At 39.8% G+C, this 124,379-nt stretch overlaps 6 protein-coding genes, 1 long non-coding RNA gene and 1 pseudogene across 11 annotated transcripts; 2 read left to right on the forward strand and 6 right to left on the reverse strand.

Annotated features, from left to right (window-relative positions):
- Positions 1–610: 610 nt before the first annotated feature.
- On the reverse strand, positions 611–7,531 carry rhoub (ras homolog family member Ub). Its single transcript, XM_038692304.1, has 3 exons — positions 7,124–7,531; positions 5,048–5,106; positions 611–2,831 (listed from the first exon to the last, which is right to left on the reverse strand). The coding sequence occupies exons 1-3, from the start codon at positions 7,338–7,340 to the stop codon at positions 2,376–2,378; spliced, it is 732 nt and encodes a 243-aa protein (XP_038548232.1). The 5' UTR covers positions 7,341–7,531; the 3' UTR covers positions 611–2,375.
- A 2,666-nt stretch (positions 7,532–10,197) lies between these two features.
- Positions 10,198–18,603, reverse strand: LOC119882303 (reticulon-2-like). The gene is made up of 7 exons (XM_038692305.1): positions 18,493–18,603; positions 14,498–14,705; positions 13,654–13,792; positions 12,038–12,107; positions 11,892–11,938; positions 11,734–11,792; positions 10,198–10,890 (listed from the first exon to the last, which is right to left on the reverse strand). Exons 1-7 carry the CDS (start codon positions 18,503–18,505, stop codon positions 10,815–10,817), a joined length of 612 nt encoding a protein of 203 aa, XP_038548233.1. The 5' UTR covers positions 18,506–18,603; the 3' UTR covers positions 10,198–10,814.
- Positions 18,604–21,150: 2,547 nt separating this feature from the next.
- Positions 21,151–24,029, reverse strand: LOC119882302 (annotated as a pseudogene).
- An 8,708-nt stretch (positions 24,030–32,737) lies between these two features.
- On the forward strand, positions 32,738–37,455 carry ppm1na (protein phosphatase, Mg2+/Mn2+ dependent, 1Na (putative)). The gene is given in 5 exon segments (XM_038692306.1): positions 32,738–33,116; positions 33,119–33,305; positions 34,164–34,735; positions 37,109–37,226; positions 37,337–37,455. Coding segments are annotated over 5 exon segments (1,212 nt in total). The 5' UTR covers positions 32,738–32,900.
- A 4,352-nt stretch (positions 37,456–41,807) lies between these two features.
- On the forward strand, positions 41,808–45,664 carry LOC119882305 (4F2 cell-surface antigen heavy chain). Of its 2 annotated transcripts, none has more exons than XM_038692307.1 (10): positions 41,808–41,940; positions 42,073–42,463; positions 43,334–43,498; positions 43,594–43,682; positions 43,773–43,850; positions 43,932–43,987; positions 44,072–44,252; positions 44,748–44,852; positions 44,938–45,000; positions 45,124–45,664. In XM_038692307.1, the coding sequence occupies exons 1-10, from the start codon at positions 41,899–41,901 to the stop codon at positions 45,514–45,516; spliced, it is 1,563 nt and encodes a 520-aa protein (XP_038548235.1). In that variant the 5' UTR covers positions 41,808–41,898; the 3' UTR covers positions 45,517–45,664. The 2 variants fall into 2 exon arrangements, with proteins under 2 accessions (XP_038548235.1, XP_038548236.1); XM_038692308.1 differs by having other exon boundaries at positions 42,091–42,463.
- Positions 45,665–48,076: 2,412 nt separating this feature from the next.
- ptgir (prostaglandin I2 receptor) lies at positions 48,077–74,027 on the reverse strand. The gene is made up of 3 exons (XM_038693836.1): positions 73,802–74,027; positions 72,514–73,569; positions 48,077–50,121 (listed from the first exon to the last, which is right to left on the reverse strand). Exons 2-3 carry the CDS (start codon positions 73,357–73,359, stop codon positions 49,834–49,836), a joined length of 1,134 nt encoding a protein of 377 aa, XP_038549764.1. The 5' UTR covers positions 73,360–73,569; positions 73,802–74,027; the 3' UTR covers positions 48,077–49,833.
- A 12,114-nt stretch (positions 74,028–86,141) lies between these two features.
- Positions 86,142–101,056, reverse strand: calm3a (calmodulin 3a (phosphorylase kinase, delta)). Of its 3 annotated transcripts, XM_038693154.1 has the most exons (7): positions 100,809–101,056; positions 94,000–94,030; positions 93,241–93,427; positions 89,129–89,272; positions 88,501–88,607; positions 88,073–88,208; positions 87,846–87,874 (listed from the first exon to the last, which is right to left on the reverse strand). In XM_038693154.1, exons 3-7 carry the CDS (start codon positions 93,386–93,388, stop codon positions 87,846–87,848), a joined length of 564 nt encoding a protein of 187 aa, XP_038549082.1. In that variant the 5' UTR covers positions 93,389–93,427; positions 94,000–94,030; positions 100,809–101,056. The 3 variants fall into 3 exon arrangements, with proteins under 3 accessions (XP_038549083.1, XP_038549082.1, XP_038549084.1); XM_038693156.1 differs by lacking the exon at positions 93,241–93,427 and having other exon boundaries at positions 100,809–101,054; XM_038693155.1 differs by lacking the exons at positions 94,000–94,030; positions 100,809–101,056 and having other exon boundaries at positions 86,142–87,874.
- Positions 101,057–103,117: 2,061 nt separating this feature from the next.
- Positions 103,118–107,450, reverse strand: LOC119882280. 2 transcript variants are annotated; one of them, XR_005440487.1, is made up of 5 exons: positions 106,431–107,450; positions 106,264–106,327; positions 105,323–105,444; positions 105,019–105,202; positions 103,118–103,666 (listed from the first exon to the last, which is right to left on the reverse strand). It is a non-coding gene; the product is annotated as an uncharacterized LOC119882280 (long non-coding RNA). The 2 variants fall into 2 exon arrangements; XR_005440486.1 differs by lacking the exon at positions 105,323–105,444 and having other exon boundaries at positions 106,431–107,440.
- Positions 107,451–124,379: the final 16,929 nt, after the last annotated feature.

Raw genomic sequence — 124,379 nt, forward strand, 5'->3', positions numbered from 1 at the left:
CTTGTAAAAATATAGCTATTAGTTAATTTCAGGCTGTATATCAAATAGTTTACTTTCACTATTCATATATAGGAAATTTTATATTTATGGACTGTGAATTACAAGGCAAAACTACTCAGGTCATTTCATCCAGCAGTGTCTTAGGAATACATGATGGTATTAATTCTTAATAGTCATTCAGACAACAAAAATAGCTAGCATGCCATAAAGTGGACTATATAGTGAATATTTTATCTTTAACAAGGACCACAGTGGAAATACTTCTTGGCCATCCTTGATTTTTTTAGTTGTGTGATGTAATGTCCTCTTTCTCATAATGTTAAGTAAACTAAAGTACACTATATAATGAATGTGTATAGTACAATAGTGCATTTTTATACTCAAAGTTTTTCTACCTCTGTGTTGAGACCAGGCCCTTCGTTCATTTTGGCAATTTTCCATATTGCAAATGATTTACTGGAGCACATTTGTCAAAACACCTGTTTATACTCTAATAACCATTCACCTCAGAAAGCAAGGAAACACTCCTCCACTGTTATCACATAATTTTCTCCACAGTGTGACAGTCAAGATAACATATCTCCGTGGAACAGTCAACAACGGAAACAGGTTAAATATTTCACATTTTATTTTGTTCCGCTCGTACAGCTCAACAAACTGCTTTCATGCAAAAAAACTAACAAAAAACAGATACCAACTGAAACACTCATACTGTTAAGTACCATTTAGAGTTGGACAGCACAGCCAATGACTGAGTCACTTATATATGCACACACAGATTTATCCTGATGACATTACAAACATCATAAATGATTACTATGTAACATACATAATGACATACAATATCTCATACATCTGCTCTGTATTGCTGTTGATCAGTTATTGGCCCAGAGGGAACAGACAAATAGACAGAGCTGAATGACAGGCTTCTGAAAAATAAGAAGCAAACATAGAATCAGTCTCTCTGGTGATTTCACCGAATTTACTGTATCATTTTAAAAGAGGAGAGAGCTCCAATATACTAGACACAGGCGGATAATGATCTGTTTAAGGCCCTGACTACAATGACAAAGAAAGTGATCATCCAAACCAGTGCGTAATGCAGGGAACATGCAGATGAGCAACTTCTGTTCAGTAAACCTACATCTCAAGCACTGCTCTATATCTAATTCACACCACTGGTCCAAAGGCCATTGCAAGGCAAGACTTCAGTGATGTGGACAGACTGTGTGTGTTAAGTGCAATGTACAGTGGCACCTCCCAACTTATTGCTGCAACCTTGTAACAGTGAAGTTACACAAGTGTAACCCTTCAGTTAAAGCTTTTCAGTCAAAGTGAACAACTGAAACTTCTTAACCTACAAAAACCTACAGCAGGCATGTGCTGGGCAATCGGCATCAACAGGCATTTGGTTTACTCTGTTAATGTTAGTAGGCGTGCATTGGTGAAGATCTTACAGACCTCTAACTGTGTGGTCAACTAACAGTGCGACAGCTGTATCAACACTTCAAAATGTGGCACATACTCAAGCTGGTGTAGAGTAATCCCTCCACAAGCTCGCAGTTAGACAGAACTGAAATGGCTTGACTACAACATCTTCAAACCACAACTCAACATCCCCTAGAAGTCACAGATTTAAAAAATATTCATACTCATTTACATTTGATTGTAATCCAAAAGAGAATGAGTTAAAACAAATGTGATCATTTACACATCTGACTCTTAACAAGTTGTTGCTGGGAGTTGTAGATGCTTCTGATTTAGGAAACAAGGTGCAAGGTTTCACTGTCAACAGAAGAATTACTGTATCTTTGTTTGGGGATTTAAGTATATTAACTCCATGTTCTGATTTCAGTGAAATAAAAAGGATCTATCAAAAGTGGAGGGCTGAATTACAGTGTAGCACATAAAATGTTATACTTTGTTAAAGACGGTTATCAAATCAGACACATAAGAGGACTATACTTTTAGTACGCAACATCACCGTCTGAACACCTCACAGCTCACATTTCTTTTGCGCACATGCAGTATGACATGCAGTCCATGTGCCAAAAATACTTTATTAGCTCCATAATGTTTGGTTGAATGCTGGTCACAGTCTTATTTAACAGTTCAGACGGCTCTGAGGAGTAGACAGTGGTTATAGCCTTCTGCTCTCTGTCGTTTAGGCATCAACAAAGGGATCTTTACTGGTCAAACTGAAAATATCCAAAACCTGGCACACTCTGCCTCTGTGCTCCACTCATTTAAAGTCATTCTGGCCACAATATCTTGGATTGTGAATGTAAAAATAGTCCTTACATCCAACTCAGTCCCCACCAATAAGTAAGCAGTTCCAGTTTTATCAGTCAAAGGGATATCTTCTCCTCCCTCCCCTACTGGACACACACATACTTCTTCCACCAGGACTTGGAGAGCATCTTCATCTTATCGGCTGTGCTGCGGACCTTCCTCTCCCGCCTTGCTCTCCTGTCAGAGTGCCGCAGCCCCACAGCAATGGCCGCATCAAACACCTCCTTCAGATTCTTTTGTGTCAGCGCCGAGCACTCAATGTACGTCACTGCCCCAATTTTTTCCGACAGCGCTCTGGCATCTTCCTCCAGCACGGGCCTCTCCCGTCGCCTCGCCAGCTCGATCAGCACTTTGACATCCTGCCGCAGGTCGCACTGCGTGCCTACGAGGAGGATGGGCGTGAGAGGGCAGCGACGGCGGATTTCGGGGACCCACTTCTCCCAGACATTTTGGAAGGACGCAGGGCTGACCACACTGAAGCAGAGCAGCAAGGCATCAGTCCGACTGTAGCAGAAGTGGCGGAGTTTGTCGAACTCATCCTGATGGAGACAGAAACAGAGATAGTTAGCAATATGGTGATGACCATGGTTCCTAAATATCAAGCAGATTAATCTTAACATTTTTCTGTTTAGCTCTACATCTACAGTTTGTGATGAATTATTACCCTTCACTTCTCATCCAGACTGACCACACACGAACGCACTTTCAGTAACACACACAACATTGCTGTAAGATCACAGGAAAGAGAATTTTGCCAATAGCCATTCAATAAAAAAAACCTCTTTAAATAGTGTTTATATTGCGCTAATATACAGTATACACAAGCCCTGCCCACTCATTTATATCATCTACAGTAAATCTCTTAAATTAACACTTCGGAGCCACACAGCTTTGACTAACAAGGGCCTCCCACACCCCTGAGTACACAGATTAAGGTTGGAAGAAACTTAACACAAACCTCTCTTTCTTTCTCTTAACCCTCTCCTTTCCAGCACACTTCTCCTAATCCCCCTTTGCCTAAACAACACCCTATGTCAACTCCTTCTGATTTTGAAATCTAACATTTTCAAATCTACATTTGAAGCTCAATAAACACAGTGGACACTTATTATCTTGTGAATTTCCCACACAAGCTGTGGCTGCGCTCTGCAATCTGGTGACGTAGGTCTAGCAAGGAGCAAGGAGCAACTTTGTTTATCAGCTTTGGCGGCAGCTGTGATCATTTTTCTCTACACCATTTCTGTCTTAGCTCTCTCTCTCACTCACTTTCTACTGTTCTCTCTCTCTGTCATCTTTTTCAGGCATATCGCAACCTATTTCTTACATTTTTTCTATTTAGCGTTCTGGCACCAACTCCCCTCTTATGAAATTGCATTAAGTATAGTGAGTAAGTGTTAACCGACTTCTATCTGCCCGTATTTGCCCAAGCTTGTCTGCTTGTGTGCGTCTGTGTGCACATGTGCAGTTTTAACACTGTGTGCAGCTTGCAACATGCTGTGAGGGTTTACGTGTATTAGGGGCTTGTTCAAATGCCTTGTTCCATTTTACAGCCAAGTTGTCTTTGTTTCTCTGTAGAACTGGCAGTACCCTCGCAAAGTTTGTGAATGTCAAATACACTGCTCCCAGGGCAGGGTTTTATTGAGTTGGATTATGAAACAACCACACATGCCTCAGAGAAATGAAAACACTCTTTCACAACCTGTTCCTTCACAAGATTGCCCTACAGTACCAACATAATAATGAGTCAATAACTTTTTCCTGACAAGCTCCCTGTAACAGTGTCCTTGAGAAAAAGAGATTGTTTTGGGGGGGGTTTGCACCGTCACCTCCAGTGTGACCTACAGGCTTTTGCCGTTCCTTCAGCACCCTGTCTCTAACTTTCTTATGTAGCAGTGTTGTTCCCATTCCAGATGAAGATTGACAGCAAAGCCTAGCTATACACACGAGATTCCTGCAATAGCAGGCAGGTGGTCCGGTTGGAGAATGAAAAGCAGAAAGTAAAGGCAACACAGGTGCACCACTAATTATAGTCTATAACTAATGACTATTTTTACCATCAATTAATCAATAATTTGTTTATTCTATTAAATGTCCAGAAATAGTGAGAAGGGCCCTCAAAAAGTGCTAGAACCCAAGGTGTGTGACTCAAATGGCTCACTATCAGACCAACAGTTTCAAATTTAAAGGTGCTTGGTTTACATACACAGAAAAACAAACAAACAAGAAAAGCAACAAATCCTCAAATGTGAGAAGCTGGAAGGAGCAAATGTTTGGCATGGATGCTTAAAAAAAGGCATAAATGATAATGTAACAAGAAGAAGCCATGCTAGCAGCTCTGAGGAAGGTTAAGGGATCACCAGAGTTATTACAATTCATCCTGCAGGAACCACGGATATTTGTACCAAATTTCAAAACAATCCATCCAATAGACATGAAGACAAATCTAAAAATGTAAACCTTATGGCACTGCTAGATGAAAAATCAGGCGATCACCGAAGTCATCCGGCTTCCTCCTGTGGGGACCGTAAATGTCTGCACAAAATTTCATGGCAACCCATTAAATAGTTGGGATATTTCAGTAAGGACCAAAGTAGTGGATTGACCTATGAAATTTTAGCTCTGCCAGTGACATGGCTAAAATGTGACTTTTATGTGTACCAAAGGGTTTAGAGGCATGCAGGGGCATACGCTGTGATCTCGGTGGGTGTCAAAGGGTGACACAATATGTGTTGGTGTGTAAAAAAAAACAACTCACCTGTCCTGCAGTGTCACACAACTGTAGTCTAACCGGGTTTCCATCCACCTGAACCACAGCTGTGGACAAACAGACAGACAGAGAAAATAAGTCACAGCTGTCAACATGACTGTAAGCCTATAAAAGGCCCCACCTGACACTTAAGTTAACACACACACACACACACACACACACACACACACACACACACACACACACACACACAACTGCCCACCAGAATATTCTGTGGAATAAACAAAAGCCTGCCAGTTGAAAACACAAAGACCCCCTGCTCAGCTCTTCCAGCACAAAGACAGCCTTGCTCGGTCTCGCCCACCCACTCTGCCAGTTACTGTTGAGGCCATAACACTTTACTATTGCTCAGACCACTCTGTGAGCTTTGTTCTCTGCTGCGTTTGACAGAGGCCATTCCAAGGTTGTCTAATAGGGGGTTTAAAAACAAAACAGATTATGGTCGTTCAGTGACTCTCTTCCAATTGGCCTCATTTCCAGATTGGAAAAGTGGATGAGTCATCTTACAACGAGTTTCATTATAGGGCCATTTATTCTTTTCAGAAGACTGAGCACAATGCAAAGCAGCAGGCATATGGGAACATTTACAATACGCCTGGAGTGTGTGGTCAGTCATACCACCTGATCAAAGACTTTGCTGGGACTATTCAAGTAGTGAAGTGAGACAGGCATATAGCACCCTGCTTTTACAAATGCATGGAAAAAGAGCGGGAGGAGAGAAAATAAGGAGTGAGAGACAGCGGGAGAGAGAGCGGCCATTGTGTAATCATTTTCTAATCCCTGACATATGATACTCCTTTGATTTTCTGGTCCAAAACTCCCTCTTATTGTCCCCCCCCCCCCCCCACCTCCCACTCCTCTGTGTCTCTGCCACCTGTGGCATTGCGTAACTGCTCAGAAGTCAGCTTTTCAAGAAGACACTGTGATTCTGGGCACCAAGAAATGACATCACCATTAAGGGCCCCAACTGCACAATCACTCTCTGTCAGGCCGAGGTGAAAGACAATCTCTGCCTCTGAGCCACTGCAACAGATGTGCCCATTCCAGTATAGAGGAGAGGGCTCGCGGGTCAAGGCCGACAACAATAGGCAGAGTTGTGCAATCCAAAACCCCTGAACCAGAGACGCTCTCTATTCTGCATTAGAGGGTTGAGCCAGCAATCGTCTGAGGGCGGTGTGTGTTCTCAGTGAGTGTTTTATGAGATTTGTGTTGGCCAAGTTGTTAGTTTTACTACTCATCAGTGTAATGTCAAAAATGTACTAAGATTAATGACAAATGCTTAAATTTACAAGTCAGTATACAGGAAACATTGCAGAGTATTCATTCCTTAATTCTAAATAAGTATACAAATGTGTTATTGTATATTTTTCATATCAGATTTATCAGTGAAATTAACAGCTGATCATATAGCAGTGTAAGGTTTTTAAGAAAAGTCTGAAGATGTGATCATTAAGCAATAATGGGGATCAACAGGTCACAGGTATATTTTTCATGCTAACACTGATCAGTTTAAAACAACTTTCCCCTTTGAAGAATTGTTCCCCCTCTCCTGTTATTTTGCAGTAAACAAAGCTTGCTGGGACTAGCAAGACAGTTTGGAAAGTGGAACCCTGCCAAATGGAAACCAGGCTACATCAGGGAGGAGAACGCATGTGCATTAACACTGATGGAAGACAGATAACAGGAAACACAAACACATCTATCATAACAATGGAATAATAGGGTTTAGCAGAATGGGCAGGTAGTCTCAAAACATGCAAGGTTGAAGAAGAGGTCAGTGACAATTGCTGAGATAATCTGACTGGCAGGTACAGAAAAATGGGCTAACTTCTAAGACGATAAAAATCACTAGTTTCATTCACCAGAATTTACCCTAGTGTCAATACACTTGCACATAATTTGCACAAGACTTATACACTTAAATATTTTCTTTGCAAATCAAGAAAACCCCTGATGTAGGAAAAATGTTCCTTGTACATACACTACTATTAGTCTATTTTAGACTATTCCAGCATTAACCAAATTGCAAACAATCTAAAATAACGATTTCTTTCTTTTGCTTACCTGAGAAGTCATCAAATGCAGTAGGCACATATTTGGTTGGGTAGCCATTCGTTGTGTAGCTGACCACCAGGCTGGTTTTGCCCACCGCTCCGTCGCCGAGAAGGATGCACTTCAGCAGCCGCTCCTGCGCCTGCCCTGGCCGGTTGGGTGCGGGTTTGTGCGGGGGCACCGGAGGGGCCATGGTCCGTCCGTGTTCCATGATGACTGGAGGTGACATTCAATCAGCCAGCACTTCGCCGCGATGGAGGACCCACCATGAGAACAGGGTTCCTCCTCTAGTACAACTTTTCCAGATGCTTATGACCACGAGCGGGACTCGTGCGTAAAACCTCTCCTCTTCTCCTGCGCGCTGCCAAATCCACTGTGACAGATCACCATCAGGACTACAGACTTTCTGCAGTTTACAACGAGAGGGCGGGTCCAACGCATTATATCTTCAGACTGATTTGACTAATCCCACCCACTTCACCTCCCAGTAGCGGGGGGCTGAACAGACACGAAGAAGTTTGTATGATTTTTTTATTATTCTTTTGGAAAATATAAAGTATCTAGAAAATTACTCGTACTGGATTCTTTTGGGGGAATTACAATAGAATAGAAAGTCATCCACATTTTTATTTCTTTTGCATAATAATTTTTTTCCTTTTAACCAGTTAATCTATAGCCTACTACACAGCACAACCAACTGTCATATTCTAGGCAAGTCCAGACTTGTCCTCAACAGTGAGAAAGGGACAAGCTTGATGTCCATTTTAAACACACATAAAGATTCTGAAATTTCAAACCCACCCAGACTCTCTTGACCTACTTTAACTTGTAGGCAGCTGAGCCTAGAAGGAGCAGCCAGTGGCCAAGGACTGTAGCTACTGGAGAATGTAACGTTACAGAATAACAAATGGACACGTTCAAAAGTAACCTTCCCTGCCATTGGATAGTTTTTCAAACTGGCCAGTGGCTGATGTTATCTTGTTTCCTAGTCCCAACCTGTCAGACACTGGAAAAATGATGTATAAATAATGTTTTGTCGCCTCCTTGTGGTTCAGTGCGGTAGCAGAAAAATGTCTCCTTACTGACCATACCATATCGTTAGATTATTATCATCATGCATTAATGCGTAAGCAGCATGTTACTGTAGTAGTTGCTTGTGGTGGAGTTGATTGTTTTTACTATTTTATGTTATATACTATAATTATTTTCCCTATGGATCAATCTCCTGATTATTTTCTTCGTGCAAGCTATTTGATTGTTTGGTTTGTAGAATTTCACACAATTTTGTTTAAATCTCAACATTATTAAAAATACATTGAAATTATTAAAATAAATATAAATCCTCACATTTGAGAAGTTGGAACCATGAAATATTTTTGGAAAACTGACAAATGATTATCAAAATAGTTAACCACAAACCAACTAATCATTTCAGCTTTACTTGTGTATATTGTTAGGTACAGTATTCACTTTATAACAGAGTTTATAAGATCTTCATATGTTTTATATATAACAATCTTAGGTAACACTTAATCTACAAACTAATAACTAAAGTTGTCAAATAAATGTAATGGAGTAAAAAGTACAAGATTTCCAGCAACATGAAAAGAAAACACTCCTTAGTAAATGTACTTCCACCTATAAAGGCATATGCAACGTCTTAACCTTTCAAAATAGATGTGCCCATGCAGGTAAGATGGACATGGAAACCCTTGACCAGAAACAAACAGGGTACCAAGAAACATCCATAACCTGCAACACAACTATGGCTAATGTACAGTTTCTGTCCAGTCTTATATGCATCTGAAAAAGTCACACTGTACTCTTCTTTCTTATTGTCAGTGTTTATTTTTTTACTAGATTGAAACTTAAAACTTATTTTCAAGAATACAAAACAATGAGTACACTACCATTATGTGTGTATTCTGACTGATTTTAGATGAACTAAAAGTGACTTTCCTGTTCGGCCGGAATTTATCTTTAATCCACACGGCAAATATAAAAACCAAAGCATCTGGTAGTTTAGACTTAGTGTGACAGTTCTATGAAAATGATTTGAAATACATTAACATCAGTTTTGTTTAAATATAGTTTGACAGGAAAGGTCTCAGTGAATGAACCTTTATGTATAAGCTAAGCTGTGTGGATAGATAAGAAAATTAGTGCCTTTCACTGCCACCTCTATTCTTTGCTGAAGTTCAAGACAAAAGCTTTATTTGTATTAGTACAGAATACTGCTACAGGAGGCCAGTGTGTGTGCAACTACTGTAGGTCCAATACTAAGCAGCGCATGATGTCTAAGGCTAACAGGCCACCATGTTTGGGTCATGGATCATGTCTGTTAATATAACGATGCTTCCACTGCAGCACACAGATAAATGGTGCAACAATAAGGCATAGGCACAGACACATTTGGTGAGAGCTTTCAATGCAAGCACTAAAGGGAAATGTGGACTTGAGCTGCAGAGTATCCTGAATAATTTTATTATTCCTAAAATTGATCTAATTACAATTCTGTATAAGATACCTTGTCATGGCACACATGTACAATTACACAAGTATTGTACACGTACAAAAACACCATTCTCAGGAAGGCAATGATCAGGTAATGAGAAGTGGTTTGTTATGGGAGGGGAGGTTGCTGTCAGATCATGCACTATAACCTGCAGTTAGAAAGGCACCTGCTGTATTACACTCCCACATTCCTTCACATCACATTAAGAGTTCAGAGAGGATATCTACCTGAAAGCACTTTTTGTTTCATTAATCCGTCCAATCTTAAAATGAACACCGACACCTTAAGTACATCTGATGCTCCGTCAATGGGAAACTTCCTGTCAAGTGATTTCATTCCCTTTGATGATACATCTTAATTATTGAACATGTAGCAGGAGAATCTATCTCTCTGAATATTATGTTTCAACTTCCCACTTACATCAATGAATGGGGTAAAGCAGCACCCAGTGGTGTAAGCAATGAAGTAACAAGAGAAAACATGGCAAGGAAAAACAAAAACTCGAATGATTTGTGTGAATGAAAGTGAATGTCTGGATGTGTGTGGAGAAGAAACAAAAGGATTGGAAAAATAAAGAAGAAATGTGACTTTAATTGCTTTTAGGTTTCATTTCAGCAAGCTGTACGACAGGAATTACACACATACACACACAAACACACACACACACACACACACAATCATACTTGCATTCACACACAAACTGTCATGAGAATGAATATGCATTCAGAAAAGTACATGTGCTGACACATGCATCCTTAATAGTTTTATGCTGCCATGAATAATGATGACCCCAGATTTTGTCCCCTCACTTAAATCACCTTCACAACTGGCTTCTAGCAGTTGGTGTGGGAACTTCCCATTTCTGGTCTTGGTACCTCATTTGGACGACAGCTCTAAACCACCTAAGACATTAAAAAAAATGTTTTCCAAGGATGGTCACATGCAAGTGTCTCATCCAGGATTCATACATCTTGATTAAATTTAAACCCAAACCCTGAACCTCTAACCCCATAACTTAGATACAGGTAGAGTATAAAGTACCATGCGTGATCATCATCATTGTCTGTTTAAGTAACCTCCCTTCCCTTCCCCAGTCTCTGGAGCTCTGAGCACAGACAGCTGGGTAAGACATCTAAGTGGCAGCCTGTAACTCTGGGAGCTTTTCTTTAAGTTCTTGTCCATCAGTGTTTACTGGGTCTTGGGTTTGGCGCCACCGGGAGTTGGGTCAGGAGGAGGGCCACCCCCTTGGGCGAGTCTTTGAAAGCTGTGAAAGAGAAATACAAGAGTATTTAGTAGGCTACTTGGGCTCACACTTGATGCATACTTTTCTTAATACCGCTTGCAGCTGTTATAGCATGTTTCAAGAACACTTAGTCTGTAAAGCTCTTTAGTTTTGACTCTGGTTCTATCTAATTAAATCCAACTTTCTTGTGAAGTAGCCCAGGAAGCAGGGGAAACAGTGAATGAGGTGAGTGAATTTGAAGGGATAGATCATTATACCAGGGCAGATAAATACTATCCAAACAATTACATCTCAGTCTGGTCCATTACTGACTTGATGTTCTATTAACACTGTTACAAGATTATCACCAGCTACCACAGTGAAACTTTTGTTTTGATCCAAATTTACATCTTACTGGCAGTACATTGTGTCTAAACGTCTTTACACATGTACACTAAAAACAGCCTTACAACACTATCACCTGCTGTAATTAATAAAAATGTATGTCCCTGTATTCTAGCACTAGAAATAATAATAGCAAATAGGAGCATAACCATGGCACGCCTTTAATAAATAATTCAAAACATACATTTGTCAGAACTTCAATAATCAGAACATATGTAACATGTGGTAACTTACAATTTACCAAATACAAATATGTGCTTTAGTGTCTCAAATATGTGTCCTTCATGATGAGACTGATTACTGAACACAGGCTTTCATTCCTAAATGGGCACTTGGACACTGTATGGCAGCTACCAGAAAATACGTGACACAAGTGTGGGGGTTTGAGACAGACACTTAACGTCAGCTGAGCACAGTAGGAAAATACCTGTAGACATATGTTGATGGCAATGTTGTGCCAGAAGATGGCGCCATACTCACGTGTCCTTGACACTGTCAATGCGGGCCTGGATTTTTGCAATGAAGCTGTCCACCCGCTCCTGAGAAATAACAAATACACAAAAACATATGTTTATGGATATAGAAATAAAGGATGAGTTAAAGTGACAGTATGAAGAATGAATTAAAACAGTTATTACCTGGCGTTGTCTGTAGAAAAGTGGCAGAGAAAAGAGAGCGATCACACCTGGAGAAGAAAGAAGCCGGAAAAGTAGAGTAGTTAATGTGACAGCCATACAGTTAATTAATAGATTTCATATTTCCAGCAGTAATATTTGTTTCTTACTGATGATGAACAGAGTAAGGCCATTGCACAGGTCTCCCAGGTACGTCACAAGGTACATCAGGACGAGGAGCTAAGACCAAGAGAAAGAGAGTGTGTAACTACCATCAATGATGATTGCAATCTGTGTACTTTTAATTTAATTCTTTTAGAAAGCAGTAAATCATGCTGCAGTACTGCATAATTCCCTGTATTATATGATATTGTGGATTTCTATCATGTGACTCAATAAAATGTTCCATAATGATATAATTTTCTTCTCGAAGAAAAGATAGATCATAAAGTAAGAGAATCCCAATATGGGTCTCAGTGTTTCCCCATATATTTCACAGAGTCACAGTGCTGTGCATGGAATCCAGTGTTGTCCTGATATTGGACACCCATGTCTCAGATGGAAAGACATTTCAGCTGATCCCGGGCATCTCCCCGTACCTCCTTCTGTGTGTCATGTCACATTCCGGTCAGGTCAGAGTTGAGACTGGGAGGTCCCGGGGTTTAGGGGCTGAGTCAGCTCATACTGATTCGACATTTACTGTGTTAAGTCTGTCTGGTCACAAACTGCTGCTGTTAATTACTGAAATGCCATACTTATATTTGGGATGAACTTTACGGACTTTTTGCAGATATTGGATGTGTAATAATATAAATGGACATCTCAGCTCATAAAGACACAAATACAATATTTTCTATTGTATTCCAATAAAACCAGTGAAGTTTACTTATTATACTCTAACAGTGATGAATAGTATGGATTTACAGTAAATGCTCAGGAGCACCTGACCTGATTTAGTAATAAACACACAAGTGGCTGTTTGCACTATCAACTGAAAAATGTGATTTTATAATTATCAAATAGTTTGTCTACTTCAATGCATTGGCATGAGGAGCCAGAGATGAAACAAGAAATTCTATGATCAATAGCCGCCTCCATTTCCCACCGGAGCTATAATATTGAAGAAATCCACCATGTCATCATAGGCTACTTCACTACAGTACCTTATGAGTTAGCGTCCAGAGAAATAACCTAAAGTCATTTCAGCACTGTACATCCTGTCAATGCAAAGTAAAAAGCGTAGAATGTATATAGGCTGTTGCAACAGACACGAGTGATGACATGTGATTCTGACCTTTTTTTTTTTTTTTTAGGTTTGATAAACATTAACATGCTTTGGCTCTGCTAGCAAGAGATGAACATCCAGACGCTGGATAAAAAGCATAGATAAGAAATGTGAGGCAGACTGCCTCTTTTTTATGCTGTTAGCACCAATTAAAATAAATTTGAAAGGATTTTTTCCAAAGGGACTTGCATGATTACCAAAAATATGTCATTGGGGCTGACAGCTGCCGTCAGTGATATCGCCCTAATTTAGGAGCAGAGTCTTCAGCTCTGAGCTAGTATAATGAGAGAGATGGTTGACATGGCAATGCTGTCATCTCCAGTGATGGAGGGAGGAAGATGACAGAGGAGCACAATGAAAGACTGCAGATGTCTTGGTTAATTGGGGGGGAGGTTCTGGACAGGGAGAAGTGAACCTTTAAGAATGGGTCATAAAGAGAGTTAACAAGAGACTGAAGCCTGCACACTCACTCACACACTCACACACTCACACACAGCTCACCTTGAGGGACTCAAAGAGGTTTCCCACAAAAAAGAGTCCTTTCAGAGTGTCAACAGCAGACAGAACCATGACGATTGCTTTCTGCATATAGAGGTCAGCCTCCTCTCCACTGAAACTGATGTCCAGGTCCAAGTATGACCTGAGAGCAAATGAGACAAACAAAAAGAGGACATGAGATGCAGAAAAAGGAAGGCACATTGATGATAAACAAAAACACTTATTCCTATGCCTCTGTGTAGTATTTATACTATTTTATCTGTCCTCTAGTCATCCTTGCTTTACTGTTTACAAAATAATGATGTTTAACGACAGTGATTAATGTTCTTTGGCTAAAAAATAAATCCCCTCCTGTAACTCCTGTCAGTGTCCAGAGGTCAAAAGGTCCAAGCATTTCAATGTGCGAAATCACCACCAGGCTTTATCAATTTATTTTATGCAGCATTTAAGTTGGCTATTTATTATTGGGACCTGCATTAACATATTAGCATACAAGGACACAAACACTGACACATCATGTTTACTACAAGCCTTGTTTTCACAATTATTGCCTGAGCCTCCACATAACCACAGCTATGCTAATAGAAACACCCCACCAATTAATAACCAATTAGAGCCATTAGATATTTTATTATTTGATGTAAGCACAGTAAACAAAACGTGAATTTTAAAATGGAGTGAATCTGCTTAATCAAAGAAAGAAAACTGAAATTGGAACAGAAAGGCTTTTGGCTGAATGAACACTTGTGACATCAACATTTATTCACTGTGACTGAATGAAGTGAATCCACCTGTGTGTTGTGTCACCGTTCCCTGTCTTGACCACTTTCTTAGCATAGCATCTTACTTGAAGGGGTGTTCTCCATCGCCCCAGCTGAGGATGTAGAGGACATGGTAGTAGATGCGCACTGAGATGGTAAAGCACATGACAGCCAGGGAGACTGTGGAGACCACAGTGATGATGCTGAGCTGGAACAGGGACAGCAGGCCGACCACTAACCCTGTTAGCACCATGCCTGTTCGCTCCGTGTCCTTCCAGTAGATCAGGTCCATTACTGAAAGACAAGAAGACAGGAGGGAAGAAAAGGTGGGGGGGGGAAGAGAAATAAAACGTTAAGACAGGTAAGTAAGAAAATATCAGGGAGAGGGTGATAGTAATGTGGAGAGAATGAAGAAATAACATAGGGGGAAAACATATAGGTGGTTGTTAAGACAGTAGACTGATAATAAGACATCTGAATTTGAACCATTGAACAGATGATAGAATTTGACATTTTGCTGCGAGGTCAGAGGTCTTGAACCAGTCTAGAGTGTTATTTACATACTGTTGGTACGGTATCAATCAGTGATAAACAAGATGGTTTATGATTTTTCAAAAAGGAGCTTTTCTAGCTGCACACAGCTGACAGCATTGTGAGTTCCTGCATCCTTCCTGGTTTTCAGAGAGCAGCTGCAGCAACATCGCTCAGCCTCCGGCCCTTACAAAAGGTCTTGATTTTTTTCAGGGAACTAGCGAGAGGAAGAGTGGCAGGAATATGTAGTAGTTCCGACAAGGGGACAGGAAGGGGAAGAGAGGCCAGAGGTAGAAATGGGTAGAAAGAGGCAGAGAGGGATTTCCATTCTCCGGCACGAGAGAGCACACACAGCAGCTATGAGGACATGTCAGGCTTCAGCTTGGGCCAAATTTAGCCCTCAGATGAAAGAGGGAGGCAAGCAGTTGAGCAAAATTTAAATGTAGCCTTTCACAGCACCTGCTGATAGATGTCAGGCCATCATGGGCTCCCTTTCCACACCCTGTTGGTGTCACCCAGCAACAGCTGCCATGGAGACTGTGGCGTCAAATCAAATTCAAAGAAGAATTATGTGATTTGTTTTTTTTATCTAGCTTGAATTCTTGAATCAAAAAAAGTATAGCGCACAGTCCGAAATAAAAGCAGTGTTTCTGTGTTGTGTAATTGCAGGGTATGTCATGTGGTGCAGCACTGTCAGACAGGCATAGCTCTTTGTGCTTGTCATTCGGTGAAATGCTAAGCCTTAGCATTACAATGAAGGAAGCTTATTTGAATAAAGCGCACTGACAGCAGGTGGGTTATTTATAAGCATCACTGCACACAATTAATACCCATGATGCCCCTGGACCACACCTGTCCAAAGTGTTTGTTTGTGCTGCTGTCATTATGGGACAGGGTTACTCAGCACATGGTGTCAGAGTAGGCAAAAGCATTTAATCTATGAACAATGCCTATGCTAAACAAAGGACACATGGAAGACACTACTATATTTAAAAACATGGGCATTGTACTGTACTATGTAACAACCCACACATACCCTGTATTCATCCTTTACTCAGCCAGGATTTGTTAAACACACTGTAAAGCAGCACTGCAGAAGGCGTGTAAAAATGAGAATGAATCTACTTGATGGAGTCCTTGGAGGTCTTTATTTTAAAGGAATAATTCAACATTTTGGAAACTAGAAACTTAGATGATATGATTGCTACTGCTCTTTATTTGTCTGTTAAATATAAAGCTACAGAAAGCAGCTGCTTAGCTTAGCTTAGTAAGGAGACTAGAATCGGAGGAAACTAGCTTGATTCTGTCCAAAGGCATCAAACGCACCTTTAAGCTCATTAATTAACACATTGTATCCTGCTAAAGCGTAAAAATGATGGGGTGTATGATCAGGTTATGTTTCTTGGCCATGGGCAGTGACTTCTGGGAGTCTCCGCTGGTTGCTTAACATATTGTCTTTTTTACACTAGTTGTTGTACAGATGAAACAAACATGATGACGTGTTAATTAGTGAATTCTATGTGTGCTGGTGGGTGGATTTAGTCAGTTACTTTCAGACAGAGCCAGGCTAGCTGTTTCCAACTGTTTCTCGTCTTCCTGCTATGCTAAGCTAACTAGCTGCTTGATCCACCTTCATATTGGACAGACATAAGGGTAGTATCAAGCTTCGTTGGTGTTATCTACTACGGAAGCACTAAATGGCCATCCATTCAAATATTTTCATAACTCTGTTTTCCTGTGATAACGGGATAATCATCTCATGATCTTGAGATAACAAACCATAGCTGAATACAGTGGTCGGCAGGTGCGTTTCTTTGGGATAACTTAAGAAAATTTCCAGTCTCACTGGTTAGCATAAAACTCAGATTGCATGTTCAACTCATGAAACATGATTTTTTTTCTTCTTTTGTGTGTTTTTTATCATCCTCTTCAACAAAGAAGAGATTCAGGGGAATCCAATCACACATTTCCCAACGGCTATTTCAAAAGTTCCGAAACAGTCAGGAAATGTGTATTGTTAAATGGATTCCCCTGAATAAGAAGTGCAGGAATTTCCTCTGCCTGGGAATGATGGGTGAATGAAAAGTCCATAGGCTGATGGACTTGGACCAATTGCCGGGACGCACACAGGCCAGCACATGCTTTATTGTGAACATATGAAACAGTCTCTTCTCAACAACCTTGTTGAAGCGGATTATAAAAAAGAAAAGAAATTTGCCTTATTGAGGATTGAACACACAACCCTTTGACTGAGTATCCTGTCCTCTACCAACTGAGCTAACCAGTGACACTGGAAACCCTTTTGAAATTATTATTAAGAAACTATCCTGCAGACACCTGTTAAACTACTATTTTGTTATCTCGAGATCACGACAAAATTATCCCGTTATCACGGGAAAATAACATTCGTTATCTTGAGATCTCAAGAAAATTAGCCCATTATCACGGGAAAATGGAGTAAGAAATATATTCGAATGGATGGCCGAGTAAGGCTTCCATAATCTACAACTTGTGGGAGAAAACATGCATTTTATTCTACAACACTTTGCTGGTATTGTTGGGTGTAATAAACATTGCAGCCTTTAGGTGACCTTAAGTGGGAGTTTTTTCTTTATATTGCCATCTATAACTTACCTCTGCTAAATCTGTTGTCCTAACATTAATTAACTTCAATATGTGTCAGCAGATACTATGATACAGCTAACTCAGTGATCATCCACTCTCCACCACACTTCAGCTTCTGGGATAAAATATTAAGACATTCTCTATACCACAATAATCCAGTCTAAACCAGCAGAATTTGTACTAATCGTTCAACTAAGTTACTTATTAAATAAATGAGTATTGATGTAGTGACTGCATGAAGGATTCAATAATCCAGCCGAACTAATAACATAAATCATGTGTTATTCACACTTTGTTAACCCAGTCTGACATCATCTCATCAACATCCATTTCATTTGACCCACATCACGTTAGCTTAATCACATGCGTCCAGGAAATCTTGTAGTACTACAGTCTGAAATGTCTCTGCTCATGCCAGCTCTTCAGCTTAATGAGGAAAGCCCATTGGCAAAGTTATTACACACTACAATAGCAAAAAGTATACCACAAGACAGATCATACTCATTTGAATTGCTCTTGGTAATTATTTAAGGTCACTGATATGGACTGCTATAAATGAACAGCTCATCAGTCAGAAGCCAAACACTCCTTCAGCTAAAGGAAGCCGCCACCTCCAGAGACTCTGCTTGTAAAATGATCAAAGAGAAGCGAGTTATCCGCTCAATTCTCACCTTCAGTCCCCTGATTTCAATTCCCTGGCTTTCTCACCAAAGTCACAAACTCTACAGCCCACTACTGAACCCTAGTGATTTCCACCTCTTCATGCTTGAATCTATAGGTTTCTTCTACTTTTTCTTTTCAGAATGATCAAACACAGCTCTTTGCAGTAGCTGACTGTCAGCTCATGACTGTAAACAAGTACCTAAACATCGTCCACTTAGCTGGACTCTGCTGTCTCAAATTATCCTATCCCCCACGGTCTCACCTTTACTGGCCATATTGGTTGTTGCTCCAGTTTCCCCCAAGTCCCTCTGTCCCCCTCTCGGTCCTGTTGTGCTCTGCTCGTCCCTCTGAGCTGTTTTTGGCCAACCCCTGCTCGCTCAGCAGTCCAAAGGCCTGACAGCCCAAAATAATCTTGTTCACAGCACCGCCCACCACTCTTCGAGACTCCAAGAGCTTCATACATATTTGATTATTCACAACACAATCACACAATGCTCTCAAAATCACCAGATCTTCTTCCTTAAAGCAAAAGCCAATTCTGACACAATAAATTCAAGGTATTCCTTTGAACTCAAGTTATATTGAGTTTTGTTCATAGTCATGTGCCATCTGACACCTGAAACAAGAGAACCAGGATTTATTTTCTGTTATGTCACCAAGCCAAAGCTTTCTGTGCCACCACTACTGATAATGAATACTTATCATACATAATATATTAGTGGCTTTTTCTGGGGATAAATTCACTTTTCTTATAAAGCTAAAATGCTGAAAATAAAGCTTACTTTGTTGTAAAAACTCCATAGAAGATTTATACACTATATTTGAATTGTGGAAAAATCTGGAGATGCTGGTAGCGATTCAGAAACCTGGCTAACTAAGTAATGGGCTTTTTATCATATATTTTCTTACATTATCTGTTGATCTCAACATCAGGATATTAGTCTGCAGATAACTGCTGAAACATATGTATTTAGGTTACACAATACCTTGCATATAGTCAAAAAAGTAGGGTTTGGTATAATTTAAATTGCCTTGTTGTTCTAAAAAAAAACACAACCTTTTTCATTTAACAAAAGAAGCTTTTCAAATGTTAAATGTTGTCTAAACACAATTAACTGTGCAAGAACGTGTACTATGATTCAGAAACGGTTTGATCAAAGATTAAGTAAGAATCAAAACTGACCACTCATTCTATGCCAGCTTTTGATATTTGACGGTTTTCGCTACTACTACTACTACTGCAGCCCCTGAGACAAGTAATAAATCCAGAAGAAATATGATACCCCAATAGATGCATGTGTGCTATTTATTCACGGCACCCTAAACTCTGTCATCAGCCTGACCACACATTCATCAACGGTCTGAGGGTTTACTGGCCCCCCATTTCCACTAAAATAAGACTTCTACTCTGACTGAAGGTCCACTTAAAATGCCATCAAACTGGAAGACAGGATGTTATCTTTCTCTGTGTCTCACTCACTCCTAAAGCACCAACAAACTGCACAAACACACACACACACCTGTCTCTCTTTCTGTGTGTGTATCAAACAGTGATACACTCTGACATCAGCAGTGATGGCGTGTGAGTCCAAAAAGTAAGCAAATGCCAGGAATGTTTTCTCCACAATTAGCCAATCATTCCTGAAATCCCGAGAGAGGGTTACCATGGAGACACAATGAACAGCCAGGACTTCCGGCGGGGAGGGGGGATCTATCTTTGTCTGCCTGCTCTTGAAGGTCCAAGCTGAAAGCGAAATCTGATATTTACCTTCTTTAAAGTATCGATTAACGAGCACAATGGAAGGATCTCGCTCAGCAACAAGACCAAGAGAGACAGATGGGAGGGAGATGGGACGACAGTGGTCAGAAGAGTGAGAACATTTAAAGATGTGAATCTTGTACCTGCTATGTGGGTGCATACTGTTGGGTCCTCTGATAGGTTATATGCTGAAAACCAGTGATCGCTGACCAGCTGTTCCTGAGAGTTCAGACCAATGGCAGCTGATGATGAGGACGCTGGATCTCTGGGTCGCACAGATGTGAGCAGCTTGACTGAAATGGTTTCCCTTGTGATTGGGGACTCTGGCTCGGGGGTCTGTGAAGCTGTTGCTACCGGGAAACAGAAGATGACGTCACTATGATGATGACATCACCCGTGACTTGTTGCACATGCTCAGCTTGAGCACAAAATTACTGACAAAAGATATTAAATTGTATTTTATACAACCACAACGTGCCACAGTATTTGGACTGCAACATTTGTGTTGTGGTTCTGACTTTTATATTTACAAGCTAGTAAGTTATTATTACAAAGTATAATATCTGTTGCAAGAGTCTGAATTTAAGGCTGATTTAACATTGTCAACCTATGTTTTGATTTACTTTTTTACCATTTTCATAAACTAGATATTGATGTGAAGTTATGTAGACAAGCTACTGACCATAAGATATTGGGAATGACTTTCTGGAGTAAAATAATGAGTCCAAATAAATTCTGTCCGTCTGAAAAGGCTGATAATAAATAATTTGGGCTCCTGCTTTTATTCTCATGATACAGCTAAAAACACTCACACTGAAAAAGCTAGAGGCCATCTTGCGATGCAATCACACAAGCTGCGAAACCTATTAACATGTTGATGTTCCGATCCATGAGTACACGGTACTTATTCCTACATTATTACCTGAGTATTCACTAATCATGGTCTCAACTACACACCTTCATGACTGCATCTTGCATGGTTGTCACGTTGACACAATCTGTCCAGAGACAGACAGACAGACAGACAGACATATAAACACCTGGCAAAGTCTTCTGGGGTAGTTCCCGCTACAATAGGTGTCTTCAAGACCACATTTTGCCATAACGTCACACACACACACACACACAGATTCTCACAAAATAATACCAGCCACACTGTCGCAGGTGGTAGTTACAGCTGACAGCAACTTAGTTTTAGTCAACGTATCATTTTTACATCAAATTGAATGTGTGATACAACCTACTTGGAAATGGGAAAATATGAACACTGATCATATACCTAAATACTAAATTTATTACTATATTTACTACACATGTCCAGAACAGAAAGATCATAAAATGTCTCTAGGTCCTTTTCCAAATAGAAACCCACTGACTTTTGGCCACCATTCACTTGTAGTCATGTTTTGTCATAAGGTCTGCCTCTGAGCTATCACCAGGTGAACAAAGTAAACAAAATAAAAAAATACATCTTTGTGTTGGGGCATCATGAGCATTCCCAGACAATGCGTCTTTTAGTCTTCCAATATGTCGCACTACACAGACTAAAACAACCTCTTCACACATTTCTCCTGTTTCTCACCCTGAAGTATCTGTGAGGAGGTCTGATGCTGGGAAGACAGGGACGGAGAGGGAGGCTGATCAATCTGGTTCAGACTGCTCGGGGTCTCATCTCTTTGGATTCCTGCGTCTCTCCCCTGAGTTTCTGGGTCCAGATTTTGGTGAGAGGGCTGGACTGTAATAGTCTCAATTTGTCTGTGCTGCTCCCTCCTCTCCGCTGCACTCGCCTCCACCCTCTCCTGCTCTCTCCTTTCTGAAGCTTCCTCTTCTTCCTCTCGGCTAAGGAAGGCTTGAGGGTCCCAGTCCACATCGGGGGAGTCCAACAGTGTTTCCAGGGTGTCCGTGCGGATCAAAGGAGTGCGGCTTCCCCGAGAGCCGCCCCTGCGTCGGTCACGGAGGTGTCGCGATGCTCCCACCGCTTCTGGCTCGGCGATGGCGATGTAAGAGAAAGTCAGCTCAAAGGAGTTCTGACGTGGCGTGCCCCAGATGGACGGGGATGAAGCCAGTCCCTCGTCATCATCTGGACCTCCATCTCCCCCGTCCTCATCGTCAGACCACTCCCTGGCTGTTTGCAGCTCGTACATCTCAGACTCCTCATTTCCGCCTGAATGGAGACAAAAACAAAGAAATATGGTAACCCCCAATGCACAGAGAGACATACAGAGACTAAATGTCAAACTCTGACCACATGAGCACTATTCAATTATAGAGGCTACTGCTTCCTATATGCAAATTAGTTCAGTGTCATACAAAAAGAGTGATTTTGCTTTTAATCAATCGACATGTCAGATGAAAGCAGCCAAGTGTGTCATTTGATGTCTGGGAGAAGACGCTGTGACATCTAAAGTAAATGAAACCCTCTTTGAAGAGTGCATGAAATCTCTCCTTCGAAAATGTGGCTGTGATCAAAATGTACTGCTGTGTTTACCCATGGATGTTCAGGGCCTATGTTTTAGTTGTAAGAGAGGTGTTCAGATGTATTCTTTTAATGTTACTTTCAAAAGGAAGGTTTCAGGAAGAGGGAATCTCTTCTTCTACTTCTTCTTCTTCTTCTTATTTTTAAATGTTGTGTGACAGAGTTTCACAGCGGATAGATAAAGTGTCACGTGTGCTTCCTACCATCAGTGCATGGAGGTGTTGAGTCTGGAGTGGACGCCACAGAGCCATATTCCTCTGGAAGAAAACAGTCAACACTTTACATAAATCTGCTAGTAAACACGCTGAAGCAAAACAGTCAGAAATATAAATAAATAAATAAATCCATTCACTCCACCATCACGTATTCATTTCAGTAGTATGACTCTCAAAACATTCATCGTAGGTGTACTAACGTGAAATGATTACTACAATAAAAGAGACAGCACACTGCAGAGTATGTTGTTATGAGTCATTTTGAAAAGTTATAATAGTGAACTGTGCTTTATCACAACTGTACACTCATCTACTGTATTTCACTGTATTTACATATTGGTATGCCAATCAATAAATATTAACCTCCACACAAAATAACATTAAATGCTGTCATCAAATTCAGATCAAAGGAACATGGTTGCATACTGTAGGCCAGTGAATAAAGACTCATTTCCTTACAGCACTGAAGTGGCAGCAGTAAAGGCCTTCACTTCATTTGATAGCCAGCATGACATTAGCCAGTCAGAGTAAAGAATGCAGCATATTCTCTTCTATACATGTATGAACACATGCAAAGAACCATAAACCCCTTTAATTTGTAGAGGATATCATATAAATAGTTTGACAATAAAACACAGCTAAGAAAGCACAACAGAAGGAGAAATAACTTGCATTCTTGACGTCTGCCTGCAAAGCCTTCTCGTACACAACCACACATCTGCAAATCAATGGGAGGCTACAACAACACAATAGGTCTCCTTCTGCACTGCATCCATCCATTCAGCCATGTGTTTATTAAAGGTACGAGCAGGAAAGAGGAAAGGAGAGTAGGCAGGAAAGGAGGGAGGTGGAGGCTGAGCAAACATATACGATGCTAACAGCATTTAGCAAGAAAATAAGTTGAGCTGGAATATGACGATGGTACAGTGAGGCAAACAAATGCAGATGGAGACAGCAGAACAAAAGCAGACTCACGGCAGTGGGAGAATCCTAAAACCTGGCCCATACTCCATCAAGGCATTGCTGGGCCCATCCAGTCTGGAAGCCCCCCTCCTCCTCTGCTGCCAGCACTCGCGTCCTGTGGATACACTCTCTCTCTCCCTCCTCCTTTCCCTCTGGTCGTCTGTTGAGCAGCTTCCTGCCTCCCTGCCCCGCCCTGCCTGCTTCACTCTTGTTCTCCTCTCTTACATCGTTATGACTGCAGCGGTAGTCATGCACGCTACAGCAAAGGCTAGAGAAGCATGAGCATGTCCCTGTGTCTGTGTGAGCCTGTTGTCATCTCCCATTCATAGCAAATCTGTTCCTCTCTCTCTCCCTCATCATGTGATTTCATCTCAGGATCTTATAGGGGCAGGCTATAAAGAAGGAATAATAAGTCATTATTAATGAATAACATGAGCATGTACAAAACATATGCAAAGAAAGGCGCATTTGATGATGGGTAGGAAACGCTGAAGCTCCAGTCAAGTCCATAGCTTACCAGCATGTAAGGTTTGACAGCCTTATCATATACAGCATGCTATATGTTTCCAATTGCACATATAAGCAATATTAATGTTTGACAAATTGCAACTATATAAGCAAATCACACCAAAATGAATCATTAAAGCTAGAGTGTAAATAATGTACAGAGTCAACTGAAAGCATTTTTTTTAATGGAAAGTAAGCGCAGTGACACGTAGGGGGCAGCAGTGTGTAGCTGAAGAAGTTGCAGGAAAATGTGTATTACCTCTTTGCTTTGATCACATCTCATTTCAAATAAGCACTAAAGACATGAATAACAAATACAGTACAAGACATTTAAAGCAAGACAGTGTAACTTTTGAAATAAGAGAAAATATATAATTATATTTGTAGTAATGAAAAGTTTAATAATCAATAATATGGACATTTGCTCAATTCAGAGGCCTTACCTGGTCTGATGTGACCAGTAACTTTTATGGATAATGTTAAAACAGTAGGTGAAAGAGAAATATAAAACTGTAAATTTAAAAAGGAAAAAACAAACAGGAGATTGCAAGCATAGGATTTAAGTACAGGCTGAAAAATGGCCTAAGTCAGTGGTAAGTAAATAGCAGCCCTATAAAAATGTTGGGCTTCCTGACAAAGTTGTCCATTTCATCATTTACAATCCCAATTAGGGCTTGAAGTGGGCCGGAACACCCTGGTACGCAGAAGCTCGGGTGTCTTTCAAGCGGCCATGTAGCTCGTCAATGACGCTTGTCATGAACCAACCAATCACAGCCTGGATGGGACAGGACATTTAAAAGTGTTGACAGATAGGTATCATTTACACTGGGGACGCTGGGGACAAGTCATAATCTGAATGTCTCCATCACTTTTTGATATTCTGAAAAACAGCAACTACAAATGAAAGGAAAACATGCAATGCAATTGAAATATAGAAGAAACAAATTTTCATTGTCCAAAAGCTGATTACTGAATTATGTAATTATTTTCTATATATTATATTCTAATTATATTCCATTATATTTTGAATTGTCACCTTAATTTAGTTTCCCTTCATATAAATAAAGACATTTCCTCCATAACTTGGTGCAGAAAATGTGTTGATTTGCAGAATGCAAAAATATGAAGTGGTTAATGTGCAAAGTTGTTAATGTTATAATATCTACTAGTTTCATCTTGTGGTTGAGGATAGTGCACGGGGGGTGGGGGTGGGGGCACCTATTTTTTTCCACTTCAAGCAATAATGAATGAATAATGAATGTCCCTACATGAAGAGAAGCAGGCTTGAACACCAAAAGTCTATTAAACTTACAAGATAAACAACACAGCAAAATAATATCATCTGGCGGTTGACCAGAACAGAGTGATATCAATAACTGTAATTTCATTCAACCATAAATTAAGCAGGCCACTGTTTTCACCACACCTGAAAAATGTTGTCCCCCCAAATAAGCAATGCTGAAAAATACAAGTTAGTCTCTGATATGAGATTGACTGATTGATTTAAGTTGCTCCTGAAACACTTGTTGTCATATTTGTTAAAACTGTCTTTATACACCAATGCATATTAAAAAGTTAGGTGCTCTGAAAAAGAGAGTATAAAATTCGGCTGTCTGTAGTCCTCTCAGGGCTGCAGTAAACACAGCCACTCGTTTCATTCGGACCGAATGCAGTGATTGGCTGGCTGACTGTCACTCTCCCGCGCTGCCATGGCTACCAGCCGTGTTGCTACAGGAGCAGCCCCAGTGCGCGCACCCGCTCAGCTCGCTCAGACCTGACGAGCCAAGCGGTCAGACCGGAGGTGATATCTGCGTGGCTTTTCAACAATAGTGACAATTGAGGAACACCAAGGGGCTGAAAAGTTACACCGTGGTGGCTTTATTTCTGCTGGACAGGTAATCTGGCTTATACCATTTTCATAGTAATTTGTTACTTTCATCGCTAGCAAACGTAGCTACCTACTACCTACTAGCATACAGCTAACGGTTGCTACGAGTGCAGGCCGGTGTAGGAGCCAGAGTAGAGACGATAAATTCTATCTAGCTGTAGGTGAGCTGGAAAACAGCAGCACGAGCTGTTTTCCAATGCTAATATTAGGTAAGACAATGTAGGTGTAGACTGCGCCGGTTTAGTTAGTCATCATGTAGGTTTATTACACTTATGTTTACACCTTGTATCTAATTTGTTTGTGTAATTATCTTGTGTCTGCAGGCGTTGTTTGACTGTATGTTACTCTTTTACAAATGATGTAGCTGTGTGTTTGTAGTTATGAGAAAGACATTTCAACGTTAGTGTACGTAAACAATGATGGCTAAAGGTCCCGCAAAGTATCTGTGTTTCTGGTATATAAGCTACCTATAATATAATTTGACATTGTTCGTAGCTAAACCTACTGTGTGAAACCCTTTTACTGTAACTGGTGTTATGCCATTACTTATTTTACCATAAGTAAAAAATCCTTTATGTTTTATTTCTACTGCGCCCTCAGGTCACCTGCAGTCTCCCAACACCCTGTGCTTCTCACCAGTACACTGATCGGACCATGCTCGCTGGTCTGGATTACAACCACCGTGTCCACAGACCAGCCAGGAGAAAAGATGATGACACAATTCAGTATGTTGCATTATGAGTACTCTTGTGCATTTTACTAATACATTTATAAGTGATGAGTCAAAAAATATTAAACAGTATGAGGAATACAGATAGATGGTGCTGATTTATTGTTATTGATTGCATTTTATGTGGAAATAGCTTACTCTGTAAGAGAACAATGTCAGGTGTTTCAAACTTTTCATTAAGCTGATCCTTTCTGTAGTATCAGGTACAGCACGGTGTACAACAAAAAGTCCAGGAAGTGGAGCTTGTACTCATTGAAGGTGGAGAAGGACTACAGTTACATTGCAGACCTCCAGAGTGCCACCCTCCTCCTCCTCCGGTCTGCTACTGAGGAGATACCTAGAAGCAGAACCAGGAGACCTGATGATCCCCGTCAACATGGGGTTCAGTCAGGTGTCCCTGCCCCAACTGTGTTGCTAGATACAGCAAAAGATAAAACAAAGTAATGCTGGTTGGTTTTGAAATGTGGTAATCATGTCAGAGAGGTGACTGATGTATTTAATCATCTCCACAGCAGCAATACGATGCTACGAGTAAAGTCTGAATTGTCTTCATAATCGGTCAAGATACATCTGGACACACCTCGTCTCTTCCTGTATACTTATTTTTATTGATGTTGATGTTAAAAATGATCTATTTGTGATTTAGGTTGTAGTTTTAGTAGCATATAATAATAATAAACAAGTGTTATACCACATTTGGATGTCATTATTTCAGACATAAATGTAGTTGCTTGATTGTTCATGCTGCAAGTGTAAAGAAAATGCATTTATCATTTTCAATGTTTTATTTAAAAAAGAATGAAAATATTATCCAGAACAGGGAAAATATCTTTGTATTTTCTCTACCCTCCTGGGCATAAAAAGAAAACAATGTACAGGTTTTCATTCACACAGTGGAGGGAATTATTTGTGTAGCAGTTGGTGATCACATCAGAGATTAAACCTCTGTATAGTCCTGGTGGATCAGGATAACAGTTATATCTTCCAGAAACAGCAACTTAGGATCAAGACGCTGTGACCAAGTGCTCCACATTGCCACACTACAAACTGTCTGTATGCTGCCTGACTGAACTGTTTGTTGCTCTGTCCTGGGTCTGGAAGGTCAGCCATGTGTGGTGCATGGAAACACTGTAGTCTGGATGTTGTCCACAGTCCTCAGATTCTGGCCTGTAAAGGAATATATAGTTGTTAGAACCCCAAATTGGAAAGATCAGTGTAATAGGACAGAACATTCATCAAAATGATCAGATATTTTTATTGAACAGGGGTTTGTTGTTCTCTAACAGGACTTCTGTGTCCACATTACACACCAGGTCAATGTACATGACACAGATGAGCAGATGGCTGAAGCAGAGCTGTAGTTAGTTGTAATCAGTAAACGATAATAAAAAAAAGTAATAACAATAGTGATGGATTACATTTATAAAGCACTTTATTTTTGACAGTCAAAGGGCTTAGGGGGATAAACCAGAGAAACTTTGAGACAAGTACACTGGGAGATAACAGACTAATATTAAAATATATATGTATAGATATACCTGTTCATATGCTGTTGTTGGAGCATGAAGCTTGACACAGGTCCTAGAAGATGTGCTCCTTGGCTTGCACCTCGTCCTCCCCGTCCTGCCTCTTCTTCCTCGGACCCCGGCAGCCCTCCCTCCTCTGCTTCGCTTCGACCCCGGGAAAGTTAGTTTTAAGTTGGTTAAGTTCAGAGGTGAACTAACCGCACTTATACAACAGTCACTGGGTGAGCTGACTAAAAAGCCGTCACTGGATCCTGGGTGAATGTCTGTCTTAACTTAACACGAAGTTCACCGCGGTGACCCCGGGCCTGTCCCGGTTTGTGCTTGGCTCTGGGGTGCAGTCCTCATCAGAGACTATAATGCTGTCACCACGGAAGCTCCAACATGCAAAACAACGTACATGTTATGAATCTACCGCAAAATACACGTTCGTGTAGTGTAACTGATGGAAACGGGAAAATGTGCATCTGTTAGCGCAGCAACCTGTTGCTAACAGTTAGCTAGCCAGCTCGTTACTGATTAAAATTAAACCTATCCAATAATAACATGCTAGCGTGATAGTGAATACTAACAGCCGGGTTAGTTGTTTTCATAATGATAAAGTTGGTTATTTTCTTACCCTTGATGTGAGCCGTTGCTCTCCACTCGTCACACTGTCCTCGTCCTCCTGCTGTGTCGGCAACGCGCGTTCATGTGTTTTGGGGGCGTGGCTTTGGAAGGAGCCCAGAAGGGACGGCGTGGTAGTTTCTCTGTTGGATACTTTCAAAATCCATTAGTTTCTGGCTTGTTTCTCAAACTTACCTACCCTGCCTTTAACTAAACTGATCACTACTGAATATTTGTATAATTATTAAAACCCATACCCAGGGGTCCAGAGACCCTGGGTGAACTGAATTTCCGTTGGTGCCCTTTTTGACGTTTATGAATAAATATTCTCTGAATATTAATAGTCATAATTTGTATTACAAACGTAGGTATGCTACAATAGTCACAGGATAATCAACATCCTGTGTTATCCTGTTTGCTGTGTGTGTGCACTCAGTCTTAACTGGACAAATAAAGGTAAACAAAAATGCTTCACCTGAAACACTGCCAGCAGAGATCAAAATCAACTAATGAAGGTTTAGCCCTACTTTGCATTGGATAAGAACAAACAATCGCACATAAAGTCCTTAACAAAATTAAACCTCAATAGTTCCTACATGTACAGGTCAGGAGCTCCAAATACTCAGCAGTTAATTAGATTAAGACGCAGTTGTCACGGAAGGACGACACCAAATCAGCCAGTCCCACACAGGACAGGGTGGGGTTAAGTCTGAGTGTAAATATATTACACAACTTTAGAAAGATTGTCATTTGAGACAAGAAAGAACTACACAGTAACTTTTTATTCTTTATTCTGTTTTATTCTGTTGTATTCTTTTAAACTATTAGTAAGTAATTTCAAGAAAGTGACTAAATCTCAAATAAGTTGGAGTGATATTTGACCCTAAACAGAGAGCACATGGTGACAGAAAATCACTCTGGAGGCCCAGTCTGGATACAATACTACAATGCAAACAGCACAAAAACATTCGTAACGCAGCGAACAACAGCAATCTCACCTCAAGGTCCACTTAGTAGCTGTTGTAAAATATATCTCATGTGAGTGTGTGATATCATATGATGTTCAGCAAGGTGAAATACACAGCTCAAAAAAATAACGGGAACACTTACATTGTGTTGTTTAACTCCAAGTCAATCACACTCCTGTGAAATCAAACTGTCCACTTAGGAAGCAACAGTGATTGAAATCAATTTCACATGCTGTTGTGCAAATGGAATAGACAACAGGTGGAAATTATAGGCAATTAGCAAGACACCCCAATAAAGGAGTGGTTCTGCAGGTGGTGACCACAGACCACTTCTCAGTTCCTATGCTTCCTGGCTGATGTTTTGGTCACTTTTGAATGCTGGCGGTGCTTTGACTCTAGTGGTAGCATGAGACGGAGTCTACAACCCACACAAGTGGCTCAGGTAGTGCAGCTCATCCAGGATGGCACATCAATGCAAGCTGTGGCAAGAAGGTTTGCTGTATCTGTCAGCGTAGTGTCCAGAGCATGGAGGCGCTACCAGGAGACAGGCCAGTACATCAGGAGACGTGGAGGAGGCCGTAGGAGGGCAACAACCCAGCATCAGGACCGCTACCTCCGCCTTTGTGCAAGGAGGAGCAGGAGGAGCACTGCCAGAGCCCTGCAAAATGACCTCCAGCAAGCCACAAATGTGCATGTGTCTGCTCAAACGGTCAGAAACAGACTCCATGAGGGTGGTATGAGGGCCCGAAGTCCACAGGTGAGGGTTGTGCTTACAGCCCAACACCGTGCAGGACGTTTGGCATTTGCCAGAGAACACCAAGATTGGCAAATTCGCCACTGGCGCCCTGTGCTCTTCACAGATGAAAGCAGGTTCACACTGAGCACATGTGACAGACATGACAGAGTCTGGAGTCCCCGTGGAGAACATTCTACTGCCTGCAACATCCTCCAGCATGACCGGTTTGGCGGTGGGTCAGTAATGGTGTGGGGTGGCATTTCTTTGGGGGGCCGCACAGCCCTCCATGTGCTCGCCAGAGGTAGTCTGACTGCCATTAGGCACAGAGATGAGATCCTCAGACCCCTTGTGAGACCATATGCTGGTGCGGTTGGCCCTGGGTTCCTCATAGTGCAAGACAATGCTAGACCTCATGTGGCTGGAGTGTGTCAGCAGTTCCTGCAAGAGGAAGGCATTGATGCTACGGACTGGCCCGCCCGTTCCCCAGACCTGAATTCAATTGAGCACATCTGGGACATCATGTCTCGCTCCATCCAACGCCACGTTGCACCACAGACTGTCCAGGAGTTGGCGGATGCTTTAGTCCAGGTCTGGGAGGAGATCCCTCAGGAGACCATCCGCCACCTCATCAGGAGCATGCCCAGGCGTTGTAGGGATCATATTGTAGGTCATACAGGCACGTGGAGGCCACACACACTACTGAGCCTCATTTTGACTTGTTTTAAGATCAAAGTTGGATCGGCCAGTAGTGTGGTTTTCCACTTTGATTTTGAGTGTGACTCCAAATCCAGAAATCCATGGGTTGATAAATTTGATTTCCATTGATATTTTTTGTGTGATTTTGTTGTCAGCACATTCAACTATGTAAAGAAAGGAGTATTTAATGAGATTATTTCATTCATTCAGACTTAGGATGTGTTATTTTAGTGTTCCCTTTATTTTTGTGAGAAGTGTATATATCACTATATAAACACACAACTGGAATAGAATAAGAAGCTGTAGAGACAGTAGGAATAGTATGCTAATAATAAATACAAGGGTTGTAAATAAGTGTAGGAATTATTATAAAGCCATTTAGATTTTTTGGCTTATGATGAACAAACTATTATGAATTTATGTTAAGATTATTATGTAAAAGTTTTTATAAAACTGTTTTTCCTGCTGCCCAAAAGAAGGGGAAAAGTAGACAAGATGACTCAAGAGGACCAAAGTTAAGAAATGAAAGCCTTATATATTCGTTCAGACTGAAAATGTACTGAGTTAATGCAACTCAGTCTGCACAATTAATATGGAGCTATAATCACCATTCACTCAGCTGTTAGTATAGTTAACTATTTCCCTGTTAGTTAGAAGTCACTCTATCTCTGACATACTTATAACAGGCAACGTGATTCTAATGATCTACAGTAAAATGTCTTTATTGCTCTTCAATTATCACTTTGTTGTAAACTCAGTGCTTTTGTAAAGCTCCAGAATAGCTATTAAACAGACCTTGACACACAGTTGTTTTGTCAACTGCTGTTTTCAATATCAAGAATTGACTTTGAAACTCAATAAAATGCACGTTTTAACACAATAAACCTTTGTAACAGAAACATGTGTGCAGTATTGTTCACTTAGTCTACAGTGATTGTCAGCAAGAGAAATGATCAAAATGCTGAATTATGATTCAGTTATTTGGAATCAGAATTTCTTGTGTCAGACATACAATCCCCATGCAGACATGCAAGACTGATTACGGGATCACTCTGTGTTGTGTAAAATGTTATACTCGTCATAATCCATGCATGTGTGCAAACACAGGTCATCTTAAAGCTGGGTGATTATCCGGCAGTGCTACACAGACTGAAGGAGGAAAAGAGGGACAGGGAAGAAAGAGGCAGTTAGTGGAGGCAGAGCAGAGGGATAAATCAACAGGAATAGATAGGCTAATAGAAGTACAGGGCTGATAAAGGACAGGTAAAGGAGAAGGAGGGAGACGTATACACAGAAACAGAGAGAGGAAGACACCATATGGTCTTACAGTCAAATATAAAGGACAGAAGAAGGATTTGTCAGACTCTATCCTAAGGGAGGCAAAAATGGCCCTGATAATTTTTAACAGAAAACCATCTCAGTTTTTTATTTAACAGGACGATTCTGATTTGAAGTCACTTTTTTTTTTACCTGCTTGGGGTGCCACAGCTTAACAGTTGCACTGGAACTGCTGCGGAAAACACAGAGCCGGAGGAGGGGCACCAGGAGGAGACGGACTGCTGCCAGGTCAAGCAGGAAGCTTGAGCACAGGCTCCGCGGGGTGATGAGGACGGCCAGGCGGGCCAGCAATGTGGAGGTGCCCTCTTTCCTTCGCCAGCTTGTTAAAGAGACGGAGAAGATGGTCACCTTCTTCTTTAAAGGAGGGCCCAGGGAAACAGGGCCCGACGAGGAGGAAAATTTGGATGAGGAGGACTCCGTGCCGAGCCCATACCTTGATCGTCCCATCTTGGAGAAGCATGTGTCAGAGGGGGGTGCTCAATCGGGGTGAACTATGCTGTGGCGAGCATGCAGGGCTGGAGGGCTCAGATGGAGGACGCCCACACCTGCATGCCCCAGCTGACAGGAGAGCTGACAGAGTGGGGATACTTTGCTGTTTTTGATGGACACGCTGGCACCACAGTGGCACAGTACTGCTCCAGAAACCTGTTGAATCACATCCTGGCAACAGGTACATTACAATTACTGATGAATTAGATGAATCTAGCAATGAACATGTTTTTAGTTTGAGAGGAATGTATTTCCAATTATTTTATGATATCTAGCTCTTTGTTCATACAGAGTGTAAGTGCACTTATTGTCACTTTGGACCAGAGCATCTGCCCAATTAATGTAATGTAATGTAATATGTGAAAGTAGAACCAGGTCCTGTGATCACACTGTTTTACGCATGGACTTGATTTGGGAACACGAAGTCCATGAAAATAGCTGATTAAGAGCAGATTAATTGAAGCTAAAGCGATCCAGGATTAAGGGTGACATTACATTGGAAATTGAACATGTCACAGTGCATATACAGTGATGAGCAATGCTAAAATCACGTACATTGGCATGTGTGTCATATTCCAAACAAGGATTCTGGATCTTGAGGGATTTTTCTTTACAGCAGCGAGCAAAGAAATGAAGACGGTTCAGGAGCCGAAGAACAGGACTCGAACAAATTTTAGGGATCAAAACAAAATAGAGTTGCTGACATTCATTCAGATCATCAAGTTTTTTATTTAATGTAGAGTTGTGAGCTGATTGGTTTACCATATGAGAGAAGATTAACAATCCTCATTACATGAATGGTTGTAATCCGTCTGTAACTCTTACTGCTACCTGTTATGGCCAGGTTTCTGTTGGGAAAAATAAAGTTAAACAAATCCAGCACTAAAATCAGTTGTATTGTGTCGGCCATGTTATTGCACTGTGCAATAGTGTCACTCCAACAACAGAGATGAGGTCTTTTCTCCACAGGTTTATGCTACCCGGATCCATGTGCGTTGGCCTCTAAGCAAACCAAACATTTCCTCCCTATTTCCCACAGGTAGGATTAAAGCAAGCGAGGACCCCGAGCAGGTGAAGGAGGGGATTCGTGAAGGTTTCCTGGACATCGATTGCCACATGCACAAATTGGTTCGCCAGGACAACTGGGACCGCAGTGGCTCTACCGCAGCAGGTGTCATGATTTCACCGCGCTACATTTACTTTATCAACTGTGGGGACTCCCGCACCCTGCTCTGCCATAACGGCCAGGTGGTCTTCTATACAGAGGACCACAAGCCGTTCAACCCCAGAGAAAAGGAGCGCATCCAGAACGCTGGAGGTTCGGTGACCCTGCAGAGAGTCAACGGCTCGCTGGCAGTTTCCAGAGCACTGGGGGACTTTGACTTCAAGGAGGTGGACTGGAGGCCGCAAACAGAGCAGCTAGTGTCACCAGAGCCAGAGGTGTATGAGCTAGAGAGGACGCCTGAAGACGAGTTCCTAATTCTAGCATGCGACGGCGTGTGGGACGCCATTGGTAATGAGGAACTGTGCGCCTTTGTGCGCAGTCGTATGCAGGTGTGCGAAGACCTGAGAGAAATTTGCACTCAAGTCATTGACCTATGTCTCTATAAGGTGAGAGGTCAACATTTACACAGTAGTGTACAAACAATGTGTATGAAACAATTAGAAAAAGAAAATGAAACATTCTTACAGATATTTAAACCCTTGGTTGAATGAGAATTAATGAGAAATAACATTTCACTGGAAATGTTTAATGAAAAATTGAGGAAGAAGATTGTGATTCGCCACTGTCATCTAAGCATAAAAGCACCTAAAACAGCTTGTTATGACCAAGATGCGGTATCGGTTGTAAATTTTCAATCGTACTGCAAGATTTGATACCTGAGTTTCGGCACCATTATTCTTTGTTAATCCATTGTTTTTACAAGTATAAAAACTGAGATTCAAAGTTCATGTTTGACCTTAAAAACAACATTTGACATAACAATCTCGTGCCAATTTCCGTTTAGTAGCTGTTCTGGAAAAAGGTCAAAAGTCCCTGAGGAGGTAGGGCCTGCTTCTGTTTTGTCAACTACTGTTTTCGAGGTCAAGGAAAGCCTTTCAATCTCAATTTTTAAGCCGATATGGAGGATTAGTCCTTAAAGTGCCCAAAATCATAGGCTAAACATGTCTTTTAACAAAATCCTAAGGCATAATTTGGCCTTAATTAAAATGGTTTAAAATCAGGAACTATCTAATCAAAGAATAAAAACTTGACAGTTTTCGTAACACGGTGCTACAGACACCTTTCTGTCTGTACCACGAGCAACACCCAGCCTGCACCATGACCCAGGTGGTGGCAGGTGGAACAAAGCTACTATTTATGTCTCAAAATTCACTATGAATAATATGCTCTCTGTCAATCTGTTCAAGGAATGTTAATACTGAAACACAAGTGTTTACTAAAAGTGCAGATTGAACAAATCTCAAAATGTCATGGAAATTTTAATTAATCTACTTAATGACCAAACGCATGTGCACATGTAGTAGGATCACCATGTAGTCTTAGCTTAGCAGAACTACCCGGTTCTCCAACGTAGTGTTACAGCAGGTGTATTGATGAATGGGAAGCTTACATTAAGAAGGGGGCTCTGTGAGCAGGTGTACACTGTGGGCAGGGTTTCGATGAGGAGGAGTTACATTGATGTTGTTACGTAAGTAGACTTCCCCTGCAGGTCTTCTTAATGCTTAGTAACCTGCCGCCTGAGCCCTTAGCCCGCTCTATAAATAGCTGTATTAAGGCATCCTGGGACATGGGATAGGAGGGAAGAAATGCTACACATGGCTCGGATTATCACTGAATGTGAGTCTGTTGATGTGAGCTCAGGGTTGCCGCTCAATACGTACCGGCTCAGAGGCTTTATCCTGGCGGGATGGGTGGCTATTTATTTCACCTAAAAAGGCTTACTGTGCCTGTTGAAAGACTGCATGTTCCAGTACACACTGAGCCTCAAACCTCGCATCACTGATGTCACAATCAACAGGCTGATCGTTGCAAAACTGCAACGTCTAAACAGTATAGCCCGGCCACTATTGGAGTTTTGAGGCCGATACAGATCTCGATATTCAGGAGATTAGCCGATATTAGCTGTTTTGAACATCAACACATAACTTTACAAACAATAATGTTACAGATCATCTGTTTCTAAAGTATCTCAAAGCTAGTATGGCATTCTGTTGGTTGACATATGCACTGATACCAATCTATCTGCAATAAGTTAATATCATCCGATATATCTGCCAGGCACAGGTGCATTTTCCCAAAGCCACAGACTAAAGTAGTGAGTTTGTTCGTAAATCAGTAATGTCATAATCTTCAGTTAGTACTTAACTGTGGCATCATGATTATTTTGTTAAAGCCAAAATATAGCTCGATTCAACCTGACACAGACCTCAGTCCCCTGTTATTCTCCCTGTCAACAGGTCTATTTCAAGTGGAGGAAGAAGTACTAACTTAAGTTAAAGTACCAGTACCACTGTGTGAAAATACTCACAAGTGAAAGCACTGCATTTACATTTTTGCATTGGTATTATCAGTAAAATGTACAAAAAATCTGAACAGTTAAAGCAATTTTAAGCAGGTAGAAGGGCCCATACTATATTATCATGCATTATATTATTGGATTTTAATTACTCACTTAACATATAAGCAGCTCTTTAACGTAATGCCTGGTTGAGGTGGAGCTAATCTAAAATTATATTTTAGCCTAATTAATTATACTGTATAACAAGTCATATATCATTTATATCTATATATTTAATTAATTAATCTGCAGAGTAACTAGTATTTATCAGGAACAATGGCTGTTACCAGGTAAAAGTATAAAGTAGCATACACAAGTAAAATATAAGAAGATCAAAATGTAAACGCACTAAGTTACATACACCAGTCTACCGTTACTGCCAATTAGTGCATCTGATAATCCTGTTTCTCTGCCTTTGCAGGGAAGCTTGGACAACATCAGCATCATCATTGTCTGCTTCCCTGGCGCCCCCCAGGTGTCACAGGAGGCACTGCAGCAGGAGGCAGAGCTGGAGCGACAGATCGATATGAAAGTGGAAGGTGCTTTTTCCGCAAACCCCACACCAAACCACTCTGCAGTGTACTTTAGACCGCTGTTAGCTCCCTGATTTTTTTTCATCCCATATTGTTTTGGCTATCTCCCTTCACAGAAATTATCCAGTCGATGAGGTCCAGCGAGGAGGACCCTGACATTTTGTATGTGATCAAATTCCTGGCTGCAGAAGAGATTCCAGGGCTTCCACCAGGAGGAGGCATCACCAGCAAGTGAGTCTGAGCAATAAAAAAAAACTAATTTGGAGGAATCAAACCAGAAATCCTTTTGACATGACACCACTGTTTTCCCTTTTGCAGGCGAGACTGTATCATCTCGGCATATCAGAAACACATCATGACTCTCAGAACTCAGGAACCGATGGTAACACATGAGTCACATGACATTTGAATGTCATTAGATGAACAGTCATTTAGAACTAGTGTTGTAGTACTCGAGACTGGTCTTGGTCTTGAGACCACTTTTTGATGGTCTTGGTTTTGTCTCGGACTCGACTGCATTTGTATTCGGTCTTGTCTCTGTCTTGGACATTGAGGACTCTGCATTTTATTTCAAGACCAGTCAAGACCATAACCACCAAGACCATTTGGGAATATCAATAAATTGCTTTGCATTGATTTATTTGTTAAGATCCTAACTTTGATTGGAAGTAAAACATTTTGCTTCAAATACAACCAATAACCCTAATTAAAAATGTGTTGTTACCGTTAACGACTGTAACCGCGATGGTAAGCATGGAAAAGGATCGTTGAATAAAGATACGTTACGTTTCAGCTCTCAGTGTTTGTATGTGGGTGTTTTAAAGGGAATGTGGATCTTTCAGATCAGTTTGAGAAGTACCTATGATCTCGTTCCACATCTTATTGTGTGTCGTGTAATGTTGAGAGCTGGTCTTGGTCTTGACTTGGTCTCGGTTTGGGCAGTGACTACAGCACTATTTAGAACAATCTCCAAAATCTCACAATAATATGCCTAACTTACAGTTTTGTAGGGCAGCCAATTTTGTATTAATAATTAAGTCCAGAAAACATCAGAAAAAGGTGAACATGTTCTTGATCCCAAGGTGAAGTCATTAAATGTCTTGATTTATCCAACCAACGGTCCAAAACCCAGATGTTCAATTTACTGTAACCCAGTAATCATTCAATGCAAAAACAATTGACAGATTAGCCAATAATGAAAATAATCATTAGTTGGCCATAGGATGAAAATAAACACCAATAAAAATCTTCCACCAGCTGACATGAGAGTATGGATGCTGAAAACTATATATATATATATATATATATATTCTATATTCACGAATTTCTCTGGAAATGAACTAAACCATAAGTTGCCACCTTTGATTTTTAAAATGGCATAAAAGTACTTGCTGATGTATTTTTAAGTGCAAGCCTGGAAAACAAAGTCATGTCTACAAAGTAGATATTCAATGTTGTGTGTTTCAGGACACGAAGGATCGGAGGAGGACTCAAACTAAAGCTGTTACCATGGAAACAGGATCAGCACCAGCTTCACCCTCTCCATGGAGACCATCTTAAATGTTTTCATTTTAGACTAGCACTAAAATAACGATGATTCTTTATGTAATATATTCTCTTTGAGCATTTGCTTTACGGTCAATTAAAAGTTAAATTTAAGTCAAAATACCAATTGTGTTCTTTTTCTGTAATATTGGCACTATATTTTCTAAAATTATTTGTTATTGACAGGGAGTCTTTAAAAATAATTAACCATAAGGTGCCTGGGGAAATACTGACACATTATCTGCACATTCTGGATGCTTAAGGCAGCTAACTTTACCTTAATGTGTGGCTGACAAAACAAACTGTACGTGCGGAAAACACATGATCTGACATCCTTTCTTCTAAGGTAATAAATAACACACTCAAAACAAAAAAGCACAGCACTCAATATGTCCTCGGCACGTGGGCCACATGGGTATCAGAAAGTCTTGTGATGGAACCCAGCATCACACAGTAAAAAATTTGTTTGCACAACACTGTCAGGTTGCAAAGGATAGCAATGACTTGTTATAGCAAGAACATAACCGCAGAAAGCCAGAGGGACAGACACAAAAGGCTGAAGAACGCAAGAGAGAGCAGAAGAAAAGAGATGGGGAGAAAGAGGGAAAGAGGATGAGATGTTTCCAGGAACTATCACACATACCTCATTAAACTTGGGCCCCTTTAGCACTGTATAGAGAAAAAAATCACACGTTACTGTGTGATTTAAAAGTTGTTTTCTTGTAGGAAACTTATTTGTATAGCCTGTACAAATGTTGCTCACAGTTTGTTCCATTATTATAGATCTAAAGTTTTAGATACTATATAATGATTATAATGACGATAATTTTTTGTGGTAACCAGTGTTTTGATACATGTTTCATTTACAATATTATGTCGTTGACATAGATCCATTATCAAATAATATATGCCAAATAAGTTTCTAATATAATACTAATAATTTAATAGTATTATTTTCTTAATTATTATAATTTCAGCTATTTTTCATTCTACTGATTTCTTGTTTTCCTACGTATTTGTAAAAAGCTATCAGGACTGACTGGTGAACCTGAAGTCTGCGGAGCTTCCTCAAAAAGGAGGTGCTGACACACACAATATTTTCACTGTTTGGTTGGAAGGTAAGTTTGTGATCAATTATTGTCCCGAGGTATCTATGATTCAACCCTTTCTATTGGCTGGTTGTTGACTAACAGAGTGGGAATGATGTAAATGTTGGCTTTGAACATACAATCATACATTTCATTCAAACATTCAAACTCAAATAAAAGTGTTTAGGACATTCAGCACACAGACTATACAGGAGATAAATAAAAATTCTCTTTAAACGCGTCACTATTCCTCACTAAGCCTATCTATTGTATCAATACTACACAAATTAAAACAAGATAGTTCAAGTCAAAGTCAAAACTAACACATGAGGGACTTTAGGGGGCTTGCTTTGGCAGTCATGGGTTCTTCACAGTGTGTTGTGAGGGTGTGGTGAGGCTTAGCACCTCTGTATTAATTGAGTGAGCAGAGCTTTTAGGGGACGGAGAGTCCTTCTCACCTCCTCACTCCCGACAAGTCAGATCACTCAAATATTCAACTCAGGAAGGCACTGCTCAGCTGAGAACACTTGCAGACAAAGTTAAAGAAGAAAAAGAAGAAGAGGGCCCGAGGGGAAAGGCAAAGAAACCTCAGTCAGACAGAAAAATGTGAGTAATGTCTGTGACCGTGTTCGTGTGGTATTTAGATGAGCAACCTGGGGACAAAGTGGTTAGTGTGCACGGCAGGATGGCTCTGGGTTTGAACCTGGCTAGTCAGGCTGGAGCCTTCCTGTGTTGAGTTTGCCTGTGTTTCTTCCTGGTGATCCGGACAAACTGAGCAGCTGTTTAAAGCCTAATGGCCACCAGGTAAAGCTTGTATCGGTTAAATGTCTACGTATCAAAGGAACTAACAACCATGCCAAGGCATTTTTTCATTATTATCTAAAGAGGTATCAGGTGTTTATTGAGCTTAATGGAATTTAAATGACTTTAATTTAACTTAATCTGTCCATAAAAAAGATAACATATGATGAGAGTAATCAAGTATGGAACAAGGAAGATGTGATGAAAGGGATGTCAGACTGATATAATAATAGCAGTCAAAATAAACAATACAAGAAATATGAAAATAGCTAGATATGCAATGAATTAATCATCCATAAAATTATTTATGAAGAACAAAAAATGAATATAAATAAATAAATGCAGAAATAAATAATTGAAAATAAACACATTTTTGTAATGAAAAGGGTTATTTCTATATTTTTAAGTTTTTTTATTTATTTATGCATTTCTACATTATTGTAGAAATATTGTATTTATTTATTTAAACGTATGTAATTTCTTTGCCCTTTATAGATATTCATCTATATAAGTAAAGTACAGTACACAAAATTAAATTCCAATTCTGTTTTTTGTAAAGTATAGGTTTAATTTAAATATCTGCCTCTATTATAATGTGTGCGTGTCTGCTTTGGGACACAAAAATGCTTGGGCTAGCTATCGGAGTGCTTAAAATGTTTTATACGTGAGCAGGAGTTCCTGTTATCCCTGTGAGAGACTTTTAAAATGCATACTGGCAAATGGTGATAAAGGATTATGCTAAGATGAGACTGAGTTAGACAAAATCAAGTGGGTATCTTCCAAAGTTTCATTGAGATTGGGCAGCCACTTACGAACAGGGGGAACCATTACAGTGACCATAACCATTTCAATGCACATAGCACATTGTGACTGTGAACAGACCCTTTACTGCGGTCTAGAGTGCATATTCTTGACTTTATGTAAGTTTCAGATAATACACAAGGCCACACATATCTTGTCTTATCCACCTTGTAGCCTACAGTATGCTGTTCTGAGACAAAATTATGAAAAACAGGACCTTATTGGCCAACAAGAAAGGCCTGTGATCACTTTTTGGCTTTAGGTCACCTGACCTGGAGCGTGTCAAAGCAGTTAATTTATTTAATTGAAACACCTGTGTAAAAGAGGTAATGCCAGGGGGGAATGGCTGGAGGTCATTGCATAGCTGCACCCTGAGTGTTTACACACGTTGATTCCTGCAGCACCTGTGTCAGGCTACCAACTGTTGTCCCTCAGTGGTTCACATGGATACTAATAAAGAGGCCGTCGAAGAGACAGACAACACGGTATGGAAACAGGTTAAACGAACAGGTCCAAACAAAACTTCAGCCTGCAACAGTTGGCCACCTCCTGCCTGCTACAATTTGAGTGTCATGTTCATCCAAACTGAAATCAAACCCCTTCATCTAACACTATAGTATGTCACCTACCTGCAGCCGGGCAGGATGCCTCTTAACGCAGGAGACAACAGTTACGGCAGCGCGCCAGGTCCCGGGCTGTCCGGCAGTGTGGGCGTCTCGGAATCCGTCCCTCTGCTCGTCCCGGAGCCGGTCCGGCAGTGGCAGCCCATGACCAAGGAGGAGCTGGAGCTCACCGCGGGGGGTCCGGGGTGGAGGAAGGTGCGCCGTTACCTGGTGCTGCTGTTCTGGCTGTCATGGGTGGCCATGCTAGCCACCTCCATCGCCATCGTAGTGGTGAGCCCCCGGCCGGTTGTTACACCGCTCACGTGGTGGCAGAAGTCGCTGTTCTACCAGCTGCAGCTAGACCTGTACATGGAGGAACACACCGAGGGGTCAGGGAACATGAATGGTAAGGACATAACCTGTATCACTTAAAAAAAAAAAAAAAAAAGTTTGTTTGGTTTAGCCCCCAAAACAATGTGCATTGTCCCAGTTAAGGTCCCTGTGCAACTAGATTTCTTGATTTGTCAGTTTGACTACCTGCCTCCTGGTGGTCACTTGATAGTATAACAGTGTCTCCAGGCAGATCGAGACAGTCTTGGATCACAAATTTATGCAGTAGATCTTTATAGGCTGTCCCTGTCACAGGTTTGTTTGTAGTTCACTTTTAACATGTTTGCAATTCAACACAAAAGGTTCATGGTGCAAGAACATGACATGCTATAATTAAATTTATAATGACATGTTTTGTCACAGGCTGGATTTACCTGCTTGGGGAGGCCATAAGGCAAAAAATATGAGCTGCTGGGCCCTAACCTGCAGTCCCTCCCACCCTTTTCCAGTGTATTATATGCTAGAATACCATCTAGTCCCAGATTTGCTGCTAATGAAGATTTTAAACGTCTTGACACAGGGGCTTGCTTAAGGACGGGCCTTCAGACTTGCTTTAGAGCTCTGTATTCCCAAATACATTTAAAATAAATTGGGACAACCCAGTTGACATAGCATTAGCTTTGAGCTAATGCCAACGTTTGTCATTCTTGGCATGAAAGAGTTTCACATGGCTCTTTCTTCAGGGCAGAAAACTTTTTTGCCTCATCAGGACCGTGTGTAGGCAACACAGCGATAATGTTGTGGGCTGAATACTGTGGACACTAAACATGGATGGTAACCTAAAAGTGTGAGACTAAAATTGGCACAAAAAGCTTGTAAAAATTAAGTTAAACAGAATGATGTTTTTAAAATCTTAATAACTCAGTTTAATGTTTGTCCTCTCAAGCGCTGTGTGAGCAGCTTCCCTTCCTCAGGTCCCTGGGTATAGGGGCCCTAATCCTGGAGGGTCTGTTTAATAAGGAGGCGTCTCCTTTAAACTTCATTTCAACTGGTAAAAAGTTTGCGACGTTGCCTCAGATCCTGCATCTGCTCGCAGAGAGCAACAAAGCAGGTGGGTTAAGGACTAATTTTTGTCAAAAAGCCTGCACACTAAGGTAGACTTAACACCTGCATGATTTGATGTTACGAGTTGTATTGGTCCTGCAGGCCTCAAAGTGGTGGTTGACTTCTGTAAACTGGATCTGCTGAGACTTCAGGATGTAGCAGGAAACGCAGACAAGCCATCAAACCACTCGGTATATTTAAAACCTACACTCTCGTCATGCTACTTATCATGTTCTCAGTGATGCTAGATTTCCTAAAACATGACAATACTGTTTCTGCAGCATGCACTCTGGTTCTGGTTGGAGCAGGGTGTAGCAGGTTTTGCAATCTGTGACACAGATGCAGCGTATTCAGAAAAGGTAAAACGGTGCTCCGAAAATGTTTTTTTTTTTTTTTTATTAACAATTTCCACAAACTTCACTAAAATATTTACATTTCAGACTCTGCTGGAGTGGAGAGGCATCTTGAAGGAATTCAGCAGTCAGGAAGAGGAAAGGTATCGTTACACGTGCAGATGTGGGTCTGTTTCAATATAAAATGAAGCTGCAAAGTAATTAAAGTGTGTCTGTGGTCTCCTCAGGATTGTGGTGGTTAAACAGATGAGAGACAGTCTGCCTCCTCTAAACAACGGTACACTGGTGGATGTGGTCATGAAATCAATTCTGCCGTCTTCGCGTCATGTCCTGTCTGCCAAGGAAGTCGCTGCTGCTATAGAGACACACCTGCAAGCAAGAGAAGAAGTTATATGGCCCAGCTGGACAGTAAGACATGCATATGTCTGTGAACATAATTCAATATACAAGAAAGTTCTACTATATTTTGGTGGCAAACTAGTCTGAATAACAATTAAGCTTTAAACAAGCTACAATTGAGCAATGTTTTTGTCCAATTATTTTATTATAAATGTTGAAAGCGTAAACAATACTAAATACTGATTGGATGTGATGGTGTAATTTTACTTTCCCTCTGCATTTCCCTCCCTACATTCCTGAAATTTTGCACCCGTTCTTATGATTGGGAGATAACTGGAAGATTTATTTTCTTGATTAATCATTCCATCTCAAACATCAGGGAAAGTGAGAAATGCGCATCATAATTTAGTACAGCCCATTGTGACTTTTGTCCAATTTACAAGCTTAAAGAAAGAACATATTACAATGAGATAAACTCACATTGGAGAAACTAGAACCAGCAAATAGTTGGCCTTTTTGCTTGAAAAGTTACTGAAACAATTAATCTATTATGCGTTTCTGCAGGTTGAAGGTAAAGCATCTCATGACTTGAAGAAATTACTCCTGGTGTTGACGATGACACTGCCAGGATCACCTGCCATCCAGTATGACGAGATCAGCCAAACACAGGTGAAGTCCTGCTTGAGAATTTGTAGTCCATTAATTATCCATTTTAAAAAGTTCATATTATAAATAAAACCGTTCTGCCATACAGAATGTGTCTCTGAAAGCAGGCGCATCACATGGAGAGATGACGGAACCAACAGACACCGATTTAGTGAGTAATCTGAATGAGTCCTATCAGTTCAGGTCATGTAAAGCTGTATTTATAGACACAAAGCAGCTGTTGGGTAGGTTGTATGTAAAAATCTGCCACTGATCTCTACCATCCTTGCATCAGGATAAGGAGAAGATGAAGCATTCAGCTGTTGCCCTCTTTACCTCCCTCAGTCGCTCCAGAGCCAGAGAAGAAGCTCTTCTGTATGGGACTCTTACTTTCCTCCCCTTTAATTTCTCCACCAGCCCCTCCAACTCTACTCTTGCCTCTCCTTCTCCTGCTCCGATCCTGGCTTTCTTGCGTTCTTGGGGTTGCGTCCACTTCCTCATTCTGCTAAATGTTGGGCCTGAGCTCCATGCCCTGGCTCCGGCCTGGGCCCCGAGCCTGCCTGAAGCCGGAGTGTTTGTGACCAGCACAGGAATGGACCGTTTGGGGTCGATGACTCTGAAAAAGCTGGAACTGCAGCCCCACGAAGCCATCGTCATCAAACTGTTTGAGGCAGGAAGTTACTCCTAGAGCTTCTCTGTTAATTAGATGTGTGGACATTGAGCTACTGGGATTTGAGTTTTCCTCTCACAGGGTGATAAATGTTGGACACAATTGTGTTTGACTGATATGTGCTCAGAGGTCAAAGAAAATAAAATACTGGTTCTGTGTGGCATCATTTGTGGTCAGGATATTGCTCTCTGGAGTCTGTCTATTCATCGCTGAATACACAGAGCATGTCGTATTTATGGTAACATAACTTTAGTTATATATCATAGTGACAAGCCTCCCAGCTTACCAGTTGAACGTGCTAATTCTGGCTTTAAGCTGCGAGCATCTGTAGGCCATCTATGTTTTTATATTGTTTTTAAAGAAAATATATTTTCACGGATTTAGTCCATACATAGACTTTCAATGAAAAGGGGAAAAAAATTAGCTGGGTTCCCTTACAGATTTGCAGTTCGTCCCACTTATAGCTGAGTTTGTGCTGAAAAAAACAGTACCATTTATGTTGGGCAAGGACAACTTAAAAGGTGTTTAACAAAAACTGAAATAAACACGTTGATAGTCTGTACTCGAGAGGTTATTTCTCCATGATGTAAAAGCAGACATAGAAACTCTTTTTTTTTTTTTTTTTTTTTTTTCCCACATCAAAGAAAGTATTTGAAATTCCATGCTTCATTTCTGAGAAGTAATTCTTCTGAACATGTGGCCCATGTTATCAATTTGTATGAGCTGCTGATAAAACAAACCATATGAGCCACATCCTAACTACTCTTGTATGTGAATTCTTATTCTCCCACACCCTGCGGTTTATCTTTCGTTGAGCAACTCAAGTTTGGGAATTGATTCAGAGCATATTAACTTCCTTGCCAGCCTGCTGTCACTGAAGAGTGGTTGCCTGAGGAGAAACTATTCCTTTAGTGTACACTTCCAAAACTGGATGTCAGTCATAGTTCTTCATACCACATGGTGGTGCTGCAGTAACAATTGCTGCTCCATTAACGTTTTATATAAGACTTTGATGTCAATATATAGAAACAAGTTTCTAAAGATTGAAAACCAATATTAATACATAAAAATTAAACTGTTTACATAGTAAGCTGTCATCAATCAGCTATCAAATTCAATATTGTTAATGTTGCATGTCATTTTTATTTGCATGAGCCCTCGTCATTTCCCACATAAACCAGCACTTTCAAATGTAAATATTTATCTGTCATTTTCAACACTTCAACGCTTGCTATTACTCTGAATCACACATCTGACTATTTGTAAACATGTCAAATTTTCGAAATTTACACTTTATAGGAGAACCCCTAAGAAATTATGCTGACATAATTTCTGACTTAAGTTTTGCAGTTGTTGTTTATTGGTGTGTAGGCAACACAGGATTAATGTGGGCTAACACATGTTTGCAGCTTACTTACAAAAGAGATTAAGAGGCCGGTGGTATTGTATTTAATTTGAAATGTTAGATAAACTTCAAACTAATGCAGGGAAATTGAGCAACTACTGTAAACAAGACACAAGAAAACTGTGTGCATATGCACACTACATGTATTATGAGCATCTGTTACAACATGAAGAATGAAAAATTAACATTGAAATAACTAAATACTGTGGACACTAAACATAGATGGTGACTAAAAAGTGTACTGACACAAAAAGGGCACAAATAACGTGGAAAGAATGAAGTTTAAAAGAATGATGTTGATTTCAAATCTTGCTAACTCAGTTTAATGTTTATTCTCTCAAGCACCATGGGGCCCAATCCTGGATGGTCGGTTTGATAAGGAGGCGTCTCTTTTAAACTTCACTGCAACAGATTTTGCAAAGTTTGCGACATTGCCTCAGATCCTGCATGCGCTCGCAGAGAGCAACAAGGCAGGTGGGTAAAGGACTTCTTTTTGTCAAAGAGCCTGCATACTTTACGTAGACGCAAGACTTTAGGACTGTATTGGGCCTCGGGCTGCTTTTCTCAGACTGCATCATGACTTGTGATTACTAAAGGGCTAATTCATTCATAACATAACACAAAGGTATTTTGCCTACAGAAACAAAATCTTTTAGGCATAGCCCTCGAAAATGTCATGCCAAATTTCCTCCATAATGGTGAACATATGAATAAGAACACAGAGTTTAACAGGGATCGGAAGTTTGCTGTTGTATGTCTAAAAATTCAATCACATTTATGGGGAAAATGTAATTTCCATAGTAACTCACAAACAAACAATTACACACTGTACCATCTGAATTTTACATCAGTCGGAAACTTGATATACTGGAACATAAAAGGATTTCAGATGTCATATCACTTAAAGACATTAAATTTTTTCCCTACCTGTTTTCTTAAAAGTAGCTTTCCACCTTTCCGTATGGCAACTGTTTTAACATAGCACTGAAAGTAAAATAAATGTCACGCTGAAGTCAGGGTTGATGTTACAGTTTAACAAGACAAAAACAAATGATCATGTAAACTTAAACATCTTCTGTTTATCTTGGCACTGCTTCCATTTCATTTACTGTAAACGCACAGCAAATGTGTTCAGGTCTCATGACAGTCAGGAACTACACATGAACTGAGATAGAGAGCAGTATGTTTTTTAATATGTAGGAGTGTTGAACATCACATATAACAGCATAAACAGTGACATAGACATTGTGAGACAGTTTTTCTTTATTAATACTTTATTTCACATGAACAAAATGTGTACTGTATAAAGAATACAATTTTTTTTTTTCTAAAAATGTATTCTTTCATTAATTTTAATGGCTGTACTACTCAAATCCTCATACCCTTAAAGACCAATTGTACAAGTGGTGATGTGTCTGACTTACCTCGGGTCATGCATGATTGAGCATTTAAGGACTATAAAGTGTAAAGTGAATGTGCAATGCAGCCGAAAAACAAACATAAACAAATTCAAATCACTATCTGTGTTATCCATATATCTCATATATGCTGCACTCCACTGTATAAACCAAAGCATTGCAAGGAGATACAGCATTATAGAACAGTGAAAAGGCATAAATGTGCTACATTAAATGCAGTTACATCATTAAAGTCACAACAACAACAAAGGACTAATCCTCCCAGTGCATTTTGCAGCAGCAGAGTTTTTCAAATGTGAGAGACTCTTCACAGATAATCATCATAAGTAGCTTAGAAATCAGTGAAAATGAGAAGGAAGGGTGGAATCAAATGTTCAGGCAATACAGTGACATAATTGTCTGGATAAGAAGTTTTTGACTGACTACAGCAGCCAAACAGATGAGATTCTGATATGGTGCATATTCTTGGTACACATACTGTATATTATTTGTTTCATAGTACTAGTGGTCTGCGCTCCACTGCAGGCGGAACAATGCTGCAATATGAGATTATAAGATGTGTGTTTTAGAAAACAGGTGTCGCTCTAGAGATGGCAGTGTCGGTCTGTCTTTCCACCACTTTGGTCCTGAGTGAAATATCTCAACAACTATTGGATGGATGGCCATAAAGTTCTGTGCAGGCGTTCATGTTCCCGAAAAGATGCCTACTGATCCCCTGACTTTTTGTCGATTGCCACCACGAGGTTCACATTCTTAGTTCTGAGTAAAATGTCTCAACAACTATTGGATGGATTGCCGTATCTTATCTATTGTTTGGTGCCAGAATGGATAAGTTGCGATAACTTTGGTGATCAAATAATTTTTTAATAAACTTCTCCTCAGTTGAATAAAATACATGTCTCTCTCTTGGATCACTCTGACCGGTAACTGATGACTGCTACATCATAATTCTGGTCAGGGGAAATTTATGAACATGTCATCGCCCCCAGTGATGAAAGCGAGGGAAATAAACTATGATTTTCATGTTGAGAGTGACCTGCATCTCATGTCTTAGAAATTGTAGATGAGGACAATCCATTAACCGACGGTTATCTGCTGTGTCTTAAAGAAAAGGCTAAGATAAAAAAGAAGACAGTATACATTCATGCATGTTGATTACCCGAGTGCATATTTCTTATTTTACAGTATATTATTCATAGGCATGATATGGTTTGATGTGTTCCTTAGTGCTAAGTTACAATGCTGTTTGTTTTATGGCACATCTCTCCTTGCAACAGTTTCCATCAGTCAATGATAGTTCAAGACCCAGTGCAATAATTTTTTAGTTAGTTCATAGAGAAAGAAAGAAGATTTCCATTGTGACACATTATTCTTTGCCAAAGTCTGTGTGCCTTATAAGGTAAAGGAGTGGAAGAATCCTTTATGCAAATGTAAAAGTTCATTCCAATTTTTATTAGAGTTGAAAGTTTCCCAGCCTCCAGACACCCTGCACAGCTGAGGGTTTTTGTTAGGTCACGGAGGTAAATTTGGGTACATGTTGGCCTGTGGAACTGTCACATCTGGGGGGTTGCACTGTATGTGATTGTCAAGGGGTAAAGACAGCGCACAGTGTGCTGTTGACTTCATGGCTCCTCTGCTGAAGCGGCAGCTCAGCAGAGAGCAAAGGTGGCGAAACACAGACTTGCGGCAGATGATGAAGACCCAGGGATCCACAATGGGGTTGAGGGCGTAGAAGCGGAAGGCTGTCAGGTTCTCTGTGTCGCCACAAAATGGGTGAATGGCGTTGATAAAGCCTGCAATCTGAAGAAAGAGATGTTCGAGGTTAGACAAAGTTTTACTATTCCTAGGTTACAAATGTAAGGCCTAGAAAATGGTGTGTCCTCAGTTTAGGTGTCAGGATGCAGAGTACTGCTGCTTTTCTGTCTCAGATTTTAACCTTTATTATCCATAGCGGCTTTGGTAACATAAATGACCTGCTTCACACTCACTCCCTGCAAGCTACTCAGCATGTAGTTTTATCTGTAGCCAACTCATCAGCTTGGTCTCAACATCATTGCTCTCTCCTCACTATATTGATAAACAGTCGTAATCAATATTTCCAAAAGGTAGCTTGTTCACTGGACAGAATTTTTGTTAACCTGTCAACCCAAGATTAAACATTTTGTCTGCTGGATGGAGCCAAATCAAACCAGATCAAAGCCTCTGTAACAGTGTTACATGACGGAGGTGTCGGCACTTTGGTGTTAAAAGCAGATGAGAACACATGACCGGGTGTTTAGTATCAGTGTCAGTTAAAACTGTGGTTATGTTAGGCTTTACCAAATGTCAACATCTCACTCTTTATACCAATAAAACACGTGTTAACATGTGGGAGTACACCTTTAATTTTCAGATTAGGTTCCCGAGTACAGATGCAGACAATGCTACATGACAAAACCCCAACTTTTTCCTGCTTTGACCTTTAAGGTATGACAGGCTGCAGACAGGCAGCCCAGACAGCAGCAGCTGGCTGCTTATACACCCTGGGCAGAGAGAGAAGCAGCAGCTGGCCCAGGAAGCTTCTTTGTCACCTCGCTCCTCTTCTCTATCAACAATTCTCCATTTCCTCCATGAAATATCCAACAAACAGTGAACTAATTAATGGCTTGTGCTGATTGAGTGCTTTTGTGCATTGGTGTAAATGTTTCTCTGTTGCTAGGGCCTGGGCTGAAAACTAATAATCTAGAGACATAGTGAGGGAGGCCAGGGGGAGCAACAGAGGTAGGCCAAACCAGAGGTATCAGACACAGGGCAGATTATGTCCCGTACATGCTTATTAAGTGGCTAAACTTACCCGGATGCGGTCCCTTACATATTGATTCTCAGATACACCCACAAAACAGACAAAGAGAGGGAGAGGAAGAGGCTGCCCGTATGCAAAGCCTAAACAACAGCAATTCTCTTGTGATTCTTCTAAGCTCTGAGCTGAGCTCGATGCCATAATAACGTTGAAACTCTGGAACAGCGTCATATTCTTAGATGTGTCAGGAGTGGTCACAGTCCACAGTGGAACAAAACAACGCCCAGATGTTCTGTTGTTTTTTAGGAAGTAATCATGTTATTTGTGGTTGTGTGTAATTTCTTGAATTGCACAATCGATGTTGTCAGAATTGCTGTTGTATTCTTACTCATTTCACTTATTCCATGAAGTATACATGTAGAAAGTAATGCCCACACGGACACATAGACTTGAATTGACATTTACACAGGTTAACACAGTGCGGTGACAGTCACCTTTCAAAGGGCAAAATGTTTCCTTTTTAAAACAGCTGATTGCCACAACGACTGCATGAAACCAAGTAAACATTTCACAACTTCACATGCGATGTCAAACATCTGTAGCAGTGTCCAATAGTCAGCACTGTTAACAGGATGTCACTGTAGCATTACAAGCTATAACATAACTTACATAACATAACATAACCAAAAATTACAGTTGAGCGAGGATAAACAATTTATTAAACTTCTCTACAGAACTGATCCTTTGTAAATGAAGGTATTACTTTGTTCTAAATATATATGCATACATTGAAAAAAAGTTAGTAGTATTGGAGAAAATATATATTATTTTAACTGCAGCTACTAGTTATTAGGTCAAACCTTATTGTCATAACATTTTGACCAGATCTAAATAGTTGTTCTCCAGGATACCAACCCAATACAGGAGGCAGAGGATCAACTATATGTTTCATAAACCGCAAAAAAAATAGTATAATATGTCTTTTTTTACCTTAATTTCTTTTACAACAAGAATCACAACCATTAACTGTCTTGGCTTATAACCAAAAGGCCTTATTCTTGCAACAATTTGTTATTTGAAATAATATTTAACGTAAAAATTAATCTTAGCCCTCCTGGCATAACTAACAAACACAATGACAGATTCAACTTGTGCTCAACACCGAGTTACAGTACACTGTATTCATCATGCAGTGTTGCCAGACAACATTTCAAACAGACGTGCATCTTCAGATGCTCTGCCACCACCCTCGCCCTTGTTGTGTCTCACCACATTACCACCATCACCCCTGCTTCTGCATGCCACCCTGCCTCTTATGGTCCTCTCAGCAGACCTCAAGCCCTGCAGAGAGGGACACTAATCACAAGCTGTCTTCTTCAAGCACTTCTGGCTGTGGGGCCATAACTGATGATATGTCAGGCTCTCCTTAAACAGGAGCATATTAGCACATCAGTCTGTGGATGAAGGGCAGGCCAGGAACAGTGTACAGGAGGCAAGGATCAGGGTCATTATTTAGGAGAACAGAGAATCATACCAATGCAGAAGCACTGAAACAACAAACCGTGAGCATGCTTCAAGACATATAACTCCAGCATGTTCACATTTGTACAGATGTATACACAACATATGCAGAAAGCTACTCATACACTGCATGTTGTACACGTGCAAACACGTATGTATCACCTTCTGCTGCTTTGCAATCTGTAGCTGGACTCATTTAAAACTACTATGTCCGTACTATATCTGTTAAACTGTTTATTTCATTTTTCATCACTTCTACATCTCCGTCAGTCATCCAAAAAGCTTCTTCAGTAATGAGTCATAAAGCATCTTAAAAACAGAAAGATAACAAGATATTCAATTTGCTATCACATAAGAGTATTAACACCTTAACGCCTGAATTGTTTTACAATCAAAAAAATAATAATTTGTGTTTTCATTTGCTTTCAAGCTGATGTTAAATTAAGTGGAGATTGTTAATTTCTCTATAGAACATAGAAAATATATAAATTCAGGTATGTGTAGGTATGATGCAAATTAGTGACAACAGGCATAAACGAGAATCCAGGGCTTGCAAAAGGTTCCTAGGTATGTATTGAATATGCACCAACAGGCATTGGGGGAATTCATGTGCTATCTTGGCTTGCAGTCTGCAAGGAAGAGCTATGATGCGAATTCGCGACAATCGGCGTCAAGGTGTTAAAAGCAGCATATCCACACAACTGAGAAGCTGGAACTATCTATTATCAAAATAGTTGCACTAATTGATTAATCAACTAATTTTTTCAGGTCTAATACTTCTAGATATCCTGATGGCTGAGACTCTTCTGGCACCTGGACCCAGTTGGTGTAAATGGGTACATCCTGACAGAGATACATAAGATGCTATTTGGGGCTGATGACTGCTGTGTCTTTCACAAAACAGACCACGTAATGGATGTCTACACTCTAGGACCCATTATTTTCCATCTTGTTGGTCCTGGAGGACTCTTCCCAAATCTTTCTTCCTGATCCTGTTTCACTGCAAGATCATTACACAGGGATGAGACGAGGCAGAGCGGAGATTACAGGCCTTTCAGAGAGAACTGTTTACAGCAGTGAGCAAACAGGGAGAGAGAGAAATGCTGCAGTGCTGCACAAGTCTTTTAAGGAGTATCACAACATTTTGGAAAATACAGGGAATTGCCTTCTATTAATGTGAGAAGATTTATGTCAATCTCACATGTGTTTGTCAAACCCACTTGGAGGCAGTGGAAAAAAGCTATAAACACAACTGATAGATTATCATCTGTTAATTTAACGTGGGGCAGGTCCCACTCACTTGTCAGAATCATGTTTTTGAATCAGTTTTACAATGCACTCTCAACCGTTAAGCTTTACTTCTTGGTAGAGGTTTGTTGGGGCTGTAAGCCTTAAAGTAAGACCTGCAGACATAAATCGGGGCTGAAAAAAGTCCTGGAGGTCTTCTGCGTTTTGGGGGATAAATACTTTGATGTTTTTATTTACAGATAACTCTTAGGAAAAAAAGCTTGAAATGACAGAGTGCTCTTTGTAGTTAAAGCTTGATTATTGAAGTTAAAATTAGTAGTTTTAATTTTTTGTAAAACAACTTTTACATAACATTTTAACATTCTTTACCACAGTATCAAGTATCAGATCTCTATCAAAAAAAATTCATTAAAGGGCCAATCAGAAGCAGAGAAGGGTGGGTCGTAAGAAACAAGTGTGATCCAAATCACCGTAACCTAGCAGATGGTATAAGTTACTCTCAAGTCCACAACATCATGTTCCACATCTTTCCATCAGGACTAAATGTTGAACTGTTGCCGGTGTTCTGACGATCTATGCTGCCTTGCCGAAAAATGCTACCATAGCGCAAATCGATAGACTCGACTCTACTGCTCCGTTTTCCATTGCAGATAGTATCCACAGATAGTACGTAGCTTGTCGTCATAGCGACGCCACACACAACTGCGACACACACACCAGCGATCCACACAGCTTTCTCTTTTTTAAGTTAAAACGTTTCAACCTTCCAGCTTTGTTTTGCTCTGCCGTTGTTGCTGCAGCGGTCTGTGTGACGGTGGGAGCAGAGAGCTCTGTGAGCGGGCGGCTGGCCGGCCTCACGCGCTCCTCCCGCGGGTTGGCACAGACTTCCCCCGCAGCCACTTGCGGAGCTCCTCAACTCCGAAAATATTCAAGCACATTTTTGTTCCGCCATCACTTCTCATAAAACTGTCAATATTTGAAATCTATACAGCTGATTTCTCAACTCAAAACTTCTCAGAAGTGGATTTAGTGATGAAATTCCATACGAAAACTGTAAAATATAAAACTTTCTGTTGCTGGCCTCTGTCTGGTGCAGCAATGATGATGCAGTAAATAGTGAATATTCTCTCTGACCAATCAGCAGTCTGTCGTGTTTGCACATTACATTTTAGTATCCCTCAGCTTGCTTGGAACCTCGATGGAGGTGAGGTGATACGAACAAAAGTACCTGGAAGCAGGTACAACATTTCTACAATGGAAACCCAAACAAAGGCGAGACGAGCCAAAGGGCCTCCGCTCAGACTAGCTTGGTTTGAGGGTGTGTCTGACCTCTGCTAGCCGCTTGGCAAGCTTTATGACGCGTTTTCATTGTGACGTCACAAGTAGGCTAAAGGAAGTGAAGGGCTGGACTACAAACAAGCTGTTTTCAAGCAGTTCAGAGCAGAGTTTTCTGTGGGAGATGGGAACTCCCTTTGGGCTGGACTTTTTCACTTTGCAAACCTGTTACATGCACAAAAAAGATATATAACTCAATAAAGGAGAAGGAAAAGCCAAAAAGCACAATACCACCTCTTTAATGTACTGATTAAACAAAGAAAAACTTGCTAATAATCTTAAACATAATCTTGCTTAAAGTTTTTATGATTGTGAATCCATGTACATATGATACAACAGCACAGTTTACCAAAATAGAACTAACTAAAGTTTCAGTTTTGGATGAGGTGATCCAGTATATGTACATAGTAACATGTTTACTGATGTTGTGTTTCGTTCATTTCGTCAGAATTCTCACTTCTCATTTATCTTCACACCACGTGCCCTTTTTTAGAATCTAAGTTCCAGCCTTGATTTCTTGTAACTCTGAAGGTACATTTCAGTTCAACACACACTTAATGTTGAGCATTATGTTTTTGCTTGACAAGGAGCTGTCCAATGAAGTGTATTGATCCAGGAGGATTCACAAATCTGATTGGATCTCCATCCACAGCCTTCATCTCTCTCAAACAGCACCCAGAATTAGGTGTTGCTTTTGTTAATGTCAATCCTTTTCTCCCTGAGCTCCTTCTGTGCAGCACGAGGCTCCAATTCAGAGTCAAAGAAACAAATATACATTTCTTTCCTCGGCTGTGTAACCACAGTGACCTCTGTCCTACATTTAGTTCCTGGGCGACCTGATAATATGCTGGTGGTGAGTCATATAGTGCAGATGTTAATGCAAAGGTTAGCAGAATGTTTCTTTGCTCAAGGGGAATTTCACCACTCCACAGTGTGGTGGCTTGTGTCATCAATACAAGAAAAGATACAGAGAGGAAAAATGAGTGGGTGTGCACTGACAAGGGTGTTCAGATGCACATGCGATTTCTTCAACACAGAAAACACATCTATAGCTTCCTGAACATGTTCTGTTTCAGGACCAAGAAAATATCAAATGTTAATATAGGTGGCAGCAACGTGAAGCAGGAAAGTCAGTCTGTGTTTGTCTTAAGACAAGTTTCACCAGGGGAATTACGCAGTCTGAAAGTCCATTAGTGAGCTTCCTCTTTAAGAAATGGCTGAGGCTGTCGGTTACCTGGAACCATTAGACCAAAAATGGAATTCAGTGAAAAAACTATTTCAGAGAAGAGTCCCCCACTCTGACACTCCAGTCTGGGAAGAAAAGTGACCACAGAGCAAGACAACTTATTTTTCACGCACACACAACTGCCTAGTGCTATAAATTATGCATGTTGTTTTATGCAGCATTCTCTTCCTGTCTGTGAAATATAATAACTATAACATACAGCCTTTATGTCTATAGAACCTATAATAATAATCACAATTTCCCCCCCCGTGAGTGATGTAAGAAGAAGAATTTAGGGCAATTAAAATTGTCACTGTGAGCTCTCTGAGATATCTGTGGGACAAGAAGCTATAGGAGTTGCTGTTTGCTGACAAAAAACACACAAGCCACAAAACACCAAAGAAGTGGAAGCAACTGTGGAAAGCCAAAAAAACCCAACATAAACCCAGTTTACAATTTGGTTAAGGTGACATATGCCGTGACTAGGCTGACATTGGCCATGTTGCAAAACCTTGTGTGTGTTGCAACAGAGACTCAACAGGCATTCACTGCAGCTCCTCCTCAACAGAGATAACACTGCAAAGGCCCCACGCCTATACTGTACCTCTTTGTTGATGCTGATGTAAGGTGCTGAATTTTTGATGATGCCATGTACGCTACACACTTTGAGATCAGGGACAGATTATCTTTGAAAGATGTTAGTGCCAAGAGAAGACTCTCATGCTCTTTGTCACGTTCTGAAAAAAAAGAAAAAGCAATGATTTCAAATTGAACGCGATAGCTTGGATTTGTGTGATTATTGTTGACTTAAACTTATGTTTAATATCACTATTGGAGTCAATTCACATCAATTTTCTAAATTTCATGTTAGTTGCGACACACATCCTGTCACAAAGAGCCAGCTGGACGGCAGCCACCACCCACATTTTTCTAATTCAGTCCTTGTGCACACTTCATCATCTCATTTGCTAATAGTCAAGCACATAGGGGCATTATAAATTGTGTCTTTTATTTTCTTTGACAATGCACAGCATCTACTCGAAATCATTTTTCTTGTTTTCAAATCTAGGTCCTATTTTTGTAGGCTTTTCGTTATAGTAACTTCTTTAGTGGGTTCTGGGGCAATGATAACATCTGTGATAACATTATTAGATGGACAAGCAATACAAAGGGTCAGACGACCAGATGGGCTGTAAATAAATTCCTAGTTTAACTATATAATCCTTTCAACCACCTAATTGTCCATGAAAATGTAGGTGAATGTACTCAAAAGGCCCACTACAGTTGCCCACGACATTGAAAAACTGTGTGTAAGTATAGTTGGTCAAACTTGAACCAGCATGTTGTTCTGAAAATCCAGCATTTATGTCAGAACATTTGTTTTCAACTTCAATGGTTTGGATAATGTGGCTGAATAGGGGTTCAACCAGATCAGATAAAAAACGTCTGACTGCTTGTATTGCTTGCCATCCTGAACTCTAGAGACGTGTTGTTACATCATCATAACAAATTGTAATGATGATCTAATGAGCCGAGGTGTTTTTTCCTGTAATTCTTCTTCCAGTGACTTTTCTGGGTATGTTCCTGGTACTTGGATGTTTGTTTTGGGTACTAAAATGTGTAGCTTTTTGGTTTTAAATATGGTGATATATAAGTTGGCTCTACTTGCTTTATATACTGCTACTCAGTGTAACAGTTCTGGCTCCTCCAGGCTGCATGTCAAAGTGTCCTTGGGCAAGACACTGAACACCAAATTGCCCCTGGTGGCTGTTCCACTCTGAGTAATTACTTTTTTTCAAGACTTTATGGGGTCGACTGAGGACATTTTGAATATCTGTTTGTAAGTACTATAATGGATTTTTGTCCGTAAAATCACAATTTAATTTACTTCCCACTTCCATACTGGGCGTCAATGTACAGAAGCTATAGATCTCAGCTTTTATCTGATAGTAATTGCATTAAGTTTCCTGGCAGTGCTCACAGTCTTTCAAATGCTTTCTCTAACCCAGATAATCCAGGTAACTTTCTTTGGCATTTAAACAAAGGTAACTGAATACATACTGTAACAGGACACGCACTGCTGGGCTGCAGTTTTATGACAATAAGCCAAATTAATGTGTCATTTCAAAATGATTTTCTTGTGAGACTTAAAAAACAAACATGTCATGACACACTTCAATTAAAGTGAACTGATATGACCGAACATGGGAAGAGTGCATCCTAAAGCACACTGGCTGATTTCGGTGTGTGCTGCAGTATTGCCAACTTTTTAGAAACACTATTTTAGCACACAAGTAGCTGTGCTTCTTCATCCTGGGAAAGTTGGCTAGGTTTTTTTTCCTAAATAATTTCTCTGTCAGGACAGTTGGTATCCAGCACTTCTCACTGTCAACATTCAACTGGGCTGCTGGGACCATAAATTTGTGTGCTGGGCTGCCTGCTGTGTGGCCATCAGTATTAAAAGGGCATCTAAAGGCAAACTCTCAAACAGCAGGTAATATGAAGGATGGACACTTGGATCACGGGATTCAGCAGTGCGCAGAGGCTTCCTGCACAGAACGGCTGATGCCTAAAAGACTTTAAAGCCATCTAAGACATGTTGATGATTTTGTGAATTGATTTTTACTCAACTCCCTGGCTCTCTCCAAGCAACTGGCAAACGTAAAGGGATTTTTTGACATTTTGGGAAAAATATTAATTGACCTTTTAGGCAAGAGTAAGATAAGACGATCAGTACCACTATGATGTCTGTAAGGCAGCTGGTTGGCTTAGCATGAACACTGGAAAAAGCATAAAACAACTGCCTTTGTCCAAAGGACTATTTATTTGCTCTGTCAAGTTGCCAGGGAGCCGGGGAACACTTTGTTAATGATCCCAGCCAAGAAAAAGTCCTGCCTTGCAGACATGCAAGTTGTATCAATCTTCTAATCCCTAAAATAAGCTAAATGTTGCACTATCTCTTTCAATATTTTGTATGTGAGTAGCCAACTCAGTCTCAGTCAGTTTCCATTTTTATCTTACTAAAGAAAAAGTAGGTCCGAGTTAGGGTGTCCAAAGAAAATATGGTATAGTCTCAAATTATGAGCAATTGTCTCGACTCCTTTGTCCCGACTTAACATGGGTTTTGATTATAGCATAATTAATCATTAAATACTGAACCCAATACTGAACCAACATGCGCTTTACGCAGACAGATGTGACACTGCACTGATGAAATTAATAAAAATAAAAATAAAAATTAGGTAAAAGATCATGATTTACCCACTGTTACATATCCAGAGTTGTTGTGTTACCAAACAAATTAAACTCTTCTTTAATTCATCCACAGACATTCAATCCAGCTTCAACATTGAGTGCTATAAATGATATTAAGTAGGGTCATGGTACTAAAGTATAATCTAGTTTTCTGTTTTAATCCAAAACTATTTCTAATTTTTCTAATGTCCATGAACATTGAAAATCAAGTGGAACAAACTGTAAGTTTTTTTGGTTTCCGTTTTTAATTTTCTCTTGCAAGTGGAAGCCCGCGGGTAACTGAATGGACTTAATCTGAACCAGTTCATTCGAAAAGTGCCTGGTTCTGCTTACAGTAAAGTTCTCACACATTTCACTTTTATTCACAGTTCAATTTATTATACCCTGTGTATAATTTGTTCTTTTCATATTCAATTGGGATTCCACTACAAAATAAATAACAACTTGTTCTTCGTTAACAAATATGACACATTAAATATCAAAATCATATTTGGTTTGTGGCCCATTTTTTCATTTCCTATTTGTGATGTAGAAGTACAAAAAAGAAGCAGTTATTAGTTTTTGTGTGTGTGTGTGTGTGTGAGTGTGTGTGTTTTGGATTCATAAATAAATACCATAACGAATCGTTTGTTCATTTTCCAGTTTTGGATTCCCAATTGGATATGAAAAGAACAAATAATACATAGATTCCCTGACCCTAATGGAGGTATTTTTAGGACAGTGAGGGAGGAAACTTATTCCCATCACATATTTTCAGGTTCTGTGCACTTGTAAACATCAGCTAGGGTTGACTGGGCCCTAAAATCCCAAAACCACAGAATCTGCACTGGCTGCCTGGCTGCAATTATCTTGTTGAATCTGTTGTGTCCCGGTTGTCTGCATACTCTGGCTTTGATGCTCCTTGACGAAAGAATTTGTTTCAAACGTAACAGAAAAACATTTTGGAATGATCACAAGGAAATTTAGACGACGCCTATTCCCAAAATGAGAAAAAAACGTAATTGATAGTACAACTGAGTGTTTTTCTGCTGTTAACATGCAGGAAATAGTGATTCATGCTGTGATGTCACATTAGTCCGATCAGTTTTTACTAGTTGTGATAGAAAAGTGAACACCCAGCCCACAGCATAATAGGACTGGTCATCTAATATGTTTTTTAAGGTTAACGCAAAATCATCTGATGCCAGATGAAGAAAGGTTCATGGAACAGCAAAGGGAATATTTCTCACTAGACTGAAAACCCTGATGACATCCTTTCCCCGACGTTGTCACGCCAAAGATTTAATTTTATGTATGTTACTAATTTTTCTTCTAATGGTGAAAATGATGCGTCCTTCTCATGTCATTTTATTTAAGCTGATTCATTGTTGCAGCAGGTGTTTGGCAATATCAGGCTTTAAGTGAATTTCTCTTTTTACATGTCCCTCAGCACCACAACAGACTATCACCACATTGTGCTTCACTTTGATATTATTTGATGTAAGGGTGTTGTATTTCACTGCTTCATCTCTGCCAAGTTTTATTAGGCCACATATCTCCTGAGACTGTTGGCAAGGTGGAGTATGAAACAAGAATCCTATTGTTCTCCCTGTAACTACATTTCCCAGAAGATTAACTTATTATGTTGCCACCAGGGATGGGTTATTTTTCATCCAGTTGACAAAATACCCTGATTCATTATGCTAAGATAATAACTCAATTCTTATCAGACGTTTAATCTCTCTTCACTGGACAGACTAGATCAGCTGTACGTAAGTAACAGTGTTTCCTCTATATGCATTCAGCAGCGGCGGAATCACGACCGCCACTACTAAAATTTCCCGATCATTAAACTATGCGCTACAAATGTTTTCACTCAAGAAAGCTTCTGCAGCAGCTACATAGCTGCTATGCAACTTAACATTAGCTCAATTTATTGAAAGTAACTGGAAGCTGTATTTTATTGCTGCCTACTTGTCCAATGTTGAGAACATCAGGTACAAACTTAGACTAAACTGACGTGGCCTGCAGCTCTGTCCTGTACAGACTGATTAAATTATTTTTCAGTTTTGAAAAAGTCTGAAAAAGTGGTTTTGGAAAAGAAAGGACTGTGGTGACTGGAGGAGCTGAGGTTAGTAAAGCTAATTAATGATGCAAACTAGTCCTTTTAAGCTAATGAGGAGACGTTTCTTTTTGGATTTTAATGTGCAAATAAAAAGCACCTCAGAAGGGAAGAGGTTTCTCATTTTGCCTATTTTTATATTAATGTCTACAGATAAATATCAGAAGTTGAAGACACAAAAGGCAAACATGAACAGTCTATATCTATATCTATCTATAATGATTCTGAGGTCATATTACCCACTGTTCCATCACTGTAAAATCACTGTGGAGCAACAGAACCAACCAGATTACTTTATCCAGATCTAAAGGTTGTAGTTCCTCCAGTAGGCTGATCTTTGGGTGTTGTTTATTTATTATCTGCTCTAGCTTTTCCAACTATTTGTTCAGAGATACGGTGAAAATAATGGCCCAATATGATGTTTACATATTGATTACATATTTTTCATTGGAAAACATAAAATTTTCTTGGGGGAGGACACCCAAACCCCCCAACCAACACCAAAACATTCATCTGAAGCTCACATTAAACTGGGAAAACACTACAGTTTTAAGCTTTTCGAAGGTGCATTGCATGCTCATGGACACAAGAGCAACGTTGCTGAGACATGTTGTGTTGGGATTTTATATTCAGACAAATAACTAAATTGACTAAATTATTTGTTTGGCTGATCTCTGGTTGGTGTGCTCTCTGCAGCTAGTGGTATTCAGCCAAAGATTGTTTGTGAGTGAAAATACACATTTACAAAACAGGACTGAGTTTTTGTAGTTCAGTGTTGAGTTTTCTCTAAAGTAACTTCAATTTAAAGCAGCTATAATCAATTTTTACATAATAACAATGGATCAAAGATGAGTTCACTACTTTTTTTCCGCTGACCTGGCCAAAACAATCTCCCAGTTGAACTGATTAATATCATGTCGAGATTTTAATCCGATCAACTTCATAGTTAAGCTGCCACTAAAAACTGTGTTTCTGATTTCTCAGCCAACAAAAGATGTTGAGTTGTAGTTATTTTGGTTATAAGTGACTTGCAAATGTTTAAAGGTAAACATAATGAGATTTAATTGGTTAAGAAAGGTGGATTTGGTACTGAATTGTACTGAATTTGAATTTGAATGCAAGAAAAACTCCTTCCTTTGTTAACACCAATTTATAAATCATATATAATTCTTCAAATTAAAGTTATCAAGCCATATATCTGTTTAAGCAAAACTCCAGATGTCAGTCCCTTCATATGAATTGATCCCACGACGTTGAGGAACTCTAGACTTGGGTGTGGAGCACGTTTCCCGCAATGCTGTGAGAACAACGAATGTGCTGATGAATAGACAAATAACAAACATGGCAAGAAACCAAAAGAGCAAACATGGAGAGCACGGTAAACGGCTGCGTGAGAAAGATTTGCTGATATTTTCTGTATGTCTTGGCAACAACTGTGAGTACTTTCAACCAAGCTTTTTTGATAAACCCTATTTAGACAACCTGACATTTAGACGTGTGACGTTGCACACCAATCCATCGTTATTGCTGTCTCTCTCAAAGACAACCAGGAATTGGTAAAATGCTTAGCAGTGCCTTGCTTACACAGAGTGAAATATGAATTGACCTTTCAATTGAACACAAATCGGTAGAACATCGAAAAAACATTTCTAGCTCAGTGATCTTCCTCAACCTGTGCTAGTGGGGGAAGGAGGAAGATCCAAATTTCAAGATAATACAAGGTACAAAAAAAGAAGAGGAGCTCATCTGGGATGCAACAAATTATGTGAATGAAATCCAAAAGCCACTTGTTTTAATTTTATATACATAAATACATAAATATTTATAGACCATAGAATAGCAGTTGAATTTGCTGTTGAGTTTCTGTCAGTCAAATAATGGATTGACTGACTAATTGGACCATGTTCTAGAAAGTGTTTTGCAAGAGAACAACCTCTCCTGTTCATGCTGGTCTTGTTTTCACACAAGCAATGAGAGATCCTCAGCGCTTGGTACATATATGTTGCAGGACCCACTCGAAAATAAGATGATACATCTCAAGGGTTTATCCTGAAATAAATTCAAATTCAACTTTTGTTACTTTGTGCACAGAAATAACACTTTCACTGTCTGCTAGCAAGGTGTCATCATTCAGCTTTATGTTGTTTGTCTCACATTTAGCTCACCTTTTTTTGTTGTCTGTCATATTGACAACCACACAGCCCTCCTGTAATACTTCACTAAGTCAGGTGATCTTGCTATGATGCGGCAAGACAAGATACTCAAGAGTGACAGCATGTGTCAGATCAGAGGGGAAACGGCCTTAACTTTACACACAGGCACTGTATTGTATATCAGCTCAGGCAGTTTGTTCCTTAGCATGCTTGCAAAGTGACAAAAATAAAAATATAGCGTGGTGTGCTGAGAAATTATATAAAATTTGGCTCGAATGTGGAACAAAATAATCTTAAGTCATGTAAATAAGAGAAGCCTGAATCAAGCAAACCATTAAACAAATCAGTATCTGTACGTAGAACATGAGTAATTTAACAAATCAGTCTGGAGGCAGCTTTTGATGAACATGGCTATTATTATGGGCTGATGACTCTTGACTCCCACAACTAATTCCATTTGCCAAGATCAATAAGATTTTATCAGTTGCTCAATGTAAATGTTAAATGTAAGCCTTGAAACTATCGCAGCAGATTCTACAGGGAATAGTAGAATGCGCGCACATGTTTCATAGGAACTATAATTATCTGTTACAAATACCTCAAAAATTAGTTGACAAACAAGGGTAGTAAATGAGAGATGTCTAAAGCCTTTAGCTAAACCTAAAGGTAATAATGAAGCTTTCTTCTTCAACAACATAAAACTAGCTTGCACAGATGCACACCTCTTATTGGCCCTGAGCCCCATACCCCTCCTGTTTTTTTAGGCAAGACCTTTTAGTGTTAATTAACTGTAACTCTGTCCCAATTGACACTATAACAGCATGCAGAATTTAAATTGCAAGCCAAATTGTGCTTCACCTCGACATGTTGTTACAATCTTCACTGACCCCCATGGAATGCAGACATAATTTAAGTGGCAGCCCACGGGTAAGAAGTCCATCTATGATGCAGTCACGACTGGTGATATAAAAAAATATTTTCTGTCAGTGCAAAAGTTACAGTAATATAAGCTGAACTCCTGTACATGTCTGTAACCTCACAAATTAAAATAAGCACAAATGAAAGAATGTTTCCACACAAACTCACATATTTTTCCAACACTGCTGGGCTTTTGATCAAACATGTTTGTCAAAGGGTTACTGCAGGTCAACAAATATGTGGTTTTCATTTGTTTAAAACATATTTGTCAGTTGAATCAAACTACATGTCATACTTCCAATACTTACCTACTTAAATTATTCATAAACACACAATGGATCTCTCTCACTCTCGAGAATGCTAGACTGCAACCAACACAAGCATTAGGATAACAATAAAGGGCCTATAATTAAAGGGTTATTGAGAGTTTACCAGTACAGGGAAATGATTGAATTTGATGGTATTTTCTCTGTCTATATCCCCCAGTTCTACCACTAAAGTAATGTTTTCAATATGTAGCTGCAGAGAAAATATGTGGTAAGCAGTCTGACTGGAAGTAGACAGAGATCACTCAAGGGACAGAGAATAACATTGCATAATACATCCATCCATCCATCGTCAACCGCTTATCCTATGTACAGGGTCGCGGGGTGCATAATACATGACCATCCAAAATGGATACTGTTAATTGTTGCAGTCCGTGTTCAATTTAAAATTGTATTGATTAGAAATCTGCACATAGTTAACACTAAGCTGTGACGCATCATGACTTGTCCAAAAAAACAGCCGCGTTGACTGTTTCCACTTCTAGAAAAACTTCTAGAAAAATAAAGCAACTCAAGCATTAACAAAATGTACGACAATGTGACGATGATGGGGACAATGGAAGGCTTTTCAAACATGTGAGAGATTTCATGCTTATAATCAATAACTTTTTATTAGCCATAAATCACATGGCCACTTGTGTGTGAAAGGGGTCACTCATAATGAGGATTATCACCTATATCTGCAGTTACCCCAAGCTCTACAAAGCATTTTAATGTCTTTTAGCATAGTTTTGATTTTCCAGTGGCAACTTTACTGTTTTTAATTCACTCCACTGCTCTCATCAGAGTTCTTTCTAGCAGTGGCAGGCTCTAAAAAGCCTCTGTACGCTGCCTGCACAGCACAAAACTAAAGATAAAGATAGACAGATATTTACTCTAGGAGTTGGTAGAGACCAACAGACCTGAAAGAGACTGAACTAAAAAAGAGAATGCAGTCACATTCATCAGGTGGCCAGAAACACGACTTAAAATGAATGCTGCTCCATATCTGCTAGATGTGTAAATAAATGTTTGCAAACAAGGTGAGTTACATACACTTACAAGGTGATGATATGTCAATGTTTACAGCTGTTTTTTCCTGCCCCCGAGAGGCCAAATAAATAGGTTATAAGTTAATACAGGTTTAAGTCAAAATCTCCACAAAAGGCAATAAAGTTAATTTGCCATAAAACAGCACAGGATCTATTTGAGTTTAGATTAAGTACATAAGTAGGTCATTGACTCACATTTTTTTCATTCAGATTACTAAAAACACATCATGGAACAATAAACTCTACTGTCCATGTCTGTTTTTGCCATCTTGTTGTGCCTTAGCCAATAGAATTCTCTTCAGCACATGCTCCCCTCTTATTGTCCTCTGACTGAAGCCTAAGGCCATGTTTCTAGTACCAAAATACTTCAATGACACATAAAATATGGGTTCAATATCTACACTTCATTACCTTGAGGATCTTTGATGCTATCGTTGGCTGTCCACTTTCTCCTGTGTGTCTCAAACTGAGTTAAATGTGACGAAAAACAGGATAAGTCTAGTAATGAAGGGAAGGATTAGCAAGCCTGCCTGCTTGCATGAATATGAACATCTAAGTGTGCGTGTGTGTGTGAGGCAATCCTCATTGTTCAGTCCACAAAGCCAGCTGCTGATTGCAGAGCGTCATCTTTCCATATAGAAACCTGGACCAAGCTCACTATATAACATTTATATCCTGGCAGCACCTGCAGCACAATAACAGGCTCTTATCTTATTTGGGCGGCTGTGGCTCAGGAGGTAGAGCGGGTTAGCCGTTAATCGGAAGGTCGGCGGTTCAATCCTGGCTCCCCCTGGTTGCAAGTCGAAGTGTCCTTGGGCAAGATACTGAACCCCGAATTGCCCCTGGCGGCTATTCCGCCAGTGTATGAGTGAGTGTGAATGTTAGTTTCCGTTTGAGCACTTAGGCTCAGTGTATGAATGTGTGTGACTGGTGAATGCAGATGTAGTGTAAAAGCGCTTTGAGTGGTCGAAAAGACTAGAAAGGCGCTATACAAGTACGGAGCATTTACATTTACATTTATCTTCAGTCTGTCGCAGCCTGTATGTCTTTACATGTCTAACTGTACCACTCCCATGCTGTGTGGAATTATCTGACACCTGAAACTCATGCAAAGGTCAAGATGCATTACAGTGCTGTGACCAACTGTTCAACTGCCACATTTTGTGTGGTTGCAAAAGTGAGCTCATCTCATTACAACTCTGGAAGGCATTACAGGGATTTCAGCTTTGAGTCTTCTTGGATACGTTTGGATTTAGGGTCTTCCCCTGTTCATTGGTTCTTCCACACCGATTTACTGAATCTGTCTCCAGTTGGATGTGGGGAGTGTCCATTTGTAGCTATCATCCTGTAATTCTGCATATTTTCAAAGGCATTCTAAGTGCGGGCCTTGACTGGGCCTGTCAAGGGACTTCACAGTTCCTGGCTGTTTTGTAACTATTCTAATGTTGAGTTAGTTATGCATGCTTATGGTTAAAGTGGTTAAAGAAAGAAACTGTCACATTTGTCTTGTTTTAATCGTTTTAAAGCAGGATCTCATCTAGAATTAGTGGCCCCTTAAGTCTAAGAGTTCTTGAACAGATAAACAATTAAGTTTTTGCATCTTGAAAATCTTTTGCTTCGTACAGGTTCACATTGCTTTTTTAAAAACTTAACTCCACGGTTTCCTTCTGTTTAGTCTTTCAGACAGCCCAGATTTATGAGGTGCTGCACTGACTCCTGGAGGCATGATTCCCTGTGACTGTAAATGTGTCAGAGTTGCTTGCTTTTATTTATCTTCTTCCTGACAATCATCACATTTGCCCAGTTTGCTCAGAGCTATTGGAAGGGGTTTGACCTTTCCATTTGTCTTTTTCCATTTGACAGAAAGTGCTGTGCTCCTGTGAACCTCTGAGGGTTTTTTGCTCATTTGCATTTTCTAGCTTTATTTAGTAGCCCTTGTGGAGAGACAGTGATCGAGAGCAGAGGGGAGAGAGGGTTCACATGCAACAAACGTACCAGCCATAACCCAGAGACAACCACAATCCTCCTGGAGTCTACAAGTTATTAAATCAGAAACATTACATTATATTTTGAATTGAAATGTAAAATGTAAATGTCAAACAATGTTAAATCTTCTGATGGTGTTAACATGCCAAGAAATGTATAAGTGTGCCAAAAGACAAGGGAGAAGAAAACTGCTGGCAAGCAAGCATGGATGTAAACAATGTAGGTTTCAAATTAATTATTAAAATAATTAAAAAACTGGCAACTTAAATGTTTTGTGAGAAAGGAAATGCATTTAGCATGTTTGTTACACCTGAAGGATACATACAGTGTGTTTTGGTGAGAAACCATGAATGTAAATGTTTACAAAAAACTCCACAGGGTACAACTTCTCAAACTAGCATTTTCTTAACACTTAATCATCTCATTACAGCTGCTGCTTTGGCACTTATAATACCATAAAGGAATAATCTAGTGTATTGATCTTTGTTGCACTCTCTGTCATCTAAACAAGTCAATATTAGTCTGCTGACTAAGACTCGGACACGGTAACTACACTAATGGAAAACTTTTATCATTAAGCCAAAGCAACAGTGATTCAAATCTGTCCCACAGTGCTGCTCCGCATTAAAGTTGCTACAGTCCCTTAAAAACAAACCTAGCATTGGGTTTACTGAGCGCTTCCCATAACACTCTTTCACTTTTTCAAACTATTGATTAATATGGTTATGGCTGACATTTAGAGCTTAAACCACTTTCAATCTTGCGAAAAGCTTGTAATATGAACACAGCACTTTATTGATCCAGGCATTGACTAGCAACATATGGGCCCCAGGCAACGTCTTTGGTTCCCATGGGAACAGGAGGGAGGGGGAATAGTGATCAGTCTATATCTGTTGCCCTGCAAGAGACAGATTTGATCATTTATAAACTGAAGATGGCAGGACAAAGAGGAGTGAAGAAAGGCCAAATGGTGTAATGTTGATTTCCCTTTGAGAGGGAAAAACCCAAAGAATTTTGTTTACAATCAGAAAACCCAAAGACATTTTGTTTACAATCAGAAATAAGCAAATTTGAGAAGCCACCACGTTTGGCATTTGTGCTTTAAATGATAAGCTAAGGTGATGTTCGTCCATCCATCCATTGTCAACCACTTATCCTGCATACAGGGTCGCCGGGGGCTGGAGACAATCCCAGCTGACATCGGGCGAAAGGCGGGGTACACCCTGGACAGGTCGCCAGTCCATATATAGACAAACAACCACTCACTCACACCTAAGGACAATTTAGGGTCACCAATTAACCTAGTCCACATGTCTTTGGATGGTACGAGAAAGCCAGAGCACCCGGAGAGAATCCACGCAGGCACGGGGAGAACATGCAAACTCCACACAGAAAGGCAACCGGGGTTTGAACCTGTGACCTTCTTGCTGTGAGGCGACAGGTGATGTCGATTCACTTTTTTGATCAACTTACTGTTTCAACCCAAACTGTCTTTGTGTAATGTATTTTAACTGTATTGCAAATTTGGTGGATAGATAATGTAGCTCTAAGTGTGTTTGATCAGAAGACAGGAGGCTTTGGATCTCGTCCTACAGCTGGAGATGGATTTTTCTTGCTGTATTTGATTTGTTTAACCAGCTGTAACCATGTATTCCACCTGGCACTAACTTTCTAACAATGTGTCAATAGTCCTACCTAGAACAAACCAAGAAGGACCTCCTGTTTTAAGCTACATCAAACAAATCAAACATTTTTTCACAGAACAGCTACAGTGATAACATTTACTCACATCAAGTTCAAACCTTTTCTTTTAGCTGTCTACTGTAATTGCACAGTATGTACTGTAGGTTTAAATCAGTTGGAGGTGATAAATAATATCCAAGGCCCTGGCCTTGTCACTGTAGAGTGAAAAGCCTGGGAAGCTGGTAACACTGAACAGGACAAACATTCAAAAGTTACATCAGCTGACCACACACAAGTTGATCACCTCCAAAAAAAATAATCTTTTTTTGTGGGACTGTCTGAGAATCTTTTCTCAGTCTGTCTGAGAATCTTTTCTCAGACAGTCCAACCCATCTGATTGTCTTTTACCACTTTGATCGTACCACCACCGGTGAACTTTAGACTCCTGAAAAATGTCCACTCTTGCTGAAGAAACAGTCACATCTCAGAAATGTCAAGAGCAAATGCTGCCATGTCTGTTTTTGGCCAAAAGCCACTTACATACATGATCTTGCAACTTTATCTTCAAACACAAAGTGAAATAAAATAAATACATTATTCAAACAAAAACCTCTGCCAAATTTACATTAAAAAAGGCATTCATTTTCATTCACCCACATCTACCAGCATGAAGTTCCTGCTGATGTGGCAAACTGCAGACAGAGCCCGTTCTTCAGAGCTTAAAAGCCTCGTTCTCCAAGGTATATTCAGTTACATCAGTGTGCTTTCAGTAAATTAAGACTAACCGGAAACACATGCTGGAGGCTTTGTGTTGGCACATCGTTGTGTACAAGAATAATGACTGAATGCGGCTTGTGTCACTGCAATGAACATAATCAGACTTCCTTGCCAACATCTGTCATGCTTCGGGCCAACTAACTGGTGTTAATCATAAAGCCACATCTGTCTGGAAATTGCTGATATGCACTCGCATACTTCATCACCGCTGTCTCCGTTCTTTTGGTTATAACCACAAGGGTGTACATTCACATGAGCAAACAAGTAAACACATGTACACACACACACACACACACACATACACACAGCTGCTGAGATGACACATGAATCATGAATTACTTAATAACAGGGTCTTGAATTATTCAGCTTGCTATTATACTAATCAGGCATGTGACTCTAGATTGTTTACCAGAGATGATTCTATTATGAATTTTAATGAGTACAATCAGGGTTGTAAAATTATCAAATTAATTTAGAGATTTATTTTAGAAGAGCAAAGTGGAAGTTAGAAAAAAGAAAATGACCATTTGCTGGGCATTTCCTTTTAGCAACATGGGTCTTGGTGAAACTGCACATTTTCCAATTTTATTTGGAAACCGAAAGATAAACAACCTACAGTACTATACAGCTAGAACACATACACACTGTGCAGGTGGTGAAGTTTGGTGCTTTCAATTTCCTGAAAGCTTACTCACACAGTGCTGACAAGTATTCATCGTCATTTCTGTTCATTCCCTCTCAACCACAACTCTGGGCAAATACCGCTACATGCACCGTAGGTTAGTCAAACCTTCAGACCAAGTGTTACCGCAAACAGTCCCGTGCAGACAATGAGTAGTTGGTGAAGCGAGAGGACATTTTTTACTGCTTCCTGTAAACTACTTGATCATCAGACCACCGCTGTTTAAAAGGCTAGCATAAATATATGAACGCATGGATACCTTTATAATATAACTCACATTAATCACATCCTCCAGCTGTTTTTTATTGCCCAAACTTGACTCTCCTCAGGACCTCTGGCTAATGTTTAGGGAACACACAGACAGGGAGGCTGGTTAACCTTGGAACTCCTGCCACAGGAGCTTGATCATACGGGAAGGGCTGGGCAGGACCAGTCCTCCAGGGTTGTCAGGTTTGGCACACTCCTCTCAAATAGGGACAGATATGCAGCTAAGTAAACAAATGCACAGCGCAAACACACATACACAGTGACAGCATGCCTTGTGTGGCAAAAGCTGCACTGTCAGGCACACCTTTTATTGGAGCCAGCAGAGAAAAGCACACGCCAACAGGGCACACAAACACATACCACAGCAAAGAAAACAACAACACATCAACGGTAACCATGTCAGCTGAGTTAACTATGTACATTATGATTACAGTCTGAGTGAAAGGAATTAATTTCATTATTGCAGACACATAATCTAATGCTAAAATGAACCTAATCCATGCTGGAAACTCTACAGACAGTGTGTTGACATCCAGTCAGGGACCCATATTGATGATAACAAAAGATAACAAAACCCCTTTCAGAAATAATTTTTTTCTGTTCCGCTTTCAAACTTTCTCTTCTTTTGCTGAGGAGGTTTTTAGTTCATGTTTCAGCAACTGAATAAATGACACATCAGGGTGTCAGCTCTTCCCTCCATTTCCAGTGTGAAATGTAATACATTCTTAAGATGGCGACATATCATGATTCAGAGGTCAAATCTAACACAGAAACGCTGAGGATAGACCACAAAATGTGTTGTAAAAGTCACACAGAGGGCCTGCAACATTTAAAAAAAAAAGGGACATGTGACAGACAAACACACACACACACACACACTGAGGGAAGATGAAATGTGAACTTACAGTGAGAGGCAGGGAACAGACCACAAAGATGACAGTGATGAGCGCTAGCAGAACAAGGTGGTCCATTTCCTCTTCCCCCTGTCCGAACCAGGCCAGGCTCAGCCTCTTCCTTCTCCCTGTCGAGCCGACAGAGCCGCGCCGCATCATCTGGCTCCGGTGCATCTGGCACAGGCTGACAATCACTGAACCGTTGCACACAAACACTGCCAAGATCAGCAGTGCCATGAGGGACGAGTAGGACAGAGAGAAGGCCAGCACCAAGTTGGCCTTCTCATCCCCTGTCGCATCCATGTCGATGAAGCACCACGTCCCAGGACAGTACTGTCTGAATCTGCCGTAACCGGCTAATGGCAGGAGGCAGAAGGCCAAAGAAAATAGGTAAATAAAGAAAAGAGTGAATTTGGCAAAGCTGCGCCGTATGTGTACAGAGTAAAAGTAAGGGTGGCTGATGGCCAGGCAGCGCTCAACGGCCATGGCGCACAAGATGAGCGTGGGCGCCAGGCCGAAGAAACTCATGGCAAAGCCAAAGAGGCTGCACAGGCCTTCACCGCCCAGACTTATCAGGGACATGTTGCGGGCGTAGGAGATGAACACAGAAGGGCTGAGGAGGCAGGTTCCCAGCAGGTCGGTCAGGGCCAGGCCGGTCACCAGGATGCAAAAGACAGAGGACCTAGAGCGATGCTCCTTCTGGTGCACTCCGAGGATGAAGAGAGCCAGGAGGTTTCCCCCCACACCTGCCAAAAACATGATGATGCTCGTTGCCGGCTTGCCATCCCCATTCACGGTGAGAGTCCCACTGCAGGTGGCATTGTGACATGATTCGTTTGAAGGCATGTTGTTGTTCATGTTGCACTGAAAATAAATATGCCCACTCAGTGCGGAATCAATAAGTAATTCCCAGACAACAAAAGGAAATCCTGGCCTCTTGATACCATCGTTTGGCAACAGAGAAGGCAGTGATATATGGTGAGACCCATTATGCTGCGCTGACTTAAGACTTGAGTCGTTCCCTTCTCTGTTTGGCTCTCTGTTTTGCAGACAGTTGTGCAATTTTTGCTGAGGAAGATATAACAGAAGGAGAAAAAAAAGCTTTTTAATACTGAGACAAGTAACTTCTCCAAAACTCAGAAACATCAAACTCTCCAGACTGGCATCATGTTAAGGTTTTTCTTCTCAGTGCAGTAGGCTATCAGAATGACTTTATGCTACTCCTCAATAACTGAATTATAACATTGCGAAACTCTTAACACTGCTCTTATTATAGTTTTAGTGACTAATAATCACTCACCTTTCACTGGCTCTGCCGTAAAGCAGTAATACTTGAGCGCCCGTTTAAAATTCCCTACTCCACCTTCTTCTGCTTGTTCTTTCTTCCCCACAGCTTCAGAGTCCTGGTTCGTAAACTATTCGGATATGGAGTTCAAAACTGCCGCTGCCTGTAACGTGTCGGCATATACACACACTGACTTCACAGACAGAGAGACAGACTGCACGAGCGCCGCGTCTCCTCCTTTCTGTACTTTCTCTCTGTCTCTCTCTTTCTGCACTTCCCAGTCTCTTTCGGAACTATAGTCCCACCCACTATACTGGTGCACCGAGAGAGGCTGACAGATATTCAATTAGGGGCATATAAATTTAAAAGCTAGATAAAGGGTATAAATGTAGAAGAACTTCACATGTTTCTACAAAATTGATTATGTGGATTAATATGACCTTTTATCTAATGTAAGGAGGTTTGTGTCTAGACATAGAAGCAAATGGAGCTGCATTATGAGCACACTGGCTATAATCCAACATCTCATGTGTAGACAAAACCTCAAAAATATATTACTTTCACTAATGACCTTTTATTGCGGTACAGACTGAAATACATAACAAAACACAATCAATACATGCCTTTCAGGGGCTCAGCTGTACTGACAGAGCCCTTGGTCAGTATTGGCTTGTTCCCCATGAGAGCTCAGAAAAAAATGTAATTCAATTAGTCTTTTGTGTAAGTATTTGGTTTGGCAATGTCTCTTCTTGGTTTCTAAAAAGGTGTTTTGAATAGCCTTAATCTCGGCTAGTTTACATTATATGCAGCCTTTGGTACAACTCAACTCAGAAAGGGTGAACCAGTGCTTTGGCTGAACATAAATGCCATGAGACCAAGTTTCCCCTGCCTGTTTTTGCCTCTATTGTCATGCTGGTTCATTCTTCACTTGTGGAACATTTATTTTCTGTTGCATTTGTGCAGCCTCTGGTGAAATACCCATATGGAGAGTGCGGTAATGTGTGTGCTCTGGAAGAAGTGACATGTTTTGATTTAGCCCTCAGGGTTAAGAATAATATGCTGTCAATGATTTGAACAACCTAAAGACTGTCAGACAAAAGTGCAACCAAAGAAAAGCTAGTGAGAAAACACAGTTTGTGCTCGATCAACAAGGACACCTTGGGGAATAATGTATTGGTAAATTATCAGTACTGATACAAGTCAATTCAAAATATGAACTAAGCAAAATGTACATAGTACACGAGTTGAACTAGCCTACTCATTATGCAGTTTGACCCTTTTCATAATTTTTTGTTACTGGCATATTCACTTGCAAGTAGTATTTAATGTTGCAATTGATGGAGCTAATTTGAACTACTTTATAAATTGTTTGGAATTCTTATAATAATGTATCCTATTTTACAAGTCATCATACGTTTTGAAGGAAATTTTTGTCCTGCTGAAATGTAGTGGCGAAGAAGTATTAAGTGGCATTGAATGGAACTACTTAAGCAAACTAAATTATATTATAATAATATTCTCTATCACTGCACGAACAGGAAGGCTCAGTGCTTTGTTGTCATTTCCCTGATAAAACCTTTGGTCCCATGGGAGTGTGACCTCATGTCTAAAATACCACTTATAGACACTAAAGCTACCATAATGAATGTGATTGACCCAAGATAGAAGATTAAAGATGCTACAGTTACAGACTACAGTTGCTTTTTATGCTCGATCATGATAAACCCTACCTGGAGGCAGTGATGCAGATGATACAGAGCCATGGTACACATACACAGGTGTTTTCACTGAATGTTCCTGATTGGACCTCTTCTCTGGACTGCGTTGGCGTGATCAGACTGTGCCTGTTACACCAGTTCCAACTTATAACTTTATTATTACTCTCATAATGTATATTTATCATTCCTATGTAGTTTAATGTGCTTCCCCAGCTGATGATATGTTGGCTGATGGACATAAAATGACACAGACAACCATAATGAACACATCACCATTTCCACATGACGTAATAATGATTAAGTTCCAGAGAAGCCATTGCTGCGCTCCCTAATGGTTTCTTTTCATGACACCTAAAACCAGATGTGACACTAATAACAAAGCCACAAATACTCTGCTGGATAATAATTACATTTGATTGTTCAATTTCCACTCTTAATAATTCCCCCCACTTGCTTGCTTCCTCTTTCTGTTTCTGTAATAGACAGAACATAATGATGGCAGTGCAGTGCCAGTGTTCAGTACTGGATGGAGTAATGGAGATCAAGTTTCTCTTGGTATTACACTGTGTACACTAACGTGTTGATGCACAGTACACAGCTGGTAGTGGGTGGTAGTTTGCTGGCACCGGTCTATTAGTGCGGCACATGAAGATATTTGTTCTTTTTCTCAGTTTTACCCAGTCTCTCCAGCTCTCAGTCCCTCTATTTTGCTTTAAACTACCACAGGGCACATTGAGATATGGATGGCACATATTGACAGTTGCACAGTCAATAAAACAAACCAGGCTGTCACCTTTAAATAAACAGCAGACATAGATGCTCAGAGCAAATACAGTATTTGCACACTTCCCGCCAACCAGCAGCCTGGTTTGAGATCATAACACATGCTAAATTTAAATTCTTATGAAGATGCCCGAACTCTGTTTAAAATGAGTCAGGTGAATAATAGATTTACATTAGAAGCTGCTCGTGTTTGGTTAATGCGTGGATGTGAATGGATAGGTGGATGGAGAAAGGGATGGATAAAGTGATAGATGGATGATGGATGGATGACTGGATGACTATTGCAATTCCCTCCTAGCAGGTCTTCCTGCTTGTGCGGTGAAACCCGTACAAATGGTTCAAAACACAGCAGCGCGTCTGGTTTTTGATCAGCCCAAAAGGGCCCATGGCTTCCAGAATCAGATTCAAGTCACTAATGCTTGCATACAGAGTGACTGCTGCGTCTGCACCCATCTACCAAAACTCTATAATACAAGTTTATGTTCCTTCTCGGGCCACTACGCTCCTCCAACGAACGCCGCCTGGCTCTGCCATTGTGGTGTCCGAACAATAATGTTGCGATGATGTGTTGAGAAGAAATCCGCTTGACACTGTTCTTGATCATAAAAGTTTATTACATCAAGGAGTTCAGCATCAATTACAAGCTCTGCAGCAGCTTGGAGAGTGACCCAGCCCGATGACCACTCTGTCTTTCTGTACATCAAACATCGCTTATATAGGGTGTGTTTAGGTGTATGTTAGATACCATAGAAGGGTTCAGTACTATTCTGAGGTAACAAAACAAGGGTTAGAGGTCAAATTCAATAGAAGGGTTCAGTCCCTACATAACCACCAATCACTGCTCTTCCCAAAGGTCCCTTCACACAAAGCAATCCCAGTCCCGGCTGTACGCATCTGTGACACCACAATGGTGGAACGAGCTACCACACGCCATCAGAGCACGGGCGTCCCTCTCTAACTTCAAGAAGCTCTTGAAAACTCTAACCCCTAACATCTAACATGCATTTCCTGTGCTCTTCTTCTTCTATCGCCGACAATTGCACTTTTTATTAACTCTAACTTCTTGGTAAGGTATTTACCCCATTGATGCGATATGTGCCATTAGCGCTTACTAGAATTTATTGCTGCTTTTATTAATATGTATTGTCAGTTGTAGATCTCGTGCTGTATTTTATGCTCTGTTAGTGATTGTATGTTGTTCCTCAAATGTAAGTCGCTTTAGATAAAGGTGGCTGTAAATGATGAATGGATGGATGGATGGATGGATGGATGGACGGACAATGAGTGGATAGGTGGATGGAGAAAGGGATGTATCGAGAGATGGATGGATGACGGATGGATGGATACAGTAGATGTATAAAAAGATGGAGGGATAAATATATAGATAGATAGATGGGTGAGTTGGTGAATGGATGGACAAAGCAATAGATGGATGGATGCATGGATGGATGATGAGTGGATGGATGGGTAAAAAAAGGACATTGTGACTTCCTGTTCCAGCTTATTTGGGCCTGTTGGCATCAGTTGGAAAAAAAGGGATCATGCAGAAGGAATCAAATCACTCTCTACGAACTATGAAATGCTGTCAAAATTAACCACGCACATCTTTTGACATGGTGTACCTCAAGTGACCATCTTTCATTTTCACTGTAACTGACTGTAACTGCCTGTGATATGGCTACTTTCACGTACATTCAAGAAGACAAAAAATAAATGTGATTGTTTGAAGAGCTCAAATATATAGACTGCATAAGTATGTGTGTGTGTGTGTGTGTGTGTGTGTGTGTGTGTGTGTGTGTGTGTGTGTGTGTGTGTGCGTGTGTGTGTGTGTGTTTTGTCTGGAGCTGTCTCACCAAAAGATGGATATGATTGGTCTGGTATGCATCATTTCCTCCTTCAATTGAATCTGAGAGAAAACCAGACTTCCAGCCATTCGCTAAATGAATGAGGTGTCACATGTCTACCTCTGGCTTGTTTTCTGTTAGTAAAAGCATGTGCATGTGCTTGCTGGTGTGAACCATGAGTATTACTTGAGAGTCACGGCTAAGAAAGTAACTGACGTAAATAGGTCCTTTTCAGGAAGAGACCCAGTATCAGTAAAAACATGTGCAATAAGCTTAGCTCACACATCACTGAAAGACAGTTGGATTATTAATTTGACGTGAATAACGAAACATACGGGGCCCAGGGAATTTCAGTTTTGGCTTGTTCTGCTTTTTCTGACTATTTCATCACTAATTGAAAGCAGAATGTTACTTGGTGACAGAGACCTATATAAAGATCAAATCTGTAGAGATTTGAAAAAACTCACTCGCTGTTAATTTGATTATGAAAAAGGTCACATTTGTCGCAGACTAAGTATGCATGTTGTGTATAATGTTATGTGTTATCATATTTAAGAAATGAAGCCCAGATTATACTGTTACAGGTCCAACTCCATGAAAAAACTTAGCAGGATATGTGTGTGAGAGAGAGCATGAGAGAGAAAATAAGACAAAGAACAAAAAAGGTTTCCACATTTTTCTACAGTCTGAGGCCATATTTGTTGAGTGTTTCCTCTGTGATTATCACAGTGTGTTTTCACTGATTGATAACTATCAACTCTGTAAGTCATGGAAATGTTAATCACCAAATCATTTAATTAGCCAGCACATATTTTCAGCTGTGCATGTCACAACGTCTGAGAGTTTTCTCCTTTTAGGACTTTAGTTACTTCTTTGTGTTTGTTTTTACATTCAGAAAACCAGCGATGCAAAACCGGTTTTAAGATCCATAATGGTAAACACTTTCCAATGAGCCGGCCCTGAAGAACTGAGCTGGTGACGGGGATGCTGCTGCTGATGTGAACAGTTAGACCACGCACGCACACACACACACATGCACAGTTGACACATAGGCCTACTAAATAAAATACTTTGAAATCGAAGTATTTGATTTTCTGATACACACCAGTTCTGTTCAATTATAATTGTGACGTATGGTTAAGATTAGCAACAATAGAAGTATGTATTTTTCATGCTCACTTAATCTTCCCACATGGGGCATTTTTTTGTAATGTCCTGCCATTTCATCCATCCATCCATTGTCAACCGCTTATCCTGCGTAGAGGGTCACAGGGGGCTGGAGCCAATCCCAGTTTAGATTGGGAGAAAGGTGGGGTAAATCCTGGACAGGTCACTAGTCCATAGCAGGGCATGTCCTGCAGTTTGATCACTCTAATTCAACAACAATTAAAGTACACCTGCTTTTAATAAAATACTAACTATAGAAAATAAATACTTAATACCACTTCATACTGTAAGTTTGCACAGTACACATAGATGTGCACTTTGAGTCCTAGTGCTAGTAGAGGATTTCATGTATATGTAGTGACTCTCCCAACCTGTTGGTAACCACTTTTAAAAGAAACTGCTCATATTTAATATTGGTAAAACAGGTAAAAACTGAAAAAATTACTGCACCACTGTGACTTGTTTGCAACATCCTTTTATATATTTTTATTGTCTACAGCAAAAAAATGTATCACATCTCTACAGTATGGCACAATAAATCATTTAAACCACATATTGAACTATTTTTCAGTACACATATTCTCATTGACCCTTCTTTGCATATTATGTTACTCCGAGGCATTTGTCCCACAATACACATAGTGAAACTTGAAGTTCTCTAAACTGAGTTCTGGGGTCAAACATAGCCAAGATTTATTGACATTAAAATAATTTGAAAGCAAAATAAAAATAACCTACTTCTGTAGGTTATATACTGTTTAAAGGAGTGCACTTCTAAAGATCAAACTATTTACCTAGCAATGTTAAAATATAGAGTGCTGAAAACATTTGACAGGCCTTCTGTAACACACCCATAGATACAGTTATGGTACAGTGGAAATTTACACAGCAACAGACAGGGCTTTCCCAATCCTACAGACAATACACAGGTACCTACAAAACAGAAATAATGAGCCAGGCCTGCATCGGCTTACCTTGTTTGGTGTTTGTTCAAACCCTAATGAAACCTGAAGATGTTTTCTCTGCTAACAGACAGTTGTTTTTTTTTCAGGAGCTTCACTTACTGTAGTCTCTGTCTAAACAGGCCTCAGCTGGCATAGACATCATCTCTGAGTCAACAACATATTCAATAATGTACAAAATTTGAACATTTTATCTCTTTAAATAAAAAACATATTAAAACCATGCTTAAAACATATATATAGAAAACTAGACAGACTTTTCAAGATGTCATTTTGAAGGTGCAAGGCCTCAGCATGCTTCAAACTAAGTTCAGCATCAAGTCCCCTTTCCTATATTGGAAACAGTTTTTGCAACACTTGTCAATAGGTGAAGCGGTTTGACTATTTCTCAACTTTATTTCACAAAAGTGTTTCCATCTCTTTGTACAAACAAATGCAACCCACACCATGAATCCTTTAAAGTAGAGACTGTCTGAAAGTGTGCACTTTTCCCCAGTATTCCCACTTCAATTCATTACATCAATACTACAAAGAAGATAACACATTTTTGAGAAGAGATAATGGCAGCAGTGGGAAGCAGCCAGGAAGAGGCCATTTTGGCACCTTTGAGTGTGGCCATTTGGAGCACTTAAGCATTTAGACAACACACAGTATGATCTAGGTTGTTAGAAGCATATTGAGGTCATTACAAATACGCTAATCTATGCACTATGAGCGCTGAGAAATAAAAAATGAAATAACAGAGATAATACCCAGAAAAATCCAGACGTTGTCTGCTGAACTCTTAAGCAGATGTACATTACATGCCACAAAATGAAAGAGAACACTCTAACAAAGTGAAATATCACTTTAGCCATCCCCTGCTCTTTAAGACAGGAAGACGAAATGTTGAAAAATAGTCATATGTAGTTCCCCTTTCTAGAAGAATTTAAAGTAAGATTCACTTCTCCTTCCATTCTCTTTCACTTTATTCCAGCAAAAGACAGTTGCAGAACAAGCGAGTTGAAATTCTTGTTGTTGTCTACTGTGAAAATACCTTCTGTATGCATCCAGGAGTGAATATTATATAGGAGGAATATATTTTTTCATCAGCCAATACAGTATTTGGGCAGGATTTGAAGTTAGCAGACACACACAGTTCAATATAATCAAAAAATAAAAAATAAAGCCATTGTGATCTGTAAATAGAAAATGGGAATTTCACATTTAAACCACTTCACTGGAACCAACCATTTGAGGCCACAGGAGGATGTTCTCATAACTAATGGTTTGTATCCCACATCAAGTTCTTTGATTGATTCAAGTTTACAGCTTGCCAGGGATGACTCACCCACAATCTCATTTCAGATACCATCATCATTGTGGGAATTGTCATATTTTGTTTTATTAACATTAGGTTTTAATAACCCAGAGTGATATTAATTTTGAAAACTGATAGGACAATATTATGTTTATCAGATTACTGTTTATTAAACTTTTACTTGTGTGTGCGATACAGAGCTACAGTCGTAACACAGCCCAATCAGGCCATGATAACACACAACACTGACTAAAATGTTACACAAGAGACAGTCTAGTCATTATATAAGAATGTACATGTACAATAATGTCACAAAATGTAATACTTTGTGCTAACATATTACACATCTTCTCAGTCAAGTTACTCTTCTCCAGCGCACAATGAACATATCTTCTCAAGTATTCTGAAGAAAGGTCTTTACTGTGAACACTGCAAACACGTTGTGTCACAAACTTATAATATGATAAGTTCAAATGCTTTTGAGCTTTTGAACATAAATTTTAGAGAATAAAACAGATCAAAGCTTGACCATAGACCTTATTGTAGAGAAGATTGGTTTTGAAACTATTTAAAATACTGTAATAGTTCACATTTCATGAACACATACAGTGTAACATATATGCAAGCCTACACACAGGTTTGTGTTCACAGACTATAACAGTAATCTGTACTCATTAACTTCAACTTAAACTAGAGACCATCTTCCGATGATATCACACCAGCTGCAAGGCCGAGTCGGTTTGTATGGTGCAGTGGAACACATGACATGACGAAGGGAGTTTGCCGAAACAAGTGTGATTGAAAAACAGAACATATACTAATAGCTTGATATGTTCTTAGATTATCAGTGTCAATGAAAAACTGCCTTGACCTCATCTTGTGACTGTGGCTTTGCGAACTGATGCTCATATGACGTTGCTACTTTGAATGGTCATATTGTAACTATGGCTTTGCGAGTCCTGTGTTCTATAGTCTTATGAGATGGTCACATCAGTATGCCATGCTATTCATATCTGAACCTTCAGCCCTAACAATGAAGTGACTTCTTTAGCTGTGCTTTAGGTTCTTATATCTTAGCACAGATGTTTCTTTGTGTGTGACTGGCTGGATGTAAAAACTTGGTAGAAAAGACACTCTTCACCAGCTGGCAGCAGATTTTGTGCTAGCTGAGGATGGAACAATAAATTTATAAAAGACAAGCTTGTGCTCAGATTTTATTTCCAGATTCCCCCCACAAATGTGAACTGTACCAAATGTATTCAATATGCCAAACCATCCTTGCAGGGTCAACTTTTAACCTATGTTTATTTTCACATACATTGTTTTGCTGAACTATTCCCTGGTTTGATTCAAAGAATGTACAACATTAAATATGGTTAGTCGTAAAATTTAGAATGTTTCATTATTGGCAAGAGATAAATGATCAGCTGTTTGGCAAGGACAAGAAGGCCAACAAAAATTGAAAACTGTGTGAGGAGCTGTCACTGCTGTGAGATCACAATCAGAGTAGAAGTTGTTGACAACATCTCTGAGGATTTCAGCAATTTAATGAGCCTTCTCCTTAAATAATATTCTATTATTTATAATTTATAATATATAAATTGATAATTGATAAAATAAAAGGATCTAATGGTCATTCTTGACAGATGTTTGTGTAAAATACTGTGTTAGTATGTGTAGATTATGTAAGATATTTTGTTAGTTGCTGTTGTTAGTTGTAAAAATAAAGGTCGAATGTAATGTGCTGAATATCTGGTTTGAATGTAGTGGTAAATGCGGTAGATTATTATGGCTATGTGTGTCCTTGAGAAACTTCCAGAAAACGCTAAAAGAGGGAGCATCCTGTGGGCCTAAGATGGATACCACAAAACCGCCGCATTCCCTGTTTAATTCCAGGAAGAGACGTATGTTGCGTGTCGTACCCCTGTCGCTCTGTATTATATAAACTGTCCAATAAAGACGGAAAAATAAATATCTTTAAAAAAAATTTAAGAGAAGGTTCAGGGATGTTCTTATAATGGATATGTTGGTTTTGACCTCTGACACCTCCATCCAGTAAACGTTCTGTATCTGTAAGGCAAGGAAGGCAGAAAAAAAAACTATTTGTATTTTTCATATAATTTTCTCATCTTCAGGCCTTTCAAATTGTTCAACGAAAACAATCTGAGAAGATAGAAATCACTATTTGACAGCACAGACAGCCAAGCTGTGACCAGATTTGGCAAATATAGCTTTGTTTTAAGGCAAACAAGATCGGAACTGCTGTTGTAGAGTACGTCCTTTAAAAAGAACAGCTCAGTTGCGTTGTGACATGCTGGGCAGTGTTTTTTTTTTTGTATTTGGGTGTCCTAATATAGAGGTGCAGATCAGAACAGCCTTCCCGAATGTCCTCCTGCTTTTACATTTTGAATAGTCATATGGAAAGCAGTACTAGTTGTAGGCTGTCACGTGATTTTGACAAGATGAGACAAGAAGGAAGACAACACAGGAGTAAGCAAATGTGTTTACAGTGTTGGTTTGGCCATATGCAAAGTGAGAAAGGAGGCAAGAAGTAGGTCATAGTGAATCATGTCAAAACAGCAGATGTAAGATGACAGTGAAGAAGGGGATTATCTTGTTTATGTTTTCGGAAGGGGGAAAGGTTGTATGTATAATTTAAATGAACTGTACAAACATATTACTCCTAAAATAGTTACATTGTTCAAGCGTCTGCATTTTTCAGTACAGTTTACATAATACTACACAGCCCCTTCCCCCAGGAATAATGAGAATGAAAAGGAATACTCCAGGGTTTCCAAAGTAAGGGGGTGATTAGGTTACATTGCATTGTGTAAACAATTATGGGTAGTGGGTGTGGTGCACCCGAGCAAACACATGAATAACTTGCCACACAGCTCATGCACGCATTCACACACACACCCATATTCATAAACATAAACAGATGTCTTATTTTTGCATTTTAAGAAGTGGCTGGCTCAAAATGTGCAGCATATATATCATCACCTTTCATTGAAAACTGTTTTAAACAATTGGTTCATTCAGCTGTAATCGACTATATAGTATATCTTATCTCCTTTGTGACTCAGCCACACTGCATATGCTGCACTTGGCCTAAATTAGACGTTGGTAGTTGAGCTAGAAGATGATGAAACGACCCCACCTAGTGTTGAAGTTATGGTCAAATCGGCTCCTATTCCGTGTTTGTGGTGTCACGTTTTATTGTGTCTACAACTTGACAAACTTGACCTTTATTTGTGTAATCTGCCAACGGTTTTTGATTAGAGAATAGTGTGGATCGGAGGCTTGGTAAAAATGTATAATGTGGCCAACAGTGATGGAAAGGAACTAAGTACATCTAACCAAGTACAGTACTTTGTACAATTCTGAAGTACATTTCATTATTCTAATATTTGCATGCATCAGTAATAATAATGTAATTTTTCTGAATACTTAATATACAATACAAACAACTCCAAACACCTAGTATTAAATATACAAACAGGGAGGAAGAAGTATTCAGATCCTTTACAGCAACACCCCACAGTAAAAATATTACACGTGAAAGTACCGCATTCAAAATTTTACTTAGTAAAAGCACATATGTATTAGCAACAATACATACTTTCAGTATTAAAGTAAAAGTTCTCATTATCATTACTTTACTGGATCATTATTATTGCTTAAATGTTTAAAGATTTAGGCAATACTTGAATTGGTTGAAGTGGAGGTAATTTTACCAGCTTTATATACTGTTGGGTAGTTTAATCTACAATATTGTATTTTATAAAAACTTCACATTTTTTAAGTACATGTACTTGGTTTCTTTCCACCACTGGTGATAATGCTGTAGATTTGTAGCTTTCTGTAAAATACATCGGATGTCCAAATTACTCCATTTATGCCCCAATATTTGTCAATACTGGACACTCCCTACATGTGGGATTTATATTCAAAGTGCAGCTGATGGAGCCAGTGTGTGAGAATTATACTCCTGCACGACACAGTGGGAGCGACACGAGTGAGCTTCTCCAGCCTGCTTTTACACAACCACAGAGAGATAAGCACACCTGCCTGTCATGCTGCAGTTCTTATTGTCCTGCTGAATGGCCTCCTGTTTCCTAATTCATTTATCTGCTTAACTACACGATTAGCATGTGGACACACATCCAATTGCATCCACCTGCTCCAGATAAGAGCCCATCTCATTGGCTCTTGATCATACCTGTCAGCAAGAAGGCGAGAGGTTCCTTGTTTGCATTTAGTGTGTGTGGGTGAGGGGTCATGACCACAGCTGACCTGGATTACCACAGGCTCCTGTAGCAATCTCATGAGCCACTAAATATAGCCCACCCCTGGCATACTTTCTCCACTGAAGGCCTAGAGTGACCTGCCCAATCTAAGATGGTCTAGGATTAGTGCTCCTTTCTCGCACAGGTACACTGGAAGGCAAAGGATATAGTGACATTTAGTCATAAGTGTGGCATTTGTAAATGTCGTAGGCTTTAAATCAATAGAAACAGGATGAGTGTCAATGTAAAATAGAGATTCATGTTAAGATTACACATGACAATGAAATGCAGGTGAAGTAAAGCTCAGTCAATTTATTGATTTATGGAAAATATATCACATCTTTACATTTGAGATACCATCAGAAGTTAACAATCCATTTATCATTTATTTCCCAACACCTGAATCTAAGTTAACCAATTAAAATGCCAGTATTTAAGTTCCGTGCTTTGAAGAATTCATAAGATACCTCAGCTAACTTGGTTCTTAGATTTAGCCAACCGTTCAAAAAATCTAACACTGAAACCGATCTGACATCTAAAGCTTAATTCTTTGCTACATTCCCATTTCATCCCTATCTGAAAGTCCAATTCTAATACCCCAAATAAAACACATCATCCCCATCACAAGTAATGTTTGTGAATATACAGTATATGTATTCTGTTCAGTAAAACAGCAAGCAGATTGAAGTTTGAATCACCGGACTACAAATCGAAGATCAGACACCAACAAGGACGAGAAATGAGTGTAACATATGAGTTGTTATAGCAGCAGCAACAGTGACATTTGGTTTCTTTTTCTTCTTTTAGAACAAAACCTTTTTTAATATCCACAAGGTTTATACCAAAGTGCAAATATGTTCAACTGCATGTATTTTTTTGTTATTATATTAAGTAGATTTATTAGATTCTAATGAACTACGAGTCTTGCAAGAAGGTTGAGGCGTTTTAGAGTATTATGGCACATTTCAAAACCGAAGAGAAAACATGTCACAGGTCATTTACTACAACAATAGGAAATGCAAACTTTACGACACACTAATATATATATAGATATATTTGGTGACCAAAGTTTGTCATCAATACATTAATATTTGAGAACACATTTATAAAGCATCACATCAATATTGTATGATCAGGATATGTTTGCAATATATTAACTGCAGTCCTCAAGTTTCTTTTCTCAATAATCATCCTGAAGCAATACAACATTACTGTCTCTGATCAGTTCTGCAGGCAAAGTAAAGCCCACCACTCACACCAAGACAATTTAACATCCCCCAAGGGGGAAAAAACATCAGTGCTTTTCAGTCTCTAGTTCTTGACTGAACTCATCAAGGTATAAGAATGCTCATCTCCAAACGAGCACCAATGAACACCCTACGTTGCAACTATTTGCTCTTGCAATAATCAATAGTGACACAAATTTTACAGATATATAGCTATATAGTAATGTATATAACTCCAGTGTGTACACAATCTGACCACTACCAGTGATGGGATCAGAGCCTCCTTGTTGTGACAAGAAACCGCCACAGAAAGGGAGCATGCAAGAAGAGTACTCAATTCAGTATTTAGAGAATCACCACTGGTGCAGTTTTTCTTTGTTGAATATTGGAAAGAATGAAATAGCAAACTTCTCTATACGAACTGCAGCATGGCTTCCTATCCCTCTGCCTTTTCAGTGTTGCTCTTTCCTCTAAATTAATCAGGAGCTGGGTGACTCAGCAGAATCTTGGTCTGAAGTACAGGGCTTTGGCCCTCTTAAAGCTTGGTCCATTAACTTCTCTAGGGATTATTCTGTTGGTGTTTGCTAAACAGATACCTTAGAAGTAGTTGGATGCACTGAAGCACAAATTGCAAATTCTACAAATATGTGATTTTGGGGTCGGGGGAGAAATGTGTCTATTGATCATTTGATAATTGTTCCTTTTTTTGGTTCTTAAAGACAATAATCTTAGAAGGACAAGCAACGTTGAGAAAAATTCCAGTGTTCTCTTCACTTGGCAGTCATCATCTGGACAAACTCTGTAAAAAGAAACACAACAATGCAATTTCTGCAGTTGTTAATTATTTCGCTACAAGAAAATGTTAAAATGATGTGGAAGCCTATCATACACTGACATTGTCCCTGGTTTCTGTCAGTAATGTAACAAGAAATGTGTTCCTTGTTCAAAGACAGACAGACAGACAAAAGGAAGAATTCAAACTAAAAGAACTTCTTACCCTCATAGTTGACCTGACCATCGCCGTCAATGTCAGCCTCGCGGATCATTTCGTCCACCTCCTCATCAGTGAGCTTCTCCCCTAAGTTGGTCATGACGTGCCGTAACTCTGCTGCACTGATGTAGCCGTTACCATCCTGCAGATGGCAACAAAAAAACTATTATTATTACATTTATTTACCATTTTACATAAAAACTGAAAGTGAAATATCGCTGAAGTTAGTTTGTGTGTTTCTACTATGATGTCCTAGGACAGCTAGGTTAGTTTTACTTGGTTTTCTCAGTGCCAGGTATCTCTTTACCTGTAAAGTCAGTTACATTTATCCATCACAAGGATACAATGGATGTGCAAAATGATCTCTGGCAAAAAGAGATGCTCACTTTGAGTGTTGCTAGTAGATATTCTCAGCATACTCAGTCCTAATGTACCTTGTCGAAGACTCGGAAGGCTTCTCTGATCTCCTCCTCACTGTCTGTATCTTTCATCTTTCTGGCCATCATGGTCAGGAACTCAGGAAAGTCAATTGTACCATTACCTACACAGACATACAAACAGAAAGAAGTGTGTTACTTTGCTCTTAATGTAATTTCACTCGAAAAACTGAGCATATAAATCCAAAAGGATAAAAATTTTCATTCCATAAAATGTAAATAGGAAATACCCCACCTTTTTTCTTAACGACCAAAACATGTGGCTACACATACAGATTGTATTTGATTAAGAGTTGAGCCCAAACGATTAATCTGTACTGCTGATAACATATACTGTACATACACACATTTTAAGTACACAGCATTAACATGAAGTACATATAACATAGTTTGTCTCTCAAAGAGAACTGACAAGTTTAAAGGAAGATAAAAATGTCATGGTGGTAATTTAAAGCCAAGTGCTTGTTCTGGTACAATAAATATCTCCATACTGCATATGCTGGTGAACCTTTCCAGGATATTCTTTATGGCAAGAAGAATATTTGACATAATAGATGAGCCTTAAAATAGTAGCGATTTTAGGTTAAAAAGGATAATTTTCTTGTGGATTGCTTTTCTTCCTCACCATCAGCATCCACCTCGTTGATCATGTCCTGCAGCTCAGCCTCAGTGGGGTTCTGACCCAGAGAGCGCATCACCGTGCCGAGCTCCTTGGTAGTGATTGTGCCATCACCATCCTTGTCAAACAGTGAGAACGCCTCCTTGAACTCTGTCATTTTACAGAAAAAAAAACAATGTTAGTATGCGACAAGCAATCACGTGAAACAAAACACTTGGGACGCTGGACTGATGACAGCTCATCTATGCAAATAAAAGCACGGGAGCATCTAGGGCTGTACCAAATAGTTCGAAGCTTCACTCATAACGTTAAAATTATAAACCAGCACTTAAATGTTGCGCAGCTTTTTTGTGTCATGTCTATTCTGTTTAACTCTTGTGTTTCTGCAGAATCACAGATAAAACATTAGGCTACACTATTAGTAGTAGTATTAAAATTTTAGAATCAGATCCCAGTGGTGACTGCGTAAGATTTTTTCCGACTTGTGTGATCCAAACATTTGCAACAACAACAGAGTGTTGTAAAGTCAAAAAGTCAAACTTTACTGGAAAAAAAAAGATAGATGTAACCATATTCACAACAGGTTTTTATCCAACAACAGATTCTGCTTCAAATCGATATTCGCTGGAGTTTACATTTTAGCCTTTTAAAAACAACATTTTCACTGCAGTCAAAAAAACTGTTTGCAGCCCCGTCCTTTGCACGAGTGAGTGCAAAACAAGTGAGTGTCGGTCACACCAAACTAATGCACTGGACTGTGCTTTTGGGATTAGCCTGCTGCCTACGTGTATTGATGCAGATGAAACTGATGAGTTATATTCATTAAAGAAAGTTGATTTAATAAAAAAAAAAGAAGACTGATTTAATCCAATGAATCATTTTATTCAAATTGAGGATTCTGCTCAAGGAGAAGGCTCAAGCCGTGTCAATGGGTGCTTCTCAAGTCTCTTAATTGCATCCACGTTTCCCTCACTTGCGTCTCCCCATGCATCCCTGGTGGGAGGGACTAAGATGCAAGAAAACCAAGCCAGGAGAGAAGTAAATATGTTTCTGGAGACATGAGACATCCTTTCCTCCGAAGCGTCACGTGAAGCGATGTCCATTTCTGATGACAGCTGATACTTCTGATTGAGTTTGTGTCTGCACACATGCACTGTGTTGGTATTAATAACGTCTCACAGTTGTCAGTGCAGAGCAGCATGATAATCTCTGTAGCTGTTAACTGTTTAACAAACGCCTGCACATGAATAATTATAGGTTACTGTATGTCCTGCTCAGAGGCACAGGATCATTTCTACTGGCACAATGCCTATATTATCTGCATTTCTATTTATTGACTCTGACTGTAAATTCGTTATTGAATAACCCAGAATATGATCATGGTGTTTTGGGATTTATCAGGCTAAATGTTTAAGGGAAATTGAAATGATGTAACTCAAAGTTGACACTCAGTTTTAGGCTTTCTGTTTATTTCCTCTTCTGATATCCTTTAACACTATTGCATACATTTTATTTGCATACATCACTGCGTTCCATCATATCAATCCAACGATTTTTTAGCGCAGCACCGCTTTCATTAATTCTTTCAGCTGATTTTGCTCGCGGAGCCGCCAGTTGGTTTCATCAGGTTTCATCATCTGTCGTCTATTTTGACTAAACACAGGGATGACCAGCCTCACATGTGACTGAATAGAAATGACGATAAATTATGTAAAACGTGTTTCTTGCTGACAGACTCTCCGACTCTCTCTGACTTTAAGTGTTGCCTTAATAAAAATTGATGGGAGGAATAACAGATCAGTAAAATCTTTCAAATAAAAGATAATTGTATGTGGGGCTTTTGTTTTTCAGACCTACAATGAACACAGATTTTAACAAGTCAGTACATCATAAAACAAATCAAATATAAGACTTTGCAGTGATACACTTTACAGTTTAGTGTTATCTGTCCTGATGTATCAGATCAGTCCAATCAGCTGCAGCGTCCAATCAACATAACGGCTACCCAATAAGGGGGCGTGTCGGTCAGAAAAAGACTTCCATGAAGAATGCACTGGTATATCCTTGCTCATAGCTCCTCAGAGATCGCTCCTCAATCCTCGATCCTTCATCCTTGATCCTCGGAGCGCAAATAAGAGCTTTGGGATGGTATGCAAGATGGCGGAGCGGAAAAACTTCCGGTTCAAGTGAGGATTGAGGATCGAGAAAACGACAAATAAGAGACTTGAGATGCACCCAATGTGTTACGATCAGGCTCATTATGGAGGGTAGTAACATGTGATTGGGATTGAAAATGAGGTGGAAAACAATAACTGGCAGGGCTCAACGTTAAACCGGGCCAGTTGGTTTGAAACTTACTGGCCCAAAGACAATTTTTACTGGCCCTCCTTCCAAAAGTTATTTATCAGTGTTACAACAAAACTTAAGTTATGTTATATTGTTAACATGTTTAATCAGTTAGTTAAATACATCCTGGATATAAAAAAAACTAAACTAATAATGTTCTCTCGCTTCTATCCTGATTGACAGGTTGCCATGGTAGCAACCATCCCAGTCAGGGCTCGACAATAACAGTGGCCGGATGTCCTGGGGCCAGTAAAAAGTAATGTCGGGCCACTGTTACTGTCAAGCCCTGACTGGGATGGTACTGGTTAATGTTAACGTGTTTAATTAACCGTGGGAGCGCTTGCAGAAGAAATACAACAAAAGAAGAGCTGTACAGGTGCTGCCAAACAACCGGTAAACAAATAAAACAAAATAGGTTCTTATCCCAAAGACAATTAGCTCTTGGCTCAAAATACATTTGTAATACTAGAGGACAAAATAACAGAAAGGGGTCAGCACCCATAAGCCTACAAAATACAGATAAGGAAAACAAACTAGCAGGTAGTCTGCAAACATGAACACTTGCTACACTACAACAAAACAATGTCAATTACAAAAATCTCTCTGCACTGACTGAAACCACTCTGACAGGCAACACTATGGAATACAAACACGATGACATGCAACCCAACAGCGAGTCCTACTGATCACTGCTTCACAGCCGCACTCCACTGTGGACACACAAGCTAATTAAGGTGCAGCTGGGGTTGATTGGAGACTTCCGATTGGTAGGTTCAGTCCGACTATAGCCACACCAATCACCGACGCCAACGAACAGCAACCAGGAAGTAGGCGGTCTCATCTCTGGAGGGACCAATGCTCGACAGGGATTCACATAACTGGGTTTGCATAAACAGCAGAATCTCTAACAGGAACAACAGAATAAATACACTAAATGGCAGCCAGCGGCAGCCGTAACACCATGCAATTAACTAGTTTGTAGGATAAGACCATAATCAGGGCCATGACCAGGACTAGACCCAAACCACCAGCTCATATCCTCACACACCTCTGATTCCTTTAATCTTTTAGACACATTAAGGCTCGTGCAGACTACACGACTTTCAGCACTGGCAGATCGTCGGGCTGTTCAGACTTCACAATGTGCTGTCTTGTGACGCGAGTTTTGAAGTCGTTGTGGGGTTCACACTTCATCGACTGACCGGCGACAAGGGGTCACACACTACACAAGCTGACGAATCTGTCACCCGACTGCTGGTCTCCAAACCACATTTTGTCTAGAAAACACATGTGGAAAGTGACACGGGGAATAACGCGAAACTACACATGAAAGAGTTGTTTAAAGAGGTGGGATTATGGTTTTTGGCTTTTTCCCTCTCCTTTATTGAGTTAAATATCTTTTTTGTGCCTGTAATAGGTTTGCAAAGTGAAAAAGCCCAAAGTCCACCCCAAAGGGAGTTCCCATCTCCCACAGAAAACACTACTCTGAACTGCCTGAAAACGGCTCGTTTGTAGTCCAGCCTTTACTTCCCTTTCTTGTGATGTCACAATGAAAAAAATGTGTCATAATGCTCGCTGAGCGACTAGTCTGACACGCCCACAAAAACACCGGTGGAAAAACACTGAGCTGCAGCAAACCTCCCCTCTCCCTTCCAAACACTAGCTACCCTCCAAGCAGTCAATGGATATGAAGTTGTTACTGTGATGTAGAGACAGAGGTCAGTTAAAACTTTATGGATGAAAGATACTTTTGTTACAGATTAATAACTCACCAATCTGAAACTCTTGCTCCAGTCCATGTTGCCAACCTGGTCGGCATGTATGTTTACCGGCCTTTCGCTGACCTGCCCTTCTCTGCTTCTGATTGGCTAGTAGTCCTTCACTAGGAACTGCGCATGTGCAACTCCCAACAAAGATCATTTAGAGACAAGATGTATCACTCCATAGCTAAAACGAAGCCTTCAACACACAGGGTGAAAAGAGGAGCTACAGCAAAGCATGACAAAAAATGTGTTTTTTGAAAATTAAACCATGATCTGATTCAACCTCTATATAGGATTTTGAACCTGAAAATGAGCATAATACCACCTCTTTAATATTATAAAGATATCAATTATAAAGAAAGAATATGGGTGAAAGAATGGATTAGCACACGCAGGTAGCAGGGATCATCAATGCTGCAGAGAGCTGGAGGTGAAGAAAAAGTGTTTGGATGTGGATGTTGAGTCGGCCAACTCTGCTCCTGATATTTAGCATGCTAGATATCCGTCTGGCGTTGTTGATGTGTCAGCGATGCATTGGGGAGCCATTTTGATGCGTAGTTGAGTAGTTCACACATGACAACTGGTGAATGCCAATCGATCGCTGACTTACCCCCGATCACAGCACAATGGTCGGCGAGCTCGCCGACTGGCAAATCAGGCTTGAAATTGTGTGGTGCGAACTAGGCTTTAGTTGCTTTGGTGGAGAATTATGGAGGTGCTAAACCTAAAACAAACCAAACACGTAAGGGTGTAAGGGTGTGCACTCACCAGCAATCTGCTCTTCAGTCAGCTGATCAGCCTGTTAACAAAAGAATAAGACACAATAAGACAAAAATAAACTTTTGGGCAGCTGTGTTAATTAGAATTATTTATTTTATCATAGAATGTATTAATGGACAGACTAAAGCTGATGATACACGGGGCAACTTTTTGAGCAATGTTACTGGGCAATCTTGCTAGTGGCAAGTCCGACTATGTTTTGAACGGATAGCAGCGGTGCGGGGCAGGTGGCGGAGTGGTCGAGGAAGGGATTACGGTAGTAATCTTTACTCATTACCATTGACGCCAATGTTGCTCTGCACGATTGCTCTAAAATTTGCTCTGTGTATCATCAGCTTAAAAAACAGTCAAATGTTCTAATTCTATCTACAAATGCCAAATATCTTCACTGATATGGCTGATATAACAACCGCGATCACACTATGCTGCTTATCAATTGGGTAAGTTAACCCAGGGTTTCCCAATCCAGCCACGACCACATTCACAAAAAGGGGCAGTGTTTGCAGCAGATGACTACTCGCAAACATGGACAAGTCTTCTGGCAGCCAAGCAGCATATTTTACAAACAAAGAGCAAACTATAATATTAGACAATTATGAAGAAGTTAAACACATAATCCAGACTAAAAGGAACACAGCTGCAAGTAGATCTGACTATAATTACATTTATGTATTCCACTAAATGAATGTGAATGTGCTGCTCAGATGTATTCTCAATGACCATTTTAGCCTTTTTCTTTCAGCTGCAATGGCTGGGTGTTGGCATTTCGACATTAAAAGCTGCAGGTACTGAATAAGTGGTCGTTCAACTCCCTTTCAGGAACTTTTCGTTATTTCAAAAATCAGATTCATTATTTAACGCAGTCAAAAATGTTCCAAACATTCTTCTAAATTAACTAAACTACAATACACATCACACACAGCAGCCTATAAAACAGTCTGTGGGATCTTCTACAGATGGTGACGACATGTTCCAAGAGAAATGATTGGTCAGTAGGCAACCAATGCTTTTATATACACAATAATACAGTGCAGTGTTTCCCAAACATAGGGACTTTCTCATTTCCCAAATTTCTGTCTCCTCGACTCCTCGATCCTCAAGCGTGTGACCCGGAAATCGATCTCAGCACGCCATCTTGAAGGACATCTCAATTCTTAAAATGCACATAGAGGAGCGAGGATCGAGGAGGCTTGCTGGAGGAGCTATAAACGAGGATACATCGGTGTATCCTTTGCGGAAGTCTTTTCAGCCGCTGTGATGTTTACAAGAGGCGTGACAAGCAGCTGGACCAACCCATGGCCAGAGCAGGATGCTGCAGTGTTCCTGTTGAATTCATAAGTTGTATCAGTTATGCCTATTAAAAAGAATCAAATGCGCGATCAAACTTTCTGCCCTTCACCGTTTGTGTAGCGCCTCATAAAGCGCTGTTCTAACCACATTCCTTAATGTCATTTCACTTTGATATCACTGATGTTGTTATTGTTGAATGTCATGCAGGATTGTGAAAATGAACAGTAAATAGCGGCTGGATGAAGCGTCTCCCCAGTGCCACAGCAACATAAATTAATAATAAAAAATCTCCCGACACACCGACAGGATCGGTCTGGATCTGGTGTTAATTCATGTTCTGTGTTCTTCTACACATCCAAAAGGTCTCACACAGAGTCCAGTTTCATACAGTAAAGGTTTGTGGAGTAAAGCAGCTGTCCTCCTGATCAGTCCTGAGCTCCATCAGAGTCTAAACGTGGATTATAGAAGCTGAAAGTTTAATTCTGTTTCCTCTGTCTGTCCTGTCAAGTTTATTACTGCAGTTTTTTTTTGTTTTGTCCCGCGATATTTGCTGTGACTTTACTGCACGGATGGAAACGTTTAAATGACTGACAGCAGCCGTTCTAATCATCAAAGTAAATCATTAAAGAAAACACTCATACATCAATATAACACACAAGAAAGAAATCGCCTGGAAAGCTACAGTGACTGGTGGAGGTGTCAGTAAAACGTCCATGCAGATGCTGGTCTCTAAATCTGATAAAATAATTAGTTGGTGGGGGGCAGGTGGATGATTTATGCGTATAGGCCTCCGCTCTTGAGCTAACGTTACAGAGTGATGCATCTTACTTGTACAAAATCTTTGTTGGGAGTTGCACATGCGCAGTTCCCAGGTACAACCACACAACATCATTGTTCCACATCTTACCATCAGTACTAAACGCTGAACTGTTGCCGGTGTTCTGACGATCTATGCTGCCTTTCTGAAAAATGCTACCTTAGCGCAAATCGATAGACTCGACTCTACTCGGCCCTGCTCCGTTTTCCATTGCAGACAGTACGCACAGATAGTACGTAGCTTGTCGTCATAGCGACGCCACACACAACTGCCGCAACGCCAAACACAACTGCGACACACACACCAGTGATCCACACAGCTTTCTCTTTTTTAAGTTAAAACGTTTCAACATTACTCAGAATGTAAAGACAGATAAGCGGTATGAAAACCTTCCAGCTGTGTTTTGCTCTGCCGTTGTTGCTGCAGCGGTCTGTGTGACGGCGGGAGCAGAGGGCTCTGTGAGCGGGCGGCTGGCCGGCCTCACACGCTCCTCCCGCGGGTTGGCGCAGGCTTCCCCCGCAGCCACTTGCTCCTCAACTCCGAAAATATTCAAGTATATTTTTGTTCATCGATCACTTCTCGTAAAACTGTCAATATTCGAAATCTACACAGCTGATTTCTCACCTCAAAACTTCTCAGAAGTGGATTAAGTGATGAAATTCCACACGAAAACTGTAAAATATAAAACTGTCTGGTGCAGCAATGATGATGCAGTGAATAGTGAATATTCTCTCTCACCAATCAGCAGTCTGTCGTGTTCTCACGTTACATTATAGTATCCCTCAGCTCGCGAGGTGGAAATTTGGGAAATGAGAAAGGCCCATAGGGCCCATAGATTAACAGCCGCCCAAGTAAATTTGGAGACCCATTTTTAAAATCGTTCTTCAAGCAGCGCAGCGCATATTTGCGCAGAAAGTATAAAACACTACATGTGTAAATTAAAAGTAAATGGACACATGTAATTAACTTTACCAGACCCTCTTGGGCCTCAGACCCGCCCACCAAAGTCTCTCCAAATTCTGTGGGAAACACAGAGTAAAAAGATGTCTATGAAGATTCTCAGTCATCCAGGTCATAGTTATCCAACAAAGGTTAAAATCAAGGGCAACTGGACTTGGTGAAGATACTGGAAGACGTTTCGTCCCTCATCCAAAGGACTTCTTCAACAAACGTAACCTATTGGCCTCAGGTGAAGATACCAACGATGGTCGTTCAGTCTTGGCCACAGGTAGTCTTAACGACTGTAACGACTGTCGTCACAGCAACAAGGAACACTAACGAACCAGCGGTATCGATGACCCGGGCCAACGACCCCACTGAGGTTAAATAGCTGAGTTTCCCTGCCAGTCAGTCAGAACTGAAGAAGTCCTTTGGATGAGGGACGAAACGTCTTCCAGTATCTTCAACCAAGTCCAGTTGCCCTTGATTTTAACCTTCGTTGGGTTACCGAGTAAAAAGCGCATTTTGACTATTCAATTTATGCAATGGCAAAGAAGAGGCAAAATAAAAAGGAAAAAAATGTGAATGTGCTTGTTCAGTTATCGGGAATTTTTCTCATTATATTTGGTTTTGGCTTCGGCCAAGAATTTTCATTTCGGTGCATCCCTATTTGTGTCTTTTTAAAAATATTTTATGACATTAACTCAACACACAATGGTTGATCTTGAAGGAAAAGTGAAGTACTGAATATTTGAAAAAACAAAACAGGTGCTTTTCAATCTCAGGTTCGGAGTTCTAGCATAGCCTGGTCAAGAGGCTTTTCATACTTCTGTTCTCAAGGTGGTGTTCTGTCATAATTAGAAGCAAATATCTAAATAAATAACTCCACGTGTTCCAAACAATGTGAACAATGCTACAGGTGTAATTTGTCAAGTTTCTATGTGATATTAAAATATCCACTGTTGCAATCTCACATCAACACTGACCACAGCAGCTGTGTCAAACCACAAACGTTTAACTGTCAAGTGTTTGATACTCAGACATTTATTTGGGGTAGATTTGACTTCAGCACAATGATTATAGAGATGAACGATTTGAGTAGGCCTAATGAGGAGCACCTGCAGCAGACTCCGCTGTGTCCAAACAACCTATGTAATGTAAATGCTCTTTAAATAAACTAATTCAAAACAGACTGTGACAGTCTGACAGCTGGACCCAGACACTGCCTATGACCTGGCTATCCTTAAATCAATAAAACTAAAATACAGTTTAACATCACCAGTCTTCATTAGACTTGCTGCATTACTAGAGTAAATTTAGACACACATATTGCTTGCAGGGAGTGGAACAACACACTTATTTTTTATTAAGAAAAACACACAATGACTATTTTACACAAACCCACAACGTTAATGTGCTGCTATTAGATAGGTTTCTACCACTTTTACATGTAATAATGCATGAGCTAGTTTGCATTCATTTTTCAACTTCACCAAGACGTCATTCTGCCACTCTCATGGAGGTCTTACCAGGCCTGTCTAAGTCAGTCAACATGCCCACTTCAGGCTGAGAAACTGTGATGAGGGACGGGTATAAATACTCCGCAGCCTAAAATACACACGCCTGCTAAAATTAGTGAGACACGAACAGGGTCGCCAATGTAGCACACAGAATATCACCGCAACTAACCACCTCTTTGTATCTTTAACAGATATGTCAACTGTTGCTCGGCAGGGCTTGCTACTTTGTATCCGTGTGTAGTCCTTCATATTGTCAGATGACTTGTACACAACTGGCATGATCAGATATAACAAGAATGCTGCATGCAATAAAACCTACAAGCCTACAATTGAACAGTACTGTCAGCTAAATTATGAAAATAGGATGATAATTTGACATCGTCATACAGCGAGGAGTACAACCAAAAGTAGTAATCAAGTTAATAAACACAAGTAGCTACAGAGCTAATTATGATACAAACAAAGAAATCTGTTTTCCATTGTATCCATATGCTTTTGCACCACAGATGAAGGAAAAAGGAGTTTCTAATGATTCATTGCCTTTTAAAAACCGAAAGAGATTAAAGCTAACATTTTTTTAGCTCGAGGTGGTGTTAACGCCATGTGTTCTTCGAGTCAATTTCAATGAGTCACCGTGTTGGTTGGAGGGGGTGGGGGATAAAAAAGAAGGGAGCAAGACAGACTGCAGAATATTCATCCTGTCCACCGCCAACCAGTTCCAGTGGTGCAAGCAGTGTCTGGATCACAGCACAGTTGTTAGAGGATTTGTTTGGCTGCTGTGAAAAGTGCCCAAAGAAACATTATTGCTGCTTTTCAACTCATCAGTAAATAAGAGATCATATCGCATTTTTTCATGTGGAGTAGAGAAAACTACAAGGGCTCCAGATGTAATCATACACTAAAGACACACACATTCAGTTTATGCCAGCATGTGACTGTTATTGTAGCATGATCCAAGTTTACTTACTTGGCAGAGGACAAAATCTATCATCAGACCATGTGTCTGTTCTTTCACAATAAGGAGAACAATAGTGGATGACACAAAGGCAGTGATTCATTTGTAGTGCCACAATAGGGCCTTTTGGATATACTTAGTTACCATTTTGGAGGGTGCACTGCGGGTCCTGACAGCACTACTGCACCAAGCATCAGTTTGGTTCAATGCGGGGGGAAGGGAGGCGCAGAAGGAGGGGTGGAAAAGAGGATCATTCAGCAGGAGCAGAATGCGGTTCAACGCTATGGCGCAATACGTAACGGAGGAGATGCTGTCATGGTGTTGCAAAAACACATAGTGCAAAATGTTGCAACATAACCTTCATAATCTCCACGCCATTTGACCAATAAGTGTTGCTAACTGTGAGCAGCATACCTCTACATGTGAGTTGTATTCTTATGTAATCGCAATTGGTGACCTTTTTTTTCGCTTGTTGCGCATGTTAAGTTACACTACATTCAAAAACCCAGCTGATGTGCCTGCAAGAGATACTGCCTATGTTGCAGCAACTTGCTGCGTGGGATGTCAAATTCGTAGTTAGCAAGACAGTTAGCCAGAGTTCTGATATCTGCCTTGCAAGATTAACGACATGGGTTTCGAGATCACGTTAGCCTGGACGGTCTATTTTTACACTGCAACCCCCCTTCACCACCACCACGCCCACTCTCAACTCAAAGCAAGCTTTAAAAACGCTGCAAAGCTTGATCCGACCATGGATTTTAATCTATAGCGTCGTCAAGCACCTGCGCAAATCAGCTAAATTACTGATATAACGTTGCAGCAGGAAACAGACTACCTGTTTCCTTTCGCACCACGACGTGTGTGCTGCGCAGTGACACATACTTATACAGACAATGGCTTTCGTTCATCAACTGCTGAACACGTTACATTAGAAAAAATCTGTGATAAACTGACAACGTTATGTTATTGTATGTAACGTTATACCCCTCCGCAGCTGGATTAACCTGCAGTTTTTAAACTAACGTTAATGTTAGTAAAAATATTAGAAAGCTAAAGTTAGCTCGTCTGCAGTTTTAAGTTGGGTTATTTCATGACTAACATTAGCAGAGGAAATGCAGTATAATGCAGTAAATTAAGGATTAACCTTACTTGGTGCCTGTTATTTCGAGACAGTCGCAATGCAGTGCAACCGATATTAACGTTACTTAGCTAACACTAACGTTAGTTTAGCTGTGCTAAATTACTAACGTTAAACGTTAGCAAGGCGGTTACTCACCATTGCCCCGTAGACTTTTCAAGCTCCGCGAAGATGATAAAACGCCTAAATGTAAGGTTATGTTATTCACCTTACTGATGAGACAGTCACTCCTAATGAAGTACTTAAATTATATCAAACTAGATTAAAGGCTATGTTTCGGCAAATCAATGCAGACGGTTACGTTAATCCAGGTGTTGCAATAGAGTTGCCCGGAAACCTCAATCCAGCATCGCCGACGTGCTATGCCTACTTTGAGTCTTCGAGTACAGTATCCCTCCGCCGGTTCACCTTTGGTCCTCCAACTAAGTGCATTGCCAAAATACTGAACACTGCACATGTTAAAGTGTTTTATTCCAGTACGCGTTCACTATTCATCACTGCATGTTAATTTGACACATAAAAAAGAGCAAAACCACAAATCTCGTTGCTCTATATAAGCGAAGCGCGCAAAGATACTACACCCACCATCCCGCGTCCAGAAGGAACATTGTATGGAAGACAAACTGTGTCTAACACAGTTGCGAAGTGACAGGTGCTGGCACAGAGCTGATGGGTCACTGCAGAGGGTGGAGGACTTCTAGTGAGCCCTTATACAGTGTACTTTTTAAAAATTGTCACGAAAAAACAGTGAGGGAAACTGAAGTAGCCTAAAGCAGACAGGCTGCAAGCTGCATTCACACCTGCAGTTCGGTTCATCAGGTCCAGACCAGGGGGAAAAAACTGTACATTGTTCCATTTTAGTTCTGGTCCCCTTCATGTTCACGCTGACTTTTTACCAATGAACCAAGGGGATTAAATGTTAAGTTATAATGACAGGTAACTTGTTGACAGATTTGGCGATTGTCATCCTGCATAATCAGGAGCCATTTGGGAAAGTCAAATTCCAGTGTATTTGACAGTGGCAGTTTATGCAGCAATTTAATGCTTCTGTGTATATTTATTTGGTGTTACAAAAAGCCCACAATGAAATAACTGATTAAAAGCATTATTAGTATTAGACTGCAAAATGTTATGAATAATGACATAGAGACAGGAAAAAGACAAGGTGCCCACAGTGATTACATACAGTGATCATTCAAGACTTATTATGCTATGGCCAACGGCAGTGTGAGAAGTAGTATGTGACGGTATATTTCATAACTAATTTTGTGATCAAAAACTTAATTTGAAAAGCTAATTTTATGTTGATCATATTACAGTTATTACAGGTTTGGGACATGTAATTTAATTTAATTTAAATTATAATAGCTAATGTTTATAATAGAATGCATAAGTTGGTCACTTAAATCGATACAGCGAGTAATACTAAGGGGTGGAGTGCAGATAGATAAAACTGATCCTTGTCTGTGTGGGTTAATTGTGCATTGATGTGGTGGTAATGCCTCAGGGCTCTGGTTGGGGCCCAGCTAGAAATTTTACGTTCCCAGAACATTCTGAGAACGCCCCCGCTGGTGTCAAGGACGCTGCCTGGTAACGTTGCCAGAACGTTTCCAGACAGTCACGATGTGGAGTTCTTTAAAGGGTTTGGGGACGTTATTTGGAGGAGCTTCAGGGAACATTCAGGACGTTCTGGGAATGTTTAGAGGACAATATTCAATTCAGAAATTCAATGTTTCCAGAACGTTCTGAGAACGTCCTGCTGGTGTCAATAACGTCGCTTGGTTATGTTCCCACAACATTCCCAGACAGTCACGATGTGGAGTTCTTTAAAGGGTTTGGGGACGTTATTTGGAGGACCTTCAGGGAACATTCAGGATGTTCTGGGAACATTACGAGGACAATATCTTTTTGGAAATTAAACATTCTCAGAACGTCCCACTGGTGTCAGGAACATTGGCTATTAATGTTCCTGCAACGTTCCCAGGCAGTCATGATGTGGAGTTCTTTAAAGGGTTTGAGGATGTTATTTGAAGGACCTTCAGGGAACATTTAGGACGTTCTGGGAATGTTTAGGGGACAATTAGATAGGACGTTCCCTCTAGGACTCCACTACAATACATTCCCCTAACATTTACAGAACCTTTAAGAGACCAACCTAGAATGTAATTCTTGGTTCCATTTAGGTCCTTCGATTATGTTTACATAACATTTAACATCGGAACCTTTAGTAATATTAAAGGAACCTTTAAGGGACCAAACTAGAATGTTATTTTTTGGTTCTTGCATCACCTTCCCAGAATTTTTTTTTCATGGCTGTAAATTTCACAGTTGATAGCTGTTTAAGTTAATGTTTGTTAACGGTAAATAACTATAGCATAAACAAACATCTTAGCTATAATATAAATCTGTTTACAGTCTACCTCAGTTATAAACAAAGAACAACTCTGTATGATATATTACGGCATTTATTAAGTTCAACTTTACAGTATATTAATAGCAGGAGTGGTTGCCAGAATTTCATTGCAAAAAATGAGCTACATACAATACATCAGGCCATAAAGTTGGTGGCTACGAATTTTACAGTCAACCACTTAAATTTACAAAGACTTAAATTATGCAAAGGACATAACAAATAAAGCCCACTGCAAACCAATGTACAGACTATCATTAATAAACTTTAAGAAACTGTTTTTGCATGTACACAACCTTTTGGAAAACAGATTGAACAGATCCAACAACTTGTTCAGTATACTCACAAAGCAGTGATGAGATCTTGAAAAAACAGGTGTCCATACACACCAAATATGAAATTAGCCACTTGACCCAGGTTGATCAAGAGTGATGAGTCACTGCGTCCAGACTTGAATGAACAGGGCGCTCAACATGGGACTGAGTCTCACACAGACTTGATGTTCAGGAAACTTGAACTTCAAAGTGTACTGTCACCACTCACATGTTGTCCATCATATGTTGATGGTGAACTGGCATGATCCTCCCTGCAGAAAAAAACAGAAACAAAGCAAAAGTTAGATTGATGCAGTAGTTGAGGATGATGCCTACACAGAGAAACTTAACCTGTTGGAAACCTCCAGCTATTTGCAGGGATAATGCCTAAAAACACACACGCAAAATCAGGAATAACTCCTCAACCATTTGGCCTAGATACATAATTCTGGTCTCCTTTGAAAGGTCAGAAGGTAAGGAATATAAATCCATTGTAAATTAACATATTTATTTGACCATTACAGACTACATGGAGATGCAATAAAGAAAAACATGATATTTTCATCCTTGCCTGGTAAAAAATGCAATAAACTATTAAAACCATCATCCAACTCATTATAATGCAACTGAATATCTTCTAATACACCTGGAAAGCAACTGCAACTGTATTTGTGTTTTTCAAAACCTTTCAAAATTGAAAGGTAACAGCAATCTGGAATATAGTTTTGCAGGTCACTTTTATAAATTGAAAGTGAAAGGATTCATCGATTAAATCGATAAAATTGATTAATAAAATGCATCAACGTAAATTCTTTGCATCGATGCTTCGTTTAATCCACTTAACTATAGAGCACAGTGTTTTATTACTGTGGCACATCGCGCTTATGCTACACGACTTGATTATGATGGCGCTGTTTGCAAAGTGGCAGAAGAGAGAGATTATTTCAAGCTAAAGAAAATCACAACTCTGTAATGTTACAGTCCGTCCACCGTAAAACGAAACTTATGTCGCCTCGGTAACAGCACGACAGCAACTTATCAGAAAGCAGCCGGTGTTCTGCCAGCGGACCACAGACAAGGTAACAGTAACAGCAACTTAAGCACTTTGGGTGGGGTGGATGATGGCGCATAGATAAGATGCTTTGGTGTGGGAGACCTGGGTTCGATTCCCACTGTAAGACATCCACCATTGTGTCCCTGGGCAAGACACTTAACCCCTCGTTGCTCCAAAGGCGGGTGACCTCTGACATGTATAGCAATTGTAAGTTGCTTTAGATAAAAGCACACATGCGTTTGTTCTCCTTTTTGGGCCGTGAGTTGTAACCTCACAGTCAGGGTGTTAACTGAGTGCCGGGGAGCTTCACCTTTTAACTCGCCCAGTGCGAACTATACCACGGCTTTTGGGGTAGCTCACTTTTTTTATAGCTTAGTACTGAAACGCATTCTGTCTACCTGTTACCCAGATACTAATCATAAAAATGATCTGCAAAACAATCTTCCAGAGTGCCGGTTTGTATGAAGCTGTTGGCTTGGACTGTGGACCTCAGGAAGATCAAATGAGGGAAGTTTGAGATATGCTTGCAATTACTGATCGTTTTCTACACTTAATTTTACCATGGCTTACCTCTAATGAGCCTCACAAGACTGGTGTTGGAGTCATTGGGTCCTGACATGATTGAAGACAGGTGGGAGAGTCTCATACAGACATGGTACGAAGTTTAGGAAACTGGAACTTTGAGCAGGTGTGTTCTGCTTGAAGACTTACAAGTTGTCAACCAGGTGTTCACTGTCGACTGGTGTCATCCTCTCTGCAGCCAGAAAAAAACGATAAGAAAACATTAATAGAGGTTTAAACAAAACAAAATTCATACAATTGTATACAAAGACTAGATTATGCATGCTGCAGTCTATACTGACTAGAGGAATACCTGACATAAATGCTGAAATCTATTGAAAAATCCAGCAGTAGACAGAACCAAGGTATTTCGTATAAACAGCTGCTATGCCTCTCCACAGCCTGTGGACCTCAGGACACTCAGGAAGGTTGTAGCTAAGTGGAGCAACGTCAGAGGGCAGTAAGCTGTTTGTTTGAGGCAAGTCTCCAGAAGGTATAAAATGATCTACTGTATATTCTTGTAATTAAGAAAATAGGTAAGGATAAATTACATATATTTATTAAACAGTGATTAAATATTGTAAGGACTCAAAACAACTGAAGAAAGGGACTTGGATGGTTGAGACTGATTAGAAGTTGAAATCACACGAGATAATGCAAGGACTAGATTAATAAAGTGCTTAACGTCAACAATTGCATGCTAGGAGTGTGCGATATTTATCGTCTACGATAATATCTTAATTGTTGATTTAACAATGTGTGAGCAGACTTTAATGAGTAGGCTATGTCACTCACTTTGCAAAACACTATTAAAAACACCTTGTCCGCTCAGTCAATGCGTCATGCATATAGTACACGTGTGCTAGAGTTAAACATGAAATGGCCACTGATAAAATGCATGACTTAAGTTGAGTGAATAAATAGCGGCAAGCAATATAACATCTTACACTGTACAATACTGCTATACTAAGGCCTTATTGGGACACGGTGCTTTCTGCTCAGCTGCCATTCACGGCGTTCACACACAAACTAGCTCCAGCTCCGCTAACGCATGCACACTGAGCGAGAACGAGCTAGTACTATACTCAACATTTACATACAACATATTTCTGAAGGATGCCAAATATTGTCTAATTGTGGTTATTGATAAATTCCCAGAAAATATTTAGACATTACTTCATATGCACATTAAAACATTAAATGGCTGAGATAAGCCTTCTATTATTTTGTACACCAAACTGTACAATCCCTTACCTCTATTTATCCTTGAGGTTGATGAGGTCCATGTCATGTGCAACCACTGGCAGATGTTTAAGAACTAAAAGAAAGAGCATGGATTTAAAAGAAGACAGGAGGATCCTCTTATCCTCTAAATTCACACAACATAGACAGCTGGACTACCCACCTAGTATAACACTTACCACATAATGGTTTTGCAGCAGCCAAAGTTAGATTCTGGCTTGGGCCCTTTGCTGCATATCTTCGCTTCTCACCACTGTGTTTCTTAAGTATGCTGTCCTCATTGGGCCTGTATGACATGCGGAGAACAGATCAAATTCCTGACAGACTCACAAACTTTGGTGACGTCCTCATCTGATAACAATATGTAATTTTTTAGCAGTCAATTTACTCAAAGTATGTCTGACCCAACTCATGTATAGTTTTCTCATCAACAGTGTTTTGTATGTTCAAGGCAGGTAGCGGAAACTGAGAAAAAGATCACTGAAATTCTGCCTGTCTTTGTACACAACTTACACTTGAGGGCTATCTGGTTCAGCATCATCTGGTTCAACTGGAACAGATGATGCTGAGATCCCTGTAACTTAGTACAGTCTGTAGCAAAATATCTGTGTTTCTGTTACATCTGGGCGGTTAACTTGAATATATGTGAGCATCCTTTCACTGGACGACGTCATTCCACAATATGCTCCTTAAGGTGAGCTATTAACGTTAAGGTTAGATCTTTGGTATCTTGACATTGGCGTTTATGTAACGCTATTGCACATTTAAAGCAGTAACTAAACAGCAGCCCGACAGTAACTGTAGCAGGTCAGATACATTTTCTCTCCAGTGAAAAAAATAAATAAAATCACTTGAATAAACAACGTGGTTTACAATGAAGCAGGTATCGTTAACCCCGTATGTCTTAACTGCCTTGCCACAGAACATTTCCTCCGTGGGTTTAAAGTTAACTTAAAGTTACCATTAAATTACAAGCTAGCACTTTTTTTGCAAGAGCAACATAAAACAGCAGAAAGGACAGCGTTACAACTGTTTGAAAAATGTAACATTCACTGGCGACACGGTCGACCGTTAATGTTTTACCTAACGTGACCCAGCAAACATTAACATAACATTATTCCAAACCCAAAGAACCCTTCAAGAAAGCTTTTACTTGATACTGGAAGAAATTCTGTACAACTTATCTCAAGAAATCATGGCGCTTCAATTTCAAAATGTAACACAATCGCAATGGATGCTGGGCGCGCAGACAGGGCGCAACTGCTAACTTATCTCTCTCTCTCTCTCTCTCTCTCTCTCTCTCTCTCTCGTTAGCTACTCTGTACCTTTTTTTATACAGTCTATAATTACTCTGAAATAATTAAAATAAACATAATAGATATTGAGGTGTTGGTGAAGCTGATATGAAAAATAATTAGTTTCACGAGTTTTTCTAGCATAGTAACTTTGATACTTTTAAAAGTACACAGTGAATATAGTCATTTAAAAGTTAAGTGTGCAAGTTAAGAAAGTCGCAGTCAATCATAAAACTGTAAAACAGTTACATAGCCTATTTACCATTATTTACAGACACATTAACATTATATGCTTTACCTTGCTAATTGACAGTTTTTTCTTTAATTTCTTTAAAAAAAAGTCATGCCATGGAATCAGTGTATATGACTGTTTCTATTCCACTCCATGATCAATATCTGGATATTTTCATCCATTTGTAAACCTTTTAATATAATACAGGTGTATGGGGAGGGGTATACTGTACTATACCAATTAGATACACTGAACCATACTGGAACATTCGGTTAACATTGCGCCCTAAAGTCATATGAGGAACGTTATAATATGACCAACTTAGACCCATATGAGAACGTTCTGATTAAGTTAGGAACAAAACGTTCTCATATGGTCAACAGAGAACCATATGGGAACGTCCTGATTATATCCTCTTTGTAACGTTGCTATTTGACCATAAAATAACTAATATGGAATGTCCCCCTAAAGTCATATGAGGAATGTTATAATATGACCAATTTAGACCCATATGAGAACGTTCTGATTAAGTTAGTAGTAAAAGGAACGTTGACCTGCAGCACTTTCATTACCAAAAGAGGACGTTTCAAGAACGTCCCTAATGTTCTGTAAAGGTTCGGAATGTTCATCACCTTTAGAGAACTTTTAGGGAACGTTACCCATGGTCGTGGGAACGTCACCTTCTACCTGGGGGGATTTCGCTTCTCTTCCTCATTCAATAGAGACGAGTGAAGGAGAGAGCTGCGTGTGTTTTTTCATCCTTCTCCCATGACTTTTCCCCTTGTTTAAGGTAATTATCACTCACAAAGCACGATGAACATATTAGCCTACACATGTTGATAGTACATTTCCTTATGTTACTGTGGTTTTATATGATTGATAGAGACGTTTATGCACTTGTTTGTTTAAAGAGTTTATAACTGAGATGATCTGCGATGGACTGGTGACCTGTCCAGGGTGTACCTACAGTCTATGGGTGTACCCCGCCTTTCGCCCAATGTAAACTGGGATTGGCTCTAGCAGCAGGAGACCTCATCCGAGTGTTTACTTTGTAGTTGGTGTTTAAGCTAGCTACTGTTACATCTGCATATTTGTGTTGTAAGTTTTAAATGCATATTAATCACTATTTAGGTATAATTTGATTTGTCTAAAAAACTGAGTGGGGAGGGGGTTTACCTCATGAAAATAAAATAAAAATCTCCCCCTGTTTATTATTCAAGTAGCCTAAGACGGAGCTTCACACCGCGATGCAGAGCTGCAGTGAAAACAAAAATGCAGAAAAAACAGATGCATGCTGTGTTTACCTCTCAGATGAAGTGAGTGGGTAAAGGGAGAGAGACTGATTTAAAAGTCGTCACTTTCATTAAATGAAACCCCCTAGCTGTGTGTTCGGGCATGCTCAAAGGTAGCACGGACACTGTGGAACATCCAAAGTGACAGAACTGAATGAAAGAATAAATAAATAAATGGGGAAATAAATGCAAGAAAGAATGAATGAATAAAAGAATAAATAAATAAATGCAGAAATATATCAAAGAAAGAATGAATGAATAAAAGAATAAATAAATAAATGCAGAAATATATCAAAGAAAGAAAGAATGAATAAAAGAATAAATACATACATTTGCTTTTACCTTTCCCCAAGGAGACCTATTGTCATTGCTTTTCCCTTAGAGACCTATGTGTATTGCTTTTTCCTTCCTCTTCCTTAACTGTCAATCAACGTGTTGTGGCCCGCCCACTAAGTCCAACTAATCACTCACAGAAGTATTTCTCTCCATGATCAGAGATGTATAAAGGTTTGATACACACTCCATACCAGTTGGTGGCGGTAACGCACCAATTCGTTGTTTGCCAACTGACAATAAAAGCACAAGGAAGAAGAAGAAGAAGAAGAAGAAGAAGAAGAAGAAGGACGAAGAAGCTAATGTTAGACAGAACCAGCACATGTCAATGTGATCTAAATGCAGAAGTCCATTTACCGGAGATAACTGTAAGAGAGAGAGGGAGAGGAAGAGGGAGGAGAGGCAGAGGTGTTGGAGGTGCAGTCAGGGCAAGGAGAGGCAGAGGACCTACCTGGAGTGATGTCTCAATAGAGCACGAAGAAAGAGTGGAAGCCCTCCAAAGGAACCCGAGGGCTGTTACCGAGGTTTGTATTTATAAGGTTGTTGTAACGTTATTATATTCTGACCTGTTTGAACTTTATGACAAACCCCAGCACACAATGATAACGTTATTTACATAGCAGCTCTGTGCACATGTACCACTGGTACTGTAACGTTAGATAGTAGTAACATGTCATTTACTGGGCAACAATGATTATATGAAGCCATATTATACAAGTTGAGCAAACACTGGCCAACCTGCAAACCCTAATATGCAGTACCATGTTTCATGCAACTTATAAAGCCTTATTTTATCAGAATCACAGATTGTTTATTGATACCCAAGGGGAAATTCTTGGTCACAATTGCTAAGCTTGCATGTCAATTAAATATAAAAATTATAAAATCTAAATCTAAATAAAGGTAATGTGGACATGTAAAGTAATTTACAGCATCAACAGAAGTGTAATTATAAATAGTAGTAGTGCATTAAATATTAATATTAATAATGAGTACCGGTATATTTCATTTGGAATGGATACAATCTTAATCTTCTTGTGGTAACTGTAGGGAAATGCTGTGGCCAGGAGCAAGCGAACTGTGTGAGCCTACTGCCACACTTCTCCCAGTACTGCCTTGAAGAAGGCTTTATTCGCATTCACAGGCAGTACCGGGAGGACATTACGGCATTAGGCAACATCAGGGAGCCTGGGGATGACAACAGGGAGTACCGCTATGGTGCCTATAGACACTTCATCTATTGGCAACATGGAGCTTTAGGCCAGGGAAACCAGCTTGTCGTCCCTAGTTGTTATGTTTGGAGGATTAGAGACAAGTTCCCTGATCCTCAAGGTCACTACACGGCTTTTATTCCTGGACTGTGAATTTCCTTCCAGGCCCTCTGGCATGGTCATACAGTTTCACACAAATACTCACAAACCTGCCTCAGCATCATCAAGGCATCAAACAAATGTACATAGTTAACATTTGATTTATTATTACATTTCTATAAATATTTATTCATATTTCTCCCCTCTTTATTTAAATTTGATGTATGTTGTATAATTATATAGTGTTATAGTTGTTCAATTGCAGTTCTATATTATCAAAAATGTATTATTTATTTATTTTCATTACATACATTTGAACATGTGTTTAGAATTTCAAACTTTGCCATAACATTTCCAATACCAATTTTAGTAATTTATATTTACATAATAGGGGTCAGCTGTAGCCTTACTTATCATTACTGTTCAAATTTTAAACTGTAATTTAGGCTACCTACTGAAAATAATAACACAGTGGACTTAGCAGAATAAAATGAAACGTGTACAAATTGGAAAAACATGAAATGACCACTGGAGGAGGGTAGGAACAGAATTTAATGTAAAAGCTATGACTTTGTCAGTGAACTGAAATTCTTTCCCTCGTGATCCTGCCTGACAAGTACCAGGACACATGCAAGGTGATCTCCTATGGGGATCCTTCCACATCAGATGCTGGTTGGATTAACGGTCCTGTTGAAGACAGTGCCATCAAACATAGTTACAGACTATATTGTAATGTAAATATCATTCAGTGACATATAATATGGTACAACATAGGCAACAAATTTGTGTAACTTACCTAGACCTCTTCAGACTTGTCTCTGCAACAAGTGATGTGGCAAGTCAAGTGATGTGGCTGGTGTAGGTACAGGGGGCACCAAACCAAGCTGTCTGGGGTCATCTGGGAGAAGGCTCCTCCTTCTAGGCATCCCCACTTCACTTGTGAGTCTGTTCTTCACAATCCTTCTTTGCAACTCGGAAATGTATCCGTAGTTTTTTTCAGATTTCAAGGCATATACGATGTATCTTCTACCGTTCTTCTTTTACAATCTTTTGAAACTGAAATTACACAAATTACAACCATTTAATATCAGTTTGTAAGTAGAACAAGAGACAATCAATTGCATATAAAACATGGGCTGAATATTGTACTATGAATGGGAATATTATACAAGTGTAAAACGTACATCTCTTTGCCGTCCAACGTTTTCATTGTTGGTCGGTTCCGGTGGAAATTGTAGTCCAAAGCAGCAAGCAGAATTCATGCCTCATAAACTGGGGGGCTGAAAGCATAGCGCTTGCTGGAATACATCAGGATATGATTCTGGAATGACTCTAGGTCTGCAGTCGATCTGATAGAACAGACAAATACATACTTCTGTGTACATGAGCAGTAAGCATAAATATTACTAATATACATCAGTGTGAAAAAGTATAGCCACACTACCTGAATCGCAGATAGTTGTGAACATCTTTCTGCCACCTCTTATCGAGAACTATATCCACTAAAGCTTTGTGGCACTGGGAGTCTCTCTGGATCCACATCTTTCCCCGCATTTGATATGATTCAAGGTGCCCGTGTTTGCAACTTCCCATAGTCCAGGTGTGAATGTTGCAGACATGGTGAAGGATGCCAACCCATAATGCCTGCAAAACATAAAAATGCACTATAAATATGTCCTTAATATAGCAGTTAATGAAATTACTCAAAGATATAATAAAATTGTGTGCTTACAAGAAACTGCCCACGTGTGTCGGCAGTCTTGCAACACCACCGAAAATGGTTGACTATGTCCTTCAGCCAGTTGAAGAGGATGGACTCTCCTTTTATCTTTGCTGCCTTGAAAAGAGAAAAATAAATATTACTGTAAAATACAGGCATTCAACTATAGTCTGTGTGTAGAGGTGAAAGTGTAAATGTTCAACCCCCTCCCTCCCCCAAAAAAGAAAACACTAAATGACTACACCAAATGTCTAGAATGAGTAACACACCTTCTGGCAGAGGAAAGTAAACAAAATCTGTTGTCTTTGAGTGCAATGAAAACTGTCATCCATCAACTGCACATAGTTCAATAACCCTGATGTACAGAATAGTAACTTTATGGTTAATAATTGTTTCACAACATTAGCCAGTTATTACACTTACTGCTGCTATTTTTTTGGCAAGGTTCTTCGCACCATGCCATATGTCCAGACTGTGATGAATTCCAAGGGCCTTGTATTTGCTTTTGTCTTGGTCTATGAAGCGGTAAATATTGTCATGTTACTATAATATTTATATTGCTGTTATACACATGCATCCATACAATATATCACATGAATACTTACTCATAAGGGCACCAATCTGGGCATGAGCATCTGTGCAGATCTCCACTAGCTTTATTTCTGATGTAAGCTTGTCCAGTCTGGATGAAACCCTCCTTCTCCATGACGACAGAGTTCCATGATGTTTGCCACTTGTCTATGGTGGCAACATGACACCTGTTCACCATCCCCATGTTCATGAATTTAAACAAGAGGGCAACCTTTGCGTAGTTGTTGCCAGACAACAAAATGTTGGTGGACAAGAGAAAATCTCCAGCTTGCATCCCAAACTTCATCACAGGCTGGGAATTCCACCTCCACAAGCTGTGTCCATTATATCTAAAAGTCCCACAGAAGAAACATTTGCTTTTGTCATGTACAGCACTGGCTTTTGGTATAACCTTTCATTTTATGCTAATTTAAAGTTGTGATATTTTGTGATTGTCTGGACTTACCCATTCGATAGTAGCTGCTGTGCCCTTGGTGGTGATGTTGATCTCAAAGGGTGCAACAGAGTTGCACGGCGCACCAGTCCTCAGAAGGCCAGTGCATTTATCCACAGGCAGGATCAGAAATGTAGCCAGTTGTCTTAAGCAGTTCTCGTACACTATGGAGGCTCTGACACCTATGATGTCATCTTCACAAAGGACATTCTGTGGTTCTGGGAAAACAGGGTCATGATCACAGGGAGAACGCTCATCAGGAGCGTCTTCATGTGTAGGCAAGGAGTGTGCTTTCTTCAGTGCTCCACCCATTCTATTGAGGCACAAAAATCTGTAGTAAACAAACACCACAAAACAATTGCAAATTGAGACTGACAAATAACACACCGTATAGAAATCGGTGGAAGATCCTCTTCATCAGAGCTGAAACCATTCTGTCCATCATCTCTTTCAAGGGAGTAAGATGAAGCTTTATCTGCCCAATCAATTCTTTACATAATGACAATCAGATAAAAACAAGTTCTCAAATAATATCACTGAAAAATAATACATGTAATTAGGAAGTACTACTTACACACTGTTCATTGGGTCATTGAAAACATTTTCCTCCAAGTCCTCCTCAACAATGCTCATGTCATGTAAGCTGCAAAAAACATATTACAAATATATATTATGAACATTTTGAGAAAAGCAATACAGGGCTAAAAGTTATGATGTGTACATGTTACCTTTGTTCAAGGTCCTGAATTTCTGTGGCTTCTGGAATGACATCAAGATGCTCATCTCTGTAAAGAATAACCAGAGCAAGTTGTGTAAATCCCACATAGGCTCATTCAACAGTAGATATGGACCAAAAATAAAATAACACACTATTACACACTAATCATAAAGTTCATGCTTCTAATCAAAGGAATTGGGACAAAATGAATATATTGTTATGCATGACTTACTGGTCTGTTCCCCTAGAAGCACCAATGCTAGACAATGCTGGAGCTGGGACTTGCAAAGGTTTTCTCTTCAAGGGAGTCGATGTTGCAGGACCTGTCTCGTAGCTGGAGAAACAGCAGCAGCCTCAATAAATGAAGTGCTACATGACTGTAATACATTACTGTACTGTAATCCACAATGTGTTACATCTTTGTAGGGTTTGCTCATTTGCCTAATAAATTGAACATCCCAAAAACTATCACATCTAGTGCAAGTATGATCACCGACAGACAACATGGAAAACGTAAGCCAAGAGTGTGTAAAAATGTCCCTGTTTCTCTACCGCAGTCCATTATAAACCACATCATGGGTAAGTTTACAAAGCCATAGTCAGGTGAGGATCAAGGGTGCTCTACAATATAACACAAATAAGTACTGAGTGCCATAATTTGAGCTTGTGGTAACCTTTACAAACAAATACGTTGTTTCTAATGTAAATTCTGACAATAAGCATAATTAGACACTTGATAAGCGCGCAGTGTTGTTATCGTAATGCTGTTAGCAGTAAAAATAAATGTTTTCCCCCAGGGCAGTAAACATTCAGCTTGTTAATCTGAGCCACCATGCTCCATGCAATGTTACGGTTTTTTAGCTAATTGTAATCATCAGCTGATTGTCTCACTCTCAGGCGATTTCGGAGCTGGCTCATATAGGAGGCGGTTTACTAAGTGACCAGTCAATCACTCACACACTCCACATCAGTCGCGGACAAAATGTAACCGATAGAAATGTTGGGGAGGAAAAAAAGTTGGTCGAGGCCGGTGCAGCGTCTTCTTTTGTGCTGCTGTTACTTCTAGCTGCAGGCAGCAGTGATGATGTCTGCAGCAGTGGTGGGTACATTTAGTAGGACTACTCTTAATTTCACTACATTTTTCATTCATACCTTTTATAACTTAACCAGTCCGTAATCTGCATTTTGCTTCATTAACTGAAATGAGCTGTAATGCAGGATGTGCGCGCAGTTACGCCGTAAAGCGCTGGTCGGGCGCTTGTCACAGTCACAGAGCTGTGCAAATGCAAACATATAGAAAATCAGGCAAACACCTTCTCAGTTTAAGGCTTTATTGTTCTACTAATACAACTGAACTCTAGTGAGTGCACACCATGGCACTGGTGACCCTGTTGGAAAGCAGCCTGCGTCACGCTTTCACGAGCCAGCAAGTGAAACAATTTCTATTAAGGGCGCATTAAAAGCATCTTCACTCTCTGCAGAGCAAATGAAGACTACACACTGTAAGATCTATGTCAGACGATCACTGCATTGATTGAGATATATTAAAAGTGTCCTGTTGTTGAACAGGTCATCGCTTTGGACATAAGCCTGTTTCTTTTCTTTAATACACATCGGTTACTTATCTGTTTTATAGCGATGTCTGACGGTGAGCCCATAATGTCACCGATGAAACTGATCTTTCACTCAGCAGCTACCAGCTGTTATTTTATTTTTCAGATGCACAGAGAGAGAGAGAGAGAGAGAGAGAGAGAATATGGTGGATAAAATAGTTCTGTTGGGTTTTACGCATGACGCACAGCTTCCTCTGTATGCAGGTTTACCTGCTTCAACAATGAGCTGCTCTCGTGTTACTGCCACAATGATTCTTTGCGTTGTGAAGATTATTTAGATGCTTCAGGAATAATCAGATTTTATTGGCAGCCTGTGCTACTGCAAAACAAGTGGTTTGGTTGGCTACATCTCCATAATAAAAGGCACAGGTAACAAAAGTGATATTTTAAAGTGATCTTACAAACACCTTCATGGAGATTTAAAAAGGAAATTCATTGTAGAAATAGCTAAATACAGATAATCTGCTTCTTCACTGCATTTGCAGGAATATTTTAATGGGCTACTTAAAAAAATAAACTCATCAAGTTGCCTAGTCTAGACATTTTTACATCTTACTGATAGCCTATCTTAACCTTTCCTCATGTGAACACATAGGGGCTGTGATCCTGCACAACAAAACATGCAAGAATTAAATCCCCACACTAGCATGGATAGTAGTGGTGCAAGGGGTTGCAGAATCCGTGGCATGGATCCCTTCCACACCATGCAGCACACAGGTGGACCGCGGATTGATTGCAAAGTTTATGATGATTTATCCTGTTTGACCTCTCGAAATATCCTTTATTCTGGAAATGCCAGAGAACCCAGTTAGATTCTGAATGTGCAGAACTTTGAACATGAGCAGAAAACCTGCTGAAACACAGGAGCTATTAAAGTCCAGGAGTTTATAAATGAATTAAAATGATTTAATTTATTATTGATGAGGTAAAAAGGTGCCACGTGCACATTTAAAGAGGTTACCTCAATCAGTCACACCTGCATGTGTGTTGATTCAGCAGTGATGATATAGATCTACAGGAGAAACATATCTGAAAGCAACCCAGAATGCCTGAGAGCTGCTCTGCATTATATTCTGTCACAGTTTTGTTTTATTATACCTTTATTTAAAAAAGTGTCCTGGCCAAGGCAGGCAGTAGTACAATTGCACATTTAAGATGGTAATAAATAATCAGTTACAAGGTCATAAAAAATCAAAATGTTCTTATATGCTCACCACAATACAGCAACAGCTGAATTTTGTGTGTCCCTTTACATAAATAATCTCCACAATAAATTGATGCAGAAAAGGCAGAAATTGGTGCAGAAAAACACCAGAATGCAGGAAATTATTTTTTTAACACTCACAAATTTATGGGGGAGTACCCCCTGTTCACACTGTTGCAGTTTTGTTGTTATATTATTATAGACACGTGACATTACAGGTGATAACTGCGTTTGATCGCAACGTTTCTGATAAGGAGCTTAAGAGGTGGATGCATTATTTGGCTGAACAGATGTTGTAGGCTACCTGCAGATTTGCATCCACCTTTTTTGTCAGCATATAATGAGCGTTATGCCTGCAGACAGGTAGCTGGGCTGTAACTAGGGCGAAAGTTTAGCTAAGGCGAGAAATTAGGTGTTAGTGTGTGTTAGTTTGTTTTGGTGGATTAGAATTTGCCTAAAAAGGTAGTACAGTTCAATAAGAAATATAAAATAGGATCCTTATAATAAACATTCAATAAGATCTGAATTGAGTAGTCAGCAGGTGTCTAGCAGCATAGATTATTATTGCACAGTGTCCAGCAGTAAACGGTATATTGCACATATTAGTTAACAGTGTATTTCACATTGCCACCCCTACTTACTATCACATGCCAGAGAGGTTATCATGCTGAGGCGATCTCAGAGTTCAGTAGCTTTATGGCACTTTGGAAGAAGCTGCTTAACTGTCTACCCATTGTTATCTTTACAGGTACCAGAGGAGCTGATTGCAGAATCAGAACCCTCCAGATGTGATTTGCTGTGTCCAGCTCTACAGGAGATAACAGCTCCAGCTTCCAGGTCTTCAGCTCCTGCTTTGCGCAGCCTTTTCTTTTTACTCACAACACCTGAACACTACTGATGTGAAATTATGGCACTGGGTTCTTATCAACAGTTTCTATCATTATAATAACTCTTAGAACACATTTCAAGTCATAAAAAATTACTTTTACATTTGTAACCTTTTAATATTGATGTTTTCATGAATGCAAGACACGAGTTTAATATGTTATTATGGAATAGTATTAGGAATACTTTGTTATAAAACTTATATCAGTAATTATACTTAAGATAAAATAACATTCTTCATTCATCATCAGTTTCCTATGTTAATTGTAAATAGTGTGATCTAAACTCAACAATATATTATAGTTAACAGCTGTCAATTAAAATATTAAGGTGGTATTTATAGGTTAAGTACTTTTTTTAAAAAAGTTACTTTTTTACTTTTACTTAAGTAGTAATATACAGGATGAGTGTTACTTCTACTTGAGTAACATTTTTCAGGTAGTATCTGTACTTCTAATTAAGTATGAAAGTATGAGTACTTCTTCCACCACTGCGCTCTAGTCAAACTCCCCACATTCTGTTCTTGACTGTTTTAGTACTTTTCCTTTCCTTTTTCTATGTCTTAATATATTTATTGTCTGTAGGCTATGTATCAAACACCAAGTCAAATTTGCAAAACCTACTTGGTAATAATATGCAGGCAATTCTGATAAATATGAAATATCATGAATAAAAACAACAATAGCCGCAGCTAGCCAGAGGGTGTCACCATTGCTCTTTAAGTAAAGTATTTTTAATTCGGTCTATGATGTAAACTGGTCAGTGAGATATGTGGAGGTCCTTATATCTCTTCAAAGAGTAATATCCTCATTTATGTAATTGTAGATTTCTGTTTAAAGGGGCATAGCAATGTTTATTGAGATATTTATGTTCAGATGAGTTTTGATGATTTTGATTTGTATTATGTATGTGGATTTGTTAATCATAGCAATTTAAGTACTGTAACTGTTTAAATGACAGTAGCTAATGATGATTTATTTGTTTTCATCAGAATGATGACAATACTGAATATTGGAGTGTTCTGATGAGTACTGCTGGAGCTCAGAAAAGTTAAAAGAAGAAATTGCGTCTCATCTTCCATCCTGTGTCCTGACCATAGACTATAGAAAAAGGTCGTGACCGATACACCATCCTGTTTACTGTCTGCGAACTTTGATGAACTAGCCCTACTTAATCACCTCACAATAGTTCTAGTTCTATTAAAACATGGTGACATTGAATTAATTACAAATTAATACTTATACACTATGCTTACATGTCCCCCACCACTTTTTGAAAGGGCTGATTTTGTCCCCACCACTTTTTAAAGCATAATTTGTTGGTTTTTTAAAAACGTTCTGAAATATAGCTTGCTGTTAAAATAGAAATGACAATACTTTTAGAATACATCTATAGGAGAAACAGATCTGAAAGCAACACAGAATGCCTGAGAGCTGCACTGCATTATTCTCTTATATTATATATTTTGAAATGTCACGTGCTACCTGAATTTTGTGTTTCCTTTTACATAAATATAAATATTTCCACCATAGATTGGTGCAGAAACTTTTAGCAGAATGCAGGGAATGAAGTGTTTAATGATCAAAATTTCCTGGGGGAGGTCCCCTCTGACCCACGCTCATATATTGTGGATTTATTTAAAACACTGTTTTAAGGATCTTTTGCTCTCATTCTCATGAAACTAAAGTCGATGTCTCACGAGCTACCTGTCTCCTCACACCCCTAATCTGAGCGATTATGTCCTCACAGCTTTTCAACACAGTGACGTTTCAGTGAGTTATATTTTCATGAGTTACAAAACACTCCAGCAGTGACATTGCTCTAGTATTGCTTACCTACAGTAACAATAAGTGTTGCGTCAGACCTGAGGGAAAAGGATGAATTGATGAGTGCAGGAAACTCAGTAATTTGAATTTACTGTACATAACATAGCTAATAGCCTGCTTCCTACCTGCTCAACCCACTCATGACAGACCACAATTATAAGTCAGCTTTTTGATTACATCTCCAGCCCGAGTGTAAATTCCCGATAGAATTACACAGGACAAACTCAAATCAAATCTGCAGAGGGTAAGCATATAAACATTTTAATGACAACTCTACCCTTGGCTAAAGATTTAATGCTTGCTGTTTTTCTTAAACAGCAGCAGATGCAACGCGTCTCCTCAACCATACCCAGCACAATCATAGGAATTCCAGGGTGGGTGTTTCAATCACATCACGCTGGTTTTCAGTGGCCACATAGACATTATAGTCCTTTGATTTTCTGTCCAACATTTCTTGGACAGAAAATCAAAGGACTATAATGTCTATGTGGCCTTGTAGCCTAGGTTTTTGTTGTTTGTTCCAGTTCCAGTCAGTTGAAGGACTATTAAGAGACACATTAGAGAGTCCTTTAGTCTAGCTGGATTGCCTTTACATGACAAATACTGGACTCTGGTCCAGATGTCTTAGAAGCCAGTAGGCTACATCTTTTTTTAATTTTTCTTTTGAGTGTGCCATGCTCTTGTGACTTTATTTTATCAGTGTTTTATTGAATATGCCCTTACTTACTGTATTGCGGCTTACAAAACAGGGTGGCTGAGCTGGTCAAGGTCTCCAACAAGGTGATCAAGGTTCAGCAACCCCAGCAAGCAATTTCACGGTTAAAAGACGTCTAATAGACGTAGCCCAGACATCTAGGCTAAAACAAGGTTGAATTTGGGCTGTCAGTGAAAAGTTAATAGACGTCCATAGCCTAAAGCTGATGATACACGGGGCAACTTTTTGAGCAATGTTGCTGGGCAATCTTGCTAGTGGCAAGTCCGACTATGTTTTGAACGGATGGCGGCGGTACAGTGCGGGTGGCGAAATGGTGGGGGAAGGGGATTACAGAAGTAATCTTTACTCATTACCACTGACGGCAACGTTGCCCTGCACGATTGCTCTAAAAGTTGCTTCGTGTGTCATCAACTTAAGAATAGACCAAATACACAGCTTTTGAATGACTACATCCCAGCAGATGGCAAATCAAATACTGCCATCTGCTGGTTCCCTAGTAAATCACATTAAGCCTGTGGCAAAGAACCTTGGTGTTTGGTTTGATAGTAATTTAAATTTCAAGCAGCACACCACAAAGCTTGTTCAATCATGTTTTTATCAACTTAGAAATATAGCAAAAATTCGATCTATGTTAACTTTTAAGGACACCGAGACCATTTTACACGCCTTCATCTCATCACGCCTGGATTATTGCAACAGCCTTTTCACCTGCTTAACCAAAAAATCTATTGATCGACTCCAGACTGTCCAGAACTCAGCTGCCAGGCTTTTAACCAGAACAAAGAAATATGACCTCATTACTCCTATTTTAGCTTCATTACACTGGCTCCCAGTATGTTTTCGAATTGACTTTAAAATTCTATTGATTACTTTTAAAGCTCTTCATGGCCTCTCGCCTTGTTATATTTCTGACCTTTTAGTCCCATACGCACCAGCACGTACCTTGAGGTCCTCGGGCAGAGGTCTGCTATCTGTTCCAGAGTCTCGACTGAAAACTAAAGGGGACAGAGCGTTTGCAGTCAGGACCCCTAGATTCTGGAACAGCCTGCCCGAGGAAATCAGGTCGGCTGAGTCAGTGAACTCTTTTAAGTCCCTTCTTAAAACATACTTTTATAGGAGAGCCTTTCCTGATCTTATTTGACTTTATTTTATCCCTTTTATTTTATTGTATTTTACTAATTTTACATTTATCTTAAACGTGTATGTTAGTCTTTTCAATGTTTTCATGCTTTTATCTGTATTGTTTTTGTATTGTATTGTTTTTGTATTATTGTCTCTTGGGTATTATTGTCTTTACACTTGTTAAAGCACTTTGTAACTTGTTTTTGAAAAGTGCTCTACAAATAAAGATTATTATTATTATTATTATTATTATTATTATTATTATTATTGAATGGTAATCTGTACAAACAAATATAAAGATTTTATTAAGAAAAAAGATAACATAGACAACTTAAGATAATACTACATGATGAAAATATAAAGGAATTATTGATTAAATATTATAAATACAAAACAGTTTACATGAAAATACAAACAATTTTAACAACATGCAGTAATAAAAACATAAATAATGACAAAATAAATGGGTTGGCTACATCCAAAACTAGATCTTCATCTAAGCTGCTACTTGATGCAGCAAGAGCAACAGATGGGTCTCTCGGTTGGCGTGAGTCTCTCAGGTAAATGGGATCCATAACTGTTGAATATGTAAGAATATGAATATAAGTAAACATTATAAGAGAGTACATTCACTGTTTTGTTAAGACATGACTACTATCAACAAATGATTTTAAATGAAAACATACAGTATATTTCTAATTATCATTCTATTGAAGATTTTTAAACAAAACTCTTCTCATTTATAACGTTTTTTTCCTTTTTAATTTAAAGAGGTGGTTTTATGCTCATTTTCAGGTTCAAAATCTTAATTAGGGGTTGTACCAGAACAGGTTTACATGGTTTCATTTTCAAAATACACCATATTTTCCTCATACTGCACATTGCTGCAGCTCCTCTTTTCACCCTATGTGTTGTACGCTCCGCTCTTGAGCTACAGAGTGATGCATCTTACTTGTACAAAATCTTAGTTAGGAGTTGCACATGCGCAGTTCCCAGGTAAGGACTACTAGCCAATCAGAAGCAGAGAAGGGCGGGTCGTAAGAAACAAGGTAGTGTGATCCAAATCAAAGCCGCTTCAGACTGCGACCGTAACCTAGCAACAAAAAGGATGAGCGTTACTTGGTACACAGATGGTTTCCGTTCCTCATTTCTGTTACCTTCACTGTCTCCTCCCTCTGTGTCCAGTTCTCCTTTTGTGGCACCACCAAATGTCAGAAAGCTCAGGAAAGCTACGACTCTCTCCAGGAAGAGATTGAAGAACAGTATGGTAGCCCAGCAGCCCAGCAGTCCATAGAAAACTAGCAAGACCTTTCCCATCACAGTGGATGGGGCCGTCACGCCGAATCCTATGAGAAACACTTGAGGTTAAAGGTCACACCTTTGATTACAGTGTCATTAGTGATTACAGTACATTGCACAGGATTTTACTGCTACCACTTTAAAAGTGTTAAACAATATATGTAGTGTATAAGACATTTTTAAGGATGAGAAAAGTTGAATTTGAGACTTTTTATAAACAAAAAAAATAGCTTGCATTTTGAGTTATGAGGTGAGAAGATGTGGACATCCGATCCAAAACACTGTTGATGTTGAAAGCTATCAATTAATTAATGACAAAGTGATCAGAAATCCATAAATAATCAATGGATGAGACAAGACAAATAAAACCTATGTATTCATATTTGTTTGTTTTCCTGCAAATGTATTTCTGCATTTTCTTGTCCATAATATGTGATTTAGTTAGTGTGGTGTCCCTGAGCTATAACTTATATTTTACTCTTAGTTAAGAACAGACATAAATCAAAACCAGGCAGGCAGAAAAGAACAGGAAAAGGTGGGATGAGAGACTGGGATTTGGCAGCATTGTGACACCTTTATGCCAGGGGAGTTCAGTGGAAAAAAAAGTTTGTGGCTTGCCTCCTTCCTTTTGTTTATTATTGGATTTTTAATGACAGGGATTTTGGTAAGTACTTGCCCAGGAAACGGAAAACACTTAATAGTGGTGACTTGACCTTTACCCCAGTAACACTCAGCATCTGTAATTGACTAAATATAGAAAAACATAGCATGGAAAGTGTGCCATTTGTTAAATTTCTCGGTGGGTGCTGTCTTCAGTCTGTAATCAGTTTTTAACAGTTACTAGCATTAATACACCCACTATGGTTTCCACTTAGGCTACATCCTAATATATAAAGAGAATGTCACAGACAGTGTTACACAATGCCTCAAGTGTGTCTTTTCCTTCATGTGTTGCGCACATGGTTGCGCATGTCATCTCTGCAGCAGCAGGAGAAATCTCAGATGGAGTTTCTTCTTTGTGTGCTGTAAAACAATCGAATGTGCTAAGCAACAACAACAACAAGATAAATGATATGTGCTCCGTTGTTTAAACATGGTTGCGTATGTCATCTTTAATCTTCCTGTGACTTCACCCACCTTCGGAAGTCGGAAGTCGGAAGTTGTTTAAAACAGAGATTTCACAGATGATGAGTTCAGCTGATGTTATTGTTTATGTTCTCAGTGACCAACTCTTTAGACCTAAATTTAAACTGAAAATACATATCCCTAAAAGGATATGACATGCGTTGCTTACTCCATATCCAAAATCAAAAAGGTTAAAGAAACATGTTTTGGGATAATGTAAGGAAAGGAAGGAAATTCAGCTTACTGGTGAAACAAAATAAATCAGGAAGCCATAACTAATCATGTGAAATGTTAGATGTCTTGGCAAGCATAAAAGTTCAGCGGAAAGACCCTTTCATGTTTGCAAATCCAGATGAATTACATCATATTGTGAAAAAGAAATTGTTCTTGGCTCAGAGCCATTTGTCCCTCAGTT

The sequence above is a fragment of the Micropterus salmoides genome, unplaced genomic scaffold (genome assembly GCF_014851395.1).
Source record: "Micropterus salmoides isolate LMB-PRFRI ecotype aquatic unplaced genomic scaffold, ASM1485139v1 Ms_hic_scaffold_3, whole genome shotgun sequence".
NCBI lineage: Eukaryota > Metazoa > Chordata > Actinopteri > Centrarchiformes > Centrarchidae > Micropterus > Micropterus salmoides.

Coding starts and splice junctions, on each gene's coding strand:
- rhoub (XM_038692304.1), bottom strand. CDS start 7,340: ATGTCACCTCCAGTCATCATGGAACACGGACGGACCATGGCCCCTCCG. Junction 5,107..7,123: donor TGCATTTGATGACTTCTCAG/GTAAGCAAAAGA, acceptor GTTTGTCCACAG/CTGTGGTTCAGGTGGATGGA. Junction 2,832..5,047: donor TGTGTGACACTGCAGGACAG/GTGAGTTGTTTT, acceptor TGTCTCCATCAG/GATGAGTTCGACAAACTCCG.
- LOC119882303 (XM_038692305.1), bottom strand. Junction 11,939..12,037: donor CCTTACTCTGTTCATCATCA/GTAAGAAACAAA, acceptor TTTCTTCTCCAG/GTGTGATCGCTCTCTTTTCT. Junction 11,793..11,891: donor TTTTCTACAGACAACGCCAG/GTAATAACTGTT, acceptor GTTATTTCTCAG/GAGCGGGTGGACAGCTTCAT.
- LOC119882305 (XM_038692307.1), top strand. CDS start 41,899: ATGGATACTAATAAAGAGGCCGTCGAAGAGACAGACAACACG. Junction 43,851..43,931: donor ATGCAGCGTATTCAGAAAAG/GTAAAACGGTGC, acceptor TTTACATTTCAG/ACTCTGCTGGAGTGGAGAGG. Junction 43,988..44,071: donor AGCAGTCAGGAAGAGGAAAG/GTATCGTTACAC, acceptor TGGTCTCCTCAG/GATTGTGGTGGTTAAACAGA.
- ptgir (XM_038693836.1), bottom strand. CDS start 73,359: ATGAACAACAACATGCCTTCAAACGAATCATGTCACAATGCCACCTGC. Junction 50,122..72,513: donor TCTGTTCCCTGCCTCTCACT/GTAAGTTCACAT, acceptor CTCTTTCTTCAG/ATTGCAGGCTTTATCAACGC.
- calm3a (XM_038693155.1), bottom strand. CDS start 93,388: ATGATCTTTGTTGGGAGTTGCACATGCGCAGTTCCTAGTGAAGGACTA. Junction 89,273..93,240: donor GGAGCAAGAGTTTCAGATTG/GTGAGTTATTAA, acceptor GTAAAATGACAG/AGTTCAAGGAGGCGTTCTCA. Junction 88,209..88,500: donor CCTTCCGAGTCTTCGACAAG/GTACATTAGGAC, acceptor TGCCATCTGCAG/GATGGTAACGGCTACATCAG.